This window comes from Nelusetta ayraudi, unplaced genomic scaffold, assembly GCF_046127955.1.
Source record: "Nelusetta ayraudi isolate G7.1 ecotype Tasmania unplaced genomic scaffold, CSIRO-AGI_Nayr_v1 ptg000003l, whole genome shotgun sequence".
NCBI lineage: Eukaryota > Metazoa > Chordata > Actinopteri > Tetraodontiformes > Monacanthidae > Nelusetta > Nelusetta ayraudi.
In genome coordinates, this window is record NW_027466053.1 from 3,265,674 (window position 1) to 3,409,852 (window position 144,179).

Below are 144,179 nucleotides of genomic sequence, written 5' to 3' on the forward strand. Positions count from 1 at the left end.
CCACACACACACACACACACACACACACACACACACACACACACACACACACACACACACGAACAGCAACTTCATCCTGAAGCCCACTGATGGAATAACATCAACAACAAGAAACACCATAGAAGAACAAAGACCCCATAGACTACCATCAATTACCCCCCAACGATCACCGTCCGATTCACCTACTTTGCGACAAACAAAAAAAAAGACCAAGAAAGACAAAACGAAACTAAAAGCAACTTCAAACCTCAAACCGTCCAGTTTCCGTCACTTTATTAACAACCAGTCAAATAAATGAATGAGACTAATTGAGTTTAACGACAAGAAGCTCTACGTCGACGTTACGGCGGTTGACAACAACACTCACCTCGATCCGTTCAACACGTCCTCTGAACGGCGCGCGTCCGCACGCGCGTCTAAATTAGGGGCGTGTCACGTGGCACTGCCCTCTCCCTTCTCCTTCTCTCTCTCTCTCTATCTGCGAACGTGACTGTGTCGCAACTGAAGGTATGGGGTTGGGTTCGACAGGATTCACACTTTTCTTTAATAAGCTGATTGTGACTCGTGTCAGATCGTGACGCTGCTTTTTTCTCAGAATCGACCACCCTAACACCCCCCAAAAAAAACAAACAAACAAACCAAAAAAAAAAAAAAAAAAAAAACAACCAAAAAAAAAAAAACAACAACAACAAAAAAACAAAAAGAAAAAGAAAATACAAGGTATACAGGTACTACCCAGAAAATTAGAATATCCTGAAAAGGTTGTTGTATTTCTGCAATTCAACTTAAAAGGTGAATTTAACATATTATATAAAGGAATAATATGCAAATCAATATATTTTAAGTTTTTCCTTTTTTTCGATTTTGCTGATCAGGTCTTGCAGCTTAAAAAAAAAACTACAATTTTATAATAATTTTCTGACTTTGTGGGTTTGTGGTTTTAATAAGATGAAACTCTTAATCAGCAAAGTTACAACAAGGAACTGCTTGAGATGTCAAACTGCGTGTAATGGCTCAATTAAATTTGTTGGTTTCATCTTTTATGTTAAATTGCCAAAATAAAACAACTTTTACTTGATATTCTAATTTTTCGGGAAGAATTTAAGGAGTGTCATTAGCACTCCCCAAGAGGTATGAATTTAAACTGCACTCCAGCACATGAATGCAGGATGTATCTTTTTTTTTTTTTTTTTTTAATTTTGTTTGTTTTTTTGCTTGTTTTTTTTTTATTTTTATAAAAATGGATCCAAACTGTGGAGCTGCGCCAGTCTTTTGTTCGCCTGTTATAGACTGACTATCGCTGGCACCGTGGATCGTGATGGTATGCTGGTTCAGATTAAAACCCCAAACAGTTTCTGAAACAAAGAAATTGTGTAAATGTGGAAGAATCAGAAACATGAGTTGATGTGAATTGCAGCAGTGTGAGATTCACTTCCGCTTTTACGTAATGAGTTCAGCTGCCTGCGGACACACACGCAGACACTGTACTTCCCCCCCCCCCCCTCCCACCATCCAACATCAGTTATGAGACTGTATGAATATTATTTCTGTCAGTTGCAGCTGTGTTGAACTAAGTTTCCCCCCTTTAATTTTATTATAATTACATGCATTAATGAGTGTGGATGTGTGAGAATACACACTCAGGAGTATTTATGGGGTTTTCATCCAAGCAGCTAGACAAGCTTTTCTTTCCACTTTAAAAAACAAAAACAAAAAACAAAAGAAAAATTAAGATTCCGTTTACGCACTTTTCAACACCAACTTTGAAAACTTTTTTCGGTTTGTGTCTTTTGTTGCAAACAAATCCTTTAGTTCAGATAATAAAAATGATACAATGAAGAAGAACAGTGGACGAAATCGGGGCTGAGAGGGTAGAAGGCCTCTCTGGGTCTGAAATGATCTGAATCACAAACTCCAATGTTTTCCAGAGAAATCTTTAATTCATAAGTAAACAAAACAAACAAAGAAAAAGTCAATCACATTAATCATCAGGAGACAAAGTGCTGAACAGAATCGACCGGGACACAAGTGACACACAAGAGGAGAAATGCTCCAGCTGACCAGCAGGGGGTTCCTGTCACTTGCTTGAAATTTAAAATAAAAAAATGGATTAAAAAATGGATTAAACATCATAAATCAGGGTGAAAAAAGGGGGACCAGAAGGTTCACAACTTAACCTGCTAATAGTGTGATATGTTGCTTGTGCAAAATTCAAATCCACCGAATCCAGTGTGTGTGTTTGTGACTGGGCGTCCAAACTAGGTTCTGGCCAGTCTGTCTGACAAACTTGTAGTGATTCAGCGGAAACGTTTTGCACTCAAGGCCTGAGTGGAAACCCTTGGCCCCTCCAACCCCGTTCTCCCCCTCCGAGGCCCCGCCCCAGACTCCTCACACCACCGGGTAGCTGGCCAGGTTGGCGATGCCGCACAGGTTGCCGCGGTTACGGGCCATCAGGACGTAGCCCTTCTTGCCCCAGCTCTCGCCCCAGCTTACAGAGGAGAGAGAGAGAGAGAGAGAGAGAGGCAGCTGAAACAAGCCACACCCAGGGGGGGAACGAGCAAGGGCGCGTGGTCTGAAACCCACCTGTTCTTGACGATCCAGTAGGGCTTCTTCCTGGCGCTCACACCGTAGCCCACCAGCAGCACGGCATGGTTGATGTTTTCACTGTCGCACTCAGAGTCGTAGTAAATACCTGGACAGGTGATGGAGGAGGAAGAGGAGGAGCAGATCATTTATTAGTTGAGTCCGGAGCGTCAGGTTTATCTTTCTGCCAAAAAGAAAACCCACTCTCATCAGCATTGTAGGATTTGTATAGTAATTGAGACGACCAGGTGGGCATGTTTTTCTATGCTAGTTAGCAAAAAAATAAATAAATGAAATGAAATTAAAAAAAAAAGGCTAATCCAAACACAGGCTCAACTAGACATGTAGCTTAGTGTTTTCATCAGGCTAGCCGGCCCGTTTTTCATGCTAACACATCACTGCCTGCACGAAAGGAATCCAAATTCATTGCCGTCGTTCCATATTTACGAATTCCAAGCGCTGTGTTGTATGTGTGTGGACCTTTGCTGTAGAACTGGAAGCTGGTCAGCTGGGCGTCGATGCCCACAGAAATGGGTCCAACCTGGTAGAGGGCAGAGCCCAGTGCCTTCTCATCGCCCACTGGGACCTCCTCGTAACCTTTACAGGAGGCGGCCATGCCCTGCGGACTGTACTGGCACGGTTGGTCCTGGACACACAAAAAACAACGACAACAGCAACAGCGGTTTAGCTTGAAGCTTCGAGAATGGACAGGACAGGACAGGCAGAATTGGCCTAAAGTCAAAACAACCTTCATGGAAGATAACCACAGTGCTCTAAACAAGCTCGTAGCCTTCGTCAGACTCATGTGACGCCTCGCAGACCAAGTGAGGAACCGCAGGCTGCCTTGGTTTCACTCTTAAGAACAGATTCACAAGCTTCCTCCACATTTCTCCTTCCTCTGCTCGGAATGAATGCAACGCCCTGAACCACATTTACACATTTGCTTCTGCATTTTCTTCTCTCTCCCACCTCCCTCAGTGTCCGTGCTGCAACCTTTGTTGAGCTTAGAATCTGTAAAGGGGAAGTATAGCGAAATGAGAAACAAGCTACCGAATATCTGAGCTAATGGCCATTTTGAAAAGGTGTTGTTTGTACTCAATTTTCAAATTTTTGATGATCGTCTTCTGTCCTGTTTTCTTTTTTCTCACAGCGGTTTGCACCAGTGTCCTCTGCAATCACTGTGGTTCTCAATGTGGCCAGTGGCAAAACAACAGGATGTCGCACCAATGACAGTGAAGAAAACACTGGTTGACGTAACAATAACTAAAAATCACGTTGAAATCGTGTGTGTTTGTGTGGGTGTCTCTCAGAAATTATAGGAGTATAATGCAGTAAATAGTAAAAGTAAATGACCTTTGACCTTTTCTTTTGCACTAAATTTTGGACTAAGATTACAGGAGCGAAAATGAGAGATTTCATGAGTTTTTGTAACCAAGAAACTCTAAGGAAAGCACAAAGCATCCTGTCTGTTCCTGGTCATGTAATTAATTTCTTTGTTGTCCTCTGGTCATCAGCATGTTTCATCTGTTTATTAGACTAACATTCATTCATTTTCCATAGCCGCTTAGTCCCGAGCTCAGGGTCTCGGGGGTCTGCTGGAGCCTCTACCAGCTGTCTTAGGGTGAAGGCAGGGTGACACCCTGGACAAGTTGCCAGTTCATCGCAGGGCCACATAGAGACAAACAACCATTCACACTCACATGCACACCTATGGAAAATTTAGAATGTTCAATTGACCTCACATGCATGTTTTTGGACTGTGGGAGGAAGACGGAGAACCCGGAGAGAACACACGCAGACACAGGGAGAACGTGCAAACTCCACACAGGAAGGTCCCAGGCCCGGAATCAAACCCACAACCTTCTTGCTGTGAGGCAGCAGCGCTAACCACTGCACCACCGTGTCGCCCTATTAGACTAACAATTTCCATAAATATTTTATTCCCTCTGCTATTTGCCTTTCTAAATTCCTTATAAAACTTTGATTCTCTTTTCAATGGTACTGTTTTTAAGATCTTATCGGTCAACATTGGTAACCCCTTTTATTAATTAATGCAACGATTCATTTACTATTTTTGTTTATTGATCCGCTATATTCCTTGCCATTTCATTCCACTCTATCTGCCTATTTTTATTGAATGTACTTGTGGCTCTGTGTGTTGTTATGCAAGATGCTCAAACCAATTGTCAATTACTAAAATTGTCTGTGTCTGCACTGGATCTCCAAGGCTTCTGAATAAAGCCAACAGTCAGGAAATTAATAGTTGCATTGCCAGCCCCATCCTGTGGCCTCAAAGCAATGGTCAGCCTCACCTCTCCGCGGTACGGGTACGCCTCCTCGGAGTCGATGCCTCCGTTCTCCTGCACGTAGTGGAAGGCGTTGGTCATGTATCCGCCGCCGCAACCGTCGTTCTCCTTGACACAGTCCACCAGGTTTTGGGGACTGAGGTCCACCAATTTCTTTGTGGACTTGGCCAGTTGGCCCTCCAGAGCTCCGGCCGAGCTGAAGGCCCAGCAGGAGCCGCAGGAGCCCTGAGAGGAGAGAGGAACCAGCGTGAGGCTCAGTAATGGATTCTCGCGTCAGTCCACTAGAGGGCAGACCTATCCCACATCTTTTTTGGAGGACCAAAAATGGAGCTGATGTTACAGCGGTGCATGTTATGATCGCTTTTAAATATTTTTACTGTCGTCAACCAAGCAAAATCAATGAACAACTAAAGCCCTTTATTTAAAGAATCAATAGAGTATCTATCTATCTATCTATCTATCTATCTATCTATCTATCTATCCCCCCCTCCCCCACCCTCTGCATGCTGAGTGGAAGTGATGCGATGCAGGCGGCAACCTCATTAGCATGCAGAGATCGCAGTCGCCTGCTGCATAATTTAGGACGCAGATCAATAAATCCCCATCTCTACCGCTGCTGCTGCTGCTGCTGCTGCTGCTATTTGGACGATTGGCCACCAGATGGCGGTGACGTTTTCAGGAAAGCATTTGCAAAGAACGAAAAATATCGATCCGTCCATTTTCCATACCCGCTTCTTCCCGAGCTCAGGGTCACGGGAAGAACGAAAACAACATTTTTAAATTAGTTACCGGGTTTTTCAAAACAGTAAGTCACTTGTTTTACCAAAAAGAATCAGACCAGAATGATGACGCCATTAGAAGTCGCTGCTGCATTTGGAGAAACATCCGAATTTCGTCTTGAATTATCATTAAAATAAAAAAAAAAAAAAAAAAATGTTATTTCTCTATGAAAACACTTTCAGGTTTTTGTCAGAGTTCGCCAAGAACAACAAAAACAACTGACCTGTGCAATGAAACATGCACAGGTCAGAGTCACTGCAAATAGCTCCTATCTGCCCAGCAAGAAGCAGCCCAGCTGTCTGTCTGTATTGACCAGGTGGCACTGCTAGTTTACATAAAGTCATCTCAAAAATAAAAAAAACGCAAAAAAAAACAAAACAAAACAACAACGTTATGAATCTGGTTGTTGTTGGCGGTTCACCGCATCAGCAGCCATTTCATGTCGGAGCTCCAACCCGGAAGTTTGCTGCTCGTCTTCTCTAGAGGAGAAGCAAGAGACTCACATTGGATCAGAAGCCACGTCTATAGTTTTTGTTGTTGTAGCTGATGTTGCTGAATCTATCACCATTGATCTATGATGTGCCTGGTGCTTACTACATTTCTATCAAGCTGCTAGACGATATTGACTTTGACACTGAGATTGACTGCAATGACTGGGGGCGGAAGAGGGGGCGGAGCCTGACCCGCCAGCTGGGCGTTATCAGACCCAGGTGTCTAACCTGGTTCTTGACTGACGTCACCCAGCCCTTCTTGCGGTAGTCCAGGCTCTTGGGCATGCGGTGCACGCTGGTGTTGAAGGTCATGGTCGCGTTCCTCTGACTGTCCAGCGGGACGATCAGGCCAGTCATCTTCTCGTACACTTCCTCTGAAGTCTGAACAGAGAGAGCAGAGAGCACGTGAAGGAAGTTGGAGGAGAAACACAATGTCTCACCAACAACCAGGACACTGAGCTCCAGTTTAATAGTTATAAATAACAAGGTTGGAATTCATGCGATAATTCTGTCAAAGCACAGCTGGGGGTTGTGTCGCTGGAGCAGGTAAAAATTAATAAATAAATAAATAAAAAGAATTGGACATTCCCTTTATTTATTTCAGACCTGAAGCTGCAACCGAGAAAAAGAAAAAACTCCAGTCGCTGATTTGAGTTGATGTTTCTCTGAATGTAAGATTTTACCTCTTTTCACAGTCGAGTGAAATAGAAAAAAAACAAAACAAGCTGTATTGTTATAATATCATTATTAGAAATAGACGTTCATTCTGGACGCAGGAAGTTGATTAAGGAAAAACACCCCGTCTGCACCTTTCTTGGGGCCTCTGGTGAAAAATGAAAGCGGAAGATCATCTGTTTTATTTCTCCACCATCTGTTTATCACGACTTCGCCTTCCCCGGCCGCTAATAAACCAGCAGGTTAATGACTTTTTATTATTAACGCACAGCTTTGAAGAGCTTTAAACAACCAGGTCACAAAGCTGACTTGAGCCGATGGCAGGACCAATTGGTTGTAAATCAACTTTTTTTTTTTTTTAATATAAAGGTAATATAACAATAACAATGATGCATTATGGGAAGTTGCTCACCCTAAAGCAGGTTAGCATCAAAGACAGACGCCGTGTAACAGCCTTGGTTTGCTGCACTCACCATGTCTCCAAGATGGTTCATGGCCATCTCGAAGGACTGCATGCCCAGCGCCGCCTCCTGGTTGTGGGCCTCGATGACGCGCATGTTCTTCTCCCAGACGGTCCTGCGAATCTCCTCCTCACCCTGTCGACAAGAGCCACAGTCAGTCGTTAGCCGTCACGCCCCTGAACACCAACACCAGCATCCTCTTTTGTCTGTCTCATTACAGCAAGAAGACGCAAATTCGGGCAAATAGGACAAAATTCATGCTTTAATTAGTGAGTAAGCCGAGTAGCCCCATTTGTTTAATGAGGCCAGTGACGCCACTGCAGGTTTCCTCACACAGCCGCAGGACTGAAAGTGTAAATCTGATGCATCTCTTTCTCTCTCCCCCTTTCTCTGTGTGTGTGTGTGTGTGTGTGTATGTGTGTGTGTGTGTGTGTGTGTGTGTGTGTGTGTGTGTGTGTGTGTGTGTGTGAGAGATTTATTTACATTTTAATACATGCATCCTATCACAAGACTTGAAGCAAAAATATGAAAGAGAGAGAGGGAGAGAGAAAGCTGGCCAGTCTATCTTGACTGCCGCCTGCATCCAGTTGGCGACTGTTTGCAGTCATCAGTCAGTGATACAGCCGCCCTGCTAACAGGATGTAGAAACAACGTGAGCCGCTGTCGGTTCAAGGAGGTTAGGGAGGAGATAGCAGAGCTCCTGGGTGAATACTGATGAGGAGGAGAGAAGAAGAGGAGATGAAGGAGGAGGAGGAGAAGGAGGAGGAGGAGGAGGAGGAGGAAGCAGAGGAGAGGATGAGGCGAGAGAGAAAAACAAGAGAGAATAATCATGATGTTAAAAGTGGGCCACGGCCTCCCTGCTGAAAAGATGTTGTGTTGTTTAAAGTGTGGATTTCATGTGCATTTTAGACTTTCTTTTTTGCATTTGTAGCTTCGACTTTTTTGTTAATCAAAAGCAAAAATGAAATTTTAACCTGGTTGAAGTGAACTTCCCTGTTTTAAAGTGCTAGCAGTGTGTTGATGTGAATACTTTCATCGTGTTAAGACATGAGGAAAAACACACGTACATGTGGCGCACATGCGCGCACACACATGCGCGCACACACATGCGCACACACACAGAGTGTTGACCTCTGGCTGTAGGAAACACGGCAGGGTGACAGATGTTCACCGAGCGATAGAGAGACTCTGTGGTGAATTGGCAGCTGAAGCCTGACTGGCTTTTTCTCCTTCAGAAACCTCAGCAATAACAAAACAAAAAACAGCACAAGAGAAACGTGGGGAAATTCCGCCAGAAACGAGCCGGACTGCAGCTCATGCGAAACAGATCGTGCAGTTTGGGTTTGTTTTTAACAAAGAGCCAATAAAATGTCTTCAATTATCTGCTGGCGAACCGAAGCGTTGAAAGCCTTTGTGCTATTGGCTGAAGCTGAAAGAGGGCAAGTGCTGCAGCTGCAGCTCTGCCCACATATTGCTCCTCCTACTCCACTTCCTGCTGGCCCCAACATGTAAGTGGAGTTACCCGTTCCGAGACTTGCAAATGACTTTTTTCAGGGAAAAAGTACAAGAAGAAATATTTTGGAAAAGCAGCCTCCCACCTTTCACCTTTCAAAAGACGGCTGATGATGGTCCAAACAGCTGCTCTAAAAGGGGGTGGGGCTTAGCAAATGGTCCGCTGCACATTTCTCAGGGGGATTCAGTGAGATCGGGCTCTCCTGTCGTGCCGTTTCCTACCTTCTAAAGCACATCACTCAGCGTGTTAAGCATTTACGACCCACTTCAAAAAAAAAAAATTCCCAGGAAAAAAACATCTGCTGTCTTTCAACACGCTCATTAAAGGAGGCTGAGAGACAAAGAGTTCCTGCAAATAAACATTAGACTACCGGCAGGCAGAGCAGTAAGCGCTGAGTCAGCGGCCTTGACGTTGACCCAGTCCAACACAGCGTGTTGGACCTCGGACAGAGACCCTGGGAGCACCTGTGAGACATCAGGAAACCCTCAGATACCCTGGAAGACCCTCTGATACCCTTGCAGACCCTTGTGAACCATGGGAGACCCTGGGGGACCATGGTATACCCTCTCATTGACTGGCTGACTCTCAGAGACCCATGGAGACCCTCTGAGAAGCTCCGAGTCCCTGGGAGAATCTCTAAGACCCTGGGAGACCCTCTCATACACTGGGAGATCCTTTCACGCCCTAAAAGACCCTGAGAGACTCCTTGGGAGAAGCAGAGGTGAGAAAACGGCCCAGACCAGTCGGGGGACTGAAATCAGAAGAGCTCTAGTACCATATAGATCAGGATGACGACTCAGAAGGAAATTCAGAGCTGCGCTGAACTCCCTCTTCAAAGTCGAGCTATAAATATTCTGGATTTCAGGCTGCGCCACCCTTGAATATTTCAGCAGCACATGTTTTATGCCCTTGCATGTAAGCATCGTTTCCTGGATAGATGACCTGCGAGCTGCCTTGGTGGAACGCCTCCCATTCCGCTACCAGATTCGATTTGAATCCGTTCATGAATTTGTTCAAAGAAGTCGTAGATTGTCACCAAAACCTTTGTTTTTTCTTTTGAGGAAACAGGCAACACAAAACGTTCACGCAATACAAACACATTTCTTTCATAGCTGAGTGTTTAGTTTTTCTTCTTTGCACACATGACTCAGACACACATGACCCCCCCCCCCCCTCTCTCTCTCTTTCACACACACACACACGCACACACACACACACACACACACTCACCAGGCCGTTGTACTCCCTCTTGTGCGTGATCTTCCACTCCTCCCATTGGCTGTCCAGCTCGGTTTGGTCTAGGTGACCCAGAGTCGAGGCTGCAGCCAGCAGAAGCAGCAGCAGGGAGCGAGAACACTGTGACATGCTGCAAAACACAAAACACAAGTATTAACTTGTATGACATTTTTGGATAAAACAAATGGGCATTTTATTTTTCTTTAAATAATTTGTTAAATTAAAAATACATTTGTTGTTTGTGTCTTTTTTCGAACAGGATTTTTTTTTGTAGGGGGTGGTGCTATTTGCGAGGAGAAACTGGAAGAAAATAACCTGGGTTAAAGTTTCCAGCAGTCGACCTCTGCAGGGAAAAAAATGCAGACACTGCAAGCTGTTTCCTGAGAGTTCAGGCGTGTGCAGGCTACTTCAACAGCTCGGCCGTGTCACTTTCTAAACTCCAGATCCCTCCCCGACACCCTTCCCGCACCAGTAACTAAGTGACTGATGCAAATAATTTTACTGTGAATGTGAGGGAACAAAACAACAGAAACCATGAGCTGCATGAGTTGAACTGACTCAGTCACATTCTTACTGAGATAAAATGCCTCAGGTTGGAAAAATCCTTCTGTTAAGGTCAAAATCCCTCTTGGCTTTAGATCCAATTACAACCAATCACATCCACCGCAGACAAAGAGAAAATCAGCCTGAATTTATGAGCCCAAACTGCCGCAGGAAGAATCTTCAGTGGCAGAATGAGACTCTGACACCTCCAGTTGAAGGAATGTTGCACTTTTTACTTTAATTTTGGCACAGTTGCACAGATTTTTCTCTTCAATCTCAATTAAAAACAAAGCAGCATTAGTCTCTCTCCGTCTCTCTCAGACATTCTCTCTCTCTCTCTCTCTCTCTCTCTCTCTCTCACACACACACACACAGATGGCACAAAGAAAACCTGAAAGTCAGAGTGTCTGTCACTTTACCTTTTGTGGGTGCTTCTATAGGAAAGTTTGAAGAAATTTCCTGGGACGGACTGGCTGACTGTTGCTGCTTCTGCCGACGGCTGCTGAAGTAGGTCAATGTGCGAGTTTATATGGCTTCGATTTGAGGAAGTGCAGCGGCGGCGGCTCAACCCAAACCAGATGATGTCAGGTGTCAGATTACAGTGAAGGCACGGCTGCTGCTGCTGCTGCTGCTATTACCACATTCCATCAGCTGGAAATAAGGAAGACGGGAGTCTGGGAGTTTTTTTTTCATGGTATCAGGTCTGATAATCATTCTGTTGGTTTGTCTATGAATTAAATACTCCAAAATCAGACACTATTGCGGAGAGTGGGGACTGTAGAATTTAGGAAGGGACTGCTGGAACATCTCATACACACAGACACTACGGTCAGCGAGCGAGGCCAGGCACAGTTTCACAGCTCACAGTCTCTTTACTTTACTTAGGCAGCACAACTCCAACATGCTTATAGCTCGGTCTAGCAGCACAGCAGTGAGAGAGCCGCAGCACGGCTGCAAGGGCCCTTTTAACGGGCCGAGGACCTTTTAGCCGCCCGAAGAATAGAAAAAAACAATGCCCTCAAACATCAACTTTTGGGATTTACAACTCACAATGTCTGGGTAAAGCTGAACGGAGGCCTTTTTCCAAGTCCAGTTTGTGTCTGAGGTTCGAAGCACAAATAACACACATCCGCTGCTGGACTGAAGTTGGACACAACCCAGCGGCAGCAACACACCAGGAACCGGAGACTGAAAGTCACATTCACACATAAATTACGCAGCAGCAGCAGCAGCAGCATCAGCAGCGCAGTGCGCTTGATCACCCACTTCAAAGTTGAACACAAAACAGCAGAACAAGAAGACAAAACTGGATCCTAATACAAATGTAAGTCACCGGAAAATAAACAAACATCCAGCATATATTGGAGTACATTTTTTTTTTTTTTTTTTGAAATCAACAGTCATTGATTTAATGTGGTGTAATTTGATGTATCGTGCCGCACTGGATCACGAGTTGAGACTCGTTCACACGAACGTCCGGCGCCAAAATCCAAAAATACCTTTGCAAAACCCCCTCTGACAACCAGCCGGCGATTTCTCATCGACGCACACACTTCCCCTCTGTGCGTTAGTCAACAACAACGCGTTAGTTCATATATATCTATTTTTACATATGTGTGTTCGAGACGTGGCGTGAGATTGCTCATGCAGCTTCCAGCAGGCCTGTCGTCTAAATATAATCCGGTCCCGAGTTCCTTGTGTGTCCGCTGACACTTGTTCATGTCGCCGCAGAGGAAAATAAACTAGTTCCTTCGCCGCAGCTGACAACGGTGCCATGCTGTGATCTCACGGCGATGATGATGCTGGAGAAAAAAATTGGGTCAGCATCAGGTTCATCAACAGGAACCAGGTCGAAGGTGGAACTGCTGAGTCAAAAACATCATGCTGGTGTGTCGATGTGATAAAGATCGACTCTTTTTCAGAGTCGTCGTGGTCGTCGCTGTCACGACCACGCTCAGACGTGACGACCTGAGGTTTGGACCGCTCGATTGAACTGTGAGCGGGTCGATTTCTCTTTCAGACACGGTGAATTGCCGTAGAGACTCGTGATCCAGTGATGGTTTTCCAGCAGAAGTTGGTTGCATTGCTTCAAAAGCCCTGCTGTGCACATGTCTAAGTACTAAGTTGTGAACAGCTTAAGAAGGAATAAGCATTACACCAAATTTAATTCATCAGGAAGGAAAAGTTTTGAATTCGTTGAAAAAACGACACCAACCCAAACTTGTCCTTTGTCACGTTTGGAAACAGTTTCTTAGAGCTTCATCCAAGATTTAATCCCGGCCCCAAACACTTCCAGGGAATGTGATGCTCGGCTGAAGCAGAATGGTGCTCAAACTGCACAAATCTGATTGGTCAGCCTTGATCGGGGGGTTGCTTTTTTTTTTTAATTCTCCATCCTGTCATCATGTCCACGTCAGCGCCTTTCAAGGTGAGATGCAAGGTCAGGAGCGAGCTGCAGATCTTTTTTACGATCTCAATGTGTTCAGTCAGGCAGTGGTGGTTGAGGTGTGTGTGTGTGTGTGTGTGTGGGCGGGCGGCGGGGTCGCTCATCAATGACAGCTTCCTATCTCCCAGATCAGTGTGTGTGTGTGTGTCTGTCTGTCTGTCTTCCTTCCCTAAGCTCCTTTAAGGCTCCCGGTTCCTCTGCGAACACTTTAGATAATGACCCTTAGCAATCCCACAGTCTTTGATTGATCAGCTCCTCCAGCTGCCAACCTCCTCCCCTCCTCATGGCTCCCTCAGGGTCACGACCTGTGTGTAAATGTGTGTAGTGGCCAATGGATGGATGGAAGGCAGTGGCGGTTGATTTATAATCCAATACTTCTTACTAAGGCTGTTAGTAAGAGCGGGATCGATGAGTCGCTGTATTTATCCGCATTGTTGGAAAATCTATTAATATCTCCATAAAAGCTTCTGCGTGTCAGCATGTTGTCATAATCCCAACCAGCAGGGGACTGCAGCTCAATGTTGCGCCTGTTTTTTTTTGTAGTCAGGTAGATATAATTGTGAAGAAAAAAAAAAAAATCCTGTTTTCTGGTTCATGTTCTTCCTCTTTGCTGTTTTCCATTTCTTGCTCAGGAGGTCACATGACTGACCCGCTGACTCAGGCCATCAGCCAAACACCTTCCCATTAAGGCAGCAGGGTTGGATGTGTAATTGTGGTAAAGTAATCTTACATCACAGGGAGGGGGGGGGAGGGGGGAAGGGGGAGTGGGTGAGGTCCATTTTTTATATGCATCCCCCAATCCATACGATTCCCCAGGGACAGATGATGTAACCCTAATGCTGCCATTGGAATGAATTGTGTCCAGGTGCCAGGATACACGAGTGGGATTCCTGGTCCTCGGGCCAGCCAATCAGAGGACGAGCAGCTTTAGACGTTGAGCCCCGGCTGGACTGGACAGCCTCCTCGCCGGATTAGAGCCGCAGACACCAGAGAGGCTTTAAAGGCTTGTTGGGATTCCAGCAGATTAGTCCGGCCGCCACGTCTTTTCCCACTCTGAGGGCCAACTGTGCGTGTGTGTGTGTGTGTGTGTGTGTGTGTGTGTGTGTGTGTGTGCGCGCGCGCGCGCGCATGCCATGAGTCAGGCAGTGCTCAGAAACTCGTTTGCAACTTTTTCTCTTCCTCCTCCTCCTGGTAGTGACTGTGTCCTGCAGAAGTGGAAAACATTCAGCCCTGCCTCACGATCGAACTGTAGGAGTCACTTGTCACAAGTTCCCTCACTAAACAGCTGCAGATGTGCTTTGCTACAGTCAGCGGATTGGTCAGAAATTTACAAACGTACACACACACTACTGCCGATTTTTACCGTCGAAGCCCACACAGCGAATACACTCTTGTAAGTGAGCGCTACGTACTAATGACATCTTAAAAGAGAGGAAATGTACACAAATTTGTATGGAGCTGGACATTTCACCTGAATAAAAAACTCAGTAAAATATCTATCAGCTGTCTACCTCAGTGAGCAATACCAAGACTCACAGCAAGGACAGTTCTCTTTGGCTATCATGTTTTCTTTACTTTCATTAAATTAAAATTGCTAGTAACATGTTGTGTATCTTTGCGATTTTTTTTTTTTTTGGACGATCCGCTGACGACGGCACAGCAGCAGTCACGTGCTGTCACGGGAGGCACCATGCCTCACCTGACAATCTTGGAAGGAAAAAAAATGTAAGGTGAAAAACATAGTTACAGTACATGGTTGTGGGCCATTCCAGAATTGGAGGACATTTGGGTTTCAACAGGGCTCTCAACTAGTGTCACGTATTGAGCGTGACAGTCACTCTCTTGGGTCTTTTGTCGCGCACTACCGCCACACATTGAATTCGTCACGCTGAAAAAAAAAAAAAAAAAAAAAAAAGTTTTATTTTCTTTGGAAATTACGACTGGATGATGAGCTACGAGCATCACGGAGACCACCGGAGTCTGCGGACAGAGCAAGTCAGGGCACTCTGGTCTGCATTCAAAACTTGAGAGCCCTGGTTTCACAAGTTTTGAAAAATAAACCTTAGCTTTTCTGATTTTCTGCTACATATTTATCAATAGGTAATGAACTATCAAAGGCTTGACTAGCTCAGCTTACAGATCAATGGCACAATTCTTTTTAAAATTTTAATTTACTGTTACTCTAATCACAGCAACAGGGTTGCAGGTAACAGGGTTGCAAAACCGTACTAATGTTAGCTTTCTCTCAGGAGTAGAAGCTAGCTGTTTAGCTAGGTGGAACATGAGAAGGGGGGCGTAATCTGAAACGAGAGGAAGCTGAGTTAAGCTGTCAAAATAAAACAGGAAATGACGAGACGAAAGCCCAAGGCAAGACAAAACCTCACCATAGTGTGACAGCATGTTGTGGGACACATATTCCATGAATAATAATTATCATTCGAAATATTATGTTTACTAAAACAAATGTTCCCACGGTTATATATTCAGCACCCCTAGTTTTGCGTGTGCAAAACACACGCAAAAGAGAAAACAACCGCAAGTCAGAAAACACAACACATTAACCAAAAACACAACACATCAACCAGAAACACAACCGAGAAGCAAAACACTTGCAAAAGAGAAAACAACCGCAAGTCAGAAAACACAACACATTAACCAAAACAGAAGTGATACCTTTGCCCCGGAAACTGAACACGATCTCCCGTCTACGCCGCTAGTGTAGGTAACGAAAGATGAACGCCGAAAGTGAACAAGTACACTAATCAGGCAATAGTTTGAAGCAGGACACAAATACGATGTGATAGTCGACATGTTGCGGTTGTTTTCTCCTTTGCCGGTGTTTTGCACCTCCCGGTTGTGTTTTTGGCTGATGTGTTGTGTTTTTGGTTAATGTGTTGTGTTTTTGGTTAATGTGTTGTGTTTTCTGATTTGCGGTCGTTTTCTCTTTTGCGTGTGTTTTGCGCTTCCCGGCCACCGTAGTTACAGGAGACAGCAATGTAACAAATTGCTAATAATAGCAAAAAATAGCAAATAATACCAAAAAAAAAAAAAAAATCTATTTCAATTTAACTGTTTTATTTGAGATTCAATTTGGTCATTACGGGGGTGCGACAAGTGGAAAATGGCATTTCAGGGGGTACTCCAGACTGATTTGGTATTTTAAAAACTATTTTCAAGCATTCTTTTCTCTTAGTATTTTTAGATTTGGTCTCAAGGACAAGTAAATTTACTCAGAAACTGCATGTTTTAATATTTTGTATATGGATTATTTAAAATTTGATGGGTGGGATGTATAATGTCCTCCAATTCTGGAATGACCCTTATATTTATCCAATGATTTGCACTTTAAAGGTGTCTTTCAGTTAACTTCACTAGTTTTAGATTTTTAGTTTTTTTATTCAATTTATTTATATTCAGGCTGAACAAGGAAGACTTTCCTCCCTGGCAGTGATCTTCATTGAGACATAATAATATTTGTTTTAATTAAATGTGCTTTTTTTGTGTGCTACAGTTTGTATGTGTGAAGAAAGCTGATATGAGATTTGAAACATAACCCGTAAACTTCTGCCATTCAAATGGTGAATAAGCTACTAGGGTTTTGTAAATGAAATTGTGATGGAATCAGTGCCTCACCGGCCATGAACCTCACTGCACGTCACTGCGCAGCAGCTGCTTGGTAAGGAAACCGATTGTGATTTGGAGAGGCAAACAACAACACTATATGCTGTTGGAGGGCTACAACAAAACCATGGCTGTGTCTCAATTCAGGGTCTGCATCCTTCGAAGGAAGTGCCCCCCGTCAGAAGGAAGCGTTCTCCGAAGGACCCGGCCAAGAAGGACAAACCAAACCCCGCCTCCCTGGTAACCACACGGGACGGTCTAGCCTTCGGTGTATTTCCTGGTTGCGTCACCGCCGTTCCCTCCTGCTGGCCAACCCCGGAAGTGACGTTTTTATTGCATCAAGCTAGCCATTGGTTCACCATCTAACGATGGCGATGACGTTAAAAACGGAATATTTTACGTGAAATTTCAATGCTTAAATTTGTACGTCGTGTCTTTGCCAGTACATGCCGCGAATTTCAGCTGACTTCCTCGGATCCCAGGATGCTTTGCAGCAGCACGCAAAGCATCCTGGGATACAGAAGGACGCGAAGGATAGTAGCGGCGTATTCTTCGAATCGGCTAAAAGTAGGGTGCATTTTCGAGGGCACATTTGGAGCGTCCTTCAGACTTTTCTCTTCAAATGCATGCTTCGAAGGATGCAGACCCTGAATTGAGACACAGCACATGTGTTCGATTCTACACTTTCTCGGGGCATACATGTTGAGAAAACAGACTGGTGGGAGAGGGTTTGTAATTGTATTGCATGGAGCTTCAGTAAAAGCAATGAAACTGTGTATGAACTGGCAAGTTGTACAGAGCACCGTGTAATTGCAAGCTCTTTTTGGAGAACACAAATTAACTGAAAAGGTTCTTGGTTGTGACCTCAGTTATACGCAAACTCGTAATAGCGCCATGTGTTGAAGGAGCTTGTGTCTTAAATGTTTTTGTTCTGGGGCACAACACCCGCGTGGGGTGTGTGGCACATACGCACATGCATTGTGCAGTTATGCTCAGACTGAGGCGTATACATGAGGGAGAAATACGAATTCCAATCGCACTATCTGGGTGTCTCAATCGGAGTTTTTCGATTACAATCAGTGTTGTCAAACTCCGATTTTACTCGGAAGTAAAATTGTTGTCCAGTCATAATCGGTCATAATCGGACTCAGGCAATAATTTGGTTTTCTCGAGTGTCATGTAAACGAAGTGAGTGCCATGAAATCTGATTATTCCTGGACGGGACTGGTTGTCCAGGTTGCTACGAAAGCCCCCGGAATGACTTGATCCAGATTAGAGATTAGAGAGAACTCAGACCTTCACATCATCATCATCATCATCATCATCATCATCATCATCTCGTATCGATTTCCCCAGAAAACAGAGTGCATCTTTTATTTATTTTTTTTTTGCTCATGTGACTGGACAACGTGCAGGACAGAGACTCTGCAGAGCTAAAATTGGAAAACTGTGGCTTGGTTTTATATAACATGCAGACAAAGTGAGGTCGGCAACGCAGCCAGCTTTACAAAAAAAAAAAAAAAGAGCAATCAAGAGAGAGTTCATGGAGGGGCGACGCAGACGTTGTTGTTTTATTAGTAGCAGTAGTATTTGGAATCTGCGTTGAGTACCTGTTGTGAATATAAAGTGACTCCTGCAGACTCGTGAATCAGCCGAGGGGGGTCAGTGGAGGGTCACTGAGGAAAACACAACCATTGACCTGATACACAATCAGACAAGAACAAGGACAAAGACAGAACAATCTAAAAAAAAAAATAATCCAACAACAACAACCAAAAAAAAAAAACACAACCAGCAGCTACAGGTTAGGGTGGCTCAAAGAGAATATAAATGACCAAAACACTCTCAAATCCACCCGAGCAAGCTTCTGCCGTGAATCGTGTTTTTTTAACCAGTGGGGCTCTGGAAAGACCAATCATCATCCTCCGAGGAGAAAGGCGGAGCTCCAGCCATGCACCTGTCACCTGTCAGGTCAGTTAATTGATTTTGAACCACGACGCTCCAGTTTCCTGCCCTCTTGGATGACTGGTTATCTAAGTCAGGGGTGGCCAAACTTTATTTGCAATGAGCCACATGACAGAACCGGCATCGGGTCGGCGTGCCACGAAGGTTTTGTTGACGGGGTGGGGGGGCTGCTTGGGAATTGCGCTAACGCGCCGGCATTTTTCCGTTGACCGGGGGGGGAGGTTAAGCACGCTATCGCTGTCACGCTACGCTAACGTGTCAGCAAAGTTACGTGCCGCCAAAATTTCGTTGGGGCGGGGGGCGGGGGTGCTTTATGACTGCCTTCACGCGGGCCGGACAGAAGAGACACGCAGCGGGCCGGATGTGGCCCGCGGGCCGTAGTTTGGCCAGGCCTGATCTAAGTTATCTCTCTCTTGCAGCCTCCTGACAAAGACTGAAAGTCTGTTGACGGTCCCCTGAGCCTGAGGGTGAAATCCCTAAGCTGAGAGAGGGTGTCAATGCTGTTTGTGACATCACAGAGGGAATTTATTTCATAATGTGACGCCATTGACGGGGGATTCTGCCATCAAATCTCTGCTTTAGGCTTCGATGATTCATGACGAAAATGTGAAAATGACATTGAAAATAAAATAATCAACTTTCCCCTCCAGCAGCCTTGATGGAACAGGAATCTCACCAGGATAAAAAAAAAAAAAGAAGTCTGTGTGTTTTTTCTCTCTCGCTGACCCCAATGTGCAGGTGTTTACACTCAACAGCAGTCAATCTAATCCATCAGAAATCCAGAGGAAAAGCTTCAGCAGCAGAAGGGCCTCAATCCAACATCTGTGCAAGAATATGTGTGTGTTTCACTATGAGCATGTGTGTGTGTGTGTGTGTGTGTCCCATATCACCCCTGCGTCACGTGTTGAATAATTATCAACGAGCTACCAAGAAATGAGTCATTCATGACTGCTGTAATCTAACCCCACCGCCATCCCCCCCTCTGCACATCTGCACCTCTGTCCATTGATGCTACCAGCACATGTGTGTGTGCATGGGGGGTGGGGGAATGTCCTCCTCCATCCCCCATCCACATCTCGCACAAATAGAAAAAAAAAAAAAAAATCCTGATTCACAAACACAAGCTGTCGGCACACATTCATAATTTCCACTCCATCCGTCCGTCCGATGTCACGTGCTGATCCATCTCCAAGTGGGCTCTCCAGGGATTAGCCACCCGCACGCGATAGCCCCCGCCTCCCTCTAATTGATATTTTTAGGCGGAGGGGGGTTTCCTCAGAGAAAGTGCTGACGCTTGTTAAAACAGAACCAAGAAAAAAAAAAAAAAAAAATGAATTTGCCGGGTGGCTGTGTGGCCTTAGCTGGGCTCCCTTTATAGCAGTGCCAGTAATTCAGCTGCCCCCCCTCCCCAAAGAACACTTGAGCACCTGCGGGGGTATTAGCTGGACTCTCATTATTAGAGGAGGCAACAGCTGAGGCCTGGCGGCAGGATTTGGAGTCTAAACGCTCTATTTGTGCATGTAAAGCTCGGGTCCGTGGCTTTAGCGCGACCTTTTAAAAGCCGGCGCTGCTTCCACTGCATGTCGGAGGAGATCTGAGTGGTTTGAGTTGAGGAAAAAGTCACGTAGGAGAGCAACTGCAGGGGAACTTAATCCTAGAGTCCAGCAGTTTGACTTACTGCAAAAGCTTCAGGATGTCAGGGCTGAACCCAATAGCATGTCTTGAAAATAAAGTCTCAAATCAAACGCTATTTATTTCCAATGTCCAAATGAAGAAATCACTCATTACAAGGCAACTCTACAAAATGCAAGGCAAATAACTCAATGTTTACAAAATAGGAAACCAAAAACTCTTACCATGAAATAAAGATTCAAAACCTGAAAATAAAGTGAAAAGATGCATAGGGCGCTAGCTCACTGCACTGCAAGCCACAAGAACTGGCACAAAACCATGGCTGTGTCTCAATTCAGGGTCTGCATCCTTCGATAGAAGCGTCCCCTGTGGGAAGGAAGCATCCCCCGCAGGACCAAGCCGAGAAGGACGAACCAAAACCCCGTCTCCCCGGTAACCACACGGGACGGTCTCGCCTTCGGAAGTGACGTTTTTATAGCATCAAGCTAACCATTGGTTCACCCTCCAACCATGGTGTTGGATGTTCAAATAAGTAAAACCCTACGTTAAAAATATAATATTTTATGTGAAATTTCAATACTTACATTGATACGTCGTGTCTTTGCCAGTACATGCCGCAATCGTAGCTGACTTCCCAGGATCCCAGGATGCTTTGCAGCAGCACGCAAGGTACCTGGGTTATAGAAGGACGCAAAGGACAGTGGCGGTGTATCGGTCTTCACATGCATGCTTCGAAGGATGCAGGCCCTGAATTGAGACACAGCCAAGGAGACACAGACGATAGATTCACAAAGTAATGGGGAACAGGTGAACAATCAGGGCAGGGAAGACTAATCAGACAGGGAAGGAAACACACAAAGGAAGAGTAAGCTGACTGATACAAGAGGGAACATGGGCTGTGTCTCAATTCAGTATGCATTTGAAAGCCAGTTGCGTCATGGAATTCTTATTTCTCCCTCATGTATACGCCTCAGTCTGAGCATAACTGGACAATGCATGTGCGTATGTGCCACACACCCCACGCGGGCGTTGTGCCCCAGAACAGAAACATTTAAGACACAAGCTCCTTCAACACATGGCGCTATTACGAGTTTGCATATAACTGAGGTCACAACCAAGAACCTTTTCAGTTAATTTGTGTTCTCCAAAAAGAGTTTGCAACTACACGGTGCTCTGTACAACTTGCCGGTTCATACAGAACAGTGGTGCTTCTCACATGGAGTGGAATTGGCGCTCAGAGTTACGTCCTGAAGGCTCCAAACACCTTCACGAGTCCACAAAGTTTCCCACATGATCTGCGCGCTATTCAGAAATTCATTTTCATTATGTGTTTTAAACTCTTTTATCAACGTTGTGTTTTCGACTTTTATTTATCAACACAATAAAATAAGTCGGTAGATACGTTTCATTGCTTTTACTGAAGCTCCATGCAATACAATTACAAACCCTCTCCCACCAGTCTGTTTTCTCAACATGTATGCCCCAAGAAAGTGTAGAATCGAACACATGTGCTGTGTCTCAATTCAGGGTATGCATCCTTCGAAGCATGCATTTGAAGGCCAGTTGCATCATAGCACTGTGCGAAGTCTTGTCCCAATTCCCAAAAGTCAGAAGGACGCTCCAAATGCGCCCTCGAAAATGCGCCCTACTTTTAGCCGATTCGAAGAACACACCGCTACTATCCTTTGCGTCCTTCTGTATCCCAGGATGCTTTGCGTGCTGCTGCAAAGCATCCTGGGATCCGAGGAAGTCAGCTGAAATTAGCGGCATGTACTGGCAAAGACACAACGTACAAATGTAAGTATTGAAATTTCACATAAAATATTCAGTTTTAACGTAGGGTTTTTACTTATCCAACACCATCGTTTGATGGCGAACCAATGGTTAGCTTGATGCTATAAAAACGTCACTTCCGGCGCAGGAAATATGCCGAAGGCTAGATCGAAGGATGCAGACCCTGAATTGAGATACAGCCATGGTTTGAAAATAAAACAGGATATCACTTGAAAAAAAATAGAAACTAAACCGACACAAAAAACATCTGGGAAATTACAGGACAACATCTGGGAAATTACAGGACACAGTACTTTCAGTCAGGAATTGGAAAATATTGTATTTGGTGGATTTGTTATTTTTGTGCATTTTTACATCTCCTACTTGAGAAGGTTTCCATTTTTTTTTTCATCTAAACTGTAACAGAAACAATTTATCACGTCACACAAAACTGGAACTCAGCATCAGTTTCGAGGTCCCATGATGCTGCTCTGGCACACCTAATGGGTCTCACTCACTAGTGGGGTGCACCACACAGAGACCAGAGAACCCAGGCTCCTTGCCCTTAAAACCGTTTTTATTGAACTCACAATAAAGTTTTGCATTCGTACGAGCTCTTTTTTTTTTACATTTTTCACTTGAAGTTATTACTGCAAAATATAATATGTTGTATATATATATACATATATATATGTATATATATATATATATATATATATATATATATATATGTATATATATATATATATATATATATATATATATATATATATATATATATATATATATATATATATACATATATATATATATATATATATATACATATATATATGTATATATATATATATATATATATATATATATATATATATATATATATATGTATATATATATATATATATATACATATATATATATATATATATATATATGTATATATATATATATATATACATATATATATATATATATATATATATATATATATATATATATATATATATATATGTATATATATATATATATATATATATGTATATATATATATATATATACATATATATATATATATATATATATGTATATATATATATATATATACATATATATATATGTATATATATATATATATATATATATATACATATATATATATATATATACATATAATATATATATATATATATATATATATATATATATATATATATATATATATATATATATATATATATATATATATATATATATATATATGTAGAGAGAGAGAGAGAGAGAGAGAGAGAGAGAGAAAATATTGTCTTAATTTAAGTTTATCAGGGCAGTTTGCTGGCGCAGGTTGCTGATCCATCAGTAAATGAAATCAGTGCTGCTGATATTTTCTTCTTTCCTCCTCAGCTCAGTTCTCGAGAGGGACTCGTGCCAGTCCTTCTTTGTTTTTCTCTCGTTAAGAAAAAAAAAACGCAAGGGGGATCCGTCCTAGAAATAATCCCCTCATAATATAAGAACAGGGTTTGTGGAAGCGGCAGCCGGGTGGCCAGATGTCATTGGCAGCCGCCGGTTCCAAAAGCCGCCTCCCACTCTGCTCGCCCCCACAGAGACGCTCTACAGGCTGCAGACAGGAAGTGGAATAAAACTGAAGATTCTCGCGGTTGTGCTTCTAGACAGACTCATTGGACTCACTTAAAAAGGTTTGCTTCGTTCTGCAGCAGCCAAAGAGGCTGTTTGGCAATCAAAAACCCAGCACTAGCAGGTAGTACTAGGTAGGCAGTACTAGCAGGGCAGCAACGCTGGACAAGTAAAAGTCAGGCATCAACAAAAGGTTTCAGCTGAAAGATTTCACAAATATTGTTGATGACAACCAATGAAGCCAATTCTAATGTGACTTCTTCAGTCACTATTTAACCTTGTTAACAGGCTCCTCCACCCTTTCCCCAAACATTCTCCTATTTGGACGTTCCATCGTCATTGACGCATTAAACTCATCCACAACATTTACCTGTGTTCAGTTCGACCAGCAGCAGCAGCTGCAGCAGCAAAGTCATTTAAATCTAAGCATCTGTTTGCACTGTTTGCTTGTTGTGAGTGCAGCGTCTTCAAGCGTCCCCCCTCCACATCATCATCATCATCATCATCATCATCATCATCATCATCATCATCACCAGTCCCCCCATTGTACCGTCAAATCAAGCAGGAAGGTAATTAGGCCCTGTTTGCACTCGGCCATTTCAAGTGTTTTTCGTGTTCCGATCGGCAAAAATCACACGAAGTAACCAAATGGAAACAGTCCAAATCTGTATTGTCATCCGATCACTCAAACCACCTCAGGGAGGTGGTTTCGACGCTTCGCATAGCATTCCTCACGGACGTGCGAGCAGATTGCGATCTACACCCCTCCCGTGTACGTACTTGGTCGGCGCCCCACCTCCCGGCGTCGTCGTTATAAAGTTACAAACAAGAAGCGAAAACAAATCATTTTTGTTGGACTCTTTTATTAGGATGCTAATAAATTTCATTCCGCATTGGCGTATTTTGTCAGCGGAGCAGCGGTCGCAGTTTCCCACATATGTGATTAAATGAGCGACGTTGCATCCGAAGATTTGTCTGTCCCACCCGTCGTAGAAATCAGAGCAGAGACAGATGCTGCAGCCCTCTTTCTTCTCCATGCTGCTCTTCTCTTTAGTCGGCGCTCTAAGACCATTAACCGGCTTTGTCCACGACTTCCGATCATACGCACGAGCGGCAGTAGAATTAAAACCAGTGACTTGATATAGTCCGCAAACAAGAAGTGGATTCTTATTCGCTTTCAGGTGAAACTAGCCGTAGTTTGGGCTTTACTGCCCCTAGTGGTTAAAAATGCACTAATGCGATCACAAGTGGCACGCTCGAGACGCATGTTAATGCTATGTGCGAACAGATGCTTCAAGATGCGTACTACAAGATACGATCCCCCAAAACAGTTGCAAGTGACCAAGTGCAAACAAGGCCTTAGACTGTCTACAGTGCAGACACAGACAGAGACACACACACACACACACACACACAAAATTCAATAGCAAAAATCAGAAAGCAGGATGAAAATAAACAAAGCAGGTGAATTTAAACATCTATTGAAATTATCTGACACCTGACATACTGATGTTTGTCAGTGATGAACCCCCCTCGCTCAGCTTTAGGTTTCAAATGGGAGCCCCCCCCCGCCCTCCCCCACCACACCCTCCAATTCTCCTGGAGACCAAAGGTTGGCCTTGATGATTCCTCCCTGCTAATTGGCTCTGGTTTCCCCTTTGTTTATTTCAGGCTACCCCTCCCCTCCCTGAGGGAGCCGTTCTAATTAAACCACTCTGGAATCTGCTGTGCGAAGCTTTCCGCTGCTGGTCCACCACCCACCACCCACCGCCGCCGGGGATACAGATTGCTGCTTCACCTTGGGGCTCAAATACACTGATTGGCGAGCTGTCGGGAAAAGCTTTTCGCTTCTGCCGATTTGCGATCTCTTTGGCCCCCTGCTGGCCATCACCTGTTCCTTCCTCATCTGTCAAAGTGGTTTGGAGGGCGTGGGGGGTTGCAGGGGGGTGTTGGTGTGTGGAAGGATGCCTCTGCTTATGCTTCAGGGGAGGAAAAAATAAATAAAAAAATACATGGTGGCTCTGCTTTAATCAGAGTACCACAGGCGGCTGGTTGGAGATTAATTAAAACTGAACGGGATGGTGAAGACCAATCCGCCGCCCTACGCCGCCGCTGCCTACAGGGAGCTAAATTGCAGAAAAACATCCTGGAACCCAGCTTATGGTTGAAGAAAACAACTTTGGTGTCGCTATGAAAAAAAATCCCAAAATTGCTTCCACTTCAGTTTCCCTCCAGTTCTTCACCTCCGGATGCAAAATAAAGGTGAACAGAAGTCAGTTCTGGACGCCTCCCCTCACCCCCCAAACCTCTCTCCTCCTACTCCTCTGCTCTGACAGCTACGCACACTCAGACACACACACACACACACACACACACATACATGCTCTAATCCACAAAGGCCTCCTCTGATGTGTGACTTTTTACATTTCAGGTCAAGGATTCGTTCACTGTGATTTTTTTTGTCTCCATTTTTCAACAGCTGAACGCTCAGATGAGTTGGAAAAGCTCGGAGACCTCACAGGTGCTGCTCCTTCTCGTGGTTGTGCACCACGCAGACCTTCCCCTCGACTTCCCCAGGACTCGTCTGGGTAAGCATCAGTGCATCACTTATTCAGTGGACCATCTCTCCGCTGCTGTGACTTCAATACACCATTTTTCACACTCGGGAAAGAAAAAAAGTTTCTCACCTGCTTTGAAATCGGGGAGTTCAGCGAGCTGTGCCGAAGAAAGAAGAGAACTCTGCAGAGAGAATTATAAAGCTTTTTCCATCCAGGCCCGAGTGGAAAGGTGTCAATTTTAGATCTTTTTTTTTTCCGTCCAGGCCCCCTGCGGAACAGCTCAATGTGCCTGATTAAAACTGCTTGCATCAAATAATAAAGGGGGAAAAAAAGAAGGAAAAACATCTTTGGTCCCATTAAAAGATGCTTTTTAAGGCCTGAAATGCTGAGGCTCCAGTGGACCTTCTGTCCAAAAAACACCCCACCTCGCTCTCCGCCCTTGGTGACATCACAAGGCGGATATTTCTGGATATGCCTGTTCTACTATCGACTTCCTTTGGCTGGTTAAGTTCAGCCCTTCACAGCAGACTAGCCAAATTGCTGACCCAGTTAGGTGGGTGGGCGACCTCTCTACAGCGCCACCTGCTGACCTGTGCACACCACACCCCTAGAGCAATTAAGGACATCCAACCAGAGTTTGTGTTTCTGTGTTGTTTTTGTTGTCATCAGCTACAAAGGATTCCAAGGACAGCCCTTGAAGATGCAGTAAACATACGTGTATGTGTGTGTGTGCGTGTGTGTGTGTGTGTGCGTGTGTGGTACGGGCTGACCTGCAGCAGCGTGTGTGTTTGTGTGTGTGTGCGTGTATGTATGTGTGTTGTTGTGCCAGAGGAGAGAAGGTCAGTGGACTCTCTGTGTTGTTGTTGGTTGTAAACAGCAGCCAAATGCCATCCGTACATTTTCCTTGTCAGACTCAGTATGGGCACCTGGGAGGGGAGGTGCAGGTAGGCGTGGTGTGTGTGTGTGGGCTGGTGGTTACTGTGGCGTCCCTCACTTTAATGCATCCAGCTGTTGTTTTCAATCTGGAGATTTGGCCGCCTCGAGTGCGTCGGCCCGTCTCATCCTGTGAGCTGCCATGTAGTGTCCTGGAAATGAGCCAGTGCTCGCGCACACACACACAGAGGGGGAGAGAGAGAGAGAGAGAGAGAGAGAGAGAGAGAGAAATCACAAATCCCCTCATAGCTGACAGCTTGGGGGATTTTGCCACCCATATTATTATTATTATCATTATTATTATTATTTGCACGTCTATGTCTTCTGTACCTGCATTCACGTTGTTCACAAATGTCTAATTTCGAGTTGAAAAGCAGAAGGGCATCGTCATCTTCGTTCTCATAAGTTGTGTCATGGGTTTCTTTAAGTTGGACCTTATGCTTGGAGCACTTCCTGTCGGAGAGGAAACAGCTTGGTGTTGCAAAAAAAAAAAAAAAACACCAGCCTGGTCTTCGGTGTTGCAGGACGAATCGCACGTCCTCTCACTTTGAGCGTCGTTATGGGCAGGACAACGCATATGCACAATGACCGAGGAGAAACATCTAGGTGGCAGATGTTTCCTAACTCTGCAGCCACAGGTTGGCTGTGTTGAAAACAAACAAACAAATTAAATGTAATCTGAAAGAAAGAAAGAAAGAAAGAAAGAAAGTTTTACGTCAGAATGTAAACAAATTTAAAACCTGCTATTGTCTATTGTTTGGAGAAAATGTGACGGGGAGGAGAAGGGGGGGGGGGGGGGGGACAATCATTATTATATGATCATTACCGAACCGACCTAATTGGTGCCATTGGGGATTCGCGGCATCACGTCCAGCGTTCAATCTGCTGCGAGACTTTAGATCCAGCAGCTGATGTAGAGGATGATGGAGGGGGAGGGGGGGGGGGGGTGCGGAGCAGTGGCAGTAAGCTGCAGCGCGGTGGCCAGCTTCTCCACATCACCATCGTCAAGATCAACAGCAACATCACCATCGGCAGCAGCAGCAGGAGGAGGAGGAACAGGATTCTCGCGCTCGTCTCCGAGTCGACCTGAATTCTTTTAGCGGCGCGATTATTCCCAAAACTCCCGCCGGTGTTCGGCGGTCCGGTGGGACTGGGGGGACCGGAGACCGAGGAGGAGGCGGAACAGATGTTGGGAAAGTGTGGCTGAACGCACCGAGAGGAGGAGGAGGAGGAGGAGGAGGAAGATGAAGTGTCCCGCACAGGGATGAAGGTGGTTCCACGGCTGCTTCTCCTTCTTCTCGGCAATGTTTGCGGACTGACGGAAGCTTCTCCCGGTGAGTTCGCTCTTCCCTCTCATCACTTCTATGATTTCTCAACCTTTCGGACCGTCACACTAGTTTTTCAAGGTTCGGATGAGCTGAACGCAGCTTTTATATCCCCGCAATTTTTTTTTTTAATTTATTTTTGTTAATATCAAATGTTTCCGTCATTGCTTCAAGCAGCACTTTGATACCTCAATCTTCCCTTCATCCATCTAATTTGAATACATTATTATTATTATTATTAATAATAATAACAATAATAAAAATAATAATAATAATAATAACAATAATAATAATAATTTGAACATAAGGTGCTTGCTCTCCAAACCAACATCCTCTAAACTTTTTCAGCACAAATCTGATTTTATTTTACTGAATTTGATTTTTAGAAAAATGCTGAACAGAGGGGGGAAAGGGGAAAATATTTAAAAGTGTTCTGCTTTTGTTTCCATCTACATCCTAAAAACAAAAGAAAGGCTTCCACTGTCCCATCTGCATTTATCCCGTTTTCGTCGTGTACTCCAGGTTGCCGCGACGTTAAATCCTTCCATGACAGCCGACTCTGGCTTCAACCGCGCCCTTAAACACTGACTCATTTATGTGTTTTTGTTCTTTTTTTTCCCTTCTCAAATTCAGTCATTGGTGTTGCTATTCTTCTGTCAACGACTAAATGTGCCGCCACTGCTTTACCAATCTTATCTGTTTTTTGTTTTTTTTAAATGTTCTCAGAGTGAAGCTGTGTCCATGTATAAATCCTCCCAAGAGTTTGTTCCATAAACCTAAAAAAAGAAGGAAAAAAGGCCCTAGCAAACTGTTTTTAACTGTGCTTTAGCAAGATTAACAGGCAGCACTAAGTGCAACCTCATTTCCCTCCTCAGCAGTCTGAGAGCATGTGTGTGTGTGTGTGTGTGTGTGTGTGTGTGTGTGTGTGTGGTTTAGCAGAACGGGCATCTGTTTGCTGAAAAACTTTAAAAGCTTCTCATCGTTTTCGAGGTTTTTCGATCTTAAGGGGAGTCGAATCTGATGCACAGGTGAAGTCAGACAGTCGCATACACACACACACACACACACACACACACACACACACACACACACACCAGCGGCTTTTACACTAGGGACGCTGCTAAAGTGGCAATTTAATCAGAGACACTTCACTCGGCAGTAAGTGTGTCAGTCTCCTCGTTAGCCCCGTGATTTATCAGCGAGGGTTTATATCAGGCCAATGAGTTGATGAGTCGCCTCCAGCAAAGAAGAATTAAGCCAGCAAGTTTCTTCTGCGCTTTTTTTCCTCGTGGGGAAATAGAATTAAGGCCGGACCTCCCTGTAATAAAAAGAGTTCTGAACGCAGAGGATGCATCCAAGATTTGCTTTGTCAAATCAAAAATACGTAAGTAAAGAAATGATCAAGATTTTTTTGTGCAATATTCTAGCTAAATGAATTATGTATTTGTATGTATGTATGTATGTATTGTAATTATGGATTGATTTGCTGGGTGATGAATTCCTGAAGTGTGAGTGCCTGTTCCTGTTTTATCCGGCGTTACGCAGGGTCGCGTCCTGTCTCCTCTCCTGTTTGTTACTTACGGACCAGTGGGAGCTGCTCTGTGGTCCCATCAGTACCTCAACATGGCCATGAGTCCGTGACTGTGATCATAAAGCTATGCAGGAACGCCTGCTCAGTGATGCACACTGATAAGGAATGTTACGTTTTCACAGCCACTTTGGTTTAACTCCTGTTTGGCTGAATCAAATTTTCCACTTCAAACGTCGAGGAACACATGACTACGTGATACGGCTCTGGCGTATCCATGCTTGTCTTCTCATCTGACCACAAGCCGGAGCTTCTGTCTCCAGAAGCATTCACAAGGGGGCAGGGTCTGAACCTGCCATGCACTCAGCAGCGACTGACTGAATAGGAAAGGTGGAATCGTCCTCATGCAGCTGGACCATGAATAATAGGTTGAATGCCACTTGCCTGGGGCAGCAGCAGCAGCCTCGTTTTGCTCCGACATCCAAACAACAACAACAATAAAAAAAAATAAATTAAAAAAAATCATAACAACAAGTCTAAAAAAAAGAGCATCTTCATAATGGAGATGAGGTTTTAAGCTGCTATTTTTTTTCACGCACACATTTTTCCTTTTTTAAAGCAGTCTTTTTTGCACTTTGGTGGTCAATATGTCTTAATAAGTGGACTGGACATGCTCAGGCGCGAGTTTGTGTGTGTGTGTGTGTGTGTGTGTGTGTGTGTGTGTGTGTGTGTGACAGACAGATGACTCAAGGGGTCTTTGACTGGTTGAAAAAGGCCCCATATCCTGCAGACTTCCTTTTACTGCTGTCTCCTGGCGAGAACCCAGGCTCTGCTCTGTCAATCAACAAACCACACCCCTAGCCAGGTTCCAGCTCCGCCCTCTGAGCAGAACACCAAATTCTTAGCAAGCTGGGACTCTTTCAGCAACTGAAGTTTGAGGATAGATGAAGCGGTTAGTCCGTGAAAACAGACGGAGGCTGTTGAGTTTTCTTGAGTTCCCTCCAGTTTTTTTGTTTGTTTATTTCTTTGTGTTATTTGAGGTGCAGCAGCTGTTTTTGTTCCTCCTATCTGAAGTCGGCTGATTGATTTCCTCAATGCCGGAAATAATCTTTTGTGTCAAGGCAGCAGCCAAGAGAGGTGAAAAATTGGAACAGTGACCTTGGCACACCTGTGCTGCTGACATCACTTCCTGCCCGGTGGTGGAGCCTCTGCAGCTGTACCTGCAGTAATAACCATGATGATGATGACAACATTCCCGCAATAAAACCGTGTGCACAACTTCTGCAGTCGTTTGGCCAAGGTGGTTGAGCAGCAGCGCCGTTCCCCTGAGGGTGCAGCTCTCTTTATAATATAGCAGATGCGATGACGTCACAATCAGGGAACGGTCCGAGCGCTGCCACCACCCTCGGCCAGCCTTCGCTCAAACTTAGAACGGCGGAACAATGTTTGAGCCCTACAGGAAAGGAAATCACTGTCAGTGTAAAAGTATCCATCTCTTTTATTAAACGAACTGAAACTGTTTGCTATCCAGCAGTGGTTGATGTTAGCTCGCTGTCATAGAAGCTCATTAAGGGGTGGCTGTTATTAGCTGTCTGTAACTGAAGTTTGCTTGTTCTGGGTGATCCTGGCTGACGGTAACTGAACCTAGCCAGCCGTGGCTGTTGATGACTAACAGTGATGAAACATTGAATTTGGTAAATTACACTCAACGTCCCTAACTCTGGTTCCGCAGTACATTTCGGAGCCGCTCTGGGTTTTTTGAACCCGGTACCTCCAGAAGACCCTCCGCCACCTGACCTCTCCTCATCCCTCTGCGAGCTTGTTAGCAGAGACGACCTAATTTGTCAAGCCACACTGCCGATCGGAGACTAATTCCCTCCTCTCATTTATTCCTGCTATTATTAATATTGCAGACAGCTGCACTTTCAAGTGACGCGGCTTTTAACGCAGCCTTAACTCCTTTGCTCTGACGCGGAGCAATTAAAGCCCAGTGCTTCCTTTCCGTGTGGATTCTGCAAGCGTGACCCACTTCCATTGCAAACAACATTAACGTAAGCACTTCCTGCTGCCGCTCGGGCTCTTCTGGCTTTCACGATTTTCCCCACTGTTCTGAGCAGCATTTTTAGCTATGAAGCACCCAAATCAAGGAAAGACGTGTTCAGATCAAATAACAGCAGAAGAAGAACACAACGTGACACCTTGGGACCACCCTCCACATGTTTGTAAAAGGGGACAGAGCCACCAAGGCATGTCTCAGAGGGTGGAGGAAACACCTGGCTGAGGGGTTAGCCTGGCCGCTAACCAAGGTGATGGTACAGACGGGCCCTTTATGACATCACAGAGACTGGTTGAGAAGACTGCAGGGAAGTCCACAGACAGTGACTTGCACAAACATTTTGTTTCTTTAAAAACCTTTCAAACCCAGTTCGAACAAGTGACTCATGATTCGCAAGTCACTTGAAACAGGATTCTTTCCTCCACACGCGCTCAACAACCCCAAAGCCGGTTCATCTTCACTCATGCCGCCTGAAAACAAATCCGCTTGTTGTTTGTTGTGACCAAAATACTCCTCCAACATTTTGTGTTGTGGAGTACCCCCGCCACATACGCGCACCGCCCCCCCCCACCCACCCACCCCCTTCTCCTGGCCTGGTTTACAGGCCACAAGGAAGAAGGAACCACTGTTGTTTTCTAGTTCCTGCGCCTGCAGCTGTTCCACCGTCACGCACACACACATACACCTAGACACACAAACGCACGCACACACACCAAGACAAAATAACCCAGTAAAATATTTGCTGGCCCTGCTCTCCAGGGTGTCACGCGGCAGCAGGTGCCATAAGCTCATGAAAAAAAATAAACGTCCACACACACACACACACACGCACACACAGACTTGACCCGACCCGACCCAACACACACACCCACATCGCACCTCCCCCACCACCATCAACGCCACCCCGCCTCGCTTCTCCAGCTGCTCTAATTGAGGATTTTTGTGCCAGGACTCTTGTGTTTTCTGGCTGGGTCGGGTTAAAAATAGCTCAGTGACAAGTGTCAGAAAAGCCCGGCTGGGATCTCGCCGCTCACACACTCCGGCGTGTCAGACAGGGCCGTCTGCCGCAGCCAATCACACAGCCCGGCATCATGTATATATATGTGTGTATATATATATATATATGTGAGCTGGGCTGCCAACACCTCCTTTTTGAGGTTAATGAATCTGTATTTCTGCACTTCTGATAAAATTTCACGCGGAAGAAGAAGAGAAAAAAATTCACCGTCACACTTTGTTCCCTCGTTATCCGGCCAGAATTGTTCTTGTTAGAGGTTTTGTTGATTAAGCGGGGGGGATAAAGGAAAGGAAAAGAAAACCCTCCTTCTGTGGTCCAGCCAAGAACTCAAGCACGGTTTTAATTTGTTTCCTAAATGGAATGGACGACCAGTCTGATCTGGTTTTAGAAGCAGGTCATTGGTATCCAAACTGACTGACTTACAAACTTGGCAGGAACGACAGACAGGAAGTAAAGACAGAATACAGGAAGAAGAGGCGCAGCAGCAGCGGCAGCAGAAAAAGAAGACGAAGAAGACACCTTCAGCGCCTTTTTCTCAGTTTTTCTTGCTCTTTTTCTGCTGAGGAAATGTTAGTGTGTTCACAACTGCAGCATCCATGCAGACACTGTTTACTAGTCACCAGCAGCTTCTTGTTTATAAATGCTGGCTGAAGCCCCTTCCACTCAGAAAAAAAAACCTACTGGTCATGTTCAAAACCCCACTTTAAGGCTTCTCAAGGCGGATGTGAAACTGTTCTGACTTGAGATCTCATCAAGACAAGCGTCTTTGGGAGAAAGTGGAGGTACAGTCGGTGGGAGGAGGGTCCTGATTTTAAAGGAGTGGAATCTGTCTGTGAAGACGAATGAGTTCCGGCCAGTGGCAGAAAAATTAATACGGCGGGACTCCATCCGAAAGACAGAGGATCCTCTGAGTCTCTGTCTGGTTGGTTGCCACGTCAGTTTTGGCTTTTCTCTTCATCCACCACTAAGCGTTAGGATGCAGGATTTCTTTGTTCTTGTTCACGTAAGACAGTTATTTTTTCTTTTGTTATTTTTTTCTTTTTTTTCGGCGGGGTCTGTCACCCGACAGGGAAATGTCAGATTCCCTTCGGCCAGTCAAGTTGCTCAAATTGACCAAATCAGACCTAACAAGCTGCTGACTGCAGTAATTAATCATTGAATACAGAAACTTTTTTTTTTGTTATTTGTGGTGTTGTTTAATGTGTGATTTAATCCTTCCATCCATTTTCAACACCTGCTTCTTCTACTCAGGGTCATGAGAGTCTGTTGGAGCCTGTCACAGTTGTCATAGGGCGAAGGCAAGGGTGACAGCCTGGACAAGTCACTAGTTCATTGCAGGGCCACATGGAGACAAAAAAAGACAAACCAGTCGCACTCACACTTAGGGACAAGTTTCCAATTGGCCGTACATGCATCTTTTTGGACTGTGGAAGAAGCAGACACGGGGAGAACATGCCAACTCAGAATCGAATCGAACCTTAACCACTGCGTCACCACGAGCCCCTCGGATTTAACCTGCTGCTTTCAAGGAATTCTGTGTTGCCTTCATGGAGCCAGATTAAACTGTCTATTAATGCAATTAACTAAATTAACTTTAATTAATCAGCAGTTTTTAAAAATACCTTGATTTTATTGAAGTGTTTTCAGCCTCCTCCTGATCTTCACTGCTTGTCCAAACCAGCAGCCAGACTGGCGGCGGCAGTGGTCGTGTGGAACAGGAAAAATTTAGCACAATTCACGCTCGCAACTTGATACTCATGCGACCAAGCTAGATGCTTTTGGGGGATGGAGGGTGGCACCCATGCATACATACGTGAAAAAAAAATGAACCAACATACTACCATTCACTCACTTTCTAATTTGAAGAACAGGGTCGAGCGGGGTCGTGGAGTTCGCGGCCTTTTGGGATGAGAACCCGCCCACTTCAGACACCTGCTTGTCCCTTGTAAAAAAAAGAAAAAAGAAAAAGCTGCTCTACTGACAGGAAAGTGAGTTGACAAGAATAGAAATATATATATATATATACATTATTTAAATGTAAAAAAATTGAAAAATCTACTTTTGGTTGGCAGCCTCCAATCGTGGGCGGAGTCAAACAGCATCAGCTCGTGGTTCTGTCACAGGTGAAAACCCTGGCTATGGCTCCACCCTCTTTCTGCTCAAAAGGATTGGCCCTGTGATGCTCTGATGCTCTGATGCTCTGAAAGCACTTCAGACTGAGCTGTTCAAGACGGTTGAACGGATCGTCTGCATGAACTGGAGGCTGTCTGTGATTCTTCTGTTGTTTACGAGCGGGAAATAGTTCCCCTGAGGAGCTGCTTTTTCTTTTTTATAAGAAGTTGTGTTATATATATATATCTCAACCAGGTGCAGTGCAGACAAGGTTGAAAAAAATGAGACATTGAGCTTGCATTTTCATTAGGTGGGATCAGGAAGAAGATGAGGAGGAGTAGTAGCAGGGTTGGGACGCAGCAATCTCAGCAGCCAGACAGCAGGAGGAGTCTGAGCTGGAGAGAGAGAGAGAGACAGAAAGAGAGAGAGAGTGAGTAAGAGAGAGCGGACAGCTGTAGCCCCTCCGTCCTCCGTCTGACGGTGGAGGGGGAGCTGCAGGCTGCAATCTCGGCCCGGACGGCGTTTCAGTCTCACCCGTAGGTTCTTCTGCACTGGTTTTGATGGATTGTTTCAGTTTGGATTAATTTAACAAAGTATTTTATTTTTTTTTGTTGTCTTGTGATTTTTTTTTTCAGTTTTTTTTTTCAATTTTTTTTTTTTAAGTCTTCTTTTTGTCTTGGAGCCAAACGACGTCAGATCAATAATTTACACCACTGACTGCCTCGATGTTGGTTTATTTAACCGCAGAGTCCACACGCAGGCGGAGGATTCGTCTAATTATGTAATGTTTGAATTATTTACCACTCTCTGGGCTCTTATCTCCACTTCCATCCAGATTGGTTTTGGTACAAGGAAACCACCTTTTCCTTGCACTGCTGCTTTGAATGTTGTTGTTTTTTTTTCCTAACTGCCCTTCTCTTTCAAGGGAAACTAAATCATACTTTAATTTTCTCTTTTTAACAACTGGTTCACTTCCTTCATGTTCAGAACATTTTCTTCCTGTTTTAATGTCAAAATGTTTGCTGAAATAAATGAAGTGGGTCAGAATCTTCTCAAAGTCAAGCTTCAAACTTCTTTTACTTTTTACTTTTTGTAATTAAGCTGAATAATGTGCAGATACAAAACAAAAAGGGAAGTTAAAATTTGAGAATTTTATGGCAGAGTTCCCTGTCAGCAGACCAGACCAAACATCTGACTGATACTCTTCATGGATGAAAATTTGACTATTTAATTTTTTTTAGTTTCACTGCGACTTCTTCCCCTCATCCTCTTTGGCTGCAGATGCCACATTGACACCCAAATGTTTGACCCAGAAGAAGAGGAAAAAAAAAAAAAGAACAAAAAAAAAATCAGCTGAGAGCTCATCGTCATCATGCATGGCGAGGACGAGAGCAACGCTGGTGATGCTATAACAAAAAAAAAAAAAAAAAGTAGGGCACACGTGGATGCACGTCTCGACGGCTCTTAAAGGGCATTTTTTCGGTCTTTGAGAGGATAAAATGTTCCCCCCCGCGAGTGAAAAGTGAGACCTTTTTTTTGATAATCACTAGAGTGGGGATTTGCTCGACAGCGGCAGAGCTGCAGGGATGTAGGCCAGACCGACAAAATATCTAAACATCTGCTCTTCACTTGGGGCCCACAGCTGTGCACTTCTCTGGAGGGTGAAACAGGCACGATGGGATTTCGCAGATCTGAGACGGTTTAGAAGAACTTGGTGTTCCTCTTTGTGAGGTCTCCTGCTCCTTTTAAGTAAAGTTTTTTTTTCTTCTTCTTCCTTCTTTTTTCCAGATTCCTCCAGATGGACACAGATGTCGCTGATGAGCGTCCCAGGTTTCTTCGGAGGACTTGACTCAAGTCTCATCCCGACGTGACCACGGCTGGTGATGAAAATCTGCACTCAGAGTCTGAAACGGTGCGAAACCACAGATTCAAGATTCTGCGGTTTTCCTTGTTTTTTAAAAAAAAAAAAAAGAACTCAGATTTAAACATCTAAGGTCCTCCTGGTGTGTGTGCATGTGTGTGTCCTCCAGGCAGGGCCAGCGATGTTCCTGGAGTGTTCAGCGGTGCGGTGGTGGTGGGGGTGGAGCCTCCTGCTCCAGCTGGGCATGGCCCTCTTTGCAGCAGCAGCAGGAAGTTGTCCTCCTCGCTGCCTGTGCAGGTCTGACGGCGAAGCCAAGGAGGTCATCTGCTCCGGAAAACACCTGAGCTCAATCCCAGAGGGCTTCTCCGGCGACGCCCGGCGCTGGGATCTATCCCACAACAAGATCAAGACAGTGGGCCGGCGCCAGTTCTCCAGCCTGCCACAGCTCCAGGAGCTGGACCTGAGCGACAACCTCATCTCCATGATCGAGGTGGAGGCCTTCCAGGGCCTGCAGGGCCTTCGGACGCTGCGGATCAACAACAACCGGCTGAAGATCCTCCCGGTGGGCGTGTTCGCGGGCCTGTCGGCCCTGCGCCACCTGGACCTGAGCCAGAACGAGATCCTGGTCTTTCTGGACTTCACCTTCCGGGAGCTAAGCAGCCTGCAGACGCTGCGAGCCGAGGAGAACGACCTGGTCTTCATCTCCCAGCGGGCCTTTCACGGCCTGCAGGGCTTGCAGGAGCTTAGCATCGACCGCAGCAACCTGACCTCCGTCCCCACAGAGGCGCTGTCGCAGCTTCAGGGCCTGGGCCGTCTGCGCCTGCTGCGCCTGGCCGTCTCGGCACTGCCTGACAACGCCTTCCGCCGGCTGCAGCGCCTACGCAGCCTACAGATCTCTGGCTGGCCGTCGCTGGACACCGTAGCCGGCGGCAGCCTGGTGGGCCTCAACCTCACCTCACTGGCTCTCACCGCCTGCAACCTGACCTCCGTGCCCTACACGGCACTCCGCCACCTGGTCTACCTGCGCGTCCTGGACCTGTCCTTCAACCCCATTGCCGTGGTGCGGGGCAACATGCTGGGCGACCTGCTGCGGCTGCAGGAGTTGCACCTGGCCGGCGGTGCCCTGCTAAGGATAGAGCCGGCCGCCTTCCGGGGCTTGGCCCACCTGCGCACGCTCAACGTGACGGCCAACCGGCTAAGCACGCTGGAGGAGGGCGCCTTCCACTCGGTGGGCGACCTGCAGGTGTTGCGACTGGACGGCAACCCGCTGGCCTGTGACTGCCGCCTGGTCTGGGTGGTGCGGCGGCGGCTGCGCCTGGACTTCGGCGGCCACCAGCCCACCTGCTCGTCGCCCGACGCTGTCCGCCAGCGGGAGTTCCGGGACTTCTCGGAGAAAGAGCTGCCGCGGCTCTTCACCTGTCGGCCGGCCCGCATCCTGGACCGCAGGCCGCAGGAGCAGCGGGTGGAGGAGGGCACCACTGTGCTCTTCTCCTGCAAGGCTGACGGGGACCCCCGCCCATCCGTCACCTGGGTCTCCTCCTCCCCGAACAAGGGCGTGGTCTCATCAACGGGCCGCATCCGGGTCCTGCCAGACGGCACACTGGAGGTGCGCTTCGCCCAGGTACAGGACAGCGGCTCCTACCGGTGCCTGGCGGGCAATGCGGCCGGCAACGACAGCCTGACTGTGGGGCTCCACGTCAAGGGTCTCCCCCGCAACCGGACCCTCCTCGCCACCCTCTTCCCAGAGGAGGGATGGGTGGAGCCGGCCAACCCGCAGGCAGCAAACTCTTCAGCGCAGGTGGCCAAGCCGTACCCCTTCGATGCCAAGACGCTGGTCATAGCCACCACCATGGGCTTCCTGTCCTTCCTGAGCTCCGTGGCCATCTGCTTTGTCTTCATGTTCTTCTGGAGCCAGAGCAAAGGGCAGATCAAACACACGGCCACCATCGACTTTGTGCCGCGCTCGTCCATGGGCGGTGGTGGCAGCGACGGTGACGGCGGACGCTTCACCATGAAACTCATTTGATTTAAAAAAAAAACAAACAGAGACCAGATAAAGTGGGTGGGGCATTGATGGGGAGCTCTCGATGAGGCCTCTGCTGGGAGGTTCCTCGGTTCCTTCGAGGAGATGAGGACATCACAGTGGGTTTGTCGAGCGCTAAGACATTGGAATGACGCTACCCTGAGGTCACTGTGTTTGTTTTTCATGACTGTGAAATCTCTCTTTTTTCAAACGTAGCATGCAGTAGTTAATTTAAACACTGCTGTTGTTTTTTCACCACTCACTCACATCTTCAAGAGACAGAGAAACACAACATTCAGGTGCTTTAACGTTTCTTCACGATAGCGCTCAGCTCGACTTGCCAATTCAAGCCAAGCACACAGACACAAATACACACACACACACACACACACACACACACACACACACACGTTTGCCCTCCTGACCCCCCTCGCCGGTTGCTATTTCTGCTTTGCTTTCGCACACACGAGACACTCTGAGAGACTTTTTGCTCTTCCAGCGTTTAAGTGTTCTGACTTAGGACTTGAGACTTGCGGCGATGAGAAACAAGTTCTCGTGAAACCTGCAATAATATGGAGCCAAATAATCTGAGAGTAGAAGAGGCTTTTTTTGTTTGTTTTAGTGTGGTGAGCTTCAAGATTCCATGTTTTTTTGCATTTTTACAGTTTCAATGCCTCGAGTTCCTGAGGGTTTACCCCTCTGTTTACAGCTTCCAGCTAAAACTTGACGCACCGATGGACCTTCCACGTTTGGTAGATGACAATAATAGGGGCGGGCTCAGAGAGGCGGCACCATCACCTGGCTGGGGATATGGTCACTAGCCCAGAGGGAGGCATCAGTTCCATTTGTGAGCTAAAAATGAAGATAATTCCTACAGCTGTAGGTTTTCTCACACTTTCTTAAAAAAACAAATAACAAAAAATGGAAACACACATTTCTGAGCGTCTTATTAAAGTATTTATGCTAAGAACATGCCGTTTTAAACATTTATTGACTAAAGACGATAATATTGAATTTGAAATCCAGAAATCCACCACTTTTCCAAACTTGCATTCACAGTTCTTGAATTTGTCCCTTAATGATTTTACTAAGGGTAGCTTTAGCTCTGGAAACAAGAGCTCCACTATGTCAGCCAGGTGTTTACGACGCCCCCAGAGCCAGAGTTTTAGCCAGAGGATGCAAACAGAGGGCTAAATACACATTCTGTTCCATCTATCTATCGATGGATTTTTGGATAATTAATTTTTCTTGGCAGCTTCAACAGAATCCACAATGACATAATGTGGGACATGATGTGGGACTTTTACATAATCAATAAGCGACATGACAGGACCGTCGACATCAAGCACATCAGACTTTGTCACTTTGGCGTTTGTCCTTTGTTTTATAATATCATTTTGTTGAATCTTTGCAGCATCTCAGTGTGACTTTGTTTTTATGTTGTTTTTTGTACGTGCAACTCAGCTCTACACTTTGTTTTGTTATTTTTTCTTCTTTTCATTTAAAAAAAAAAAAAAGCATTTAACTACACACTAAAGTCAACCACGTGCCTCAGCAGTGTTCTCTCTGACAGAACGCTCACCTCATCACTATTGTCTTCTCAATATTTGGGTCAAGGGCGACCGTGCGCGTTGGTTGTCCCGGGTTTATTCTCTGATATTTTTTTTTTCTTTTTTTCTATCTAGTTGTGGGGATTAGTGTCACTCAAACACGCCACCCTCTAGAACCTCCACAATGAGTCACACTCTATTATTTTGGCTGTCACAGAGAAACCAGAGCCACACGTTCAGTTTCCAGGCATGTACAGGCTTCATCTCGTGGCTGTAAATGGCTTTTTATTTTTATCTAATTAAATGCCTGCGCTTAAACACCAGCTTTATGTGAGCCCACTGACTGCTGTAGTTGTGTGTGTGTGCGTGTGTGTGTGTGTGTGTGTGTGTGCACGCGCGCACGCACGCACGCGCACGCACGCGTGCGCCCCAGCGCTCAACTAATCCAATCATCTTAAAATCAATCTCTCAATGGGTCTTCAAATCAAATGCAGCCCATTGTTTGAGAAGTTGGCAGGAGGAGGACGACACGTTTTCTTACGTAACCAAAGCGCTTAATCTGTAACGCCGATGTTCATCCGCCGCCAGGACGGCATGTTCGATTTTTGAGAGACAACAACAACAAAAAACAGTAAAAAGAAAATGCCAGACAATGGAGCTGCAGCGCTGCGCTTTGTTTTGTTTGTTCATTGATGCCATTTTGTCTCCAACGCGATGGATGAATGACTCTGGGCTGCAGGACTGAATCGGAATGTCGGAGTCATGTCCCACCTCCTCCTGCAGGAAGACGCTAAGAAGCTCTCCAAGGGGCTCCAAACACACAAATGCACTCGAGAGCAAAAAAAAAAAAAAAAAAAAAAAAAAAGCTTTATCCAAACACATATCCTCACTTCACCTCAGTCCAGTTTGAGAGCTGCAGTGCTCAGTTTTTTTTTTTTTTTTTTTAAAGAAACACTCTAATGCGGCAGAGAAGAAGAAGTGGAGGAAGATGAAATGATAATCTTTTGTGTGAGCAGACATTGAATCCTTTTTTTTTTTTCATCCATTTTCCATACCCGCTTAGTTCCGAGCTCAGGGTCACGGGGGTCTGCTGGAGCCTATCCCAGCTGTCATAGGGCGAAGGCAGGGGACACCCTGGACAAGTCGCCAGTTCATCGCAGGGCCACAATCGCTGGTGAATTAACTGCATGTCTCCCTGTTTGCTAGCTCTGCCCTCGGCCCGTCACATGATCTATTTTAATGCAACCGCTCACTCCCATTGGACACAAAGCCAACAAGTGCGGGGAAGATTAAAGTAGTGTTTAGAGGCCACGCCCCCTCCATGCATTTTCAGACAATTTTCTGCCCTTACTAGGACGTAGCTGAGCTGATTTCTAGCTCGGCAGATAGCTAACAGGTCAGCAGGTGAGTTGATGTTTACTTCCAGAAATTAAATGTTCCTGTAAAACTGTACAAAACAGTACAAAAATAGAAATAAAATGTTACAATAATACTGTTGACTCTTTCTTCTTACATAAATAAACGCTAACTATCTGACACAAAAATAAACATAGGCCAAAGTGATAATTATCACTCGCGATCTTGCGATTAGCTTAATGCTAACATAATGTGCAAAATGCCATGGACTGGCTAACGAGTTAGCATCACTCCTGTTTTTCAGTTCGCCCACAAACTAAGCACGGTTTCAAAGAACCACCACAGGTGAGTCATTCACAAATGGGTAAGTATTACTTATAGACATGTGCTTTTTAAGGGATTCAACATAAAAAAAAAAGGGGTGAATGAGGCGGAGAAAACACAGCTTGGATCAGGTTCTTCTTTGCTTTTTTTTTTTCTTTACTCGCTATTATGAAACTATGGCAAGTCTACATGGACAAAAAAAAAGAAACGGTGCCATCAACGTTGTGACAATTAACTGCTCTTTCAGGAGCGGCACAGACACTGTGATCTCTCCCAGTGCTGTTTCATTGGCGACATGGGACACTTGTTAAGTGTGAGATTTTCAATGACTCCCTCATTGTGATTAACAGCAGGCCTAATTCATCAGTAGCCCCTTCTCCACTAGAATTAGGGTGTTGACACTATGTTTTTTGAACGCGGGAGGACTTTCAATCGATCGGCATTTAGTCCGGTGTTACGGGTCCTAAAACAAGAGTGGCTCGGGAGACCCGTGGCATATAAGGAGGGAGACCAGACCGCCGTTTGCTTAACACAAAGGTTTTATTTAGAAAACCCACACTCAACGGACAGGTGAAAAAGTTTAAACACAAAGAGCCAATAGGGGCTGTGGGCACTGGCCAAACAGAACAAAAGAGGGAAAAAGGGACAAGGACAGGCCACATAGGACCATAGGACCCTGTCCGAATGCCGACTACCTAACCTGTAATTCAAAACAACTGAATCTACAACAAAGTTGAACAAAATCCAAACAGGACTACTGGTCAGCCACAGCCCAAACTAAAACAGAAACCATATGAGTCCTAATAACCCATAAGTGAAGAGATCACCTGTCAAGTGGGGAAGGGAAAACATTAAATAAAAAACACAAACTGACGAACGACCTCGATGCCTCCGGTGGTCACGGCGAGGGAGAGCGAGTGAGCGAGAGAGAACCCGTCCCTCTCTTGCTCCTTTTATAGTCTCCCCCGCCGTCCTGAGCACTGATTGCACGCTGGTGCTCGCCGGGGCTCCGCTTTCACCGCTGCGTATTTGCTGACGTCATCACGCTGAGATGGCGTAGATGAAGTGTGACAGAGTTCAGGACAATAAACAGTTTTCGAGCGCTGATGGAACGTAATCGGACACCTTTGCATCAGTGTGTGATAAACGGCGCAACTGGCTCGATTTTATGACTTTGTGCACGAAACGCTCAACATCATTCCCGTGCAGCAGATAAAAGATGTGATGTTGTCGCAGGTGTCCCAATTCCACATCGGAGCCGAGCCGATCGGCGCCGATTTTTAACCGCGGCCCCTTGCTGGGTTGTTTGACGCGTTTCAGCGCGGCTCGGTGAGCCTTCTCCACTGCCACAGGATGCATTTGAAGGCCAGTTGCGTCATAGCACTGTGCAAAGGCTTGTCCCAATTCACAAAAATTCGAAGGATGCTCCAGATGTGCCCTTGAAATATGTCCTACTTTAGGCCGATTCGAAGGATGCACCGCTACTATCCTTTGCGTTCTTCTATATCCCAGGATGCTTTGCATGCTGCTGCTAAGCATCCCGGGGATCCTGGGAAGTCAGCTGAAATGGCAGCATCTACTGGCAAAGACACGACGTATAAATTTAAGTATCCAAATTTCACATGAAATATTACGTTTTAACAGTAGGGTTTTTTACTTATTTGAACATCCAACGCCATGGTTGGATGGCAAACTATGTGGCGAACCAATGGTTAGCTTGATGCTATAAGAATGTCACTTCCAGGGTTGGCCAGGAGTCGGGAACGGCGGTGACGCAACCAGGAAATATTAATTGCATTTATTTATTCATAAAAAAAAGAAAAAATGATTGAAATGCAGAAGAAATTAAATGAAAAATAAAATGAAAAAAAAATGAATAAATACGAAAAAATAACCACGACTCCAACACTAGAGACTTCGGCCTGATGACCTCTGAGCCAAAGGTCAGACCAAATTTGGGATAATGACTAATTTTGATATATGATACATTTTGATCAGCTATGTGGGAAAACTATGTACTTCTTGAACTACAAAACAATGAAGGAAGCCTGAAATGACTCGAAACAACGTTCCCAACCAGCCAAATGGCAGCCAGCAGCTGAAGCCCCTTTAGTTGCGACAGATGGACGAAACCATGACTCTGCTGCCATCTGGTGGCTTACTTGGTCATGCGCCTCAGGTGAAACGTCGCCGCTGAAGGCATACGACCCACCGTACACTGCATATGTTTAGTCACAAAAAGGTGAAACTATGTACAAAAGTAGAATTAAAGATAAAACTCGTCAAAGCAGAAAGCATGATGAACCACAGGGTGGTGCTGCACACAGAACTGCTGTGAATTTCTGCACAATTAAATTAATTCAGTGATTCAGTGCAGATGATTGTTTTGTTTTTTTCCACCGTCAGTGTGAAAGCCATTCAGGGGAATAAAACAACAACAACAACAACAACAGCAACACAATCATTTTAAAGGCAGATGCACAGCGTCTTAATAGTCACCAGTCACCAGGAGGGCCCCTGGGTTCCTGATGTTTCCAGAACTTTATTGGATCCGAGTCAATGAGACTGAAACCCAGAAGCTGCTTGATGCATCTTCACATTCAAGGCAGCTGCCTTCTTAACCCATGACTTCTGTCAGATGTGACACAAACACTGGGCCTCTCAAACTGGGTTAATGTGAAAGAAAACAAGTCACGTCTGTAGGAGTCTGCAGGAGGACTGAGTCGTTCGAAACATTTGGAGTGAAATTATGGTGCTGGTGGATGTTTCTCCTCCACACTGCCGCCTCTGCTGTGTGTGTGTGTGTGTGTGTGTGTGTGTGTGTGTGCGTGTGTGTGTGTGTGTGCGTGCGTGTATGTGTGTAATCCTGACTGTACTGAATTGCCATCCTGGTTCCCAGTTCTTGGTTCCGGGTTCCCCTTCTCTCTCCCTCTCCCTCCCCCCTTCTACCCCCCCTTTTCTCCCCCTCTGATGCTTTCAGAGGCCGATAGCGACTCGGATTCATCCTGCCCGAGGCTTTGATTCGGCTCAATTTGCAGTCACAGCAGAGACAAAGTGCTGATTCACTCCCATTCCTACTGACTCCTATTGATTAGACTGACTGAGAGAGGGCGAGGGGAAGGGGGGAGGAGGTTTGCAATAATAATAATAGGCGACACGGTGGCGCAGTGATTAGCGCTGCTGCCTCACAGCAAGAAGGTCGTGGGTTTGATTCCGGGTTCCGGCTTCCTCCCACAGTCCAAAAACATGCATGTGAGTGTGAATGGTTGTCTGTTTCTGTGGCCCTGCGATGAACTGGCGACTTGTCCAGGATGTCACCCTGCCTTCGCCCTAAGACAGCTGGGATAGGCTCCAGCAGACCCCCGTGACCCTGAATAGGAATAAGGGGGTATAGAACATGAATGAATGAATGAATAATAATAATAATGTAATAATAATGAGAAAAAAGGCTTTCAGATAATAGATGTGAGGACCTGGAGACTGGTAATCACACACCCCGTCTATCCGCCAAAAATAATCTTCCAGCAACAGGCAACGCGGTGGGGCGTTCAGAGGGCTTGTGTTTCGTTTGTTTTTTGTTTTTTTTTTTAGCGGTGCCGCCGATCCCACCTTCCCATCGCTTCATCCGTGCGCCCGCTGAGGCACGCGCACGCCTCATCCTCCCCCCCCGCCTCCCTTTTGCTTTCTGAGATGCTGGAGCCGCCTGACACCCCGACTGACTGATCCCACACCTCCAAAACTGAACTGTCGGCGGCGCGCGCGCACGAACGGACGGACCGACCGACCGACGGACGGACGTGAGCAGGAGCAGCACTCAGAGGGTTTTTTTTTTGTTTGCGCACGAACGGGTACGCAGCAGCAGCAGCAGCAGCAGCAGCAACAACAACCAGCTAGTAGGGTAAGGAAGAAGAAGAGGAAGGGTGGTTTTGAAGAGGTTCGGTTCTGTCTCCACTGCTCGGCTGAGTTTCACCATGAAGTCTCTGATCCTTCTGACGCTTGTGGCCGCGGCTGTGGCCGTCAAGTCACCCCGGCTCAAATTTGTCCTGCACGGTAAGACTGTATTATTATCAATTTCTTCTTCTTCTTCTTCTTCTTCTTCTTCTTCTTCTTCTTCTTCTTTTTATTATTATTATTATTACTTCAGTGATAATTGTGTCAGATCTTCTACTCGACACGAACCGAGAGAACCGTGTTGTGCGTCCATCCAGCTACACCTTCGGCTTTCATGACACACGCACACAAACACACGCACACGCCATCGGCCGTGCAACAGGATGAACGTCAGGCCGGTTTCACACTGAAAAAAAAAAAAAAGAAAAAGAAAAAAAAAAGAAGCAGATTGTTGCCTCTTTGTACCCACAAATTGCAAACTAACAAAAACCAGCTGTCAGGTCCACATTAGTGCCCGTCGTGCACACGCGCGAGCCCTTAAACATGCTCCCCTCCACCTCTGATGACCGAGGAGAGGGAACATGGCGCCACATCGCCCTCGCAGGCACACACGCGCGCGCACGCACGCACACGCGCGCGCGCACGATTTTCAGCCCTTTAAACAGCAGCCTGTCACAGTGTGTCGGTGAGATATATGTCCCCGGAGGTCGACGGTGGACGCCAAGCCTAACGCGTCCCCGAGGAGCTGCAATGCGGGATACGGCAGCTGCTTCACGCACTGCAGCAGGACCAGCGGTGGCAGGGGCGACAGAGTCCCCGATATTGTGACTCTTCGGCTGAGGGAGGTTGTGGAATGCGGAACACAGCCGCTAACGGCGAACTGGGAGGCGAATGGAAAATTCCGCGTCGACTCAGTTTTAAAATTCCGTTCACGCCTGCTCACGTGTCGCGCGCGCGCGCGCGCGCGCACACACACACACACACACACACACACACACACACACACACACACATCCTCCCCCCACCCCGTACTTCTTAATGTATCCCCCAATCAGTAAATGTGCGTTGGGGTTGTGTGTGTGTGAGGATGGGTGAGGAGTGTCCTCCCACCCACTCCCACCCATTGGGTAGAAACTGGAGCAGAAGACCGACAACGCGCGCCGTATCAATCGGAGGGGGCTTGCTATGCAATTAGCAAGGGTTCATCTTTGAAGGGGAACGCGTTGCAGTGTACAGCACGTCAGGCAGGAGACCCGACTGGTGCCTGCCATTTCAGCTACGTGGACAGCGACCAGGTCCTACTGGTAGGTCATAGGTCAGTGCCAGCTCGTCCACTGGTCACTCCTGTGGGGTGGAGGGTCCAGGGATTGGTGAACTCCAGAGATGCTATAACTGCAAAGGTCCAGAGTCGTTTCGCCGGAACCTCAGATTTTCTTCTCCGTCGTTTCCAGAGAGATGAAATTCTGATTCCAACTGCAATCTTGAACATTCCCTGCAGTAGTGGGTTGTGGATAAAAAATTCTGTCCGCCTCAGCAGACACACATACCTAAAATGTCCTCCTGTGCAAACCTACCGCACACATACAAAATAACACAATAGATTATAGAAAGAGGGCGCGCTCGGCTGCACTTGTTTCCGACGCAATTATTTCTATACATCTGAATCCAATAAAGTTACTTCTACCTGAATGACTGCCGCGGCTAATAATAATAATAATAATAATAATAATAATAATAATAATAACATAAAATATATAACAAATATAACATATGAAAATGTAACGGAAGACCAGGATAGACGATCGTGTCTCTGAGACTGCGATTCATGCACCAGCCAGTGGCACCCATCCAAAAGCGAAGCCGTCGATGTGACTTTTAAAAGATCTCATCTCCTCATCTCACGCCTGCAGGAAGCAGGAAGGAGGATTTATTACTATCTTGTCGCCGTAGATGCTGAGGGTGTTTGCTCGTGAACGTCGTGTACAGTGGTATCAAAAGGGGCCGAGAAAGATTTTCGGTGGGTGACGCAATAAAGAGGTTTGTTCTCTGCTTCTCCTAGAGCAGGCCAGTGGGGGGTGCTGTGTCAAGAGGAGAAATGATGATGTATGGTTGCAGAAAAAAAGATAACAAAACAAAATTGAGGGAACAAACTAGAAAGCTGGAAAAAAAAACAACTAAAGAAGGTGATGTTCTGAAAGGCAAAATCAGTTCAGCTGGACACTAATTTGAGGTTTTGGTGTTTCAACCCAAATATCACAACATCTCATCTGGCCAAAGTTCGTGTGCACTGACCTTTTCATCTCTCTGGGCGGATGGACGACCAGAAACACCTTCACACGAAGTGACATATTGATCGGCGAGGATGTGGAGTTGGTAACGTTTGACCCAGATCACCCTCGCCTCACCTCAGGCACAACACCAGAAAAATCCAAACAACAGAAGCTTTTTGAACAGAGCCTGTTCGGTGTCGATTAAACAGAGACAAATCATTATTGGTCATACGTAATTTGCAGATGTCTTTTTGCAATTAGGATCTCGGCCATCAGGGACTCGTTAGCATGAAACTTTTTCTTCAAGGGAATTGTTCAAGGGTTTGAGGATAATAAAAAAGAATGTGTATTGTCTCTGTGAAGTGTGTAAAAAGCTGACCTTGACAGAATTACATTTTTTATATCAGGCAGCTGCAGATCTCCAGCAACAGAAATAGAAAATAAGCTCAGGCAAAAGGTCATGCAAGAGACAAAGAAGATTGGAGTCACAGCACCGCCCGCTAGTTTTCTTGCATCACAAAACAAATATTCATTCATTCATTCATCTTCTATACCCGCTTATTCCAATTCAGGGTCACGGGGGTCAGCTGGAGCCTATCCCAGCTGTCTTAGGGCGAAGGCAGGGTGACACCCTGGACAAGTCGCCAGTTCATCGCAGGGCCACACAAAACAAACAAAAATCAACAAAAGAAAATACAAAAGAACACATTTGCTTGTCGTGTTTTGCTGCAGAAATGCAGGATTGAGGAGCAGGCGGGTTCAGAAAGAGCAGCTATAGCAGGTCAACGGCAGGTGTTAAGGCAAAAACATCCAAAGCTCGTCAGTTTTTGGAGAACGACCAGAGGCACTGAACAAAGATCAGAGATAAGTCAATCATGAAATCAAAAAGTGATGGAGGTAAAAAAAAAGAACAAAGAAGTAAAATGTATAAAACATGGCTGTTGAGGACCAATCAAAATGTGAGTCAGGATAAAAGCTGAAAGTGTTGAAAAGAAAGACACAAACCTGAGTGTTGATGAGATAGTCAGCGATTGTCAGCCAGCAAAGAGCCTCCAGACCATATACAACCTTCAGTAGGATCCTACATTTTAATGTTGTTGTTTTTTTTAGATAAACAAACAAACATTCATACAAAACAAAACAAAACAAACTTATCTGGGTGATCATGTCTCAATTCCACTCAACACTCTTGGATTCCCCACCTAACCCTAACCCAAAACGCCTTACAAACGCCTCTCATTTCCCCATTGACACACACATTCACACACCAATGGGTGGCTGCTGCCATGCAAGGCACTGTCTAGCCCTATTTGGAGCAATTTAGAGTTAAGTGTCTTGCCCAAGGACACAACGACAGACTAGGATGGAACGGGATTTGAACCGCCAACCTTTCGGTCATTGGACAACACGCTGTCCCACCTGCGTCGCTAGTCAGACAAAGCAGGGAGACTCAAGTTCCACTGTTAAACGTGCCAGTGCTACCGCAAGCTCAATTCGCCAACCCACGCTTGCAGAATAAGGGAAACGACGGAGCAAAGCCACTACAGAAAAACTAACAATCTCAATCGCAAAGTGGGTTGCTGCTGATTTGCAGGCCAATTTCAGTCGTGGAACACGAGGGCCTAAAGAAGGCATTTCAGATTGCGACATCTGACACAACTTTTTAGCTACCTTCGAGAACTACGGTGATGAAAATAATTTACCAGCTGTACGGTAATGAAAGGAACGCAAAAAAAGAACTTTTGGCAGGGGCCTACCATGTCGCCCTAACGGGCGAAATACAAATTCAGTTATTTATTTGACTGTATTTGTATTATATTTTGGAATAATGCACCTGACCTAATTGGTTTGCTGGGATGTGCTCCGCCTTTTATTGAATTTATGAAGCACACTTCGATAAAAATGTGGACTTCAAATCTTCTCTTCTGAGTGTATTCAGTTGATCAGTCATGCGCTACAATTTTGTACTGTCCTAGAATTCGAATTCTTTATTTGAGGACCTTTAGCAGATATGAGATTAAAATGCGATTAATCAGATTAATTAATTACAAATCCTATAATTAATTAGATTCATTTTTTGATCGCCTGACAGCACTAATATATATATACATATACATATAAATATGTATATATATATATATATATATATATATATATATATATATATATATATATATACATATATATACACATATATATACATATGTATGTATATATATATATATATATATATATATATATATATATATATATATATATATATATATATATATATTATATATATATGTATATATATAAATATATATATATGTATGTATATAATTTTATTTTTTAGGTGATGGACCCTCCCAACCTCCCACTGACTACATGGACGCAAAGTGGATGTGAATCAGAATGTGAATCAGAAATTTTTTCGGGGGGGAAGCATTACTGTGATTCATCCAGCTGTAGGGTTAAAAAAAAAAATCCCACGTGATCCAGATTCCAATCACGGGAAATAAAAAATAGTAATTCTTTGCAGTTCCTCAAGTCAGCCTTAGTTGTGAATTCCACCTCGTCGCTTTACTTTTTTTTTTTTTTTTTTTTGTTTACCTGCACTGTGCGCTGTGCCTTATTTCCTTATTTGGTCGTGAGCCGAGATTGTGTTTGTGCCCGCAGGTTGTTTCTCCAGCAGAATGTTTATATATATAGCTAAATATATATGTATATATACTGAATTCAAAGTGGCCGTCGAGAGCAGTAAATCCAGCCGTGGGTTCCTGCCAATCAGAGAGTTCGCTGTTCCCATGGAAACCAAATGTGTCAGCCATGGCAACATGCACCATCACCGTTGCTTCCATCCCTGCCGAGCCGCCAGACTCCGCATTGGCTTTTATTATTTGACATCTGACAAGAAAATCACTCCAAACCACCAGAGCTGTGTAATTATGTCCCATCAACACTCTGCAACCAGTCTGATGTGTTGTGAGTCTTCAGCCATGTCTTTATTCGTGGTGATGGCGTGTTGTAGGCGGAGCCCTACAGCGGATCCCCACATCCTGAGTGTCACTTCTGACACATTTTTTTAAACAGGCTGGTTGGTTTTCCACTTGTGTGTCAATGCAAAAAGAAAAAGAAATCAACAGGGCATGGAGTTTTGTTTTAAAATTGTAAATGGTAAATGGACTGCACTTATGTAGCGCTTTCTAACTCCAAAGCGCTTTCAATGGCCTCTCATTCACCCATTCACTCACACTTATACACCAAATGAGCTCATACTCTGAGGAGGCCTTCTCCAATCAGGTGAGGGCCCAAAAAACAAACACAAACAAAACAAACAAGCAAAAAAATCCAACGTTGAACAACATGAACAACACAAACTAGTTACAAACACTGTCGGCTCTCTCAGATCATCAGGGTTTTTTTTTGTTTGTTTTTTGACTTACAGAGGTGTCCAGGTTCCACTTCCACAGACCGGAGAACTACATCAGCATGTATCACCAGGAGGGCGGCGACACTCTGTATGTGGGCGGCCGGGCCATGATCTACGTCCTGACCTTCAGCAACCGAGGCGTCCGAGACCTGCAGGTGAGAAAAGAAGCTGGTTCTTCTTCCTCCCTGTGGTCTGTGGAGGAGACGGAAGGTTAAAAAAAAAGGTTTCACTCGAGCTCCCAGACATGCTGGCTGTCCGAGTTGTCCATCCCACAGAGGTCCTCAGGGGTCTCCACTCCCCGTCAAAGCTCTGAATCAGCCTTCTGTTTTTCTTGGTTCAGCCATGAAAGAGAATAAAAGAAAAATAGTAAAGCTGTAAGCAGCGTTAGTGGGACTCCACTCGACACCTGCCGATGCCCCCCCCCACAGCTTACGAGCCCCCCGACCCCTTCAGAATCCTGCCAACCCCTGCTGACCTCTGCCGACGCCCCCCGACACCTGCCAATGCCCCTGACATCCCCTGCCGAAGCCCCCTGGCACCTGCTGACCTCTCCGTACGCCTGCCATCCCCTCCTGACCCCCCCCCCCCACCGCGGCATTTACCGACCTCTCCGGACGCCTGCCGAACCCTGGTGGCCTTTGTTGACACCTTCCCTGGATGTGGGTGGCTGCTTTTGTGTTTGTAGGCGCTGTAGAGGCAAGCAGGTTGATTCCTCATGTTTGTGAATTGCTTCATCAGTCTGGACCTGTGTGTGAAATGTGATGAGTTTTGAAGCACGTTTCGTGGGTGAAAAGTGAACTGGAGAGAGAGAGAACTGCGCCGCTTCAAGCGTTGCGTCCGCGTCAATTACAGCAGGTGCAATCCGGGTCCGGTTGATTGTCATCATAATGTACAATGTGCTGGATTTTGTTTTTATATGTGCTGTGTCTTACTGTGAAACGTAAACGTGATGTATCGGCTTCAACACCGTTCATATCGGCCGTCAAATAAAGTAGATACAGAACAGATTTCAATTTAAATCTAAAACGACAATGAACAAAATCAATGTATACTTTAAATACCTGCATTTTGTATGAGACTAGACAGTTCTTTTTTTCTTTTTCTTTTTAACTGACAGCAAAACTTGTTGGGACGGGCAAAAGAGTTTCACTGCTGTTTTCTTTAAATACACGCAAAACTACCTGGGTTCTTTAAATACACGCAAAACTACTAACTAACTAACTAACAATCACAAACTCTGTCTCTCTGCCTCTCCTCTGTCACTCACACTTCTTCTTCTTCACAGTCCGCTGATGACAAAGCTTCCTTGTGCTGGGATGAGGTTGTCAGTAGTCTTTATTCTGGCGACGATGCCACTTGAGGTGACTATGAAGTCTGATTCTGGAACGACAGATCCTGCCACGTTCAGGGCATGTAAGGCCTGTATCAGGAGATTGTGGTGGTGGTGCTGGAACAGCATCGTGCCTGTGCTGATGCCGCACCATCCGTTGTTCAACGCGTTTCTCCTTAAGGTGCTTGACCCCCTTGTGACAAAGAGAGCGCCAAAGAGAACGATCAGCTGCAGCTGTCTCCAGGTGGCTGGAATTGATTTTGCACTGTTTCAGTGTGTCTTTCAGTTGGTCTTTGCACCAGAGCTGGGGACCACCAGGTTTTCTATTGGCTGAAGAAGAGCGCTGTCCGTAACCTGACAGGGCAACCGGTATGCAGGCATGCAAATAGCATGACCGACCCACCGGAGTTGCCTCTGGACTAGAGTTGCCTTGATGCTGGATGAGCCAGTGCGTTCAAGGATGTGGGGAACACGGTCTTGCCAAGTGATGCCAAAGATCTGCTGGAGGCATTAGATGTTGAAGGCCTTAAGAAGCCTAACATGGTGGCGATATAGGGTCCAGGCTTCTGCTCCATAGAGCAGTGTAGATACACACACTGCCTGATAGACTGCCGCTTTTGTTTGTGCCCTGAGACCTGAGGTTCACGATTGATGCTCAAAGTTGGGGCAACAGGGATTGGAGATCTCTCTTGTATAATAACCTCAGTCTTCTGCACTGTCAGCCCGAATAAGTTGGCAGACCTCAAAAAAAGTGAGGCAATCAGTTGCCACATTTTTTTTTTTGAGTATATCAGAGCTTAAATATTTGGAGTTGATATTAGATATACTTTTAAATTACTCATAAATTGAATTACTGATTAGGCCAACTCAAAAATTGTCAGTAAATGGTTTTCAAATAATTCATTCATCTTTTTCATTGCAATAACTCAAGAAAACTCAATACTTTCAAGTATGAAAACTCAGGATTTCATGTTCAATGAACTTAACATTTATTCATTTTTTCTTTAAATCTACTGATTACACATTACTCAAAAACATTGACTTGCTTAAACTCAAAACAATTTACCATCACACTTAAAATATTTGTGGCAACTGATTGCCTTAAACATATCAAGTACTCTTGACCTAAAAGTAGTAGGAAACTGTTAATACAACATTACCATTTGAGTTTAGAAGAATACCCACACCTGTGCCTTGTAGCATAAAATGAAACATGAATAATATTTGAAAGGAACAATTATAAAGGCAGAATTTGGGCCATCTGGTTGTTTATTTACAGTGCAGCAATGTAAACAATTTTCAAAACCATACAAGGCAGTGTGTACCCTTCCTTTGGCTATCTGGTTTAAAACTAGCAACTTCAGGATGCACTGTGGGCAGGTGTTTAAGGAAAGGCCCTAGAGTGGTTCACCTCCAACTTTAGTGACAGATTTTCTTTGTGATAGCTGGCTCCTTAAATTATGACACTGCTCCACTACAATGCAGGATTCCACAATGTTCAGTGCCCCCCCCTGTTTTCCATGTACATGCTTCTACTTGGTCATCTCATCAGCAGCCTTCCAGGTGTCTTCTATCTATCTCTTTAAAACTCAAGTGTTGACCTTTGCTCCTGACAGTGTAACAGCCAGGGTTCAGGAACATCTGGGCCCACTGAAGAATACTGTCTGCCAAAGAGCAGTCAATGTATCTTGAGCAACATGTCAAGACTCCAAAGATTTACGTGTTGGGAAGAGTGCTTTATAAATTTAATCTGAAGTTATAAAATGTTTAACACACACACAAATGTCTAATATTAAGGTTGTCATTTTCATTTTATACACAGGTGTAACAAAGAATATAGAAAACTTCATATGGCTCACTGAATTGTTTTTAATAGATTATTAACAAAATTGAGAGAACATTTCATTGACTTATGAAATCCCCATCTGAATCTTAAATAATCTTGGTCATCTTGGTAGTGACGTCCTCATGATCGATACCAGTGTGTATCTCCAACCAGGCCGCACTGTTAATCTGGTGGCTCCACTGAGTGTGCTGCAAATGCTGAACTCATGTTTAGAAAAAATATAAAGACATTAATATGATTGAACATCGATTCATTGACCTAAAGTCCAGTCCAACAAATAATTACACCCACACCCCCCAATGTTTTTATTAAATGGGCGTAGGCACTTTTTCTTTTACAATGTTGAATACTTTGCAGGATGCCAACAGCTTCATCCTTGTTTTTCTAGGGGCATCTGGAAATTGGTTGCTCTGCTCTCATACAGCCTATGTTGACCTGGAGTCACATGCTGGGGTGGGGGATCTAAATTTTAAATATTATTGACCTATGGACAAACACAATTATATTGAGGAACTTGCAGAACACGCTTACCGTATGGGTGTCACTTGCAGTCACCTCAACAAAACCTTGGGTAGCGAACTGCATAGTACATCTCCAGTGAAGGGTGATCACCCTCACTGGTTTGAGCAACTTCTCTACTGCTATTGCCGTTAAAAAGCAAAGGTTCCAGGAGAAGTATGAAGAAAAAATTAGAAAGTCAGAAGTGGTTAATTTGAATATAAACAAAAATAAATACATCACAGAGGATTGAGAAAAAAAAATTTCCTTGTAGTTACAGCACACAGTTTTACATGACAGAGGGTCTAATCGAATTCATCAGTATACAGAACAGTTGATAGGGTGCACTAACCTTAAAGCTATGTAAGGAATAATTGCATAGCTGTATGCACAATATAATTTTTGTTTGTATATTTAAGATATAGATGTATATTTTTGTATTGTTTTTTCATTGTAGAACTTTTAGATTTCTTTAATGTAAAGTTAACTATAAATCAAATTCATTGTAATTTTTATTTTTTATTGAAGGGGCTGGAGGCTTGGATGCTTCATCAACCAGTACAATTACAGTACTTACAATGTATGTTTACTTTTTTCACATTTTGTGCCTCCTGCCCCTTTAAGTAAATACCTGAAAAGAAAATGTACCTGTATTTGTAGCATAGTCAGTTTTTCAGAATCACATACCTGCTGTCATCCCAAGGAGGGAGAAACCAGCGTGCTTTGGTGCACAGTGCAGGATGAGGGAGTGAAAGCTTCAAGGGGAAAGGTCTGATGCTGTGGGGACCACAGCCGAACATCCTCTAACAGTGTCTTTCTTGTGGTTATACTTTTCAGCTTTAGAGCAGGTGTTGATCCTGAATAAATAAAAAATATGTTGTGATTATGAACTACAAAATAAATACAAAATTTTATTTTTTAATTTTTTTTCATAAAGCCACCCAACCCATGCAAAGATACATCAAGTTTTATTTCCTGTACCTGCTTCTCACTCCATATGGCTGATGTGCAAGCCTTGGAAACGCGGGTGTGCCACGTTCGTTGATGACTTGAACATGGTTGACAGTGCTTTTCCCCTTGGCCTCCATCAAATCTGGAGCTCTTTTAGGAGTGGAAGTCCATGAAAGGTGGTTTACAAGAGCTGGCCTCTACAGCATCTACTCTCCACAACCCATGTCCATTGAAGCCACATTTCTAAAGCTGTCCATATATCTATTTGAGAAAACAATCAAAAAATTATAAATACTGAACAAAAAAAGTGACAATAGACAAATCAAAATGAACCATAACCTTAAATATACATAATTTTGGCAATATGCCAAATTATGAAAAAAATAGCGTATTCCTTGTGGACAATCGCTGCATCCGAAATGAAAAAGTGACATACTGTACTGCCCACTGCTACTGCCTAATGCTACTACCTCAACACGGCGGCACCATTTGGCAATCCTAGAAGATTGGCGGTGAATCACGACCTCTACTGGCAGAGTATAGGTGCTACACATGTTCATTTTCGGTTCGTTTTTTAAATTTTATTTAGTAAAGTGCTATACCCGTGGTGGGATTTAATAGCTTTAAAGACCGTGGTACTTGCTCCTCTTCAGCAACTTTTCTCGTGACTTGAATCATAGTTCTACAAAAGTCAGAAATGAGACTAACACGCCACAGCAAGCGAGTCCACTGCGCCACCCGGGGCGAATCTGCGTAATCTTGTGCAACCAACAGGAACGCAATAAACAGCCACATTGATAATCAAAATGTTAGATATCCCGAGCTAGTCAGGAAAAACAAACAGCTCTGATAACGTACTGAGCTTCGGGCAGCGGCTAGCATGCAACTCTTTCTCGTGAGGTCATATGATGCGACGTTGAATGGCCGCGATGTGGAAAAAAAAAAAAAAAAAAAAGGTCAATCATGGGATCGATTCGGATTGGTTTTGTCTGGTGTGCTGGTTGACCAATCGGGCTTTAGATAAACGTAGGTCCACCTCCCCGATTAGCATATTTACATTGCCGTCTGACATGTCTGAGACGACACATAAATAAATATGTGGAGTAAAAATAGATGAATAAATAAAAGAATAAATAAATAAAAGAATAAATAAATAAATGTAAAAATAAATAAAAGTAAATATACATAAATTTAAAAATAAATAAAGGCAAATACTAAAAAAAAAAAAACTTTTATTTTTCTAAAATCATTTTATTTAATTATTTATTTATTTATTCATGTATTTTTTTTTTTTTTTTTTTTTTTTTTACTTATGTCATTTTTGGTCCTCCATACATACATACCTGCCATGTAGGGAGAACATAATTGGGATCCAGTTTGGAGACAAACGCCCTGAATCCAATGTCTTCCACAATACTGAAGGGCTGTGTGTCCTACACTATCATGGAGACAAGGAAGTAGAGGCTGAAGCGCGTCTTATAGCTGATGCACAGTCAGAGGTCAGTCGTCTTTCTGCCTCAGCAGCTTTGTGTGGACTGAAGAAACCTATTTTTTTAAATCTTGGATCCAGTTTTTCTTTTCGCTGTCTTTTTAGACACCCACTAAGGGCGTGTTTTCATTGCCTCGCTTCGCCACGGTACGCCACGCCTCGGTACGATTGTGTTTTCATTGGCTCTGTGATCACGAGACTGTGGGCGGAGTCGACGCGGTAAAGCGGGACAATGTTTTCGTCAGCATCATTTCTGTACAACACACAAAAGTGCAGCAATGCACAAAGAACAGGTTGTTTCATACCTGCAGTAACCTTTATATTCTCACCAAAAGTAAACACGAGACAGATATAATGGGAAAATAGCATTTATTAAAGAATAGAAAAACAGACAGTAAACACAACTACTAACATAGAGCCTCCTACTTAATTGAAATAGCGTGTATGAGCAGCCCTAGCAAGCCAAGGAAGGCGCGGTGTTGAAGGCTTCCTCGCGGTGAAGAGCCATGTCCTCTCGACGAATCCGTAATTCTTCTCGCCTCCTCGGATTCCCTAGCTTGCCGCGCCTCACGCAGGAGCAACTCGATTTGTTCCGACCGTTGCGCCATTTGCCGCTCGTCGTTTTCGCGAATATGGTTGAACACACCCGCGACGTCGAGGGCATGCCCGGTTCGCCTGCCCCTCCCCAAAAGACAAAAAAAAAACATGTATTGAAATAGCTGCTTTCAAAAAATGCATACACATATAAATGTATTTGTACAACATCAATAGTAGCTACTTGTATTCACGGTAAAATGCACCAGACACGTAACGCTGCGAAGGAGTTGGCGTCGATGTCCGCTCCGACGGGACATCGATGAGGACACTGAGCCAATCAGTGCCCTGCTCGTCGCTACATCACTACTAGTCACCACTTGTCTCGCTTGGCCCCTCAACGATATAGGTACAAAAATGAAATGAATGAAAATAAAAACACGGCCTAATGCCATGCCCTCTGGAGTGCCCACATTTAGTTCCTCTTCTTCCAGAGCATGATGGAGCATGGCCAGCATAGGGATGACTTTAGACCCAGACACACGCTTTTCCTCTGATAACTCAATTCTTGCATCATTGAACGGTGCCAGAACCTTTAAAGAATCTGAAATTATGTTGAGATGCCGGGAAGAAAGAGGAGCAATGTCAAGTATTCAAGCCAGCCAGGGCTGCACCAACCGGTTCCCTTTTGTGAAAAAGTCTCTGGAGCATATTAAATGTACTATTCCAACGTGTCTCCAACTCCTGGATCAGTTTGAGAACAGGCTGGCCCATTTGCAGTTGAACCTGCGATAGTCTCTCCTACAGGTACAGCAAATTATTCTTATTTATCCATACATATACACGTGTGTGTGAGAGAGACAAAGATGGGAAAAAAAAACATTTTACCTTTGCAGTAGTGCTGCTCTTGAAATATCCAACGATCTCCCTGCTTTTGTCCCTTATTTCTGATAGTTCTTCATGAGAAGTAAGTAATTTTTGGACAATCAGATTTAATGAATGTGCCACACAGATGGCATTGCAAACTCCCATTTCTTTAGCGCATGCACCCATATTGGCAGCTCCATCCGTGACTACGCAGGTGACCTTGTCAGGTCTTTTTTTACACTGGCCAAATTTAAGGCAGTGTGTGATTGTGGAAAGTGCGTAACACCTAACACAACAGACTGTAACATGGTATTTTCATCGACAAAATGGCCAGTGACGGCAAGGAATGCATCAGTGTTGATGGAGATCCACATGTCTGAAGTAAGGCTCACTGATGATAATAATAATAATAATAAACTTTATTTGTACAGCGCTAAATCACAACCAAAGGCGTCTCAAAGTGCTTTATATAATCAGAGAGAACCAACCGGGCCCCGGAGCGAGCAGGATGCGACAGTGGCTGGGAAAAACTCCCTAGTGGGAAGAAACCTAGGGCAGAACCAGACTCCAGAGGGCCATCATCTGCCTATGAGTAGTTGGGGTGAAATAAACAAATAGAGGAGAGACAGAGAAAGAGAGAAAGGAGCAGAGTGAGCCCGGGTGGCAGACAGGGCAGAGTGAAAAACAGATAGACCAACCAGGCATTCACAAAATGGATATCGACAAAAAAAAAAAGGAAAAAGAAGTTCAAGACTGCTGTCCATGTAGAATGTAAATGTCCATGCTTTGGAAGGCAAGAGCCTAGCTCGATGAGCAATCTGCCGATAGGACAGGTCCTCAGTGTTGTGGTGGGACAATCCAGCTCCTGGCGCAGTGGTCATCACATGCCGGGGACACAGAGACTGCGGCAGTATCATGCATATCCAGCATTCTATACAAAGCATAATGAGAGCTAGTTTGGACAGAGTAGGCGGAGTCAAAGATTGATTGGGTGAGGAGAGTGATAGAGGCTCCGCCTGCACAGAGCAACGATCCCTGTAACGGGAGCGAAAGATCTCCCTCCACGGCGTAAGCCTATAGAGGCTTAACTGGCAGTGGATGGAATCTAATTATAAGCTTTAAGAAAAAGGAAGGTCTTAAGTCTACTCCTAAATAAACTAACTGTGTCTGCCCCCCTCACCGAGGCTGGAAGATGATTCCAAAATAAAGGTGCCAGAAAGCTGAAACACCTACCTCTGCTTTCATTAAAGCGGCTTTAGCCTTCTCCTTCGAATCATCATATTTTTCTTTCCACCATTGGGGCCTAAATACAAGATGAAAATCAAAGCAATAAATACAATTCACAAGCAATAGTAGAACCACTTGTACTGGATATATTTAAATTCACACCTGGCGAGTAGGGGGTACATAAGATGGGTTCAGTGATTTCACAAATTTTTTGAACCCACTCCCATCTACAATAGAGAATGGCAGACAATCCTCCACTACCATGGCAATCAATGCCTCCGTTATATGAGACTTCTCACCTGAAAAACAAAATAATTACTTAAAAGCATGCGGCTCAACAAAAGACAATTCAAATAACTATATAATCTCAGATGTGAAGTACATATACAAATGTCTTAATTTTCTCAGACAGTGACAAAGTATAATGTGTACTTCCATTGCACCCAAAATAGCTTACCAGAGCTTGAACCAGCTGGCACGATGTCCTGATGCAGGGCTATGTGGTGTCTCAGCATGGCTGAGGTATTCCCACTGTACCCCAGCTCTCTTGAGCACAAGAGACACTTCACCTGTGGCAAACACACACACACGCACAAAATGGTTTATACTTTGTGAGCACTGAGCAGACATTGCGCAATTTTATAATTACTATATAACACAAACCTTATTGGGAGTGATCAAGTCAAAGTCCTCCCAAACAGGGGAAAACCAAACACCAACCAAACCAAACACAAGATGTGCGGGTCTACTCCATTGGGTTTCGCTGCATGTGCCTTATATTTCAAATGACACGCGGTTCACACGCCAAACCAGCAAACCACTTCTTGAATCACGTGGTCACGTGGTACGGTGCTTCAGTACATTGCTTATGTCATCAATCCACGCTTCGAACCACACTCCGCCTGGGTTTTTGCTGATTACTCGACACACACTTCGAAGCCTCGTCACAGACCGTAACATCACTACTGGTCTATTTAAGTTCAAGTGAGCAAGTGAGGCAGGGTGTGTGTGTGTGTGTGTGGGAGCGTTTGGCGCATGTGTAAGTGCCCATCCCTGTTACGCGGGGACCCGAGTTGCAACCCAGAAGCGGACACAGTAGGGTCAAAAGTTAATTAATAGAGTTTGTTTAACAAAGTGGCAAAGCAACAACTACAGTAGTGACCAGTACTCAATGCTTTGATATTGTAGGCACTAGTAGAACACCGGAATCAAGAAATCACAAGGAAGTGGTCGGGAAGTCCGCACCTGGGGAGCAAAGTTCTGGCAAAGAGAAGAAGTGTTTGAGTCCTTAAAGGGCACCTATGATGTTTTTCCACTTTTCTGAGCTCTAAATACTGTTACAATGTTGAATACTCGTCTCAAACGATGTAAAATCGTCAAATAATGATGTTTATACGTTTGGACGTGAGCCCTGCAAGTTGTTCTGAATGCTCTGTTTCAGTTTTTTTTTTTTTTTTTTAACATTGGGAACATTGGAGGTTTGTTCAGCCTAAATGCGGATGAGATAGAACACCCGCCCGGTGGGCAACGGCAGGGAGACGGACTCGACTCAGTCGGTGGACGATGAGAGAATAGTCAGCCACGGCTATATTTGAAAACATGTATGAGGACTGTGAGTGTATTTGTGACCTCAAGCAACTTTAGTTTCAAGACTATTTGCTAAGTACAACCGCTGAATCGTGTTGATAAACTGTTAGCCACCACCACTAACTCCGTGCTCTGCTTGTGTGTTCTGTTCGCTGGCAGCGAAACTGAAAAGGCAGCAATTCTGACTCGCAAGTTTCGCTCCTAATAGGGATTTATTGATTACATCGGTTGTATAGAGCTCTTCCTGCTTTGTGCTTTGTGTGGACTTAAGTTGTGCAAATATTCTTGTCTAATAATAAACAACTCTATGACTCAAGTGATCGTTTCAACGTCTACACAGTACAAAAAGTAAAATATATTTCCGGGGGCACGGGAGCCACAAAAAACGTCCATGGACCTTTGGTCCGCCTTGCGGCTGTTGCAGCTAAATTTTCAATTCTTAATCAATTGAAAGTCTTAGCAGCCCTGACATGTGTGCAAAATTTGATGCAGATTGAAGCATTTTCAGCGGGTCAAAATGGGGTTGGCAGTTACTATTTTCTCTAGGGGGTGCAAGTGAGCAGATTCGTACGGTTTTTAGTCTAGTCAAATTTTTGGTAGGTCTGGTCTGCGTGCACAATTTGGTGAGTTTTCGTGTATGGGAGTGGAGTCAAAGCTGCGTATTGGAAATGACCTTGACTTTGACTGGCCAAAAAATGAAAATGGTTGGGATCTCAAAAGTTTCGCCACTTGCGTTTTGTCATGAAGGTCTTGTCTGTGTGATACATTTTCGCATACATACATATCATACATATCGCTCGGGCTCAGTCCCGAAACAAAGGAAAGCAGTCGGGTGAATCTGGCATCTCAATGTAGAACAGGTATAGGCAAACTTTTTGACTGGTAGGCCACAATGGGTTCTAAAATTTAACAGAGAGGCCAGAGCAGATGGATGAAGTGTTTTAGTGACCCACCAATGTCAATTGAAAATTAAAGCTGCAAGCAGTGTTGTAGGGACTGAGCCCGCGCAACCACCCGCCGATGGCCCCCCGACACCTGCCAACATAACTCTAATTTTTGAATTTCGACAAACAGGAAGTGACTTATTGCCATTCGTTTGAACACTTAAACGTTTGGGGACTACTGGGTCTTTCCTCGCTGCATATGAAAATACAGTGGTTCTGACTGCTTAAAAAAGACATTTTCAGCATCCCCAGAACCCAACACGCCAACAATGTTTTTTTTTTCTTCTGTTTTTGAGAGAAAAATAAGATAGTAACATTCATGTGTTGTCATTTTCTGACTGTCTTAAGCCCCTTTTCCATTAGCCAAAAAACGTAATGTAGTCCCGCTATTAATCGGCATTTGGTGGCAGTGGAAAAGGCTCACCAAGCCGCGCTGAAACGCGTCGACACGCGTCAAACAATCCGGCAAGGGACCCGGGTTGAAATTGGCTCCGATCGGCTCGGCTCCAATCGGCTCGTGGTGGAATTGGGACACCTGCGACGATATCACATCTCTTACCTGTCGCACGGGATGATGTTGAGCGTTACGTGCGCTAAGTCATAATAGCGAGCCAGTCGCGGCGTTCAGGTGTCCGATTACGTTATATCAGCACTCGAAAACTGTTTATTGTCCTCTGGCTTTTTTGCTCGTGGCTCATGCATAAAATAGAAAATAGACCAGATGCCGAAACGATTGCTGCGCGGTGCGAGCCGGCTGCGGAGGTGCGCGCCGCTTCAAGTCTGGTGTGAACGACACCATTGTTCCGCGGCTATTCGGGGAACGATTCTACAGTCAGAAGTGCCCAACAACAAAGAACGATGGCCAACGCCGGACTTGCTTCCATGTTGCTCTCAATTGTTTTGGAGGAAGTAGACATTTACTATTGAGGCGTCTGTGAAAAATGTCTAATTTCAAAAAAATAATAAATAGTTTTAACATTAAATATTAACATTTAATTAACATTTATAAAGAACGACTGATTTTTTTTCATTTTTTATAAAAAAAACAAAAACGGCAACGGTTCGTGTTCAACTGAAAGGTTCGGCAATGTGCTTCTGCAGCCTCTCCTCGCCATTCTCTGCAGCGGATGGATGGATGGATGGATGGATGTGCCGTGTCTTTTTTTTTTTTTTTATCTGAACTTTGACTGACATGGACTGAACTGAATTTTTCTCCCTCCCTCAGATCCCAGTAGCATCCGACCAGACCGCCATTGACACCTGCAAGGCCAAAGCTGCACCACTGGAGGTAGAAGATCCCTGCGGTTCCCCTCCAGTCCGTCACCTTTTCATCTCCTTATCATCATCTCTGCTAATACCAGCACCATCATCACCTCTGGCTCTGCAATGAGGTTTGTGCAGCTCTTTGAGGCTGTCAGCCAGCAGGAGGAGGTGCTTGTCCTTCCTGTCACCGACGGAAACCAAAATCCCAGTGAGTAGACGAGAAATGCAGATGTATGCAGCGACGAAGATTAGTGACACTTTAGACGACTCAGAAACAAACCGATTAATAATTGGATGGAGGGACCCGCCGTGACTAGTAATCCTACCGAGATCCACCAGGATCACGTTTCACCACCTGGAAATAAATCTCACGCGTGGCGGAGGGTTGTTTTTTTTTTTTTTTTTAAGCACAGAGGATCGACCCAAAGTCGAGGAAATCATTTTGAACCGCATCACGTCTTTGAAAGATAGAGCAGAAATCAGTTTGTCATGTCTCCACCTGCTGCTAGGTGGAATGATAATAATAATGATAACAACACAGAATAAGCATTACAAGCACAACATCTATCACAATAATTGTTACAATTACACTGCAGGGCAGCATATTCCTGTCAGACCGAAGGCCAGACAAACAAAACAGCCTTTCTGTGGAGCAGAAAAATAATGAATAGAACATATTCATAGAACAAAAAATAAAAAAAACCTGCTGCTGCAAATCTTTTAAGACATACGTCTTTATTTTATATTCACCTCAGCATAAAGGGCCAGAAGTTGTGTAAAAACTTCAGGTGGCAGGTCCAGTGCGTCCGAACCGGAGCTTTTCAAGACAGCTCAGATTTTTTTTTCTATTTTTTTCAATTTGAGTTCAGGAGAATGGAAGCTGTAACAATAATAAACAGAAGATCCAGAAGCTTTTACTTGCAGGAATCCAGAAGAATGTTGCTCATGTCCCCGATTAGTACACAGAAAATGTAGATATTTAAAAATGCCTCTGGCTGCAGATCACAATGTCCACGAAATGAGCACGTCCATAAAAATCATCCAACCTACCATCAAAAAGAAAAAAAAATGTACTGAAAAAAAAAACATACATATGCAACTGCAAACAGACTGAAATTCTCAACTTACTTTGCTGCATGCACAGAACAACCTCGACCAACCCTCCCGCCCACCACACACCGACATGTCCACCCACGATGACTTACACAACTCTGGCATTTAGAATTTGGGCTTGTGCTTTTTTCATTTGTCTATTTTTTGATCCTTTCTGCTTGACACTTTTCCATTAAACCTCCTTTTAATCCTGGGGTTTTTTCCTCCTCCAGTTCTTCCACAGTGGTGAATAAACACTGTGTGAAATGCTGCGGCATTGTCACCGATGCTCCACTTCCACTGATGTCACCTCCTCCCGGCTCTCCTCCTCTGCTTTCTTCATTTTTCCTTCTTGAGTTTGCTCCCCATCCCACAGCTCTGCCCACTCTTCCTTCCCTTTGTGTCGCCACTCAACTTTTTCTTTTTTCCCCTTAAACTGTTTTCCTACGGAGCCCCAGAGAGGACATGAGGTGGGGCGGGGGGAGAGACCACTTATCTTAGGATCCTGAGATAACTATGTCGGGATCACGGGATAACTTTTTTGTTATCTCGGAATCCCTACTTAGCTATCTCTGGATCCTGACATAGGTAAGTCGGGATCCTGATCCTGATGGCTACTGAAATGATCCCGAAGTACATTTACCTCGAAAAGTTATCTCAGGATCCCGAATAACTAAGTCAGGATCCCCAGATAGCTAAGTAGGGATCCAGAGATAACAAAAAAGTTATCTTGTGGTCCCGACACAGTCATCTCAGGATCCTGAGATAAGTGGTCCCCCCCCAACCTCATGTCCCCTCCAGGGCTCCGTAGTTATCCTCCCACCAGATCTGAAATGTTTGTTTTTTTCTCTTTTCCCCTGCCTTTTGTCTATTTTTTTTCCTCTCTCACAGCTGGAGTGTGATAATTTTATCACCATCATCCAGAAAGTCAACGACACCATGATAGTGTGTGGGACAAACGCCGGGAGCCCCCGTTGTTGGATGCTGGTAAGTCTTACTTTCAAGTTCTTCTTGGATAATCGGAGGAATTTCACAGGTTTAACACAGTTTGATGTTTGGCACCACAAAAGAAAGTGAATCGGAGCGTCACAAGCATTAGCGTAGGATTCAGAATGTTAACCCTCCAGACTAAGTCTGAGTCTCTTCTTCTTGGACCTCCCACAGGTCAATGACACTGTCACCGACGTCCAGGGGAACTTCCACATCTCCTCAGCCTCCGACATCTCCCCGGCCTACCCATCGCAGAGGGCCATCAGCATCCCCGCAGGTGACTTGTTTGGCAGTTGTGTCTGTCAGTTTGGAAGAAGAAAAATAGAATGCATTTGAATTTGTGTGTGTTTTCTTTTTTCTGCTGGACGACATATTTTTATTCAACTCTTAGCTTCCCTCTGAAAAAGGTTTAGTTCGATGTCACTGGCAGGCCGCTGTTTTTTTTTACAGTGTCTTGTCAAAAAGTTCTCCATGAATTTTAAATGTTTAAACTTTTACAAACTTTACTATGAATTTCTCACAGTATATTTATCAGGTCTATGACTATGAACTTATGTTCAATAATAATAAAAACAATAATAATAATGTACAATAGCTGATATTATATTGGTTCTCAATCTTAATAACAGTTTAGTGCAGACAACGACAGCAAACTTTAAAACGTCCAAATGTCCAATGCTGCCATGTGCATTTGAACGCATCACACTTGCTGCGACATCAACCTTGAGTGTGGGATGGATACTATTTACGTGCGCACATGTTGTCAACCGGGGAACGAAGGAGCACAACAAGGAGACAGGCGCTGGAGAGCCGAGCAGGGTCGTTACCGGGGAGTCGGTCCGAGGACGAGGCGGAGGCAGGGTCGGAGACCGTGACAGTACCACCCCCCTCAACGGCCGGCTCCTGATGGCCTAGGTTGGTCAGGATGAGCATCGTGGAAGTCTCTGATGAGGGAGGGGTCGTGGATGGCACTTGATGGTTCCCAGGATCGCTCCTCTGGACCGTAACCCTCCCAGTCCACCAGGTATTAAAAGGGGGGAACTGCTGCTCCACCTCCCAGGTGACAGCTCCGCTGAGCAGCTCCGTGGGAATGACGGTCCTCTCCTCTGTGGCCTCCTTCTCCATTACACCAGGAGGGGGCCGAGCAGTGGTGTCCTGTTTGGGAGAATTCTGGAGAGACATCTGGGGAAAACATGCATCTTTACACTTGGGACCCCAGCCCTCCACAACCCCTAGGGTCCATTCAATGCGGGGGTTGTGGAGCTGTAGCCAAGGAAGGCCCAAAACAAGGGGATATTGGGGAGACTGGAAAATGTGGAAGGAGATTAATTCTGTGTGGTTGTCGGGGAAACTAACCTGCACTGGCTGAGAGACGTGCGTGATTTGAGTTAACAACTGTCCATCCAAAGACTGAACCCTGATGGGCTCGTCCAAGGGGTTGAGGTCCAGCTGCAGTCTCCCAGCCAGATCCTTGTCCAGCAGATTAGCGTCTGCCCCCGAGTCCACCAGAGCCGGCATCTGAACTCGCTCAGAGGATGAGACAAGTGAAATGGAACATGTTGGTCTCCCCTTGGGGGAGCTAGAATCAATGGAATGTAGACTCAGAGTCGGGAGGCTACATTTTCCTCGGGAGGGACAAGAGGCGATGAGATGTCCGGGCTGTCCGCGGTAAATACACAGGCGATGAAGGAATCTTCGCTGCCTCTCCTCCGCCGAAAGTCGAGCGCGTCCCAGCTGCATCGGCTCCTCAGCGGGTGCCGAGCAGGCGGCGGCGACCGAAGGTGGAAGACGGGACGGTGGTAAGCGTCGAGGAGGCGGACCCGGGGTCTCCTGCGAGCTGACTTGCGAGGTGAGACAATTCCATTCTGTGGAGCGATGTTCGGTCCGAATGGCGAGCGCGATTAGCTCATTCAGGGCGGACTGAAGATCACGAGCCAACAGATGAGCTTTAATCCCAGGCGAGATTCCATGGCCAGATTATACTGTCAGGTGTTGGTGGACTCAAATGCACGACAACCACTGATGCAGTTCAAGAGGTTTATTGAAGAGTCGAGGTCGGGCAGTCCAGGGTCGAGAACCAGTGCAGGCGGTGAGAGAGGCAGGCGAGATCGGCGTCGGGGAAGGGCGGAGGTCGAGGATCGGAGAGGTCGGGCAGTTGTTAACCGGGGAACGAAGGAGCACAACAAGGAGACAGGCGCTGGAGAGCCGAGCAGGGTCGTTACCAGGGAGTCGGTCCGAGGACGAGGCGTAGGCAGGGTCGGAGACGGGCTGTTGTCAACCGGGGAACGAAGGAGCACAACAGGGAGACAGGCACTGGAGAGCCGAGCAGGGTTGTTACCGGGGAGTCGGTCCGAGGACGAGGACGAGGCGGAGGCAGGGTTGGAGACGGGCTGTTGTCAACCGGGGAACGAAGGAGCACAACGAGGAGACAGGCACTGGAGAGCCGAGCAGGGTCGTTACTGGGGAGTCGGTCCGAGGACGAGGTGGAGGCAGGGTCGGAGACGGGCTGTTGTCAACCGGGGAATGAAGGAGCACAACAAGGAGACAGGCACTGGAGAGCCGAGCAGGGTCGTTACTGGGGAGTCGGTCCGAGGACGAGGTGGAGGCAGGGTCGGAGACGGGCTGTTGTCAACCGGGGAACGAAGGAGCACAACAAGGAGACAGGCACTGGAGAGCCGAGCAGGGTCGTTACCAGGGAGTTGGTCCAAGGATGAGGCAGAGGCAGGGTCGGAGACGGGCTGTTGTCAACCGGGGAACGAAGGAGTACAACAGGGAGACAGGCGCTGGACTACTGGTGCACAGCAAAACAGATAATCTGGCAATGGGGGAACACAGGAGACTGGTTAATAAAGGCAGTGCAGATCAAAGGCGAAGATTGTTGGCTATCAAAATAATAGGGGAAGATTGTTGGCTATCAATATCAAAGGGCGTTGGCTTGGAGACTAGGGGCGTTGGCTTGGAGACCGTGACAGGCGGAGCACATCAAAGATGGGGCACTCTGTTAATTTCACAGAGGTGTGCACCCTCCTTTGCACGTCATACATTTAGCAGATGTATCATTTATCTTGGTAAAGTGAAGCCACACTTTGGAGAGCCGCTGCACATTTTCCATGGCTACGTACCTATGCTAAATTTCAATGATAATGTTGGACCCGTTTCCAATCGATGCTCAATGCCCAACCCCAATGATGATGACGATAGCGAAGATGATTGTGATGTTGATATTGTGATGATGATGATGAGTTATCCTTTGATGAAACTCCTTGCAAACTGTCTCTTCGGGAGGTTGGCAAACAAGGTCAGATGGTTTTGTTGGAAATCACTGTTTGAGATCTGTTTTAACAAGAGAGTCTCCGTTTTCAACAGTCTCTATCTCCATCGCCTCCAGAGCCACTGCTGTTCACATAAACCCCATCTCACCCTCCGCCCTGCAACCTTCCGTATTATCTATGCTCATATTAACGCCTGCGAGTCCCAGCCTCCCTCAAGCAATCTGCCTCTTATCAGTCTGTCTGGTTTAGGGACATGTAAATTAGTTCACGCTCTGACTGAGTCAACCTCCAGGCAGTGTCTCAGAGATTCGGCCAGCAGAAACAGATTCATGAGGAGCTTTGGACGCCGCAGGCCTCACACAGATGTTGTTAAAGTGCAGCATTAGTGAAAGTACAATATGGGCTGTTTGCACGTCAACGAATTGGAATCTGAGTTTCGACAAAATTGAAGAAAGTGAAAAATATATTGCTGCATCTGTTCTGGGAGGCAAACATTTACCAATTTTGAAGGTTGTATGAATTGCTTGCAGTAGAGGTACAAACCTCCCTTTATTTTATTTTTCAATTGTTTTACATTTTTTACTGGAGCTGTTGTCACATGTGAATCATGGGCTCAATTCAGGGTCTGCACCCTTCGAAACGAGCGTCCTCAGTCTGAAGGAAGCGTCCTTCAGACCCGGCCTAGAAGGACGGACCAAACCCTGCCTCCCCGTAACCACACGGGACGGTCTAGCCTCCGGCGTATTTCCTTGTTGCGTCACCGCTGTTCCCTCCTGCTGGCCAACTCCGGAAGTGACGTTTTTATAGCATCAAGCTAACCATTGGTTCGCCATCTAATGATGATATTGTTTGATATTCAAATAAATAAAAACACGATGTTAAAACTGCATATTTTATGTGAAATTTCAATACTTAAATTAATATGAAGTGTCTTTGCCAGTAGACGCTGCTAATTTCAGCTGACTTCCCAAGATCTCACAATGCTTTGCAGCAGCATGCAAAGCATCATGGGATACATAAGTACGCGAAGGATAGTAGTGGTGCATCCTTGGAATCGGCTAAAACGAGGGCGCATTCCGAGTACGCATTTTGAACATCCTAAGCACCCTTGGGAATTGGGACAAGAACTTCGCACAGTGCTATGACGCAACTTCCTTTCAAAATACGTACTTCAAGGATGCAGACCCTGAATTGAGACAGTGTAAAGGAAAGCCAGGATCCAGTTGCAGACTCAGAAGTGTTCATGTTTATTCAAAAAAACAAAACTGAAAATTATCCTCACAGGAAAAAAAAAACTTGAAACCAGTGACCATTCGAGCGCCTGCCAAGGAAAAAGTAACAAAATAACAAGAACAAAAAACAGCGCGAGGAGCAAAAACTCTAGAATAAACTGAAAATGTCCAGGAGTGCACGGGCAACGCTGAAAATACGGAGTGGGAGGCAAGGCAGGTTCTCATGAGAGTTGCCGGGAGCCGAGGGCATGCAAGTGTGGCACAGGAGAATGGTTGGCAGTGGCTTAGTAGCCAGGCTGATTGCAGGGAATCAGGAACAGGTGAGAACAATGTGGCTGCAGCTGAAAACCAGCTTTGCCCCTTCACACTGCCCTAAGAGAGAGAGAGAGATGAGTCAGAGGTAAACTGGATGCTCAATGAAGCAAGGCAAAAAATAAACAAAACCAAACCCTAACAACTGTCAGTCATTCAGTCACATCTGCATATCTTCATGATACTGACATGATGTAAATATTGTGATAATGTTGTGTCTCAGATTCCTTGAAATAGTAAAATTCAGTGATAATTTGTTTCACAGCTACAAAGAAATGATTTCAGAGAATCCAGCAGCTCAATGCAGTTTAAAACACCATGAAATCAAACGTGTACAGTGCAAACTGCACCTGCAGAGAATTTGCTGTAAAGCGCCGGTACGTTGCAAAAGAGAAAAAAAAAAAACAAGGGTACCTGCACCACATTAACGGAATCATGGCAGTTTTTAAACAAGATGACACCAAATCTCAATATTGTGACATGACAACTGTCGCAACATGAGACACGAGCTGTCGTCTGGCTATCGTTTGTGTCAGTGGTAGAAAGTGGGCGGTCCACATGTCTGAGGCAAACACTCTGAACGTGTTAAAAGTGGGCGAAGACGAGAGAACGAATGGTGACTGGACTAATATAGAAGTGGCAGCATTTGCCTGTAGACCAAAGAAGTTCCCAGTACAATACACACACACACACGTGTATATATATATATATATGTATATATATATATATACATATATACATGTATACGACTCCTATATAGACATCACTAAACTCCAGCTACGCCTACAAGTTTATGGGCATTTTCACTTGAAATGATACCAAATCAGACTAAATGGACAATGAGCCAATTGGCTGAATTTCTTTAACAGTCAGTTTTGACCAACAGAAAAATTGTAACCAGTTTGAAACTGTGTTGATTCAGGGCTCCTCCCCCTTTTATTGTCAACCAGTCAATTTTTAGTGCTTTTTACAACCAACTTTGGGAGGCCCCTTTGCTGGCCAAAACAACAGAATGCAGGTTTTTGGTACTTAGGCAATTTTTTGAAACCAGAATCTCTGTTGGCCCTTAATGCGGCAAAACATTAAACAGGAGGTACAGATGAAGGATGGGGGAATGTGGCCAGTTTTGCAAGCGTCTCTACTGTTGAAACGCAGAAGCGGGCGGCTGCGTCTCGCAATCGTCCTTCCTGAGTCTCCACAACGACACCCTGCAGGTTGCGCCGGCTCCTACCGCCGCTTCCTCTCCCATACTTCCACGTTGATCTCAGAATTCAATTTCTGGCAATGATTCAAAGGCTACTGCAGACCACCAGCTGCCTAGTGGTGTCTGGTGGTCCTTTTTCTCCTTCAACACCATGGCCCATTCTAGACAGTTGCAAGAATGAAAAGGAAGGAAAAAAAATCGAATGATTGACCTTCCAGTTATTTAGCGGTGCGCTAGTAATAACTGTTGCTCTTGCTGTTGCCGACAAAAATAATCTTCCATCATGTTTGAAAAGGGCCCCTGGCTCACCGCCGTATGGCCCTTGGCTGAGTGATTTCTGTGAAACAGTGTTGGCATAGCAGCCTCCTGTTTTGCAGAGACTCTCAAAAATTAGCTGGGGCTCATTATGCACAGCAGGAGATTTTTTTTTTTTTAATTCGTCTACAGCAGTGGCAGCAGGATCAATCTATTCCACCTCCGTCTTCTCCCCCTCCCTCCCTTCATCCTGGTAGCGGTTGAGCCTCATTAAGATGTTACGACCGCCATTTCCAGACGTTTCCCTTTCGTCAATCACACTGGAGACAAGGCCGCTAAGTGGTGGCAGCTCAAGTCGACTCTGATTGGTCGGCTGTCGAGCTGATGTCCTCTTTTGTTCTGTCGCTCTGCCTTTTTATCTTCTCCTCTTTCTCTCTTATCACTGGGCCTCTATTCCTCGCCGCCAATCGCTAACCCCCTCTTCCCCCCTCTTTTCCCCCTCTCCTCTCTGTCTCCCCCTTTCAGAGGGAAATCTGTATTCTGCCATGTCATCGGTCTCGGGACACGCCGGATCCATCCGCCGCACGTTTGGCTCCCAGAAGCTCCTGAAGACGGAGAATGTCTGGCTGCAGAGTGAGTAGAAGGAGAAGAGGGGGAGGGAGAGGAGGGGAGAAAGCAGTGGCCGCATGCTTTCGCCTATTGTGCATCATGAAAAAAAAAAAAACACACAGAATCAAATGTTAAGCCCTGAAATCTCACCGCCAGACCCGCAGTTTGCCGGTGCGGCCGTCATCCCATCGGCCCAGAAGTTCAAGGAGGAGATCTACTTCTTCTTTAGCGAGTTCAACAAGACGGCCCGAGTGGACGAGGAACCGTACAGGGCTCGAATTGGGCGCATCTGCATGGTAACAAGGAGTCCCGCCACCAGGTTTCTTTTTCCAGCAGGAAGTCTCTCAGAGCGGCCAGCTGTTCCAGCGGCTTGTCAAAGACATAGTTAAATAAGTAAAAAAAAGAGCAGTGAATTAATCGAAGAAAGTGAATGAGGAGGATTGATGTGAGAGGTTTATAGGTTTGACATTCATTTAAAGAAAAGAAAAAAAAAACTTACTGCACTCACAGATTCAAAAGAATTTTTAAGATCATTTTAGTCGTTCCAAACACTTTAAGACCTTGATAAGAATAAAAGATGGATAGATAGATAGATAGATAGATAGATAGATAGATAGATAGATAGATAAATATTTTTTCAGCCGTATCCACAGGTTTGAAACAAGTGTTGTTGTTTTTTTGACCCTTGACCAATGAGCTTCTTCCCACCCCCCTCTGACTCCCAGGTGGACGAGGGAGGCATCAGGAACCTGCTGGCTGACTCCTGGACCACCTTCATGAAGGCCCGAGTCATGTGCGGCGCCGGAGACACGCAGCAGCAGTACAACAACTTGAGGCAGGCGGTGGTGCTGACGGCAAAGGACCGCCGGGCCGGCGTCCTCTACGGACTCTTCTCTAATGCCTGGTGAGTCACGGTGTCGAGCGGCGGAGGAAGAGGCAGGCTGTCGCGGCAGAACCTCAGAAGTGGTAGGGAATCAGCCCTCACGGTCGTGTGAACTGCTGTTTGCTTAAAAAACAAACAAAAAAAAAATTCTAAATAAACAATGCACACACAAGACACACACCCATGCTGGAAAATCTACCGTGAAGTGAAGAAAATGTTTACGTCTGATTTTCCGGGCTGATGGCTTTGCTGATGACAGTCTGCGGGTCACACTTTAATTATTGTTTAATCTGACCCATGTTTTTTGTAAGTCTAAAGGGTCTTACAGGTTAAACATTGAAGTCACATGATTGGCATCCTGTGGCGACATGGCTAGGCTGCATGAAATTAGCAGTCTTTTGCCACTATCACATTCAAGCGTCTACATCAACCAACCAGAAGACAAGGAAAATCTTAATTAGTTTTAGTGAAAAGAAGAACAAGATATTTGTTACAGAGATCTGATGTAGAGATCTCTGGAGTCGAGTCCTGGCCGTCGCCAGAGTCAGACTGACTCCTTTCTGCCAAGAAAGTCTTTAAATGCAAAGACAAACAATTTGACTCCTGATTTGAATGTCTTCTGCAGTGTCGTCCTTTGATTGGCTGTCCATTCTTCTCCCTTTGGTTGCTGGGTGTTAATGTCATTGTTTTTGAATGAGGAAGCAGGTCCTTATTTGGCATCCTTATATAGCAACATTCAATACATTTATACATTCAAGTCAATATAATAATTCCAACATATAAATGTAATCTTACCAATGTTATAGCACAATATGCTATGATGCAAGATGTTGAATGTCTGATTCCAACACCAACCAAATCTAACAGCCAACAGACCGACCAACCAAATAATGATGCACAACTTTTTTCAGCGTGCATTTTCATTGTCAACTGTGCAAAATTTTATATGTCCCCACGTTTATTATGATAATTAAATCATAATTGCTACAGCTATTTCTTTTTATAATATACCACATTAAATTTACTCATTACAACAGCAATGACAAGCTTGTAAACTGACTGACCGACATTCGCCGAACTGGTTAGGAGTGAGTGCGGCGTGAAACAGATGCTGGTGTCAGACCGCTGGGACCAGACAAACTAAACACACTGAAGACACACACGAACTAGACACACAATGTAACAACGAATAGGTGCAGAAACACTCTCAAAATATCCAGGTCATCTGAGAAGAAAACCTACCCATCTGCCTGGATGGGACGTGTCACTTTCAGCTGGTAATAAATGACAGACCCAAATTGGCAGTGTGATGGGGGGGGTGGTGTCATGGACGCCTGCTGCCTCCGCTGGGTCCTCTGGCCTAGATGGCGACTCTTCAGTTCAGATCAGTGTGTGAGGACTCAGCTGAGCTGGCCTGCATTCACTGCTGGCTCAAACCCTGCAAGGGGGAGGAGTTGGCTTTTTACTGGCTCCTCCCACAGGACTGAAGAATGGCTGATTGGCTGTGTGGGTAAGTGTGTGTGAGAGTGGATTGTTGTTTGTCTTTCTGCAAAAGCAATGGATGGATGGATGGATGGACAAATTGTTGAATTAATGGGTGGATATATGGCTGGATCGTTGGATGGGTGAGTGGAGGGATGATGGATGAACAGGTGGCTGAATGGCTAGATGGATGATGGTTGGATGAATGGATAGATAGATGGATTATGGATGTATGGTTTTATGGATAAATCGATGGGTTGGTGGGTGGTTAGATTGATGGATGAGGGATGTGGTTGGATGAATGATAGTTGGATGATGGATGGATTGTTGAATTATGGTAGGCTGGATGAATAGAAGATGGTTGGATGAATGGATGAATAGATGGATTATGGAGGGATGGATGACGGTTTTATGGATGAACTGATGGGTTGGTTAAAGGTTAAACATCCAGGAGAATGTGAAATCAGTCCTTTGCATTTGACCCATCCTCTGAGGGAGTGGCGGGCAACAGCGGTGCCGTGACCAGGAATCATTGGGTGATCTAATTCCTCCAAGTACAACCCCGAATACTGAGTGCCAACCATGGATGGTTGGCACTCATGGTTGGATGAGGGATGTGGTTCGATGATGGATGGATTTACAATGGCTGAATGGACAGACAAATGAATGAGAGAATGAAATGATGATGGATGGATGGATGGAGACTCCCTGGTTTTGACTCCTCCCCCTCCCCTGCTGCCTCCTCCAGGGGCCGAACAGTGATCTGTGCCTACTCCATCGAGGACATCGACCAGGCCTTCTCCACCTCCAAGCTGAAGGGCTACAGCAGTCCCTTCATCGGCACTCGGCCCGGGATGGTAAGAAAAGACGACATCACAACACTGTGTGCTGTTTATTTTTTTCACGCTTCCAAAGTCACAAGTTAATAAGACAGAACGCAATATTGAGCGTTTTGTCCGAGGGGCCTATTGTTTATTCAGGAGGCTGAACTGATTAAATCCCTTCTTTTTCTTCTTCCTATTGTTCTCCTCCTCCCCCACAAGTGTGTCCGCAAGAACCTGACGGCGGGAAGTTCCAATGATATCAAGAACCTGGGCGTGATCCGCTACCACCCGGAGATTGAGGATGTGATCCGGGCGGTGGGCGTGGCCCCGCTGGACCTGCCCACTGACGACCAAATCACGCACACTGTGGCCGACATCGTCCTGGCGGTCAACGATGAGCACTACAGTGTGCTGTACCTGGGGACAGGTACATGTGTGTGTGTGTGTGTGTGTGGGTGTGCGGTCGTGTTGTGTCTTTTTGTGTCTGGTCGACAGATGATTCAATTCAATTTCAAGTCTGAGTTGTTATTTTATTAATAGACTGAATGGACCAATCAGAGTCCACCACAGCTTTTCAGTGCACTTAAAGACCACAAGCGTGTGTCTTTAAGTGTGTGGATGTTAAACCCTTGTTTACAGTACCCCACCACCACAGCTGCCACCCCACCCTGCTTTAGCAGATGGATGTTGACTGATGTTTTGTTGTTGGGGCCTCCCTCATGTTTGGAGATGGTCTCAGAGTGCGGAGCTGACACCTGGCTGCTAGATGTGGTGGTCAGTAGCTAGCCCTGAGAGAGAGGTATCCATCTGACCTTTTGTGACATCACACCTGAATTCCCTGTGCTAGTCAAGTGTGTGAACGAACAAGCTGCGGACTCGCTCATTATTGGATGAAAAATAGGAAAGAGCCACACAGCATCGTTTTGCATTAAGGAACAAACAGGGACGAGTGTCAGGATGGAATGGGGTCAAAGCAGCGGCTGGAGTCAGGCAAGCTGGTGGCAGCTGAATCAGCAACTGGAGTCGCGGGGTTGCCGTCGTCTGGACTGCCGACATGGAGTCAGGACCAGGCGTCGAGCTGGCCGCCGGCAGGGAATGAGGGTCAGGCATCGGACGGACCTCCGACAGGTCGGGATCAGGAACAGACGTCGTACCGACCTCCGACAGGGAACCAGGAACAGGTGTCAGCCGGGGCGTCGACGAGGAGCCTCTGGCTGGTGTCGGTCGGGCCGCCGACAGGGAACTGCTGGCTGGTGGCAAGGAGCGCCAATTTCACCGAGACTAAGGGCCAATTCCAATTCCTCCCTTAACTCCTCAATCTCAACCCTCGCCCTTAACCCTCGATCTTTGGCCCTCAATCTTGGCCCTCAAAAACAAGTGTAAGGGCCTAGAAATGGGACACCCCTTAAGTGCAGTTACGTCTTCAGACTGTGGGGGGCGGCCTTACGCCAAAGCTACGTCCAGTCTGTCAAGAAGATGACGACGACGACGAAGGAGAAGAAGAAGACAACGAAAAAGAAGAAGTCCACACAACGATGTACACAAGTAACGTGAAGCCTGGACTGCTGGTCCGGTTGACAAACCTCGTAAAGTAAAAAAAAATAAATGTTACGCAACAGTGTCAAAAATCCATAAAAAGTCTTAAACTTAGACAATAAAATGGTTTCATAATATTTATATCTTTATTAACTAAGAAAATACTTCCATTTGTAGATCACTTTTACATCGCCATCTTTTTCGAAGATGTCTTGGCGAAAATACGCAATGCCTTCTGGGTAGCCCTTACTGCCAAGGGTGGTGCCGGAGAATCTCAATATTGAGGGCGATACAGCCCTTAAACTCGTCCCTCAACTTGACGTTCTTAGAATCGGGACAGAACTTGCACCTCGCGGGAGCGCGCATTTTTGAGATTGAAGGTTGAGATTGAGGGTTAAGGGAGGAATTGGAATTCACCCTAAGACTGATGATAGGCCTGCTGGACACTCCTTGGAATTCATAGTGCCAGGCGTGTGCAGTAAAAGGGGTTGTGAGTAGCCGACGTTAGGGGAGGCACCTTCCTGGCCTCGTACAGAGAGGCCTGCCAGGAAAAATACTCAAAAAGAGTCATTGGCCTACTCTTCTTTGATGTTCCTCTGTCCGCTGGGTCCATTTGTGGTTGGATCTTTCTGTCAGGACAGGCAAGTGGAGGCAGGATCCAGAGACGGACCACTCAGGTTTTGCAGGGGGGAAAAAAAGTATATTTTTTGAGTATAAACAAAAAACAAACTAAGGCAGTCCATTAATGTAACTATTAACAAAAACCAAACTGGGAGACATAACAGAAAAAACGACAAGGTGAGTAAAAAAGATCTAGTAACAAAGAAAAAACAGATCTGAAAGCAACTGAACACTAAGACTGTGAACCTGAACAGAAAAAAAACAAAGACAAAGGGAGACAAGTGGACTATTTATACACTGGGGGCAGCGGGGCACACAGGAAGTAAAACTAAAGATGCTGACAGAATAAACAGACTTCCAAATAAAACATGAAATACACAGAACATGGCAATGACTGAGGGAGTGAGTGATCTAAAGATATATTGGACAAGTTGGATGTGGGAGAAAATGTAATTTAGGTGACAAACACGGTAGACGGATGGATGCAAATGTGATTTTCCTCACATAGCCAGCCAGATTTGAGCCGCAGCCGCTACTGAGGCGCTGAGCCATGCAGCAATGACGGCACGAGGCACAAACCAGTTCCTCATTCAGGACTGCTCAGCGTTGCAGGCCTGTTCTAAAAATAGCACAACAACTGGAGACAGCGTTTTCACTAAAACTGCAAAGACCAAAACGGCACATTTTCGAAAAGGAGGTCCGTTAACTTAGAACTCACAGGACCCTGCAAGGTTGATTCTGCTGTCCTCAGGCAGAGTTCATAGAACCTGACAACACAAGCTTGCTGAAATATTGGATAGGTAGATTGATGGATTGGATAAAACGTATACCATAATATGTAACAATGGCAGCAGCGCAACCAAGTGGATAAAATATGATGTGAAAATAACTATGGAGAATAGCTTTATTATCACGTTCATGGAAAAATTTACTTTTCTGAGTATGTTTAGGCCAGCAGAGAAAGGGCCAATTCCAATTCCTCACTTAACTCCTCAATCTCAACCCTCGCCCTTAACCCTCAATCTTTGGCCCTCAATCTTGGCCCTCAAAAATAAGTGTAAGGGTTTAGAAATGGGACACCCCTTAAGTGCAGTTAGGTCTTCAGACTGTGGGGGGCGGCCTTACGCCAAAGCTACGTCCAGTCAGTCAAGAAGACGACGACCGAAGAAGAAGGAGAAAAAGAAGAAGACAACGAAAAAGAAGAAGTCCTCCGTTGCTACACAACGATGTACACAAGTAACGTGAAGCCAGGACCGCCGGATGCGCACCACGTTTTTTCACATGGTATTTTCTTGTTAAGTAGTTCACAGTCCTACACCTATTCCTTACTAGCCATTGGTGTGTGAATGTGTGTGTGAATAGGTGAATGAGAGGCCTTTGTACATCGCTTTGGGGTACCATGAAGGTGCTAGAAAATTGCTATATAAGTACAGTCCATTTACTTCATTGTACTAGAAAAAAAACCCAAAAAACAAAAAACAACAAATGTAGTCTGATTTTCATTTAATTATTTTTCTCAGCCAGAGTGAATTTTCTGCTGCTGCTGTTTCCAGTTACATGTTTCATTACTTCGCTATGGCCTCCTGTTTTTTCAGTCACAGCTGCATGCCGAATGTAGCTCCGCCTCTTCACCCCAAACGGAACATCGTACAACATATAATAATAAAACTTTTTTTAATCTTGTGCAGGAGTTGTGTAGTTCTGGCTTGTTGGCACCAGTGGGCTCATGTACGAAAATGTACGTGGATATCTTCCTGAATCAAAGACAGAAAACTACTTTTGTCCAAAAAAATCTGGATGTTCAAAACGTTGCTTGAATCCATGCATGTTTCGTTTGTGCATCCCAATCATCGAAGAACTGAGAACATGCGCCCCGCTTCTTCCTTGGAACCCCTCTGTATAGATATGCATATATATATCGAAATTAACTGTGTAGCTTGGAATTTCTTTCATTCTACAAATAATCTTAACATGAAAAACAAAAGCTGGAAACAATTCAAAACGAAGTAGATACTCGGAAAAATATTTAAATATCTCCGTGACAGGCCTAGTTAATTAATGGGCTCCATCATATCTTCGTTCTCCACTCTGTCAGACTGCAGTGTCATCAGCCTCGTCTTCCAAAGGAAGCCACAGTCAAATCAGGGCAATCAAACAAAAGCGTATTACACTGTATGCACAATTATTAGGCAAGTGACTATTTTGACTATATCATCATTTTATCCTTAATTTCCAACCCCAAACTGTATAAACTTGAATGCTAAGAGGATATAATGCATATTAGATGATGTGTATTTGTGTAACAAGGGAGGGTGTGGCCTAAGGAGACCAACGCCCTATATCAAGGTGTGCATAATTATTAGGCAGATTCTTCTCCTCAGGAAAAATGGGCCAAAAAAGAGATTTGACTGACTCTGAAAAGTCAAAAATTGTAAAAAAAAAAAAAAAAAGTCTTTCAGAGGGATGCAGCACACTTGAAATATCTAAGATATTGGGGCGTGATCACAGAACCATCAAACGTTTAGTAGCAAATGGTAAACAGGGTTGCAAGAAATGTGTTGAGAAGAAAAGATACAAATTAACTGCAAAAAATTGAAAAGAATCAAACTTGAAGCCACCAGGAACCCATTATCCTCCAGTTCTGCAATATTTCACAACTGCAACCTACCTGGAGTGTCAAGAAGTACAAGGTATTTAGTTCTCAGAGACATGGCCAAGGTAAGACAGGCTGAAACCCGACCACCTCTGAACAAGACACACAAGTTGAAACGTCAAGAATGGGCCAAGAAATATCTGAAGACAGATTCTTCAAAGGCTTTGTGGACTGATGAGATGAGAATGACTCTTGATGGACCAGATGGATTAGCCTGTGGTTGGATCAGTAATGGCTACAGAGCACCACTTCGACTCAGATGCCAGCAAGGTGGGGGTGGGGTACTGGTATGGGCAGGTATTGTTAAAGATGAGCTAGTTGGACCTTTTTGGGTTGAAAATGGACTCAAAATCAACTCTCAGACCTACTGGCAATTTTTAGAAGACACTTTCTTCAAGCAGTGGTACAGGAAAAAGTCTGCATCTTTCAAGAAGACTTTGATTTTTAAGCAAGACAATGCTCCATCACATGCATCAAAGTATGCCACTGTGTGGCTGGCCAGTAAAGGCCTTAAAGATGAAAAACTAATGACATGGCCCCCCTTTTCACCTGACTTAAACCCTATTGAGAACTTTTGGGCCCTTCTTAAGCAGGACATTTAAGGTAAGGTAAACAGTGCACCTCTCTGAACAGTGTTTCGGCGGCTGCACAAAAAGTTGATTCTGACCAGATCAAGAAACTGACTAACTCTGCAAATGGAAGGCTTGTGAATGTTATTGAAAAGAAGGGTGGCTATACTGGTGACTGGGTTTTGTTTTTTTATTATTATTCGGGACTGAGCCTTAGCGAAGGCCTGCTCTCATTATTATTATTATTATTATTATTGTTGTTATTATTATTTATTATTATTATTATTATTATTATTATTATTAATAATAATTTTTTTAATTTATGAAATGTTTATTTGTTAATTTTGATATTGTTTTATTATTCTCACTTTAACAGGTAAAAATAAACAAGTGAGATGGGAAAATGTTTGTTTTTTATTTAGTTGCGTAATAATTGTGCACACTAATAGTTGCCGAATAATGGTGTATATAAAGATATTCTCATAAGAAAGCCAGAACTTCACTTTTACTACTTAAATGTTCAGGTTTGATGATTTGTTCACATTTTGGATTGACCAAAAGCACTCTAGATGTACAATAGCAAAATTAATCCTCAAAAATACAACTTGCCTAATAATTGTGCACACGGTCTAGATTCGACATTAGGTGGAAAATATATTACTGGCTTCCATTGAGTAATTCTACAGGTCACCAACATGGATTGCACTATAAATGCTACAGAGCGCCGGCAAAAATCAAGTCACTAAACATTATGCACGTCTTTAATTTGCGTACTTTGGGCTACTAAACACCCAAAGAAATTCAGAGGCTTTTTAAAAAAGTTCTGAATAGTTTGCCCCGACAAAAACAGTCCAGGCAATTAATGACTGACCAAAGAGATGAGACACATGATGCGCATCCAGCAAGTTTTGATTTGTTTTTTTATTTATTTTTAAAGAAAAACATTGTGATGATGTTTCAAATAAAACAACTACATGAGATGAATTACTTGCAGCTTTTGTTATCATAAAATGCCTAAAGACAACTGGCGACGACGAGCTCCTCTTTTTGGTTCATAGACAAAATGTTGGCAAAAAAACACAGGGAATGGTGTTAGCAAAATTCCAGGCAATAATATGAAAGCAAAATTCAAATAAAACATAAAACAAAAACATCAAAAATAAGTTTGGGCAATATTATTTTCTTCACATAGCCTTCTCATTTTTCCAGGGGTTTTATCGAGACTACGAATTCACTTTTTAGTCACCAAAGAGTGAACAATTGAGCACCATGCCTTGAGACTGGCTTCACTCAGGCTACAACAGGTTTTTGTGAGTACATACCTTTTGTACTTGAGGCTCCAGGCTAAGAAATCTGTTTGGCCTGTCTGATAATCAGCGGCAGCCTGTGGCTCCCACTTCAGAACCTGCTTCAAGCCTCTAGGAAAATCTCCATGGCAACCAAGTGTGTGTGTGTGGGTGGGTGGGTGGGTGGGTGTATGTGTATTTGTGTGTGCGTTTGAGCACACAGTAAGATGAGAGGGAACATTGTGGCAGCCCACTTGAATGCTGCTGCAGCACCTCCTGTTTCCTCTTCACATGCTATAAAGCTATTCAGTGTCGGCTCTGCTGAGGATGAGGATGTGCTCCGCTCAGAGGAGGAAACTGAGGAGTCGAAGTCAAAGCTCAGAAAATCTCTGATGTTCCTGTGAATCCCTGTAGCACATCCTCCTCCACCCCCACCTTCCCACCACTGCTTCCTTTTTCCTTCACCCTCATCACCTTCAATGTTCATCAGCAGATGCAGCGAGACACTGAAGTGATTTGGTCTTCACACTGCAGGTGTCTCAGGCATCTCCGGCCTGATGACTGATGGAATCACCACCGAGCCAACGTTCCCTATGGCGTCGCTCTTGTACCATGATGGAACTTCCGGTATATTCCCTGCAAAGCCCAGGAGCTACAGGGGATACCATTTAAAAAAAAACAAAAAAAACAAAACATAAAAATAACAATCTCCATGCGCTGTGGGTGAAATTAGTTTGGAGAAATATATTTGTTGCAGCGTTCAACCCAAATGTTATTGGGTTACACCTGCCAGCGCAGCGTCGTCGAGGTTAATCAATTGATCGAACTGATTCTGATTGGTTGTTCTTCCCCCATTCTGGTGGGGAAACCAAACAGCTGATGCTCTCCACTGCCCTCTTCCAGTGCATTTGCAGGATTTTTCGACTGTGGAACAACATGCCACAGCCAAGAGAACCCACATAAAAAGGTTCTGGATTCCACAGCTGATTGTTCCCTGCCGTCCTCTTGACTTTCAAGTGTCCTCTGTCTTGATTAATCGTCATTAATCAACTGCTGCTGCTCCTTGATTTGAGAAGCACTCTGATAATAAATCTCAGCAGGACTCTGATGCCCGGTTCCAGTAATGGGCAGTAGTGTGCTAGAAGTAGAGCCGCTACTAGAGCTAACTACATTTTCCAGTAGTGCCACGGTAGTGCCGCTCCTTTTGAACCAAATAGCTTTTTCTGTAGTGCCGCTATTTTTAGACTCCAGTAGCGACGTAGCGTCACTCAGACACTACGCATTACTGTCGATGAGAAAACTGTCTGCTGAATAAAGATATGTGGGGGAAAAAATAATCCACGATGATTGGTTGGTTTATATATGATGATTATGTCAACTCATGATTGGGTAAGCTTACCGCAGCCCTCTGGTTTACATTAGACGCGAACGGCTCCGCGACGGTCGACAAGCGCTTCTGCTCAGCTGCTGTTGACTTCTATTGAACTCCTTCTACTTCTCCACTTCAATTTCGATCAATTTTACATCGTCCATCTTGACTTCACAACAAATCCTCTCTGCCTCTTCTCTCTCTCGCTCTTTCTCTGTTTGTTTGTGACACCCAAAACCCCACCCCCGGCCCCGTAGCCAGCCCACTCCGTTGCTCACTTTCACGTGTGCGTGTTTCATCTCTCTCACACTCTGATACAAGATACTGACAAATATAACATACACTATATAATACTACATAATATGATCTAATTTATAAGCGTTATTTTATTTTGAAAATCGCATTATTTTGAAAATTAACCAGATTTTCTCGTTTCTCTTTGAGCAACTTCCTGTCCAGTTGATACAGATTGCTCACCCGCTCGCACACAAAACAGAGCAGACACCGAAACAATGGCATGGCGCGAGCCACGAGGGGAGGTGTGCACCACTTTGCGTCTGGTGTGAACTACTACATTGGTTAACATAGGCGCTGAATGGAAGGAGTCTTTGCTTAATGGCGCTTCCGCATCCAGTGTGAACCGGGCATGAGACCTTTCCAAATTAAATCCACTGGAGTTTTTTTCAACAGCAGGCAAATTTAAAAACCCACTTTAAAGTTCATTTGGCGTCCTGCTTGATGATTTTTTTTGGTTTGAGCTTTATGGGAGCTGATGGCTCATTGACCTCTCGATTCTCGTGGTTCAAGTGGAGCGACTAGACGCCTGCGGTGGCGGCTAGCCGTGCACGAGGGCCCCTGAGAGAGCATGAATCATCAATCTCAAGGCCCTGCACACTGGGGAGCCCAGCCCACAGAGTCATTGGGTACAGACAGGCAGCCAGACAGGCAGAGCTGAGGGACAGAGCCGTTTCCCGACTTCCAGTCAGATTAAGAACTAAACTGGAAACCGTCTGTCTGGTCTCCCAGGGACCCTTTCCACCGTCTTCCTCCTTCTTTGATCGTTTGCCAGGTGCTTTTTTGTATTTTTTTTTTTTTTTTTGCGCATTTGCAATCATCATCATCATCATCATAAGCCCAGTGTAAAATTTGACAGGGCAGTATGATACCCGAAGGATAAAGGGTGAATTCCAATTCCTCCCTTAACCCTCAATCTCAACCCTCAATCTCAAAAATGCGCGCTTCCGCGAAGTGCAAGGGCTGTCCCAATTCTCAGAAGGACAAGTTGAAGGACAAGTTTAAGGGCTGTATCGCCCTCAATATTGAGATTTTCCGGCACCACCCTTGGCAGTAAGGGCTACCCAGAAGGCATTGCGTTTTTTTCGCCAAGACGTCTTCGAAAAATGGCGATGAAAAAAGCAAACTACAAATGGAAGTATTTTCTTAGTTAATAAAGATATGAATATTACCAAACCATTTTATTGTCTTAGTTTAATACTTTTTTTTATGGATTTTTGACATTGTTGTTGCGTAACATTTTTGTTTTTACTTTACGATGTTTGTCAGCCGGACCGGCGGTCCCGGCTTCCCGTTACTTGTATACCTCTTTGTGTAGCGACGGAGGACTTCTTCTTTTTCGTCGTCTTCTTCTTTATCTCCTTCTTCGTCGTCGTCGTCTTCTTGACTGACTGGACGTAGCTTTGGCGTAAGGCCGCCCCCCACAGTCTGAAGACGTAACTGCACTTAAGGGGTGTCCCATTTCTAAGCCCTTACACTTATTTTTGAGGGCCAAAGACTGAGGGTTAAGGGCGAGGGTTGAGATTGAGGAGTTAAGTGAGGAATTGGAATTGGCCCAAAACCTCCAAGTAAAATCCTCCAAGTTTGCCTGTTGTTATCGGAGCTACTGGGAGCAAGTCCCAAATAAAAATGGGATACGAGAAGATTAACTCTCCTTATCCTAGATGATCCCCGAAAGCCAACTGACATCCGTAGACCAAACAATGACTCTAACATATTGACTGTATTCATTGTTAAACGTCTCAATTTTGAGCCGATTTCAGTTTTCGTGGTGCCAGTCAGCTGTGAGGATGTGTTTTATTGTGTATATTATGGCCCTTATTTCATTTCTGTTGCTCCTAAATGCGGTTGATAATCCACATCTACAACTTTGTGTTGGCATTTAATCATCTGTCTCATTTTGTCAAGGTTTCTGCTATCGTTTGAAACTTCAGGTTTTATCAAAGTGCATGTGCATACCTTCAATAGGCGATGGGCTAAAATGGCTGTAGTGGTAGGTTGACTCTGGAGGTTTATTAAACTGATCAAAGATTAAATGCCAACTAAAACTTCATCTACCTCTAATAAAGGACATTGATTTCTTCATTCATTCATTCATCTTCTATACCCGCTTATTCCTATTCAGGGTAACGGGGGTCTGCTGGAGCCTATCCCAGCTGTCTTAGGGCGAAGGCAGGGGGACACCCTGGACAAGTTGCCAGTTCATCGCAGGGCCGACATTGATTTCTTCCATTCACTTAATCATGAGAAGCTTTATTCTTTTCAGAACAAACAGGAAGTGGATGAAATACGCTGGTGACAGTCTGAATCCTGGTGAAGCTGCTTTTTATAGTCCGAGCCCCTCTTGGCCTTCTCCTGTGACACTTCAAGGATGTTTGTTTTGCTGCAGACCTGACGAGTCTCTCGACTCCTCGGCTCCCTTCTGACAAACAGTAGAGAAAATCTTGCGGCCACCGCTGCCAGTCACTCTGCTGGATGTTTGCAATTTTTTTTTTTAAACCTTCATATTCTGACTCACTTCAGGTCCCAGTTGGCCGCCACCGTGTGACCATGTTCAGGTCCTGAGAGGAAATGTCGACAGAGTTGAGCCTCAATTGTCCTGATTTTAATGTCTTTGGAGACGCAGCAGAAATCAGAACAGCAGCAGTGTAGGGAGGGCGGTTACGAGATCAAAGTAACACTGCAGTAATAAACATGCTGCATGAAAATAACTAATTTCCCAAGGAGGATTGAAAAGCTGGTCAATCTGTTGTCCTACAGCAACATTGAAAAGTGTTCAGTGGAGCTGGGAGACATCAGTGTTTGGACCGAGATTGGATGAGTAAGTTAGTGATTTTCTGAGTCATTTCCGTGAATTAACTTTTACCACGTAAACAGATTTTAGATTCAGACTCAAACTGTGTGAGTCAGTGACAATTTTTCTCACACCTTGTGGATGCTAAACTTTGAATTTGATTGTCGCTAGAATTAGGCCACAGGTCCTTGGTGAGCCATAGGACAGGAACCAGCAATGGGATAAACACCAACCTCGGTCCACTGGAGTTGAGGACCATCAGTGAGCGTCTGATTAGATGATGTGATGATGAAAGTTGTGGCTGACAAATCGACTGCTTGTGTCGGTTGAGACACAAAAACAGCAGTGAGCTGCCGGGCGGTAGTGGTGGTGGGAAAGGAGACTGGTGTTTGTTTCAGGTCTACTTTCTGTCCAGATGATGATGATGATGAGTTGTTGTTTTTTTTGTTTTTATCTCTAACTCAGTGTGATATCGGGTTTGCTGGCTTTAGAGGTAAAGGGGTTTGGAGTCTATATCCACTGCCTCCTTCGTAGCGACTCCCCGCTATTTTTGGTGCCATCTTGATCAAAGAGCTGAACATAACCAGCTCATATCTGTGACAAGAAAGTGGAGATGAAAAAAGAAAAATTGAATTTGAAGTTTATGCGAAGAAAAAAAAAAAAGATCGGCAAAAGGTAATTTGAGCACAGACAGAAGGCAAGAGCGCCTCCTGGAGGCAGCCAGCACGAATACCATGCTATGTGTGAGGAGCTGAGATCTTTCTGGGAGGAGGCAACGGATCAAACATGGAGTAAAGACGTCTGTGTCCAGGAAAACATTGTAAATCTCTGCAGAAGAAAAGAGAGAAAAAGGAAGCCTATCATTTTGACACTGGAACTTTTGGCAGAACTCAGATTTCCACCGCAGAAAAACAAACAAAAAACAAAACAGAAGTTCTGGTTGTGGTTTCTTTTCTGTCTTGTGAAAGATTAACTTTCAGGGGTCAGTTCTTTCAGAGTGACCATGAACATCGACTGACCCAAAATCCCAACAGGAACCATGGGTTCTAACTCCAGTCCTGTGTTCTAACACAGGTTTCTGACCATGGATTCTAACACTAGCCCTGTGTTCAACCCTGAGTTCTAACACCGTGTTCTAAAACTAAACCTGGGTTCTAAAGTGGGTCCTAACACTAATAATGTGTTGGAACTATCAGTTCTCACCCTGGGTGCTACCTCTAACATGGGGTCAAAAACTGACCCAGGGTTATAACACGAAGTAGTGATGGATCCCTGTTGTGTTGGCACATGTGTCAAGCTCATAGAGCGAAAACCTGTGTCATTGCGTGTTTCGGTTTAAGTAAAAGTCAAGCGCCCAATACAGACGCTGCTTTGTCCGTCACCCCGTTGCCAAACTGTGTTTAGAAGGAAGCACACTTGTCAACCTCTCTACCGAAAAAAAAAGAAAGAAGCCATTGCACTTCAAGCTGTGACTTGGAGCCCGAAAAAAGAGAAAAATGTCCGCCGCGTGGGACCATTTCGATCTTATGTCAGCTAATAAGCAAGTACACCTCTTCCAGCTATATCTACAGTTTTGCTTCACTCCTGCGTCCTCAGTGCCTTGTGAGTAGGGATATATATCGTTAGGATTTTATTGATACTGATCCCAGTATTGTTTAAAAAAAAAATGTTACAAGACATTAGAAGACTCAAAACTCCTTTAATTGAAGGGGGAAGCACCAGCAACATCATTATACAACCCAACAGACGAAAAACTTAGAGCCATTTATAAAAAGAACAATGTAAAGGCACTTCTCTACTACGATGCGCGATGGTTGACTCTTTGGTGACTAAAAAGTGAATTAATTGTCTCGATGAATCCCCTGACAAAACAAGAAGACTATGTGAAGAGTTTAACATTGGCCAAACTCATTTTCGATTTTTTTTTTTTTATTCTATATTTTATTTGTATTTGGTTTTATATTACTGCCTAGACTTGCGTAACCCCATTTCCTGTGTTTTTCTGCCAATGCCGGTTCTGTTCATCCATAAATAATTAATGCACCGTTTGTTGTTCTTTTATGTATTTATTTTCACTTTCCGTGCAGCATATTCCTCAACAGTCATGTCAATTTCGCTCTTGGACAAAACTAGCAAGCAGACTGCAGAGAAAAAAAGAAAAGGAAGTGTTATGCATATCTTGTGAATTATTTCACAATAAAGGCAAATAACGTCACATTATAATAATGTTTAAACAGTGCAAATAAGAAATACAAACATGAGAACACACAATCCAACACCCCCACTTGACCCTCACAGGTCGAAAGGGCTACTGTAGGCTGTTTATTTGATTTCCAGTATATAATGGGTCCCTCTTTGGTGAGACGAAAACAGTATCCGGTAGTGCCGCATCTATCTTCCACTGAGGATGCACAGTCTCAGTCACTGAATCCTATGAGATTTAATTTCTCATCATGTTTCTTCAAACTCAACTTATAGTCATTGGTCCCCTTTAGGTCCCTCAGAACATTGTTTTGCAGCCAGTCACTAAATTCTCAATTTTAGGACTCGCTAGTGTTTGAGACAGTTTACTAACTTATATCAGGTCTAGTGCATGCCATGGCATAAATCTGACTGCCCACAATTTCACGGTACACTTTTGGATTGGCAATTTCATTGCCGTCATTCTCCTCACTGTTAAATCCTTCTACCTTAAAGCTCACTTGGTGTATACCTAGGTTTGCACTCTGACATCCCGTACCGTTCAAGCATCTTTTGGATGTATCTTTTCTGATTCATTATGATTTCACCTTCCCTTTGTTCAAACTATATGCCCAGGAAACATGATCTTTTCCCCAAATCTTTCATATGGAATTGTGCCTTCATAGTGTCTTTGAACCTGTTCAGGAGGTCATTGTTACTGGCAGCTACTATCATGTCATCAACCCAGATGATAACCACAATGGTCTAATTTCCTGTCTGTTTTCTGTACACACAGTAATCTTATTCCGCTCAAGATGGCCATTAAGCTGTTTGTACACAGTAAAAAAAACAAAGTGCCAATTAAACTCTAACATTTGGTCCCACTCAAAAATAGAGTAAAATCTACACTCTAAAATCTAACACAACACCACAACACTGAGAATAGAATCAGTGAATGTGTGTGTGTGTGTGTGTGTGTGTGTGTGTGTGTGTGTGTGTGTGTGTGTGTGTGTGACTGAGTGAAATTGAGGGTGGTGTATGTGTGTGCATATGTGCAACTGTCAAAATGTCAAAATTATTTAAATTGTAAACAAATGATTCTCATGATGTCAATTATAAACTTAATTAACTAGATTTGAAAGAAAGAGAGAAAGAGATAGAATAGCTTAACACATAGAAAAAGTGCCAGCGCCAGGAAAAGTGACAGCATCCAAAACTGTAGGTGCATCCAGCTTTGAGCTTCTACTGCAAAAGTGCATTTTTCAAGCTCTGAAATTTGGGCTTTAGGTTACCTACACCCAGATTGAGCATCACCCTCTGAATGAATTCAAAGGTGTTTTTTTAGTGTTTTTGGATAGTCAAGATGCAGGCCATAGATTAGCCCAAATACAGGGCAAAGTGCTTGATCGTGGCTTCCAATGTCATCCATGACAATTGTACCTTCAAGAATGACAGCAACGCTGGATGGTTGAAGATGTAGAACATCAGGACCTGGACGCTGATGGACTTCGGGTATAACAGTCAATACCCCCACAGGAACCTGAGTGTAGTCTGCCAATCCTGTTGACATTGAGAAAAGTAAAAACAATTAGACAGAAATCTTGGTTTCCATGCGCACAACCTCGATCACTGAGTACAATGCCTCATTCAGAGAAAAAAAAGCTAAAAGAAAATATTTCTTTTAAAGGAGTTCAGCTGTGGAATAGTGGTGATCTCAAACTTAAGCAATGTACTTCTTTTGTTAGGTTCAAAAAAATCATTGTGTGCAATTATTTTTGGGAGTCACGTCTATAATTGAAAAAAGGGGAAAAGAGCTATGTATGTACGCAAGTACATGTGTATGTTAGTTTTTTCTTTCCACTTGATACAATGCTTTGTGGCGACACGGTGGCGCAGTGGTTAGCGCTGCCGCCTCACAGCAAGAAGGTCGTGGGTTCGATTTTGGGGCCCGGACAGGGCCAGTAATCTTATTCCGCTCAAGATGGCCATTAAGCTGTTTGTACACAGTAAAAAAAACAAAGTGCCAATTAAACTCTAACATTTGGTCCCACTCAAAAATAGAGTAAAATCTACACTCTAAAATCTAACACAACACCACAACACTGAGAATAGAATCAGTGAATGTGTGTGTGTGTGTGTGTGTGTGTGTGTGTGTGTGTGTGTGTGTGTGTGTGTGTGACTGAGTGAAATTGAGGGTGGTGTATGTGTGTGCATATGTGCAACTGTCAAAATGTCAAAATTATTTAAATTGTAAACAAATGATTCTCATGATGTCAATTATAAACTTAATTAACTAGATTTGAAAGAAAGAGAGAAAGAGATAGAATAGCTTAACACATAGAAAAAGTGCCAGCGCCAGGAAAAGTGACAGCATCCAAAACTGTAGGTGCATCCAGCTTTGAGCTTCTACTGCAAAAGTGCATTTTTCAAGCTCTGAAATTTGGGCTTTAGGTTACCTACACCCAGATTGAGCATCACCCTCTGAATGAATTCAAAGGTGTTTTTTTAGTGTTTTTGGATAGTCAAGATGCAGGCCATAGATTAGCCCAAATACAGGGCAAAGTGCTTGATCGTGGCTTCCAATGTCATCCATGACAATTGTACCTTCAAGAATGACAGCAACGCTGGATGGTTGAAGATGTAGAACATCAGGACCTGGACGCTGATGGACTTCGGGTATAACAGTCAATACCCCCACAGGAACCTGAGTGTAGTCTGCCAATCCTGTTGACATTGAGAAAAGTAAAAACAATTAGACAGAAATCTTGGTTTCCATGCGCACAACCTCGATCACTGAGTACAATGCCTCATTCAGAGAAAAAAAAGCTAAAAGAAAATATTTCTTTTAAAGGAGTTCAGCTGTGGAATAGTGGTGATCTCAAACTTAAGCAATGTACTTCTTTTGTTAGGTTCAAAAAAATCATTGTGTGCAATTATTTTTGGGAGTCACGTCTATAATTGAAAAAAGGGGAAAAGAGCTATGTATGTACGCAAGTACATGTGTATGTTAGTTTTTTCTTTCCACTTGATACAATGCTTTGTGGCGACACGGTGGCGCAGTGGTTAGCGCTGCCGCCTCACAGCAAGAAGGTCGTGGGTTCGATTTTGGGGCCCGGACCTGGGACCTTTCTGTGTGGAGTTTGCATGTTCTCCCTGTGTCTGCGTGGGTTCTCTCCGGGTACTCCGGCTTCCTCCCACAGTCCAAAAACATGCATGTGAGGTCAATTGAGCATTCTAAATTGTCCGTAGGTGTGCATGTGAGTGTGAATGGTTGTTTGTCTCTATGTGGCCCTGCGATGAACTGCTGACTTGTCCAGGGTGTCACCCTGCCTTCGCCCTAAGACAGCTGGGATAGGCTCTAGCAGACCCCCGTGACCCTGAATAGGAATAAGCGGGTATAGAAGATGAATGAATGAACAATGCTTTGTGTAGCTTAAGATGGATATCTTTGCTTCTGCCTGAGCCTCTTTCAGTCAAATTGCGAATTTGTTTTTTTTTTTCCTTCGGCTGTTATAAAGGCTTCAGCCTTTATAGGTTATGATTAAATGAATAAAATAAAATAAACTAATACAGTAATAAATATTATTGTGTATATACCAGGTCATCATGGTCAGCGGAGTTGCTTAATTCTGTTGCCTGCAATAATGTTTACCATCCAACAGGTGTTGTACTGAGTAACAATGGTAAATGGACTGCATGAAATACCAACACAGTATCAATACATTTGTTGTAATGTGCCACAATGCTTCACGAGGCCTCATCTACCCATCACTAGATGGAGTTTATTTAACTCCCTTGTCATGGGTTCTAACACTAACCCTGGGTTCCCACACTAACCGTGGGTTCTCACGCTGGATTCTAAAACTAAGATAAATTTTAACCTGGATCCACTCTGAGTATGACTCTCTCCTGACTGATGGTTTTACTATCCACTACTCACCCTGAAGGCGAACGATGGCTCTCCGCTGAAATGATGATGTTTCTTCCATTTATAAAATCAGGCCGGTCTACAGCGTCTCCACTCGACTCCATCAGTGGAAATTTGAACAAGTGAGAAAAGAAAACAGGAAAACACAATTCATGAGTCAGAGCTCACTCAGAGCTAAAACATTCATGCATCAGCAGTGCTGAAAAGGAACATATTTTCAAATACACTCCAATACTGAGGAAACCTGGTTTAGACCCCAACATCTTCAATAACCTCCGTCCCATCTCCAACCTGCCATTTCTCTCCAAAATCCTGTAAAAAGTAGTTGCATCACACATCCAGGCTCACCTCTCAAACAATAACCTGTATGAACAGTTCCAGTCTGGCTTTCGCCCCCATCAGAGCACAGAAACAGCCCTCCTTAAAATCACTGACGACCTCCTGATGGCAGCTGACTCCGGACTACTATCCATCCTCATCCTCCTCGATCTGAGCGCGGCCTTTGACGCCATCTCCCACTCCATCCGTCTTGACAGACTGGCCTCCGTTGGACTCTCTGACACACCCCTGGACTATTTTGCTCATGTCTCTCTGGCCGTACTCAATTCATTCAGTTGAAATCATTCACATCCCATCTCTCCCACCCCTCTCCTCCAGTGTTCCCCATGGTTCTGTCCTTGGCCCTATTTTATTTTATATCTACCTCCTCCCACTTAGACTGATTTTCCGGAAACACAACATTAATTTCCACTGTTATGCGGAAGACACCCAGCTCTATGTTTCCTCCAAACCCTCCTCCGCCTTCCTGCCCTCTTCCCCCTGTGCTTGTTTACACAAAATCAAATCCTGGTTCACCTCTAATTTTCTCAAACCTAACAGCGATAAAACTGAAGTAGTCCTCATTTCCTCCAAATCCATACTCAACAAGCATGTGTCGTCCTCAACATCACCCTATCATTCCAAACCCAAACATCAATAACACCATCTGGTCCGCCTACTTCCTCTTTCAAAACATCAACCGCCTCGACCCTTCTCTCACTCCCCACAGCACAGCAATACTGGTCCACTCTCTCTTCACCTCCATCTGGACTATTGTAACTCCCTTCCCTTCGGTCTCCCTCACAAACTCCTTCATAAACTCCAACTGATCCAGAACGCAGCTGCCCATATCATCACCAGAACCCCTGTCACATCACCCCCGTTCTACACCAACTCCACTGGCTGGAATTACACACTGCATTGACTACAAGATCCTCCTCCATACATTCAAAGCCATCCATAACCACGCCCATCCATACCTGTCCAACCTCCTCCACTACACTCTAAAATCTAACAAGTTGGCCTTACTTAAAAAGATTTTGGAAACCGATTGCCTTACAAAAGGCAAGTAAATTTTATTAATAGTCTTAAGTTACATGTACTTTATATTCACTTGTTCTGTGTACTTGTAACCTTGTTCTATGTACTCAGTTCTATTAAGTTATTTTAACTTGTGTTGAGGAAGTTGTTTAACTTAGGAATGGCAAGTAGAATCAACTCAACTACACAAAGTTAATCTGACTTACATTAACAATACTGTTAACTACAGTCTCACATCAAACAGGTGTTTTTACAGCTTGAAATAAACAAATAAGGAGAAGAGAAAGGTACCCGTTTCACAACTTGGGCTAAATGTATGGCATTGATATAAAGAATGCCAACATAACTGAAACTGTGTTACCACAACACTGAGAATAGAATCAGTGAATGTGTGTGTGTGTGTGTGTGTGTGTGTGTGTGTGTGTGTGTGTGTGTGACTGAGTGAAATTGAGGGTGGTGTATGTGTGTGCATATGTGCAGCTGTCAAAATGTCAAAATTATTTAAATTGTAAACAAATGATTCTCATAATGTCAATTATAAACTTAATTAACTTAATTAACCTCGATCACTGAGTACAAGCATGGTGTTTTATGATACTTACAAAACAGACAACGTAGAAGTTATTTCCATCATCCCGAGGTAAATTGAGAGACATCGCAACACAGCAGTCCTCATGGCAATGACATCAGTGGTCTAATAAGATGTTTCGAAAAAACAATGAAAGAATAGTGAGTTAGTTATTTAATGACTGCTTGCATGAATGGAAAAGTGAGCGATTGACTGTGTGCATGAAAATGAGTTGTGTTGTGTTTGAGTGCGCATGTGTGAAACTGTCAAAAAGAAGATATGGCAGAATACTTACCCTCTTCTCAACCTGGCCAAGAATCTGTGAAAGTGCATTGCCAACAACTCCTTTTTTGGACCAGGAGATTTCAAGGAAACGGGGTGTGTGACAGTCTAGGGACTCGAAGAAATCTTGCTCCAGATTTCAGCTAGCCCAGGGGTGTCTAACACATTTTTTTCCGGCCCGCGCTGTTCTAAATGTGTCCACTTGGTGTGGCAATATCGTTTCTGCTTCGCAAACAAACTCAATACTGAGGCTGAGCAAACCGGCACAAGTACAGCCACTCACGTCTCCTATTGGCTGCCTTCAGTGCCCCAAAATATTTCTGTCGAAACAGACAAAGTTGATGCAGAGCAGTGTTGCCAACTGGGCGACTTCCTCCCCCAAAAAAGTCTCTATTCTCCCCATAGCGACTTTTTTTTTCTTTTTCTCAAAAGCGACTAGCGACAACTCTAGCGACTTTTCCTGCTGTCATTGCGTTGCGATCAAGTGCAAATTGTCAATTATGCAAATTAGACGATGACGTCATTTGGCGACTTCTAGCGACTTTCAGGACAGCCAATAGCGGCTTTCCTTACTGGGGAGTTGGCAACACTGATGTAGACTGCAGAGTGCTCAAAGAACACAAACAAAGAAAACAACTGGAAGTTGTTGTTATTTTTACGTTATTATTCCCATACCATGATTTTACCGGTCCGGCCCGCTTGGGAATAGATTTTCCCCCATGTGGCCCGTGAACCAAAATGAGTCTGACACCCCTGGGCTAGCCACTCTAGTAAATTCAGCAAAAATATTTGAGGATAAAACAGAATACAATTAGCTTAAAAGAACCTACATAGGTCAGACATATTCATATATTTCAGATTCACTTAAATACTTGCCTGTTGTTTACAGAAAAGAGCTGGCCAACGTTCCAACATCTGCTTTACAGATGGCTGCTCTTCCACAATTTCTTTACGTCTCAATGAGAAGGTCTGGTCCATCAGGTGATTCACTGACCGTCCATTTGGTGACCTTTTCTTCATCTCATTTTCCAGGATCTGTCATGAGCTTTCAAGTGTTAACTCGTCCTCACCCTTTGGAAAATTTGGAAGGAAGTTTGTTTCACTTCTCGATACGGACAAATATGATACACGCGTTTGTCATTCGCAGTATTTTATTTTGAAATGCTTTATTTTGAAAATTAACAGGATTTTCTCGTTTTTCTTTGAGCGACTTTATGTGCAATTGACGTGGATCGCGCACACAATAGAGCGGACGCGGAAACGATAAATGCAAGGCTCGAGCCGCGAGGGAAGGCGCGCGGCGCTTCGCCTCTGGTGTGACCTACTACATTGGTTAACATGCACGCCGATTGGAAGCGCCCTCCACGTTCAGTGTGACCCAGGCCTCAGATAAAGTGAGAAACAACATCAGCTGGCCGCTCACGACGACACCGGAACCCGCCTCTATCAAAACCTTTGAGAATCAATGTTTGAAAAAGCGTGTGTGATCGCAGCGCGCAGCGCGCCCGTTGGACACTCGTGCACTGGCAAAATGCTACGATGCTACACTATAATAATGCTACGTGAGCGAGTGCTGTCTCAAGTACCAGACGTGCGACGAGATAAAGTGACACTGCTATTCAATATTAGCTTGGCCAACTTCGACGATTTTGGTGTAGTGTGTAAATAGTTTGATTTTGACATGATTAACTGGTCTGCCCCACAACAAGTGCGAATAATAACATCACGTGAAATGTATATTAAAGATGAATAACCCACCTGGTGACGAGATATTCTGTGTCCTCCGACTTCAAAATCAGTCTGCAGCAGTGGTTTCCCGCTCAGCTGTACTGCGCATGTGCAATCCTAAAATTAAGATTTCAATCCCCGTGATAAAATGTTTTGAGTCCAGTTTACTCAAAGGAATTTGGTTGTATTGTATTGTACTTTTTTTTTAATGCTGAATGGGTTTCTTACTCATATTCATTGAGTTAAATAAACAAATTATTAAGATTTAAGTAAAGTGCACAAATTTAATTTAAGTAAGAATATAATTACAATTACAATTACAACAGAATTACATCTCTTTCCGTCTGTCCACCATGGGGGCTAGAGCCTTCAGCCACTGTGCCCTTCGCCTCTGGAACTCTCTCACCCCTGACGTCAGAAACATCGATTCCATTTGCATCTTTAAAACCCACGTCAAAACTCATCTCTTTAGGCAGGCATATACCTGACTTCCCCCGTTCTTGTTGGTGTATTGTTTTTTTTTTTTGTATTGTGTTTTATCATGTTCCTAGCTATATCACTGTTTTAAACTGTTGTACGGTGACCTTGAGTGCCACACAAATGAACAGATTGTAGAACCAGCCAATTGGAAAGTGCTTGTGTTTAATAACCGCCTGTAGGCAAATATTTGCATTGAGCATGACAGTTGTTTCACACTTTCGTCCGGTTTATTTGTTTGGTCTGAAGTGATTTGTTTTCCAAATGGCTAATGAGCTAATGGGCTAATTGCTATCTAGCCAAGGTGCGGCTAAAGTGCAGCACATTTTAAATGGTGTCTCTACGGTTGCACAGGTCGCACAACATCACTTCTCGTAAGTGCAAAGAGGAGCCACACCAGCACTTCCTCATTGGAAACACTTTGCACGGCCTGCAGGATAACAGTTAAAAAGAGCAATCTATGTTATTTTGTGACGACTGAGAGTGAAAAAAAAAAAAAAAAAATGCATTTAGCCTCTTGTTAAAATGCGTTAATCCCCAGAATTTTCGTCTGGGGATTAACGGCTGTCGTTGCTGCCTTTCGCTGACATCACCGTTAATTCCTCTGCATCTACTGCTTGCTACGCACCGCATCGTTGTTGTTCACTGTGGCTCTTCAACATCATGTTACATGGACAGAGTGAAAACTGTGGCAAAATCAGAACATAAAATCACCATTTTGTTCAGCACATGTGCTTTACCTAAATGTAAGAATAAATGTTCGAAACACAAACACATCAACTGCTATCTTATGTAAATACTATTTTTAAACATTAACTTATGCTTCCAATTATGAAATAATTTACTTATACGACATTGCTTCTGTGGCATTTACAGTGTTGATGGTGTGCGATTGAACATAGAAACCCAGGTGCCCAGATTCAACTGGCTCCTTTAAAAAAAAAAAAAAAAAAAAAACTAACATAAAGTTACCTCCGACCCCACAACTTCCTGCGCAGGCCAAGCAAACGTCAAAATAAAAGCAGGTTAACATGTAATTTCAAAATAAGATCAAAATCAAATATATGCCTGAAAGGCAGCACAACAGTGGTCTGGATGAGACTCTGAGACGCTGAGCTTTAACTGAGCCAAAGAATACAGAGAAGGTCCTTGACTTCAAGCCGCAGCCGATCAAAGGCGTGGAACATGTTTCCAGTCCATCATTTAGGGCTTCAGCTTCTTTGGATAGAGATGAAAACAGCATGAGCTTTAGCCTCTTGGTTCTACAGGCTAACACACGCACACACCAACCACCTCTTTATCACGGTGTCTTTGTTTCTGCAGAACAAGGCAAAGTTCTCAAAGTCCTGCACACCAGCGAAGGCGTCTTCATCATATCACAGTACTCTGTGTTCCGCAATGAGGGCCCCGTCCTGAACATGGCCATCGACTCGCAGAAGGTAAGGAGGTGAACAACGGCTCCCTCATGTGGTCAGGTCTGAAAACTGCACAGCCTGATTGACTTGGCCGCAAGACTAATAAAACACACAACAAAGAAGTGAGAAAATACATTTATGTATACCTGGATATGTCTTGCCCCTATCTTACGATAATGTTTTATTTCATGTGATCATCCATGGATTGATGCAATCCAGGCATTTAATAATCAAGCAGGGGATTATTCAGGCGCTGCAGAATATTTATAACCATCATGTAAAAGTTATTAATGTTGAGACGCCTTAAAAAAAAAGACTTGTGATTCAAGTAATCATTGACTCTGATCATTGACTCATTGAAATTGATTGAGCGGGCTGATTGATTGTGGGAACAACACTGACCAACAACAACCCCTCCTCTAGGGGCACCTGTATGTGGGCACGGCCATGGAGGTGCAGCGGTTGCCGCTGGCGGACTGCGGCCGCTATGGTGACACCTGTAGGGAGTGCATCCTGTCACGGGACCCATACTGCGGCTGGGACCGGGCGGCCCGGAGATGCATCCCCATTCCGCCTGGATATAACATCACCACCGGGTAGGTCACGTGAGCGCTGCGGGAACCAATCACAGCCTTGGTGGCGGCTGACAGCTATTTGAGGTTATTACACATTAGGAAGAGATATATTTAAAAATAAATAAATATATATATATAATAAATAAAACACACACACAATCGTCCATGAATGTTTGTCCAACTCATTACTCATTGATTGTTTTTGGCATCATAATGGACCAATCATAATCCTGGAAGAAGCCGCCACGGCCTCTGCAGTTTAAATGTGCTGCTGTTTGAAAAATCTCTCATTATTTTTTTATTGCTCTATAGGGCGCTGCTGCAGAATCTGGACCGTTCTAACTCGTCGGTCTGCGGGGAGGCAGCGGGTGAGTTCTTATCAGGAGAGAGGTCCTTTTCTCGACCTTTTTCTTAAACGCTGACAACAATGATTACACTGGGTTACAATTTGTTGTTTTGTTTAAGTTGTCTTGGTTTTTTCAACTTATTTAGGACTATTTTGCACCGCTGAATCCAAAAATGACATCCATTTTTTTCAATCAGGTCAGGTTTTTATGCTAATTTGATTTTGACAAATTCGATATTCTGATTAAATTGATGACATTTTTGTGACATTATCAGTTGACTTTCGTTAATATTTCTCATCCAAAAAGGTGTTAGGAGAAAAAAAAAAAACATTTTCTAACATAATTTATTAATTAAATGTTACAAAATTAAATTTCAGTAAATTGAATCATAGACATTGATGAAGGTAAGTACATAAAAAATTGAACGTTACCTCGCCATATGCAAAATTCAGGTCATAAACTTCAATTTCTTCTAACCCCTCGAATGCTCAGCAGCAGGGATGTCTCTCTTCAGAGTCCAACAGCAATCAACCATCATGACTGCATCCCAGCGTCCCTTGTACCTGGTCTCCATCTCTTTTATGTCCAGATGGAATCTCTCCCCCACACCATTGCTGTGTCTCAATTCAGGGTCTGCATCCTTGAAGTACGCATTTTGAAAGGAAGTTGCGTCATAGCACTTGCGCGAAGGCTTGTCCCAATTCCCAGGGGTGCTTAGGACGCTCAAAATGCGTACTCGGAAATACGCACTCGTTTGAGCCGATTCCAAGGATGCACCGCTACTATCCTTCGCGGACTTATGTATCCCATGATGCTTTGCGTGCTGCTGCAAAGCATCGTAGGATCCTGGAAAGTCAGCTGAAATTAGCGGCATATACTGGCAAAGACACAACATATAAATTTAAATATTGAAGTTTCACATAAAGTATCCCGTTTTTAACGTAGGATTTTACTTATTTGATCATCCAACGGCATCATTAGATGGCGAACCAATGGTTAGCTTGATACTATAAAAACGTCACTTCCGGGGTTGGCCAGCCGGAGGGAACGGCGGTGACGAAACGAGGAAATACGCCAAAGGCTAGACCGTCCCGAGTGGTTACCGGGGACGCGGGGTTTGGTCCGTCCTTCTAGGCCGGGTCCTCAAAGAACGCTTCGTTCAGACGGTGGACACTCCTGAATTGAGACACAGCACATGTGTGGTATTAAACTTGGTGACCAAGCTTTATCCTGGTCACCAAGTTTAATACCAAAATAAGCATGGTAAGCATGGTTTATGAAATTTGTGCCTAGATTCGGAACAATGGTGTATTCACCGCAAATGTAGCAGAATACCTTTTGTGGGGACTCCAAAGTTGACAACGTTGCCATTGACATCACGGTAGTCCCCCCAAAAGGCCAAAAATGATTTCCCGTGAAATATGTCAACTGATTATAAAAGTAGAGCTCCCAGGCTTTACTTAGATACCTCACATGTCCATTTCTACTGTATAATTTTGGAAGTAATCCACCTGAAAAACTGAAAAATATCATAATGCCAATGGCAAAGTTGTCAACTTTGGAGTTCCCCAAAAAGGCCAAAAATGATTTCCCGTGAAATATGTCAACTGATTGTGATAGTGGAGCTCCCATGCTGTAGACATAGACATAATGATCCGCTGAATTTTATATGTTGAAAAGTGTTGGGATAAGCACAGCCATCTAGCGGTCAAATTGCAGAATTTTTTTTTAAGGTGAAATCGAAACCTAAGAAGCACCGCGGCCAACTTCAGTGTCGTCTTCCCGTCCCCGGTGTGAACCAGGCGTTAATCACGCGTTAGAGAAATTAGTGCCGTTAAAAGGAGTTTGAGCCCTAATATGTGTGTGTGTGTGTGTGTGTGTGTGTGTGTTGGGGAGGCTACTGACTGACTCTCTCTCTCGCTCTCTCTCTCTCTCCCTGCAGCTCTAAAGCAGCGTCGAACGTCCCCCAAGGAGCTGTCGGTGCCATTCAACACCTCGGTCTTCCTGCCCTGCCCCGTGCACTCCTTCCATGCCACCTACCGCTGGGAGAAGGATAACTGCATCCGCAACTACCCCTGCATCTTCTCCGGAGATTTCTGCGTGCTCGGGCCGGCGGTGGATACGCCCCTAAAGAGGGGCGTGTACCGCTGCATGGCCACTGAGGATGGCTATAAGGTGGAGGTCATCTCCTTTCGACTACTCAACCGATGCCCCCTGCTGTCCGCCTCGCTGTCCTCCACCGTTGCTCTGTCGCTGCTGCTGGCCGTGACCATGCTGTGGCTCCATTAACGCAACGGCTAATGCTAATGCTAACACCGTATCCTTACCGACTCCCAACTGGCGGGGGAGAAAAGGTGGAGCCGCTGCTGTTAGGGGGGATCGGTTTGCAAGAGGGTTAGAACATGAAAAAAGAATTATGCTTAAGCTTAAGTTTTTTATGCTTAAGTTTTGTCTGCGATTTTTATTCATTTTTTTGGGGTGGGGGAGGTAAAGTTTTTAGTTTGAAAAAGGTCAATGCGCAAACATATTTTCTTCTTTTGTAATTGAATGCAGCTTCTCTGCAGAGTTCTCAAGATCTCTGCTAATAAACACGTGTTAGTGCCCGAGACGAAAGCTACTCGGAGTCCCTTGCTGTGATTTGGCCTTTCTGATATTTGGACCGGAGCCACTGTTTTGGCGCTTTACGAACCTTTCCTCTCTGACGCATGAAGACAAACATATCATATCAGTGGGAAAGGAAAAGAAAAAACAAAAACACCAATACCAGGCCGATTTGTTTTGACCATTTCTCAATTTTCTTTCAGTCGATTTGATTGTGCTTATTTGTGACAATATAAACCTTTAAGAACAGATCAACTCATCCATCCGTCATTCAGCTTCATGGCATCTCGTTTGAGTCCGCTGGTAGCTATGGCTAACTAGTAACACTAACTAGTACCGCTAACTAGTACTGCTAATTAGTACTTAAATGAAAATGTCTGGGTATTGAGATCTCAAAAAGCCTTAAAACACTTTGGGGACATTCAACTCCTAAGCACAATTTTGCAGCCGAGGTGGAAAAAAATAAATCGCAGACAGACAGAGAGGTTTTGTTGGGAGGAGGAGGAGTCAACCTTTACTCAGACAGGAAGTAGGCGAGCCCAGCATCACAGTGTCTCCTCCTCCTCTTCAGACATGGCATTTTTTTTTAATCAGACACCATCATGATGCCTTGTTAGTACATTTTCTTTCTTGTTTTTTTCACCGCCAATTTAAAGTAAAATACTCCCACAATCAGTATTCAGAAAAACTTTCTGCATTTTTTGTAGATTGAGCTTTTTTCTTAAAAACAAACAAACATCTTTCTTGATCAAGAACTAGAAAAGCCTTTGCTAGTCTTTTGCTAATCTGTGATAAATTGTAATTGTTAACTCTTTCTCTGCTCTCACTTGCATTAATAAAGCTGTGAATAAGGCGTCACATGGCGCTATACGTTGCATATGAGGCTCACATTTTGTAGTTCGCCAGGAGGAGCAAGAACAAAAAATCTAAAGGCTCGTCATCGCCGTCCACCATAGCTGCCTACGTTGTGAAACTTTGTCCCCAGTGGTGGCTGGAGTTATTTCACGACCCAGCTAGTCATAGAATGCTGATTTACCTCTCTTCTTTTCCGCAAAAGGACACAGGTACATTGTCTTTATTTTATTTTTTTTAAAGTTCAGGTGAGAGGCTTCAATTACGGCGGAGCTGAGCTGAACAAGTTCAGATCCTAGCTCATAATCCTTTTAGTCTCTCTGCAACTGACATGTTCATTGTTGAATCTGAAAAAACAAACAAACAACACAGACAAAAGTACAGTTGCCAGAATAAGGTGATGAATACTAATCAGCTGCCCGCTCGATGAATTATGCAGTGGATTTACAGCTTCTGCAAAGTATCAGTTGCTAATGTTGCATAAATCTGTCTGCGCTGCGGTGGTGTCACTACCAGGCGACTGCACCGGCTGATCATGCACAGAATTAAAGGAATTTGTTTAATCGGGACCGTCGAGGTACGAGACTCCTCCTCTTCGACTCGCTTGCCCGCTTGGTTTCCTTCGTTCGTCAAACTGTGTGAACAAAGTCGCCCTCGCCTCCAATGATTCATCCTCACTGATGTATCATCTCTCCAGTTTTTTTTTTTTTTTTTTTTGGGTGGGAAACTAATAGATGGACAGACAGCTCTGAGCATTTCACCTGTGAAAAAACTGCCTGCGTGTGTTTGTGTTTAGTTATTGTCATGCAAATAAATCCCTGTTTGTGGCCAAAGGGGCCGAGCCAAACGAGCCTCCTTCACCATATTCCTGCTGGACTACAAAGACTTTTTAAAGGTGCATTTCACCTTTAAAACTGTCTGAGTGTCGTGGTGATAAAACAGCCCAAAGCCGTAAGGACCTTTTAACGGGGGAGGATCTGGAAGGAATCCTCAGTCTGTCTCAGTGCTACATTGTTATTGTACTTTTTTTTCCCTTGGTACTGCAGTACTTTGTGTTCCACAGAGCCAGATAGAAGGTATTTGTGGAGTGAGGTTAAGGACATAGACAAAAGTGCAGAAACTTAAAGCCTAAAAATCTTAAAAATCCTTTTACGTTGAACATTAAACAGTGCTGTGAAACTGTGTAAATACACGTTACTTACTATTAAACAGTCGAGTGGAGTTGCATAGACAGTTTGTATTTGGACTATTTGGAATGAATGTAAAGACTTTAACAAACTCACTATCATTTATTTATTCATTTCCGAGGCTTAAATGAGATATTCGCTAATTTGCGAACTCGTACCCCAGAGCTCCTCCCTCAACATCCAGATTCGTCCTTTTTTGTTCCGTCGTATCTGTTGACTTTATCAACAACGTGCGAATGTTACCGTCAACTTTAACTTTTGACGTCCCGTCTTTAGAGTCCAGACTTCGGAGTCAGGATCCGTAGCCTTTTTTTTCTTCGCAAAAACCCATGTTGTCCAAGGTAAAAGGAGCTGCAGCTCCTCAGCGATCTGTGACTTCTCGCATTGGACGAATAATCTTGAACAATAGCGGTAGCAGACATCAGGTTTAGCGGTCAGCTGAGCAGCTTCTGATCCGTTCAACCAATCAGTTCGCCTGGCTCCTGCCTCTCCAGTCGAAGCCAGTTTTGTTCGGCTGTGTTTTGGGGGTGTGGCTTTTATCCACTACGTCAAGTACTGTCACGTGATGTGTGCCCATGGTTATGTGTTTTAATATATTCTATTAAATTATATTGTATTATATTAAATTTGATTAGATTTAATGCCAAACATTTATTATTCTGAAGATTTAAACAAACACAACAAAGAAAAAAGAAGAAGAAAGACTAATGATTTATATTGGTGCCACAACAGTCTGATGGCATCTTCATCACTTCATGTATTAAAAAAATAAATAAATATTTACTGTAGTGAGACAAGCATCCATGTAACAGCTCCATGTTGACATGTGTTTCCCTGGACATGTTCGGTGAAAGTTAATAAAATAGAAGTATAAAGGAAAGCTGCACTGTCTTCATTCCTAGTGACCAAGTGTTTTTGTTTTTCACAGCGGACACTAAAGATTTTCATGTCAGTCATTTTAAGAGCGAAACCAGATTTTATTTTTTGTCTTTACAATGAAAAACCTACTGAAAAACTGTCAATGCATTAGATTTTTTTTTTTTTTTTTAGCCCTTTCGTCTGCTCCTCCACTTCAATCCGATGGAAAGCTCTACGTATTACTTTGGACCTCATCTACAGAAGATTAAGATTCCTGCTTAAAACTGATTTTATTTAAAGTTTAGTTTTTGTAAAGTTATTAAATTACTTACCATCCTGTCCTGTGAAATAGTAACCTTTAATCCCATGGGCCTGTGGCACGAAACTAGGACAAGGGATTAAGCCAGGTTGTTTTCGTTATCTTGGCTCAATTTATCCGTGATCTGGTTGCACATAAGTGGGATAGGTGGAAGTGGGATATGTTATGGTATAAATGACCATGGAGATTTATTCTGTGGAGTGAGCCTGCTCCAAACCAGGCTAAATTTCAGGATCTATTTAATCTCACCCCTTAACTCAGTAAACAGTCACCACTAAGGGAAACCAATAGTTATTCAACTGAACACTACACATTTTTTTTTTTATCACATTCAACTGACCCATTGTCATTATTTCAACATTTGGAATTGTTTAATTTCAATCATTATAGATAAATTAGGTAATCTAACAATCATTTGATAATTTATCACGTAATTTATACTTTCCCATGCATCATATGTAAAAATACACATGCCATACAAACATGAATACACATCAAAGAGTAACATGAGGTTCTTTTATTGAGGTTTTTATTTACACCATCACGCCTCACAAGATGCAAATGGTTAAAAGTTAAAGTTCCAGTGATTGTCACATCCCGAAGCACAGTGCCGTGCCCGGGAATCATTGAATGATCTAACCACCCAATTCCAACCCTCAATAGTGAGGGCCAAGCAGGGAGGCAATGGGTACCATTTTACAGGTTTTGGTATCACCCATCCGGGGATCAAACCCAGTTTGTTCTTGTGACGCTTTTTTTTTTTTTTTTTTTTTTAATTCAGTGTCATTGTGATACCTACTACCTTAAAGAATAGATAATTCCCGCTGTTCCCTCTCACTTTTTATTATCATAAATTGTTTTATTATTTCTGAGAAATTGCATTTCAGGGTACATTAAGCGCCTTTCTTCTAAGCTCATGAATGATGCCAGTGTAATAACTTCCAACCAATCGCAGCACTAAGGGAGAAGTACAGATAAAAACTTTCACAATTTCAGTACCTAGTGTCATCTCTTTGTAGGCCGAAAGGTGCATACATGAAACAAACAGACACCATCATAATTCAATTGACCTTTGTTGATTTTAAGATGTGTTGCGTTCTTGGAGCTGGGAGAAGAAAGGAGAATGATAATTATTACATTAGTGTTACAGTCAGCAAAAATCAAACAAAAAGTCACAACTTATCGAGGACCTCTATTTTGAAATGTTACATCAGAATTTTATGAAATTCAGTGGTGAGGGGGTGATGCACTACCACTCTGAAGTGGAATGATGGACTGACAATCAGGAATTTCCTCAAAACTTTAATCTGAAATCAAGAATAATAAACAGATAAATCTTAATTTTTGGAGGAGCTTTATTTTGAAATGATACACAAGAAATTTTCCTGAAATATTATTGGGAAACCAAGTATAGAGAAAAGTGATTCTGTAGTTTCTCCATTGTGCTCAGTGATTACCGTAATATCTGGTGTACACAGAGCCCGCAAAAACTGAGCGTCTGCTGGCTCAATCGCTTTTGTCGAACTGTTGGTTGGCTTGACTGCAGTTTACGCATTCAGACGGTCTGCGATACTTTGCAATGCTTTTCTCTCTGCTTTATAAGTAAGGAGTTGCCTTCTTCTTTATCTGTTCTTTTACCTCCTCATCATAAGCCTCCATGAGGAGCCGTGTGTGCGCACTTATCCAAGATAGGTTTCACTAGGCTTGAGAAATCTTGGTGTTGCTCATCCGGGATGGGTTTTTGTGCCTACATACCAATTAAGCCTAAACACATGTGCTGTGGATTGGTTGAACGTGGCTTAGTTACTGATATTGGAGGACAGAATCCTGCTTTTGTGCAACGAGCCTCGGTGGTGTCGAGCCATTTTTTTGTGGTTTGATCAATTGCTATTTGACTAAGTCATTAAATTTTTTGTCTGCATCATGAAGTCAGACTACTTCCTTCATCCTTTAGTTACACTGATTTAGCTTACAGTGATAACAACTACTACAGAGACCTTTGTTGAAACCATAAATGTCCTTACAGGAGCCTCGTTCCAAACTGGAACTGGTCTCCACTTCGACTGCGGTGTTTCCTGTTTTTCCCCTCCATTTATTTGCTGTGTGTTGACCCCTTTGATTCGTTTCCCATTTTTCCCAGCAGCAGCAGCAGCAGCGTAATTATGCACGTCTTTGCATGCCGAGCCATTAAACGGCCCTTTGTTCTTGCGCGCTCGCTTCAGCGCTTATCTGGAAGTCACACGCAGACCTGTCACCGCCTGGGGGAGGCAGAGGGGAAACTGGCAATCTTCAATCCACCACTGTGCATTCGAAGCAACGGAAACACCCCCGCCCCCCAAAAAACACGAAACATATTTGACAAGAGCAGCTGGAGCCATGGCAACCACTAAAGAGAAGCCATGGACATCGACCAGCCAATCAGGAAGTTTGCTTCTGCACGCTTTTGAGAGACTAATGAAAGCGTAGCTTTGAAAATTTTTAACAACACCAATTGACTCTGCCCCCGAATGGATGTTCCTGGTAACACTTTCCTCAAAAAAGGTGAGACTTGTTGGTCTGACCTCCAGAATCAGGAGAACCAGGGTTACCATGACAATCCTCCAGTTTTTGCCTTTGCAGACCTGAAGAAAACATTCAGAGAATGTTTCGACTTTGTGACCTTTTCTCCAAAGATCTGATAAAGTCTTCCAACACTTTTTTTTTTTTTTAATCATAATATACCCTATTTCTACCTGGACTATTTCACTTTTAAATGATAATTATAAAATAAATGTGTATTCCAGCTAGAGTTGGTCCCTGAAGCTGCAAATCTCAGGAAAAAAAGTTGGAAAAAAAAAAAACAACCAGGACATCTAAGAGGTAGAGCATTACTGCCGCAGACCAACATTTCTGAGCAGCTCACACATGAACACACGAACACAGGAGGAAGTTAAGTCAGTCGTCCCAGGGTGCTGACACAAGCCTGTTGTGCAAAGTGAAAGCAGCTGAAATGAGAGCAGTGGTCGGAGGTAAGTGGACTCAATTTCAAAGATTTCACTCTTACTTTCCATGCCAACATCCAGTGGCTGTTGGTTTCAGTATTATTATCATTCGGGACTGAGCCCCGGCGATAGACCAGCTCTGAAGCAGAGCAGGTCATCGCAAGGCGAAGACCCGTTTGTTCTTCGTATGTTTATTAGCTGGTCTATCGCAAGGCAAAGACCCGTTTGTTCTTCGTATGTTTATTCGGGACTGAGCCCCGTGAATGCTGCAAGTTTCAAACATTTTGTATTACACAGACTAGGCTGTCAGAAGGTAAACGTAAAAATAATGGTCCGGATGCGTTGCACCGTTTTCATTTTATAGCCTTTTAAAATCGATGTATTTCAAAACTGACCAAAAAAACCCAAAAAAACACCAGAAAACAAAAAATGCACGTAGCGCCCTCTAGGAACATCCAAAATTCATGCAGCGAAAACCCACGCGTTTGTCTCATCAAGCTCTACGTCGCATACACTCTAATTTTTTTGGTGTGACAAACAGGAAGTGAGATATTTCAAATTGTTTGAGATCACCTAAATCAAAAAAATTACAGTCATTTGTTTTCACTGACCACGCCTTCATCGTTATTCACACCCCAGAAAAATATACATAGTTAGATTGCTGAAACCCTTAGGTTAAAGATGATATCAATATCTTTCATGTAGACACAGAATTGGCAGAGTACTAAGCTTATATTTCCAAGGTTGCAAAAGCGGAGCAAGCGCAGCTCGCGGAGCTGACTCTGCTCTTGCTAGTGGGGAGCCCTAACACCTTTCTCTTTCTCTCCCTCTTTTTCAACACACATAAATGGCTGCAGTTTCCTTTAGAACAGACGTCATTCAAACATCCACGTTTGTCTCATCAAGGCCTATATTTTACATTTGACAGCCACTTCAAAAAAAAGACTGCAAGTAAAAAATCTGCATCATTTGCATACACAGGCTTATGATGATTAATTAGACCTCTTCTCCCTCTTTTTCAACACACACATAAATGGCTGCAGTTTTCTTTAGGGAAGTCCTACAGACGTCATTCAAACACCCACGTGTTTGTCTCATTAAGGCCTATATATTATTTTATTTTTTTTACATTTGACAGCATCTTCCAAAAAAATCTGCATCATTTGCATAGAATTGCATTAATTCCTATTAATTTATTATTTACTTAGCCATCAAGCTTCCAGGAAGCAGATGCTGAATGAGGCTCTGCTGAATTTCATCCAGAAGGACTGCCAGCCCCTCAGCATTGTTGAGAGTGAAGGGTTCAGGGAACTGGTTCAGGTCCTTGAGCCCTCATATGTTTTGCCAACCAAAAAGGTTTGTGTAGGCCTGGGCGATATGGCAATTTTTTTTTATCACAATATGTTTTCTTATATTGCTTGATGTCGATAATTATCACGATATGATTTTTTTTTTTTTTTTAATCAATAATACTTTTAATATTAGTATTCTCCTTGGACCGCAAAGAAACCAGAAGGATTATTTTTATATATTTATTGTTAGAATGTATGACAATACAAAACATTCAACAACAACCCGACAGAACCAAGACATTTGTATTATTTTTTACATCTTAGATGTACTGAAATAAAATAACTTAAATGTTGAGGATTATGTGTCTTGTTTTTAACATCTCTCAAACATTTTAGAGGTAGTGTACTGAATTGATTAAATAAAATAAAAACAAAAATAAAAAGAGGTACAGACAGACAGTACAATATTGCACGTCACTGCTCTGGTTATGTTTCTGTACTGCGTCGATTTTTTTTCTTCTTCCTTGTACGGGGTAGCTGCGTTAAAGGCTGACTGTATTGTTGTTTGACGAGCAACTGTTTGCTTAGCACTGTCGCTAGCTAGGCTACTGCTAGTGCTAGCGGGAGTATCACGCAGCACACTCCCCCTGGGCTCTTGCAGCAGTGCGTTGTTTTTAGCATTACCTGCGGGGAGGCTAGCATGAAAACGTAAACTGGCTTTCATACCATTCTTTATCGTGGTACTTCTTGAGATGTTGAAAGAGGTTCGTGGTGTTTCCCGTTTTGCTTGGGACTGTTCTCCGACATAATTTGCACTTGAACCTGAGGTAGCCGAACCAATTCCAAATCACCGAACTGGTATTGCCTTTCTTCACCACTATTTCATCCTGCTGGACGTTTTCAGATTCCTCCTCACCCTCGGTGTCAGGGGACAGTTCTCAGGCACATTTTGGACAGTTTCTTCACTTCCCTCGACTTCTGCTCCTCGCTACTCATTTCTACGTGTTCCTATAACTAGCTTTAGCGGACGGCTGTGTGTGTCTCCCATCTGAGTTGTTGCGAGCGAGAGGAGGCGGGTGGACGGAAGGAGGCACGCCGTTGTTTCTCTGCTGGGATTGGCTGTTCATTTAGCAAGCGCTTGTTTCTCTCCTGTGGGATTGGTTGGGTTATCGAAATAACAGCTCATGCATTTATCATCGTAATCGTGGAGTTTTTAATTGCGATTATTATCGTAATCGATTTATCGCCCAAGCCTAGGTTTGTGTGGAAATCATCTAAAGTATTATCTAAAAGTAAAAGTATCTAAATTTAATTTAATCTTTAATTTAAATATATTGATTTGCTTTTGGTTTGACTTGGTGTAATTTTCAGACTTGGCTCTTACCTGTGTGGTGAATTCTTCTGGTGGATTCAGGTGATGTAGATGTTGAAGGAGTCTTCACTGACACAGACTTAGTTGGATAAAAACGGGTTTATTTCAAAGAAGTCAAGAGTCAGACAGGCACCATGGAAAGCCTGTGGAGGTCTCTGGGCCAGATGTGAGCAACTCCAATGATGCTTTGTTCGCATCACCTTTTATGCCTCCCAACAAGAAGAGGAGGAAGATCCAGGATATGGGGGGGATGTATGCATTCATAGTTACACCCCTAATGACCATCTGGTTTCAATCAAATAACAGTGGTAATAACAAAACCATGCATGGACAATAATTCCCCTTTTTGGGAGGAAGGCAGCAGTGGGTTCAGATTGAGTTCACATTCTGCCATATATCAAATGGTGTCATATGCATAGGAAGGCAGCAGCAGTTTCAGATACTACATATTTCCCCCCTTCGAGACATCATAAAGTCTCGAAACAAACAGAAGATACCCACACATGATATATGTATAGCAAAGGATGTAAGTACAAATACAAAGTACAAACTTGATGAGGTAATTGTCACCTCATATATCATAATGATTATGAGCAACACTGTAAATTTGTAGAGTGTGAGAGCGAAAAACCTATCAGACAGCTATCTTTCAATCAAAGCCATCAAAACCTTCTAGATAGGAAAATTCTCTCACGGCCCCTCTGTCCTAGGCGACCACCTTACGGCCCTCCAAATCAATTCTGTAGAGAAAACAGCATTCAGGGAAAAGTTTGGCAAACACACACATGAGAAACTCAAAAACAAAATCAAAAACATCCAGGGCTTGGCTGGTCATCCCATCGGACCTACACCGTGGACCTTTCCCTGCCTAACACCCCTGTCCCTGTTCACCAAAACAAAGAAAAAGAGATTGAGTTCCCATAAGCATCTGCCTACTGATAAAATCCCCCAAATAACTTTATTCTCAAAAAATAAATGTTGTGTTGCAATTCAGATTAATTCAGTTAATACAAATAAACATAGTGGTTAATACACAGTTGTTTCATTGAGTTCTGTTGTTCCCAGTCCCCTGATGCAGGATCTTCACATGTTCTGCATCCTCATTCAGGGTCCTCCAGTGTTCATCAGCTTATTTGAGTTTCTGAGTCCATTCTGAACATAGTTGACACCCCCACGTAGGCTCCCCAACTATTGTCCTGAAACAGAGAAAATATCTGCCAGTATCTTTTGTATACAGAACATCACAAATGTACTTCCATTACAAGAGATACATCAAACATCAAACATGAGTACACATACTATTTCCCCCCTTGGGCACTCGCCCACAAGGAAGAGAATAGAAACACAAAGTCATAAGTATCGTTGGCACAAAAACATGTAGGAACTCTCCCAGTTTTCACCCCAATAGAATCAGGTACTGCTGCTAAAAGATCATCCTGTTGATCCAATAGATTAATGTATGGCATCCCTCTGTAAGGATCGCAAATACCGGTGTTCTCATCCATCGACACATTTCTCGATCTCAGGTCCATACCCCTTTGGAGATGGAAAAGCCAGGTCAACAAAGAAAATTGACACTCGTAAGGCAACGGCTCTGCTATTGCCTCTAGAATTGAAGGCCAAGTGCTTGGTGAAGGCACTCTTACGATGCATGGGCCCTTTACTGATGCTTGTGATCTCACTGCATGAGTTAGCTGTTGAAACCACAAATTTTTCACCGCAAATGGATCCGAAATCTCCAAGACAGATGAATCGAATCCAAACGCTGTCCATCTGTGATTACGTCTCGCCTTGGCACGCAAAGTTTTGTGTTTGTGATCACGTCCCGCCTTGGCACGCAAAGATTTGTGTCGCCCTTCTGAATCCCGTAAGGCTACTCCCGGGTCAATTTGCTTCGGAATAGATTCGGTCGTAACAACTGTAGTTGTCACAGTCGTTGGTTGAACCACATTGTCATCTTTTGGAGACAGAGTCGTCTCCGCCCGTCGCGTTGTCATCGTCGGAATGGTAACAGCTTGTAGAGTGACATGAGTACTTAAAGATGTAGTCAACAGCGTCATAGTCTGCTGAGTAGTAATTTGTGAAGTTATGGTCTGTAAAGTTGAACATTGGTTTGATTGGATTGCATCGATGACACCTGACCAGGTTGACCTGTCATGACCACTGCTTGTGTGTTCTCTTTGCGTTTATTATCGCCTAGCAGCAACTGATTGAGTTTTCTGAGAGTCTCCTGCTCTTGAGTTTTCAGGTCAGACTCCTTTTTACGAAAAAGTTCAACCTGATGGGCAATGTGATCAATGTACACGCTTTTGGCCATGCCGCCGAGACCAACCACCTCTGCTAATTTACTGCGTACTGCCAGTGGCAGTCCCTGTTGGATTTTAGTCTGCACAATAGATCGTTCCATTTGATTAGCGTCGGGGTCATTGCCGGTAACGTTTCTCCAAGATTGGAGAGCTCTTGGCACATAAGCTCTGGGATTCTCCTGATCTCCCAACGGCTCTATTAGAATGTTGTCAGGGTGTATGTTTGTTGGGAAGGCATCACGCAACGCACCCCAAAATTGACCTCTATATGCAGCAAATAATTCGGCATCATTTACCGCTGTACCTATGAAGCGAAGCATCTTAGCCTTCTGCAAAAGTTCCTCCATAGCAGGGACACCAATGAGGCTAGCTAAGAGTCGCTTGATGTCACCCACTGCAGACTGTGTGCCTACCATGAGCTCCTCTAATTTTGAAATCCAAGGATGTGCCCCATCCTGGAGAATCGGTAGCTTCTCCAATATGTCTGACATGTCCGAATTTTGCCAAGGTTTATATTCAAAGGTTTGTCCGCGAACGACCACTGGGCACATTTTAGCAGATGCTCCTCCTTTTCTTGAACGCAAGGCATAGCCTGATTGTTCCCTATGGAAAGATTTTTCCATCGACTCCAAGTCACTCAATTTTCTTTCCAGTTTTTTACAGACCTCTGGAGTTCTGGCCTCACAAATGTCTGAACGACATTGCAATATTTTCTTTTCAAGGGTCCTGAGAGACTTCTCTCTCTCTCCCATGGAAGAGTGATCAAAGTCGGGATCATCTTCACTGTCAGATTCTGAACTCTCATCAGAGGGATCTCGATTTATTTTCTTTGCTTTCCGGAGTTTAGATCCTAGTTTCTCCGCTCTGGCCAGCATCTTTTTAATGGCAGGATCGTAGCCGCCAATGGCCTCTCCCGAGTCACTGTCACTATCATCCAGCTCCAACTTTCTCATTTTACCCTCTAGTTTCCCCACTGCTGTATTTTTAGTTTTCGTGGAAGGATACATTTTCACCGTTGTTTTTGCTTTCCCCGTCTCGAGTATTTCGTCCCGGTCATCTTTAATACTGTAATTACCTTTTTGCTTGATTACTGGAAGCTGTGGATAAATGTCAGCGTACTCCGCTTCCTGATAAGATGGCAGATTTTTCACAGGAGCAGTATGCGAGAAAGGAGTATTGATTTTTTCCAGTAGTGTCGCTGTTGACTCTGTGGCTTTGGCGATTACTTCCATAGCCACTTTATCTTTCCCTTCAGCCGCAGCTCTCAACTTTTGTCCCTCATCCTCAAAAAGCTGCAACATTGCGAGTTCAATTTGTCTCTTCTCAGCACGTGATCTACCTTTTTTACCTTTCTTCTCTTTAGCTTTGTATGCGGTAATGAGCACGCTCATTGTTTTGATCACATCCGAATTGAAAGTACCTTCAACTGGCCAGGGTCTCTCAATATCTGGCCAACGCTTGTTCCACTTCTTAGAGGCTTCTGGTAAACCTTTAACAAGAGGATTATTTTTCTGCATCACCTCAAGTGGTGTTATGGGTTTAGCAACAACCTCCGTCATTTTCGTCTTTCGCGGGGTTTATCTACTGTAAAAAAAGAACTGAAAGGTTTCCGATATGGGCTCTCAATCTAAAAAATAAACTCAGTTCTGAATTCTAAAAAATTGACCCTTAATTTTCAAAAACAGAGATAACAAAGGTAAAGTAAGATAATATGCACCGAGCCAGAAAAAGACAAAAGATTAAAAAATGACCTGTAAAAAATCAGAGTATGCAAGAATAGTTTGGAATGTGTATAAACGTATTTTATGTCCTTCTGAACCTGTTCAAAAGAGGAGGCCACAAGAGAACAAGCGTAAATTCCAAATCATAAACAATACATGTATATATAAATTTCACTGGTCTTAAATGCAAGACCTCTATGCCGTCACCAACAAGGCAACTCGTCCTCCTGTCTGCCTCCAAAGGATCCAGGTTCAGATGAATCACAAATACAGAAAAGGAAAAGAGAAAAAATTAGATAATAAATAAACTGGTGAAATTCTCTAAAGAAAACACAAAGCTTATTTACTTTTTATTATTACTTACTGAGAAATCATTATTTTAGTTTATAAAGTTATAAACAATTATTATCAAATTATAAACAGCCATCAACAAAAGTTAATAAACCGCTCTATTATAGCCAAACCGCTCTATCATATCAGACCTACTCCCCCCCCTTTTTTTTTTTTTTTTTTTTTTTTCATCTCAAAAACTGTGAGGAGGGGGTGAGGAAAAAGAATAACCCCCACTTGTAGGAGGAGCAAACAAGCCCCGCCCCTCGAGGCAGGGAAGAACTTCCAGTCTACACTTGACCACCGAAGGTGAAACACCCCACTCAGCTCCTTGGGAGCCAGGCGCACCAACCCCTGACTGACCACACAAAGACAGACCACGCCCTAGTCCAAAAAACCTTCAAGGCCAAGATAACCCAAAATGAACTAAAAGAAAATGCACACAATCTTTATGAGAAAAGAAAAACCCACATAATCACCCAATCCTGAAACAAACAAAAAAAAATTCTTTATTTCCACACGTTTCTTTATCTAGCCCCCTTTGCTCGCACTCACAGCTCCGGCTGCTCATTCACAGCCAGCGCCACACGCACACAAGAGCCAGCACATTCAACGCATATGTGTGTTGGTGCAACAGAAAGTCACTGATGAGGCTCCTCTCTTCACCACCTCAACAGAGACCTCCAAAAATGTTACCTAAGCAAAAAGTCCTCATTTGGGCTCATGGAAATTAACTTCAAAATATTCTAAAAAGTCCTCATTTGGGCTCATAGAAATTAACTTCAAAATATTCTAATAAACAATAAAACGTTCTAGCTGGGGCTCATAAGTTAACTAGATGTTGAAAGACATATGTCCCTCTAAACACCTTATTTTCAGTCTATGCAAAAGTCCCCAGTAGGCTCATAAACTTAACAATGAGAGAATCAGCTCAACCTCTCCACATACACCACTATATTTCTAATATCAGCTCTAACACAGGTGATGTAAAACTTCAAACTTCCAACTTCTCCACACACAAAGAACATCAAGACAGACACACAGAGAACAAAAATCCCAGTCACTCCTCCTCTCATACACACACACACACACACACACACACATCCCCTCAAAAGAAAAACACAGACAACGGTACCCGACAGAAATAACACAATCACACACTCCTAACCGGCATATCAACTACGGCCGCAAAGAAAAAGACTACAGCATAAAAATTATGCAAACTAAATTTGTGCTACCTTGAAGTGTGGATATCAGATCAAACGGCATCAAACATCACTCGTCAGCATATGCCAGAGAGGTCATTTACAACCTGATATTTAACCCACAGTTCCAGCTGCCCGAAAGCTGCTGACCAGAATATCCCTAACGGACATCCAGGATTTCACGGCCACGTATGCTAGACGGCCTCCCAGAGGGCTTAGGTCAAATCCCGCGGCAGCTCGAGCGAACGTCCCAGACGCTCAAAACACGTGCACAAATAAAACACTTCACTAAACAGTGAACTTCTTGGGGGAGCCTTAAAATAACAAACTTCACTAAAGAGCGAACGTCCTGGAGGAGACTTAAAACAACAAACTTCACTAAAAAGCGAACATCCTGGCCACCAATCCAACCTACACGTCACTGAAAAGCGACTTTCCAGGGGAACTCCACCAAACCAACCTACACTTCGCACGCCGGCGACTTTCCAGGGGAACTAAAACAAAAATCTTTGCATATCAGCGAACTTCCCAAGGTATCCTAAAACATTTAAAATAATAAAAAAAGAATTTTGACGAAGGGTCCTACAACATCAACACCCAAATCCACACCCACACAAATGATCTTTGTACAGTGTGACCAGACGACAGCCAGCCAAAGGCCTAACTGAACCAGCCAACACTCCTAAGACAAAAGGAACATTGCGCATTATTACCTTTTGTCGACAAGGAGCAGCAGCCAGGCCAAGGAAGCAGATGGCGACAGCGTCAGCAGCCACAGCAGATCCTGTTCGTGACGCCAAATTTGTGGTGAATTCTTCTGGTGGATTCAGGTGATGTAGATGTTGAAGGAGTCTTCACTGACACAGACTTAGTTGGATAAAAACGGGTTTATTTCAAAGAAGTCAAGAGTCAGACAGGCACCATGGAAAGCCTGTGGAGGTCTCTGGGCCAGATGTGAGCAACTCCAATGATGCTTTGTTCGCATCACCTTTTATGCCTCCCAACAAGAAGAGGAGGAAGATCCAGGATATGGGGGGGATGTATGCATTCATAGTTACACCCCTAATGACCATCTGGTTTCAATCAAATAACAGTGGTAATAACAAAACCATGCATGGACAATAATTCCCCTTTTTGGGAGGAAGGCAGCAGTGGGTTCAGATTGAGTTCACATTCTGCCATATATCAAATGGTGTCATATGCATAGGAAGGCAGCAGCAGTTTCAGATACTACACCTGTCACTACATTAATGAGAATTTGCAGTTGTGTACATCTGTGTTGGGAGTGCCATACTTTCCACAAAGTCACACTGCTGACAATTTGGCCCAAGTCAAAAGGGGCATGATGGGAGGACTGGGCCATAACCAATAAAGTAAAGTGTTTTGTGACTGACGCAGCACCAAACATGATTGCATCCACTAGACAGCTCCAAATTCGGCACTCAATTTGCATTGCACATAGTCTCAATGTATTAGTTAGAAAATCATGTGATCAGATCCCCACACTTCCATTCATCAGACACAAAGCTAGGCACATTGTCACATACTTCAGATCAAGCACTACAGCCAAGGAGAAGCTTGCTCAAGTGCAGCAACAGATGGGACGACCAACCCTGAAACTTATCAATGAGGTGCCAACACGCTGGAACAGCACATATCAAATGCTGTTAAGGCTACATGATGAGAGGGAACCAGTGTGGGAATCTCTGGCCTCTCTAAAACAGATTTGACTCCACTTACAGCTGATGAGTATACCATCATAGGAGAAACACTTATGCTTGCTCCTTTCCATCAAGCTACAGTGGAGTTGTCTGAAGAGAGGCGAGTGTCGGGGTCTAAGGTCATCCCGATGATGAAGATCCTCTATCATGCACTAGAGCGTAATGCTTCAACCTTGCACACACATGCAGCCATACACCTACATGAAGACCTGAAGCATCGAGTCACAGACACTGCTTCCAATCTGGAGTCATTAAGTGTGTTGACCCTAGCAACACTTCTAGACCCCAGATTTAAATCACTCGGGTTCCGCAGTTCCTCCAAGTGCAACGAGGCCATCAGTAGACTGCGGTCAGAATGAGCCCCGGCCGGGACCGTCTTCACAACAGCTGTCTGCACCCACTTCAGGCATGTTATTCAACATTATTTGTTTGTTGTTGTTTGGAAATCATGTTCTAAAATGCCAATTTGTTGTTTTTTTAGATAACCTTAGTCAACATTTTGACATCAAAGTGGACAGGCAGACCAAAAGTGCCACAGCTGATGCCATCCAGGAGGTGCAGAGATACCTGGCAGAAGGCAATATTGCCAGGTCCCAGGATCCTCTGAGATACTGGGACAACCAAAAAAAAATTTATCCAAACCTCTACCAGCTTTCTTTATAATTTCTCTGCATTCCAGCCTCATCTGTGCCATGTGAGCAAGTCTTTTCTACAGCTGGAGAAGTTGTGTCAAAAAAGCATAACAGACTCAATTTCAAAACGTTGGAAAAACTTATTTTTTTGAATAAAAATTTGTAAAAAAATTTGTAAACAAATACAAAAATAAGTCCACAAGCATCCTCATTCACAACACGTTCACTTAGATTTTCACGTTATGATACATGTTCACATTATTTATTGACCGTATCTAAAAATATCCAAGATATTTTAAATTTAAACGAAGATATGAAATAATACAATATAAAATACAATGACTTCAATTATGTTATTGTATATACACTAGGTCATCAAATCAGTGTCAGTTGAGTCTGTCAACTAGGTTGCCTGTAGGGATTTTTAAGGTCCAGCAGGTGTCAGTATTCAGTAACACAGTATCAACACAGTATCAATACAGTTTGGCAACGTGTCGAAATGCGTCATAACGCCTCATCTACCCATCACTACTCTGACCTACTATCACGTTCTGGATCGTAGCAATTCACAAACACGCTTCAAGGTTCTAACATAAACATCACTCTGATATTAATTCTGGCTTCACATTCGGTGCATCTTACCTGTATGGAACAGTAACACAGACACGTCAGGAATCAACACCTGTCTCGACAATCGCAATCATGCTGTGGCTGCTTCTTCTACTGCTGAGCCCCGTCAGCCACCAAGACCATTGCAACGCAGCGCCCCTTGCTGACCAAGTGCTGCCACTTCAGGAAACGAATACCCTCATAGAAAATAAGTGCAGAAACCAAAATAAAATATCACAAGTTATCTCAATCTGCTACAAAGTTAAACTGGGGGGGGGGGTATTTAAATCAAGTTTATGTTTGTCGCACTTGGAATGTCTGATGTATACAAAACATTCTGCTACAACTGCAACTAAGGAAATTAATTAATTTGTATAGGCATGTGAATCTTTGTGTACCTACCGTCAAAATTCTGCTTTGATCATGTTCTGTTCCCCCACTTTAAGTCTTTACTATCCAGCCCATTTCATGTAGATGCAGAAATGGCAGAGTTTGTTGCGTTTGTTTCCAAGGTTGCAAAAGCGGCGCTCATTCAAACACCCAAATGTAAAATGTACACCCAATGTACACCCAATGTAGCCAGTGTCTCATCAAGGCCTAACATTTACATTTGACCGCCTCATCCAAAAATAAAAAGCTGGAGGTGAAAAATCTGCATCATTTGCACACACAGGCTTATGATTATTTAGACTTCTTCCAGAGTCGGCAGATGTCTTCTTTTACTTAGACTTATATACTGGTTTATACATCTTTTCTGAAAGTGCTGCCAGTTTGTCAGCCACAAGTTCATGGGGTGGGCTCAGTCCCGCCAACCCTGCTTGTAGGTTTAATTTTCATTATTATTATAGTGTGTTTTGTCTATTTCCACCATTCGTTTTGGGATGATGTGATTTTATCTTTTATTATTATGACATGAGAAACACTTATGCTTGCTCCTTTCCATCAAGCTACAGTGGAGTTGTCTGAAGAGAGGCGAGTGTCGGGGTCTAAGGTCATCCCGATGATGAAGATGCTCTATCATGCAGTAGAGCGTAGTGCTTCAACCTTGCACACACATGCAGCCATACACCTACATGAAGACCTGAAGCATCGAGTCACAGACACTGCTTCCAATCTTCAAAATTCTAGTTTTATTCAGGCCTTCGAGTTTTATCTTTTTAACTGGTCGATTGTTTAGTAGTTTTTATAAGTGTTTTAATCTTGTGCTAAATTATAACCGGTACTGGATGTTCTGCTAAAGGGCGAGTAAGGGGGGTTTGAGTAACATTGGACAGCGTATGCCCGTTTCTGCATTTGTTTTGTTTGTTATGATTCATGATTTGGTAGTAGTTGTGTTTCCCCCTTGTTTTGGTTTTACAGTTTGTGTGGAGTGTTTTTTCTAACTTTTATAATTAGGTTTCACGCATGTCCAATTGACAGTTGTTTAGAGTACAACCCCCCCCCCCCCCCTTGATCCAGTGCTGTAACAATTCTAGGGGCCTGTATCATTTTAGCCTTTTTATTGTGGTTGTTGAAATAAAATCTTTTGAACAGATTCTGTTTGATCAATTGGGGTGAAACCACCTGCGTGCCGCGACAAACTTTTGGCGTTGTCGGCAGGATCCCCAATTGACCAACGGAATTTGTTGGGTATGAGTAATGAACGCACTGAGGCAGGCACAAGCCAGCAGGGGGAGTTTCAACATCAAAGTGATCCCAATCCTCAGTCTGTATATACAGCCATGTTTCCTTGGTGTATGGGTGCTTCATGGGTATCTAAGTTTGGTGGAGAGGGTGGAGTAGATGCATTTGAAGGATGGCGGGCTCAAGTTGAGGCATTCCTGCGGGCACAAAACCTAAATGTTCAACAGAGTAGATTTTATATTGAGCACTTTGGATGGCAAAGCACGCAGGCAGATCATGCTGTTGGCATCAGAGGATCGAGATTCAGAACTTAAAGTCCTTGATGTTTTGACCAGGAAGTACGGGAGTAGCAGTTCGTCAGATCAACTAAGGATAGACTTTTTTGACTGTAAACAATTACCAGGGGAGGGCATAGAGGACTTTATTCTACGCCTTCGCGAGTCCTTCACCCGGTGGCGTAGCCATGTTTAGTCAACGTGGGCTCTGCAGATAGTGTTGTGCGAGCACAATTTGCTAGAGGGTTGAGGGATGGCCCAACGAAACGTGAACTGCAGCGAGAACTCCGACGGGCATCCCCAACCTTGTCGTTCGAAGCAGCCTGTGAAGAGGCGTTGGCTCTGGAGTGGGAGTTCATGAGAGGGGAGGACGTGATGTCCTGCCAAGCACATGCGGTTCCACCATCTTCAAGGCCTCCGTCACCAGCCTTAAATATCGAACAAATCAAGGAGACTCTCCGGACCGAGATGCAACAGGAAATCAAGGAACAAGTTGAATCACTTGGTAGGGCAATCACAGAAGAATTTTGGGAACAGATGTCTGCTTTTCTAATTCCTTCAGAACTGGACCAAATGACCACCCGCCTGTGACCACCCGCAACACTCGTCCCTTTCAGTGGGATGAACAGGGTCGCCCTGTTTGTAAGGACTGTGGAGAAGTTTGCCACATTCAAAGGTTCTGCCCCCGGAGAAAAGTACCGCCTCAGGGTTTTCAGGTCCGCCGGCCACTGTAGGGCAGGTGGCCGGGATTGGGGTGGGTCTACATCCCCCTGAAAAGCCCTCATTTGTAGGTCGCTGCCCAGAGGTGAGTGTCACCATCTGTGGAAAAAATATTCCCTGCATTTTAGACACAGGTTCCCAGGTTACCCTGTTTAGCCACTTCCTTTTCCATCGCCATTTTGGGGCTGATCTAGTCAAGAACCCTGACGACCTCTCCTGGTTGGTCCTGAAGGCTGCAAATGGTTTGAAGATTCCTTACGTGGGCTATGCCGTGGTGGACATGGCTGTAGGAGGGATCATGTTGCCGAAACAGGGTGATTGTTGTGCAAGATGATTGTATGGATACAGAATGCGTATTACTGGGAATGTGATCTCCCAGTGCTGGGAAACAATTTTCCAGACGGGTCACCCGGGTTGACATGCTTTTCACTCATCTCTCTCCCCTTTTTCAGGCCGAGCATGGGAGAGAGCGTTTGCTGTATGTAAGCGGCTTCAAGCGACGTATCCTCTGGCCCCAATACAAAGCACTGCAAGGCTACACCGACAAGCCCCAGTTACCATCCCCCCTGAGACGGAGATGATTGTGTGGGCCCATGTCCCACCAACAATGTGTTCGCCAGAGACTCCGGTGCTGGTCGAGGACTTGGATGGGGACAGAGAATGGAGGGTGGCAAGGACGATCTCCTACGTACATGGAGGGAAAGTTCCAGTGAGGCTGTGTAACCCCCATCCTTTCGAGATCGTGCTGCCACAACGACAGGCCCTAACTGCAGTCTCCCAGATTGAGTCCCAGGAAGTTCAAGCCACGGCATGGTTGGGACTGCAGCCCATGGGTCCCCAGGAAGTGGAGGTCCGGGTGTGCCAGGTGCAGACGGTGGCCAACCATCAGACCTCTAGAGCTGCCGCTACCGAGGGATGTATGGGTGAACACCCTGCTTTGAAGCTGCAAGGGGACGGGCTGAGCCCAGAAGAGCAACAGAGATTAACGGCCACTTCTTGCATAAGTGGCCGCATGTGTTTGCGGCCCACAATGAGGATTTTGGCTGCATGAACGCTGTAAAACATCAGATCCCCACGGGAGTTGCGCCCCCACCCGAGAAAGGTACCGACCAGTGCCACCGAAATTGTATGCCAAACTTCGGGTATTGTTGCAGGGAATGCTTGATAGCGGAGTCATCATAGAAAGTTCGAGTCCATGGGCTGCACCCATCGTCCTGGTACGAAAGAAGAATGGCACCTTAAGATTTTGTGTGGATTACAGAAAGCTCAATTCAATTACCCACAAGGATGCCTTCCCTCTACCCCGCATCGAGGAGTCCTTGACCTGCTTGAAGAAAGCTGCCTGGTATTCTACCCTGGACCTTGCATCGGGCTACTGGCAGGTTGAGGTAGCCCCAGACGATCAGGAGAAGACTGCATTCTCAACTGCAGTGGGGCTCTATCAGTTTACATGGATGCCTTTTGGTCTGTAATGCCCCAGCAATGTTCCAACGGCTGATGCAGCATTGCCTGGGATCCTCTGTGCAGGACTACCTCCTCATTTACTTGGATGATGTTATTGTGTACACCCCAGATTTCAAGTCCCACCTGAATCACCTGGAAGCTGTTTTCCAACGACTTTCTGATCATGGATTGAAGCTCCAGCCTAGCAAGTGTCACCTCTTCCAGCAGGGAGTGAAGTATCTAGGTCATGTGGTTAGCCGGGGGGGGGGGGGGAGGGGGGGGGGTGAAGGAAGTGTCCACGGACCCAGAGAAAACGCAAGCTGTGAGATTGGCCAGTACCCACCACGATGAGACAAGTTCGCTCCTTTTTGGGATTTGTGGGGTACGATCAAAGATTTGTCCCCTCTTTTTCTCGAGTGGCCGCTCTCCTGACCAGGTTGCTCCAAGGTACAACAGGTCGTGACTCCTCCTCAGTGGCCTGGTCAGTTGATTTCCAGAATGCGTTTGATAAATTCAAGCAAGCCCTACTCTCAGCTCCCATTCTGGCCTATGCAGACTTTACACAGCCCTTCAAACTTTATACTGACGCCAGCTTTGGTTTGGGAGCAGTCCTTTCTCAGGTACAAGGACAGGAGAGAGTTATTGCCTATGCCAGTCGCAGCCTGGTGGGAGCGGAGCGCAATGACCAGAACTATAGCTCTTTTAAATTAGAGCTCCTAGCGTTGAAATGGGCAGTGACCGACAAGTTCAAGGACTATCTGTGGGCTGCCCAATTCACGATATATACTGATAATAACCCTTTGGTACAACTGAACACGGCCCGACTCGGAGCTGTGGACCAAAGGTGGGTGGCCCAACTGTCAAACTATACCTTTGATATTAAGTACCGCCCAGGGGCAACTAACCAAAATGCAGATCTATTGTCCAGGCTTCCCGAAGTTGTCCATGATGTTGTTCCATCAGATGTAGGTCCGATCCAGGCAGAAGGACTGCAGGTCAGAGTGGATGAGCCTCAGGTCCCTGTCGATCTGTGGCAGGAGCGACAACAGAGCAACAGCGACTTGACCCAGCTACGACGTTGGCTTCGAGCCGGTAAGGCTCCCCCCAATGCATTGAGACGTACCTTCCCTTCATGGTTGAGTTGCATGCTGCAGGAATGGGACCGGTTACAAGAGCAAGATGGAGTTCTCTACCGTTGTGTTGAGGAGCCGGATACTGGGATCTGCACCCGACAGGTAATCGTTCCAGTAGATTATACTCGGGGACTCTGGGCCGAATACCACCATGCCGCAGGACACTCGAGTGCAGAGAAGGTTCTGTCTATTCTTCGAAGACGCTTCTTTTGGCCCAAGATGAGCAAGGAAGTGCAGGCTTGGACTAGGGAATGTTATAGTTGTCAAGTTAACAAGGCTGGACCACATACTTGTGCACCGCTACAGTCCATAAAAACAATCTACCCTTGGGAGGTGGTGGGGCTTGACTATTTAGCCTTGGGCCGCCCTGGTGATACTTACCCCTATATACTGGTGATGACTGATCTTTTCTCCCGTTATGCCCTAGCAGCTCCCACCAAAGACCAGACTGCAGCCACCACGGTCAAGGTACTGTGGGCATCTCTAATTCAGCACTTTGGGTGCCCAGAGAGGTTCCTAACAGACCAGGGTGCGGCTTTTGAATCCGCATTGATGCAGCAGTTGTGCGGAATGTATGGGTGTACCAAAACACGAACAACACCATACCACGCACAGGGAAACGGAGCGTGTGAACGTTTCAATCACACCCTGCTGGGGTTGCTGAATTCCTTGGACCTCCAGAAGAACCCCCGGTGGCACACAAAGCTGCCCGAACTGCTGCAAGCCTACAATAATTCTACTCATGCAAGTACTGGGTTGACGCCCCATTATGTACTTTTTGGAAGACATGCACGATTGCCCGTTGATGTGGTTCATCAAGTGGTCCCACCACAATCCCACTACTCTAGAGGGCTGGGTGGAGAGTCACCATCAGGCCCTTCAAGAAGCCTTTGCAAGAGTAAAGGTACAAACGGAACGCCGTCAAGCTTGGGACAAGGCTCGACATAATCGAACTGCTCATGCCCTGCCTTTGATACCTGGAGAAAGGGTCCTGTTGAGGAATTTCCGTCGACAGGCTCAAGGGAAGCTATCCCCGCGATGGGGCCCCCACCGGTTCGTTGTACTGGCGAGACCTGATCCTGAACAACCCTCTGGAAGGCCTTTCGTTGGGTGCACCTTCCCCAGTGCCCGACTCAGCTAGCCTTGCACCATTAACTTGGCATGGGGGACCAGTTAATGGTAACTTAGCCCCCACGACCCTTGACAGTCCCAAAGTTGTATCAGATGCCTCCTGCCCAGTCAATTCGGAATCTACACTAGAGGTTAGTGCTCCAAATTTTGTCTCCAGGGACGTAGATTCAGGCCAAATTGAAACCTTCCTTAATGCAGGCACTGACTCTCCTGAGCCCAACCATACGCAGTTGTCTTCTGGTGAGGTTAGTAATTGTAATCAGGATGAACCTAGTGTATCTTCATCTAGTGTCCCTGACCCAGAGCCTGAAAGAATCAGCGACGCAGCCACAGGCACCAGTGGAATCGGCACTCACCCTCAACGCTCACGGAGTAACTTTGGCTTACACCCCCTTCGCTTCCGACAACTGTAGTGGCCGGGACGGCCACTAGAAAAACGGGGGGGAATGTTGCGGGTGGTGTTTTGAGCACCTGATTGGACACTAGGAGGGGAGAAATAACAGACAAGTGGGGACAGCTGTATTCTCCCTGCCAGGTGTGGTTCACAGGTGCGCGCAATTGGCGGAGGGAACTTAAAAGGAGTACAACGGGGAGAAGACAGAACGAACGCTGGCAGAACTGCAAAGCAAGATTTCCGGCTGGTGCGCATGAAGGCGAACGCTGCGACAACACGAACGCGCGCTATATTCCGCTAAAAGGGACGGTCTGCCCGAGTTCACCAGATGAGTGAGTCAGCGCCGCATTATTCCGTGGACTGATTTTTTTTTTTTGTGTTCTATACTCCAGCCCGAGTGATTGGTGGTCACGGACGCCGCACCTGAAGCACGACGTTCGCGGTATCCCGCCGCAAGGGACGCTACTGATGACGAATGGCTACTTCCTTCTGGAGGGAGCCGTAATCAACGGAAACCAGCCGACCCCTTGAGCTGTCATCGGCTGGGCTCGTCACTGCGTCCTGACAGGGAACGTCGACGGACTGTGCGCCAGACGGTGCAGGCTCTGTGAAGGGATCCCACGGAGTGCGAGACGCTGCGGACTATTGGGGCCACCCGTCCAAACTCAAGTGACTTTTTTTCCTTATCTTTCTCCTTTTTAATCCCATTCTAGTTTTATTCAGGCCTTCGAGTTTTATCTTTTTAACTGGTCGATTGTTTAGTAGTTTTTATAAGTATTTTAATCTTGTGCTAAATTATAACAGGTACTGGATGTTCTGCTAAAGGGCGAGTAAGGGGGGTTTGAGTAACATTGGACAGCGTTTGCCCGTTTCTGCATGTGGTTTGTTTTGTTTATTATGATTCATGATTTGGTAGTTGTGTTTCCCCCTTGTTTTGGTTTTACAGTTTGTGTGGAGTGTTTTTTCTAACTTTTATAATTGGGTTTCACGCATGTCCAATTGACAGTTGTTTAGAGTACAACCTCCCCCCCCCCCGATCCAGTGCTGTAACAATTCTAGGGGCCTGTATCATTTTAGCCTTTTTATTGTGGTTGTTGAAATAAAATCTTTTGAACAGATTCTGTTTGATCAATTGCGGTGAAACCACCTGCGTGCCGCGACAACAAGATCAGCTTCGTTCGTTTTTTTAACTGTACATTGTTCGTTCATAAACTAATGGCCACCTTGGGCTTGCATACCTCTGACCAGAACATTAGGTTCGATGCTGGTGGACATTGAGTCTATTGCGCGCTTTTGTTTTAGTTGTTACAAGGGCGCTGAAGGCAGGTTCAGACAGGTATGTAGTGCTGCATGGGAGAATAACGTAACGTCACCAGTCTGGGAGCAACAGTTTCCTTTGACAATCCAAAACTTTTTATATCTGTACTTGTGTAAGAAGTTGACACAGAATCTGCTTGAAGCTCATCTTTACAGCCGAGATACTCCATGTCCTCAATAGTTGAAGTGTAGGGATTCATCACCCACAATTCCTTTGATAAGTACTTCTGTCAGGCTGGGACTCCAGGCAGGACTCGGACGCAGAGTGTAGTGAGGCGTTACGGGTCCCGGATATGGTACCACGTGACAAGTACAATTGCGTCTGTGGCAACAGACAAAGTGACAGGCTAATGAAACACAGAGTGGTGCACATGCTGTCCAAGTCGAGTCTGTTTAATTCTCATATATGCAAAATATATCAACCTTCAAATGTAACATTCTCATCCGTTTCAAATAAGTGGCATACATGTCTATCAATTGCACTCAATCACAAATCAATTCACAAAATACATTTATCATCTGACTTTCCAGTAGCACATTACATATTAAGCAATAGCAAATACCAGGTAACTTTACAGTCTGCAATGCAGCTTGCGTCTGCTGTTAATGGGTGCAATACACACTTAAGCCACCAGAGGGCCAACGGAGGAACGTCAACATTTTCATCGGCACACATGTCCCGTAACATCTTTCAACTTTCATACAATTAAATCAATCAAATCAAACCATGTGCAACATATCCACTACATGTCTTTACTGAAGGTAGACGAGAAGCTGTGTGTGAGAGTAGTGGTTATGGGCAATGTAGAGCTCACTCAACTGCCTGCCAGACAAAAGCAGGGGCACCAAGCGCACCAATATATCTCGCCAACAGCGTGGTACGTAACTTTTCCTTAACCATCAATGGACATATGGAATTCACAATATTTGCTCTGAGCATATGTACACATAAATACAATAAACAACCAAAAATAAATCAAGTTTTCTCGGGTACTGACCTGTGGAAACAGACAAAGTGACAGGCTAATGAAACACGGAGTGGTGCACATGCTGTCCAAGTTGAGTCTGAAAGGTGGGCGGAAGTCCACACCTTAGACCACCCGGATGGCAACAGTTCTGGCCTCAAAGGTTCCACTTACCCTTTTCCCTTTCTGTCCCCATAAAGTATATAAAAAACAAAAATGTGCATTCACACTAATATTTCCGGGGAAATCACTCTCAACCTGTAAAATGAGCATAAGGATCAATTTCCCCATCATTCAATTTAATGAAGTGGCACATTATTTGTGTTCACTACAGAGGCAAAGATATTTATTGAAGCCAACACACGATACACCTCTAAACCAAGTGATCAAAATAACCAGGCTGTGAAACTCCTAGAGTACCTAATCTATGAAACAAAAGGGCAAGATATAAGTTGCTCGAGGGATAAAGGGCCGAGGATGGGGAAAAACAAGGGATAAACTAAAAATCACTCCAAAGGAGGAAAACGAGGCAAGCTACATATAACTAAAGTATAAACCTAGACTAAAACAGATTGAAACCAAAAGCACTCACTGGGAGAAATGCAAAAGGGCTAATAAGTAGAAACGAAAAATCACTCTCCAACAGGGGCAAAAATAACAGGATCTCAGAAACAATTAACTAAACTTTGACTAAGAACAAAAAAATCACTTGTCTTCGAGGATGACCTGGCTTACTGTGAGTTTTTCTTGGGCTGTGGCAGGGAGCTAGACGTGACAAGACACTCTGGCACAAGACAACGGAGACACACACTATTTAAACACATGAGGTGATGAGGCACAGGTGGAGACAATGGGTAATTGGGTCAGACGCACAGGTGGCACATGAGGAGGGGGAAGTGATCTGAAACGAGAGGAAGGTTAGTAAAGGTGTCAAAATAAAACAGGAAATGACAAGACAACACCAAGACAAGACGCAACCTTACCGCAGTGTGACACTCCCCAACATCGGCAATAGAGGTCTTAAACTCCTCCCGTAGCAGCTTCATGTGCCGGATAAACTCGGTGAATAAAGACACATGCACAGTGCCGCCAAACGCAAGTCGTCTTCTGACATTTTTTTAATTCTATGTTCCACTTTGCATACAAATGTGTTCAGAGCGTCTTTGCACTTCATGACCTTTGATTCAGGTCCCTGCATTCACTTATTTGTTTCATTGTAGAGACTAAATGTGTCTGCCAAATATGCCGTCTTGATCCAAAACGCATCTGTCACTTGTTTGTAGAAAAGGGAGAGCTGAGGCACTCATGAGGGTGATACTTAAAAAGCCTTTATTATAACTTGGCTAATCCATTTAAAACATGCCAACGCGTTTTAGCCACACTGGCCTTCATCAGGGCATCAATAAAAATGTTTGACAGACAGCTCAGTTCTCTCTTAAATATTCAATATGAGCAGGTGGTCGGTCACATGACCTGGTCAGCGCGACCTGCCAATGTCAAAAAAGAGGATGAGAGACTCTGTACAAAATTAATCAAAGAGGAAAATGAAAAATAATAACAAAAAACATTCTATATATGTACACATGTACAGCTTCACAAGGGACTGAGGAACCATCATCGTTGCTCATAAAGTTGATGATTGTATCATGCATGAACTCCATTATTTTTTTCTGCAGTTCCATTAAACACACAACCATCTCACCTCTGTGTGTAGCAGCAGTGTTTGATGTGCTTCATCTTCACACAGCTGAGCAAACAGTCACTTGTTTGAAGGGCGAGCCTGTCACAGTACTTTTCCATTCAGCATGCCAGCCACTCCCACCTCATCAGCCACTCCACTCACCTGTGCTCACAGCTGCTCTTCATCTGCAATCAGCTCAGTATATATGCTCCTGCTCCACACCCATTCTTTGCCAGATTGTTCTTTGTCCCCATGCAAGACCTTCCAGCGTTTCGCTGCCTGATCACCCATTGTTGACCGAGCCTGTCATACTAAAATGCATTTCCATCTGGGTTTTATACAGACTTTAATATAAGATGAATAATGGTCTATTTATATTATTCAGGTTCTATGATTATTATTATTTTGCTGAGTCGGAAAGCCAGCTGCATCCGGTGGGGGGTGGGGGGTTCGGTGAAAATGTCATTTTAGGGCTGATGACATCACTGATGGAGCTGTCAGATCGTCTAGGAAAGCATCATTCAGGTTAATTTACAGAAAGATTTTGGAAACTAGGAGTACAATTGTTTTTTTTTGACAGCGATATCATACCACAAAGAGTTATTTCTGTTGAGTCCCAGGAAGAAGCTCCTGGATTGAGTCATGTGTCGATGGAATCCTTGTTTGGGTTCAGCGAGTTCAGCTCACAGTTGTCACTGTCAGGGCTGAGATTGCACAAGGTGGTGATAAAACGATAATGCTGCTGGAAGAAAAAAAAGAAAAGATTTGGTTTCAAATGTTTCCAACTCAAATATTAACGATTATATTTATGTCGCTATTAAGCAGAGGACAGGGAGTGTCCTGCTGGCAAAACTTCCCCCTTCCTTGTTTGCTTTTGGCTTCCAGCACGTGTCTGTTTGAGTCACTGGGCTGAGACAAAACACTGTGATTACCGTCCTGTAGATCCGAGTGACACATTCACAACATTCACAACTACTCACAACAAACACTTCTGTGTTGCGTCACGTGAGGACTCAACAGGTGTTTTTCCACCGTCGCACTGTGGTTTAAGAAATAATAAAGCAGTCAGTCAGTAGGTCAAACTGCACATGGCAGATATTGAGTACATGTGTCATCATCCTCAATGTGCAGGAAAAAATAAATGTCTAAGACCGAACATAGCCAGCATCGAGTGGCAGCCACCTGCATTCCTCGCAGAGATTACACACACACACACACACACACACACACACACAGTGCAATGCCGTTTGGGTTCATTTAAAACCAGACAGAGGTGACTGGGTGGAAGATATGTAGGTCAGAGGAAGGCGGATGGTCCAGTCTTGTTTCTTCAGCCGAAGAATAAAAAACTGAACCAAAACAGTTTTTTTGTTTTTCTGGATGTTTTTGTTGCTCAGTTTGGCTCAGTGCCTTCGCCCTATGACAGCTGGGATAGGCTCCAGCAGACCCCCGTGACCCTGAGCTCGGGACGAAGCGGGTATGGAAAATGAATGAATGAATGAGTTTGGCTCAGCTCCAGGGGCATCAAAAGTTTCCTGACTTGGGAGAAGTTTTTGGATGTGAGACTGCAGCCAAAGTGTCTTTCAGCTGTTCGTTGAAAAAAAAAAAAAAATGAGGCAGATGCGATTGGCAATGGGAATGGGATTTTTCTTGAAACTGAATGATAAATTAAAAGGTAAAAGTAAGGGGACAGGAATGACACAAAGTTTGGGGGAAAATAACAAAACAAAAAAAAAAATCTGAAAAATGCATATGAAAAAAACCCACATTAAGGGCGTATTCACACCTTCCCTGTTTGGTTCGAACTAAAAAAAAAAGTCCTTTTTGCGGACCTTTTGGGCTGGTGTGAATACAAACCAGTGAACTCTGGTCCGGAGCAAACAGCCGGTCCGAGACCTCGCCGGAGGGGTGGTCTCGGTTCGCTTCCAAACGAACCATCGGTTGATGTGTGAGATCGACCGCACCGTGGCTCGAACCAGTTGTGAAATCACACACTGTTTTACACGTCACAGGCTTCCGTAGCCACAACCATTAGGGGAAATAATGTTTTGGTTAGCACAGTAGAAAGTTTAGTAGCACGTCGTCGGACCGTCAGGCGAACATGAGTCGCGGTTCAACGTGGAGCAATGAGGAGACGCTTCTTGCCAAACGGCTTCGTTGTTGCAAAATGGTGAACATCTCCTAATAAAATCGACGTTGCATCCAAAGCTTCTGATGCTCCAAATTACCTGCAAACGCTTGTGTTTGTGTGGAAAAAACAAACAAACATGAGCACAACGAATGCAGCACGCTGGAGATCCACGATTGTTTCCGTATTTTACCATGTTACCCCGCCCCGTACCGTTTTGTCCAATGATTTACACGACCTTTGCACACATGTGGGTTTGTTGTTAACTCCTGGGGCTGTTGCAAAAATTGCAATGTAAAAAGGAACCGCACCAATCCAAAAAGATAATTGTATTTTGGTCCGGACCAAAGAAAGCGAACTAAGGGCGTTTACCCACAGGCGCCCTCGGTAACTTCTCGGTACGGTACGGGTCGGTATTGACACATTTCCACGGGCCCCAATCCCAGGGGTTACGATTTTGGTACCTGCCTCCTTGGGGTTCGAAGCGAGCAGAGCTGACACCGTATGGGTGACGTAGCAACGTGCAGGGCACTGATTGGGTAAAAGTTTTGACAAAAGCCAAAGGCAGTCTGTCACGAAAGACCAAAACCGCCATTTTTTAAAAGCCGAGCGTGTGGATTTTTACAGTTTCATGTATTAAAAACTGAAAAGATTATGAAACTGTACCATGGGCGAACGTAGAACTACAGACGTTTCTGTTGTCTGTGGCTGAAGAAAAAGCTCATCGAGAGCTGGACGGACGGAGCAACACGCAATGAAAAGCCTTCCTGGTTTCGCAGCCGGTGGCCGTCGCTGTACAGCGAAACAGTGTCCGGAGAAATAAAAAAATAAAAATGCCGAGCGACGACCGAAGCACCAAGGACTACAACAGTCGGAGTGGAACGAACAGAGAAAATGTTGGAGGTTTGTTCAGCCTAATTCGGATGCGATGGAACACCGACGCGGTGGCCAACGGGAGTGAGACGGGCTCGACTCGGCCGGTGGACGACGAGAGAATAGTCGGCCACGGCTATATTTGAAAACATGCTTGAGGACTGTAAATGTGTTTTGTAACATCAAGCAACTTTAGTTTGAAGGCTATTTGCAAAGTAGAGCCGTTGAATCGTGTCGATAAACCGCTAGCCACCACCGCTAGCCACCACCGCTAACTCCGTGCACTGCTTGTGTTGTGTTCGCTGGCAGCAAAACTTAAGAGGCGGCGATTTTGGCTCGCAAGTTTCGTAAGTTTCACTCCCTATAGCGATTTTTAAACGCTGCTCGCTTGTTAACGCCGGTCGAATAGAGTTGTTGCTGTTTTGTGCTTTGTGTGGACTTAAGTTGTGCGGATATTCTTGTCTAATAATAAACGACTGTGAGACTCAAGGTGATCGTTTCAGCGTCTACATTTTCTCTTCTAGGACAGTGTTTTGATACAAGTCAACAGTATGAAACAAACTCATTCTAAGCCCTATGAAAATTTCTCGCAAAAAACAAAACAAAACCACGGTTAATACAAAAAGTGAATCCTATGGTTTCCGGGACACGGGAGGCACAAAAAAAACCTTTGGTTCACCTTGCAACCGTGACTCCGCCCACGCTCAGGTACTAGTCGGGCTTATGGAAATACCTTTCAACCGAGCTGTCCCGTACCGTGAAGGGCTGGCACAAGCCGCACAGGGCTAGTGGGTAAACGCCTTAAAGGACTTTCCTGGTGTGAAAATGCCCCCTAACAGGTGTTTATACTGGACAGACCAAGGCTTTTCTGTGCAGGCCAGTGGTGCTGACAAATAATTTGATAGCAATTGGTATTTTACTATATCACCTGAAAATCACTGAAAAAAAATATATTATATGATATATATGTGTATATATGTATATATATATATATATATATATATATATATATATATATATATATATATGTATATATATATGTATATATTTATATATATATATTACGGGTGTCAAAGTTAATGCGTTATTAACGCGTTAACTCAACGCCGCTTTATCGCCGACAATTTTTTTATCGCGCGATTAACGCACACAGCACTTTTTGAACCTTTGGCCACTCTGTAGTTTGTGGAAACGGGAAATGAATTGACTCACAGCACACAGTCACACGCTTGCAGCCGGCTTGTAAACACAACAAAAAAAAGAAAAAGACACTGAGCGTAGATGAGCACTAGGAAGGACTAGTGGATGGATAAGGCGTCAATTGTAAATGGAAACGAGCGCTTCCATTCGGCGCCCATGTTAATCAATGTAGTAGTTCACACCAGGCGCGCGGCTCCCCTCGTGGATCGCGTCAGTTCACTGGAAGCGAAGCACCAAGCGCTTCCATTTGGCGCCCACGTTAATCAATGTGGTGGTTCAGACTAGACGCGAACATGCAGTTGTTGTTTCGGCGTCTGCTCTATTTTGTGCGCGAGCCTCGAGCGATCCTCGTCAATAGTACAGGAAGTCGCTCAAAAAAAAAACTAGAAAATCCGGTGAATTTTCAAAATAAACAAATTTCAAAATAAAAACTGAATGACAAATTCGATCATATTTGTATATTATATTTGTCAGTACATTGTATCAGAGTGCGAGAGAGATTAAACAAATACACACACACACACAGAGGAAGACTTGATCAAAATACGTCTGTTTGATCCTAGAGATGCCGGTCAGTGATCATTATGAAAGAGGTCTTGAGATGGACACCTGAGTGCGTGTTTCTATTCACACACACACACCTACGCCCGTTCGCGTCTGGTGTGAACCACTACGTTGATTAACATGGGCGCCAAACTGAAGCGCTTGGCGCTTGGCGCTTCGCTGCGCTTCCGCGTCCAGTGTGAACCGGGTGTAAGGGTCATCCTTTTGTGTTAATGGCTGCTGGTCAAGTTCGAGTTGAAAAGTAAAATATACAAATTTTGGTAGTACTAGTAATCATTACTATGCAATGTTCCAGTTATGCCCATCTGTTATTTTTGTAAAATATAAAAAAATGGAAAAATATCAGTTTACGGAAGATTTAGAGCAGATAAAAAATATGCGATTAATTTGCGATTAATCGTGAGTTAGCTATGGAAAACCATGCGATTAATCGGATTAATTTTTCGACTGACAGCTCTAATATATATATATATATATATATATATATATATATATATATATATATATATATATATATACATATATATATATATATATATATATATATATACATATAACATATATATATATATATATATATATATATATATACATACATATAACAATATGTATGTATATACATATATATATATGTATGTATATATATATATATATATGTATATATATATATATATATGTACATATATATATATATATATATATATATATATATATATATATATATATATGTACATATATATATGTACATATATATATACATGTATACTATTTCCTTCACGTCCGCACAGCTGTAAGTCTGCTGCTGTTTGAGGCGGGAGGGTCAGTGTGTGAAACTCTCAAGCTCAGAGAGGACGTGCAAAGGTGATGGGAGGACAGGCGAGGAAGGGAGAAGGGGGTGAGTACCAAGTGTCTTCTTCCTTCCTTCCCTTGAGCTCTGCAGAACAGAGTGGACAGCTGCCTCTTTGTTTGTTTGTTAATTGATTTTTTTTTTTTTTGTTTCTGTGAGAAATAGAAAATGCCATTTAACTACGTTGAGATCCACATGGCTGAGCAGCAGCAGCAACATCAGCCACGTGGCTGAATCTTTTATTTTTAACACCTCCACCCTCTTGTTACTCACCAGCCAGTTTTTCCTCTGAAGTCTCAGTTTTTTCCTGCACCATCTACGTTTTCACCTCTGCAGGATCTCTGCACACACTGAGATCCTGCTTCTTCTTCTTCTTCTTCTTCTTCTTCTTCTTCTTCTTCTTCTTCTGAGCGGAAGGAGCGCGAGAGGGAGAGAGAAAAATTGGAAGCAATTGCACTACCTATACTCTTTTCTATTCTTTACACTTTGGTGGTTGTTGTTGTGTATTTGTGTAGTTTATTTTAGTGTGAGTTAGTTTGATTTTTAGTGTTTGTTTTGTCGTGTTTTGCGGCCAGACGCCGTCTGGTCGGGAGGAGGAGACCAGGTGCTCCGTCATGGCGGCTGCAGGGTTCTCCTCCCTGTCGAGGAAGCACGCCATTAAACTAGGTGCCGGCTCCTCGTGCAACGTGGAAGATGTAGCGTTAGCCGTGGGGGAGCGGATCGGACACAGCTCAGTAAAGTCGTCAGCCCGAATGAACCGAGCTGTGGTCCTGTTTTTAGAGAGGGCAGGTAAAGTTGCTGGTGGAGACCAGGGTGACGGTGAACGGGCTGTTCGAGGCGGTGCAGCTGCTCACACAGCCGGCAGCCCGGATCACCCTGTCCAACGTCCCCCCTTCATCAGCGACGAGTTCCTGCTCCAAAAACTGTCCCGGCACGGTAAGGTGGTCTCCCCGATCAGAAAGTTGCTTTCTGGGTGTAAATCTCCGCTGCTTCGCCATGTGGTGTCGCATAGGCGGCAGGTTTACATGAGCTGGGTGCGGGTGTGGTGAGGGAGACGGGTGAGGTGAATGAAGTAGGTGAGGTGAGGGAAAATGGTGGGGTGGTGGAAGCAGATGAGGTGAGGGAGACAGGTGAGGTGGAGGAATCAGGGAAGGTAGCAGAGTTGAGTGCGGGTGTGGTGAGAGAGATAGGTGAGGTGAGGGAAACGGGTGAAGTGGAAGAATCAGGTGAGGGAAAAAGAAAAGAAAAAGGTCCTTCAGAGGACATGATAGTGGGTGGAGGTGTGTTAGAAGCACGGGGTGGTGTGGATGAGAGAACTGGTGGTGGGTCTTGTGTGACTGAAAAAATGTGCAGCAAAAGGAACAGACAGTGTCAAATGAGGGGGGAGGAAAAACTGGCAGACTGGGGGCTGGAGCTGCTGCTGAAGACAGCAGTGACAGTGAGGGCGCCATATCTGACTGCAGCGAATTGTCGCTCTCTCAAATAGTTTTAACAACACCTCTAGCTAATAGAGAAAAACATTTCTATTCAGCAAAGATGATAAAAAGCTTCTTGCAAAAAACAAAAGGAGTTAAACCTGAACATTGACATGCACTTTCCTGACAAAGTCACCTTTTTTCTGTCTGCCAAACATGTTATAAAAAACAAATCTTCATCAGATTTAACTGAGCAAGAAATCTTCAGGTTAAAAAAGCACCTTATACGAGTCCGAAAAGAAATACATTTTTAAAATGATGACAGGGATTTTATTTTTATCTGTGTTTTTATTTCTTAGTTTTTGTGTTTTTTATTTTTTAATCCCAAACATGAATGTTTTAAAAATTGGAACGCTCAATGTGAATGGAGCCAGAGAACCAAAAAAGAGGGCACTTGTGTTGGACACAGCAAGAAGAAAGCACTTGGACACTTTATTTCTTCAAGAGGTCCACAGTGACCCAAGTATTGAGGGGTGCTGGGAGAAGGAGTGGGAGGGTAGGGTGTTTTTAAGCCACAACACCACAGCAAGTGGAGGAGTGGGCATCCTCCTCTCCAAGAGGTTCTCTCCATCCTCTGTGGAGGTGGAGCAGGTGGTGAAGGGGAGATGCCTGCTGGTCAGAGCCAAGCTCCACAGTTTTAATCTGGTTTTTATGAACATTTATGCACCAAACCATGGAGCAGAGAGGAAGAGGTTTTTAGAAATTGTTAATAATAAGTTAAACAGCTGCGGCTCGGAGGATTATTTCATTTTGGGCGGGGATTTTAATTGTACTGAAGATGAGTTTTTGACCGCAACCACACAGAGCCACATCCAGCTTCCCAGCACACTCTGAAGCAGCTGGTCTACTCCCATGACCTGGTGGATGTGTGGAGGAGGATGCATGCAGACTGTCGTCAGTACACCTGGTCCCACCTGAGAGAGAACGGGGTCTCTCTAGCGAGGTTAGACGGGTTTTATTGTTTTAAGCATCATTTTAATGTTTTTAAAGATTGTAGGATTGTGCCATCTGTTTTTTCTGATCACTCTCTGGTTTTATGTGATGTCATACTAAAAAATATTTTACCAAAGAGCGCCTACTGGCATTTTAATTCTGCTTTGATTTCAGATAAAGGTTTTAAAGAAGTTTTAAAATTTTTCTGGTGTGGTTTTAAAAATCAAATATCTGATTTTAGTAGTCTTAGCCAGTGGTGGGACCATGGAAAAGTACAAATTAAACTACTCTGTCAGCAGTACACTCTCAATGTCACACAGTATACATGTAGATCAATCAAAGACCTGGAGAGTGAAATAGTGGAATTCGAAGCGCTTGGCTATTCTACAGGAAATCGAGGACACATTGAAGTCCTCAACTCCAAAAAGATGGCTTTAGCCAGCCTGCTGGACTCAAGGGTACAGGGGGCGCTGGTCCGGTCCCGGATCCAGAACATCTCGGAGATGGATGCTCCCTCTGGCTACTTCTTCGGCCTGGAGAAGAAGAATGGACAGCACAAGGCCATCCACTGCCTTCTGACGGACATCGGGCAGGAGCTGACCTAGCCCCAGGAGATCAGGAGCAGAGCCACACAGTTCTTCTCCCAGCTTTACTCATCGGAGTATGAGGAAGACTTTGAACTGGAGGAAGACTTTCTCAGAACTCTCCCCCAGGTGTCAGCTGACACAAATGCACAGCTGGACCGCCCTCTACAGCTGGAGGAATTAACGGCTGCCCTGAAGGGCATGCAGGGACGGAGATCCACGGGGATCGACGGACTCACCATCGAGTTTTACAAAGAGTACTGGGACATTCTAGGAGCTGACCTGCTCCAGGTTCTGAACGAAAGCCTGGACAGCGGTTCCCTCCCTCTCTCCTGTCGAAGAGCAGCAGTGACTCTCCTTCCTAAAAAAGGACAACTGCAGGAGATTAAGAACTGGCGCCCGGTGTCCCTTCTCTGCGTGGATTATAAAATACTGTCCAAAACATTGGCCTCCAGGCTGGGAAGAGCCATGGAGCAGGTCATCCACCGGGACCAGACCTACTGTGTACCCGGCAGGTCCATGGTAGACAACGTCTACCTAATTCGGGATGTTTTGGAGGTCTCCAGCTCATTGGGTATTGACACTGGTCTCATTTCGCTAGACCAGGAAAAGGCGTTTGACCGGGTTGAACACAGCTTCCTCTGGAAAGTCATGGGGAGGTTTGGGTTCAGCCCTGGCTTCATTGCCATGATCCGTTTGTTGTACAGTGACATTGAGAGTCTACTGAAATTCAACGGCAGTTTTTGTGCTCCCTTCAGGGTGCAGAGGGGTGTCCGGCAGGGCTGTGCTCTGTCTGGGATGCTCTATGCACTCTCCCTAGAACCTCTCCTCTCAAAAATACGTTTTAATATTAATGGCTTGGTTTTACCTGGTTTTAATAGCCACATTGTTTTATCTGCTTATGCAGATGATGTCATTGTTTTAGTTAAAAGCCAAAACGATGTTGATATTTTAACCATTTTAACTGATAAATATAATAAAATGTCTGCCACAAAAGTTAATTGGAGCAAGAGTGAGGCAATTGCTGTTGGGAAGTGGGCAAATGGCCTCCCAACCCTTCCCCAGAACCTGGCCTGGAAGACCGAGGGGCTAAAGTACCTCGGGGTCTTCCTCGGAAACGAGGCCATGGTGAAAAAAAACTGGGAAGGAGTGGAGGAAAAAAATCTAACAAAGAATAAAAAAATGGAAATGGTTGCTCCCACAGATGTCCTATAGAGGCAGAGTTTTGGTTTTAAACAACCTAGTCGCATCCCTCCTGTGGCACCGACTGTCCTGTCTGGACCCTCCGGGGGGGGGTTACCGAGAGAGGAGGGGGGACAGGGCCTCATCCACCTGGCCAGCAGGACTGCAGCTTTCAGGCTGCAGTTTCTCCAGCGCTTCCTGACTGGTCCAACAGACCTGGTGTGGAGGGGTGTGGCCAGCTGCATCTTCAGAGAGGTGAGTCAACTGGGACTGGATACTGCTCTGTTTTTAATAGATTCCAATTTTTTAAAGTTAAATGGGATTCCTCCTTTTTATCAAAGTGTTTTTAAAGTATGGGCATTTTTTAGAAGCAGCAAAGAAAAAACCACCTCCGATTCTCTGCTCTGGCTTTTAAAAGAACCGCTTATTCATGGTGCCAGATTGGACATTTCTAGTGGTGTGACGCCCAGGTGACGGCTGCTCTGCTCAGGACAAACACCGTGGACTTGCAGCGCCTGGCGAGCGGCAGGACCGACCCTCGGTGACCACCAGACTGTGGGACGTGTGCTGGGCCTGCAGTCCACCAGGATGACAGAGAGACTGCTCCAGCTGTGGAGGGAGAGACTATCCCCTGGAGAACGAAGTCTCCTCGTGCAGCTGGAGTCAGGCACAGAGCCAGACGCCACGGAACCCTTCCCGGCTTTACAAATCACCCCTCACCTTAAGACCGAAAGCCCTCTACTGAAGACCACATCCCTTCGCCTTGGTCACACTAAGAAGAAGGACCTCCATAAAGTGTGCATCCAAGTTTTTAACCAAAAGACTCTGGGGAAAAGAACAACGTGTGCTTGGAGTAAAAGACTAGACGGTACACCTCACTGGAGGGTCCTGTACAAGCCGCCACTGAAGAAAAGAACAGGAGATCTGCAGTGGCGGATCCTGCATGGGGCCATTGCCTCCAATGCTTTTATCTCCATCATTAACCCTGCTGTGTCCAACCAGTGCCCCTTCTGCGACTCCAGCGAAACGGTTTTTCACATTTTTATTGATTGTTTTAGACTCACTGCATTTTTTATTGTTTTAACAAATGTTTTTAGTTCTTTTAATCAGAGTTTTACAATCACAAATTTTATTTATGGTACGGGCTACAGCAAAAAAAACAAGGAAATGTGGCAACTTTTAAATTTTATTATTGAAGAAGCGAAAATGGCAATTTACATCTCAAGGAAAAATAAAATAGAATGTCTCGGTAGCGATGATGCAACAACGGTGTGGCGCCGCAACCTGCGTTCCCGAATCCACCTAGAGTTTTCTTTTTTTAAAATGGTGAAAGACCTTGACGCTTTCCAAAAAAATCTGGTGCCACAAGAATACTTTGTGTGCTATTTTAAACAATAAGTTATTTTTTTCTGATGCACTAAAAGGTTGAATGTTTTCTTTTTTTTTGGCTTTTGATTTGTGTTTGTGTTTTTTTTTTTGTTTTTTTTTTATTATTTGTCTATTTATGTATTTATTTATTTAATATTTTATTTTTATTTTGTTTTGTTTTGAATGGGTTGTCTCTTTTGGCTTGGTTTTGATTTTGTGTTGTTGTTCATTATTATATATTTTTTTAGTTCATTTAATTCTTTGTTTAATCATTTATTTATGTTAGGAAAAGGTGCATAAGTTTCTTCTTCTTCTTCTGTGAGGAGTGGCGGAGTTGACGAGAGAGGGAGAAGTGCAAAACTTTGAGCGTTTTTTCGCTGTTTTTGTTCTTTTTTTCCATCTTTTTTTCGATATATATGTGCGTTAGTCTTTCATTTATCAATTCGTGTTAGTTTTGTAAGTAGATCGTGTTTTTTGTGTTGGTGGTTGGGTGGAGGACCGGCGTAGCCGGTAGCCAGCAGCCAGCATGCCAGTAGTGGAAACACCGGCTACCGAGTTCGAGCGCCTCACTCGCCGGCACGCCATCAAACTGGTGCCGGCAGTTGAGTGCTCGGTGGAACAGGCGGGTCTGGCCGTTGGAAAGGTGGTGGGATACAGCAGCGTTAAGTCTGCATCCCGAATGAATGGAGCGATCGTTATCTTCCTTGACGACACCGACAAGGTAAGCAAGGTGGTCGAGAGCGGTGTTGTGATCGGTGACACTTTCACTCCCGTTCTCCCCCTCGTGAGCCCTGCCAAGAAGGTACTGATCTCCAATGCTCTGCCGTTCATTAAAAACAAGGCACTGGCCAAAGAGCTGTCGCGATTTGGCCAACTCGTTTCACCAATAAAAATGATGTCTTTAGGCTGTAAGTCACCGCAGCTCAAGCATGTTGTGTGTTACCGGAGACAGGTGTACATGGTGCTTAAAGACACGACAAGTGACTTAAACCTATCCTGTACATTCAAAATCGACAACTTTCCGTACATGGTTTTTGTCACTACTGAACATATGAAGTGTTTTGGGTGCGGTGCCGAGGGGCACTTGGTTCGCTCCTGCCCGGAGCGGAAAGGCATCCGCCTCAGGCAGGACCCCCCCTCCTGAGGCGGCGGTGGCGGCGGCCGAGGTGGTGTCGCCGCCCCTAGAGTCGGCGGGTCCGGCGGCACCGTTGGATACGGTGGCGGCCGGTCCGTCGGCTCCGGAAGACCCGGTGCCGGCGGGGTTGTCGGCTCAGATCGACCCGGTGCCGGCGGTGACTGGGGTCCCCAAGGCGTCCCCAATATCTGTGCCTCCCCCTGATAAGGGGGACCCCCCCTTGTCACTTTCTGGAAACGAAAAAAAGAAAACGAAGAAAGAAAAGAACAAAGCAACTGTAGACACCTTAGACATGTCTGAGTTTGACGATGAAGCAATGTCTGATGATGATGATGATGAAATATTGAAACTGTCACAAAAGAGAAAATTAACTGAACTTGTAAAAGAAAAAGAAAAAAATAGAAAACAGCCACGAGTGTTGAGAGCGACTTTGTTTTAACCCAAGATGACAACGATGCACCTTACTCGGTGGCACTGCTGAAAAGATTCCTTGAAGACACGAAAGGGGTGAGACAAACATCAGTATGGGAGCACTTCTCGGACCTTAGGCGGTTCATCAACTCCGCCAAACCCCTCACGAGGAAGTTTGGAGAAGTGCTCACCGACCAGGAAGTATACAGACTCAGAAAGCACATAGGAAAGGCCAGAGAAGAGTTAAACAAGGGGGAAATTGAT

At 44.4% G+C, this 144,179-nt stretch overlaps 4 protein-coding genes across 5 annotated transcripts in view; 2 read left to right on the top strand and 2 right to left on the bottom strand.

The window, feature by feature from the left end:
- ctss2.1 (cathepsin S, ortholog2, tandem duplicate 1) overlaps positions 1-513 on the bottom strand; it is a 10,474-nt gene extending 9,961 nt beyond the window's left edge. Inside the window, exon 1 of the mRNA XM_076029215.1 lies at positions 368-513. The gene's annotated coding sequence lies outside the window, so the exon portion shown is untranslated. The remainder of the gene's footprint in view (positions 1-367) is intronic.
- A 1,407-nt stretch (positions 514-1,920) lies between these two features.
- ctsk (cathepsin K) lies at positions 1,921-11,166 on the bottom strand. The gene is made up of 8 exons (XM_076029281.1): positions 11,008-11,166; positions 10,040-10,175; positions 7,309-7,431; positions 6,389-6,541; positions 4,896-5,114; positions 3,064-3,229; positions 2,584-2,692; positions 1,921-2,488 (listed from the first exon to the last, which is right to left on the bottom strand). The coding sequence occupies exons 2-8, from the start codon at positions 10,172-10,174 to the stop codon at positions 2,389-2,391; spliced, it is 1,005 nt and encodes a 334-aa protein (XP_075885396.1). The 5' UTR covers position 10,175; positions 11,008-11,166; the 3' UTR covers positions 1,921-2,388.
- A 24,687-nt stretch (positions 11,167-35,853) lies between these two features.
- On the top strand, positions 35,854-39,859 carry lingo4b (leucine rich repeat and Ig domain containing 4b). Its single transcript, XM_076029498.1, has 3 exons — positions 35,854-35,968; positions 36,976-37,099; positions 37,218-39,859. The coding sequence occupies exon 3, from the start codon at positions 37,230-37,232 to the stop codon at positions 39,072-39,074; it is 1,845 nt and encodes a 614-aa protein (XP_075885613.1). The 5' UTR covers positions 35,854-35,968; positions 36,976-37,099; positions 37,218-37,229; the 3' UTR covers positions 39,075-39,859.
- Positions 39,860-46,186: 6,327 nt separating this feature from the next.
- Positions 46,187-105,964, top strand: LOC142890440 (semaphorin-7A). 2 transcript variants are annotated; one of them, XM_076029475.1, is made up of 14 exons: positions 46,187-46,351; positions 51,890-52,029; positions 64,373-64,435; positions 66,394-66,489; positions 66,667-66,769; positions 73,293-73,400; positions 73,533-73,672; positions 74,102-74,280; positions 76,490-76,598; positions 76,785-76,992; positions 99,534-99,649; positions 100,049-100,221; positions 100,513-100,568; positions 102,490-105,964. In XM_076029475.1, the coding sequence occupies exons 1-14, from the start codon at positions 46,273-46,275 to the stop codon at positions 102,834-102,836; spliced, it is 1,917 nt and encodes a 638-aa protein (XP_075885590.1). In that variant the 5' UTR covers positions 46,187-46,272; the 3' UTR covers positions 102,837-105,964. The 2 variants fall into 2 exon arrangements, with proteins under 2 accessions (XP_075885590.1, XP_075885600.1); XM_076029485.1 differs by lacking the exon at positions 46,187-46,351 and having other exon boundaries at positions 51,946-52,029; positions 64,373-64,538.
- Positions 105,965-144,179: the final 38,215 nt, after the last annotated feature.

What these genes read in the sequence shown, in the direction of transcription:
- LOC142890440 (XM_076029475.1), top strand. Translation starts at nt 46,273, where the DNA reads ATGAAGTCTCTGATCCTTCTGACGCTTGTGGCCGCGGCTGTGGCCGTC. An exon ending in CCAAAGCTGCACCACTGGAG is followed by an intron (nt 64,436 to 66,393) that starts GTAGAAGATCCC and finishes CCTCTCTCACAG; the next exon opens with CTGGAGTGTGATAATTTTAT. An exon ending in GGCCATCAGCATCCCCGCAG is followed by an intron (nt 66,770 to 73,292) that starts GTGACTTGTTTG and finishes TCCCCCTTTCAG; the next exon opens with AGGGAAATCTGTATTCTGCC.
- lingo4b (XM_076029498.1), top strand. Translation starts at nt 37,230, where the DNA reads ATGTTCCTGGAGTGTTCAGCGGTGCGGTGGTGGTGGGGGTGGAGCCTC.
- ctsk (XM_076029281.1), bottom strand. Translation starts at nt 10,174, where the DNA reads ATGTCACAGTGTTCTCGCTCCCTGCTGCTGCTTCTGCTGGCTGCAGCC. An exon ending in CTTCCAGTTCTACAGCAAAG is followed by an intron (nt 2,693 to 3,063) that starts GTCCACACACAT and finishes TCACCTGTCCAG; the next exon opens with GTATTTACTACGACTCTGAG. An exon ending in TACTGGATCGTCAAGAACAG is followed by an intron (nt 2,489 to 2,583) that starts GTGGGTTTCAGA and finishes CTCCTCTGTAAG; the next exon opens with CTGGGGCGAGAGCTGGGGCA.